This window comes from Phalacrocorax carbo, chromosome 7 (assembly GCF_963921805.1).
Source record: "Phalacrocorax carbo chromosome 7, bPhaCar2.1, whole genome shotgun sequence".
Lineage (NCBI taxonomy): Eukaryota > Metazoa > Chordata > Aves > Suliformes > Phalacrocoracidae > Phalacrocorax > Phalacrocorax carbo.
In genome coordinates this window covers 9,466,702-9,604,559 of record NC_087519.1, presented here as the reverse complement: position 1 = coordinate 9,604,559, position 137,858 = coordinate 9,466,702, and the positions used below count along the sequence as shown (strand labels likewise).

The 137,858-nt window shown below is 49.9% G+C and overlaps 7 protein-coding genes across 20 annotated transcripts; 4 read left to right on the top strand and 3 right to left on the bottom strand.

Annotated features, from left to right (window-relative positions):
- Window positions 1-31,876: 31,876 nt before the first annotated feature.
- Window positions 31,877-45,744, bottom strand: WDR93 (WD repeat domain 93). Of its 7 annotated transcripts, none has more exons than XM_064456236.1 (17): window positions 45,623-45,744; window positions 43,816-44,160; window positions 42,857-43,052; window positions 42,151-42,215; window positions 41,826-41,908; window positions 40,835-40,958; window positions 40,250-40,288; window positions 39,250-39,337; window positions 38,438-38,621; window positions 38,164-38,234; window positions 37,650-37,736; window positions 37,197-37,328; window positions 36,450-36,666; window positions 35,690-35,750; window positions 34,783-34,939; window positions 33,863-34,040; window positions 31,877-32,414 (listed from the first exon to the last, which is right to left on the bottom strand). In XM_064456236.1, the coding sequence occupies exons 1-17, from the start codon at window positions 45,662-45,664 to the stop codon at window positions 32,297-32,299; spliced, it is 2,187 nt and encodes a 728-aa protein (XP_064312306.1). In that variant the 5' UTR covers window positions 45,665-45,744; the 3' UTR covers window positions 31,877-32,296. The 7 variants fall into 7 exon arrangements, 6 of the variants coding, with proteins under 6 accessions (XP_064312306.1, XP_064312309.1, XP_064312310.1 ...); XM_064456239.1 differs by having other exon boundaries at window positions 33,863-34,043; window positions 45,487-45,742; XM_064456240.1 differs by having other exon boundaries at window positions 33,863-34,043; window positions 43,816-44,088; window positions 45,487-45,742.
- On the top strand, window positions 44,825-50,289 carry PEX11A (peroxisomal biogenesis factor 11 alpha). Its single transcript, XM_064456246.1, has 3 exons — window positions 44,825-44,992; window positions 45,363-45,478; window positions 47,045-50,289. The coding sequence occupies exons 1-3, from the start codon at window positions 44,937-44,939 to the stop codon at window positions 47,608-47,610; spliced, it is 738 nt and encodes a 245-aa protein (XP_064312316.1). The 5' UTR covers window positions 44,825-44,936; the 3' UTR covers window positions 47,611-50,289.
- Window positions 50,290-50,395: 106 nt separating this feature from the next.
- PLIN1 (perilipin 1) lies at window positions 50,396-60,505 on the top strand. 4 transcript variants are annotated; one of them, XM_064456245.1, is made up of 10 exons: window positions 50,396-52,658; window positions 53,218-53,703; window positions 54,467-54,525; window positions 55,895-56,093; window positions 56,246-56,328; window positions 56,693-56,945; window positions 57,124-57,323; window positions 57,867-58,013; window positions 58,690-58,926; window positions 59,436-60,505. In XM_064456245.1, the coding sequence occupies exons 3-10, from the start codon at window positions 54,481-54,483 to the stop codon at window positions 59,805-59,807; spliced, it is 1,536 nt and encodes a 511-aa protein (XP_064312315.1). In that variant the 5' UTR covers window positions 50,396-52,658; window positions 53,218-53,703; window positions 54,467-54,480; the 3' UTR covers window positions 59,808-60,505. The 4 variants fall into 4 exon arrangements, with proteins under 4 accessions (XP_064312315.1, XP_064312313.1, XP_064312314.1 ...); XM_064456243.1 differs by having other exon boundaries at window positions 50,396-51,173; window positions 53,218-54,525; XM_064456244.1 differs by having other exon boundaries at window positions 53,218-54,525; window positions 58,693-58,926.
- Window positions 60,506-60,722: 217 nt separating this feature from the next.
- On the bottom strand, window positions 60,723-64,788 carry LOC104049634 (ras-related and estrogen-regulated growth inhibitor-like protein). Its single transcript, XM_009510356.2, has 4 exons — window positions 63,723-64,788; window positions 63,275-63,328; window positions 62,732-62,808; window positions 60,723-62,172 (listed from the first exon to the last, which is right to left on the bottom strand). Exons 1-4 carry the CDS (start codon window positions 63,859-63,861, stop codon window positions 61,747-61,749), a joined length of 696 nt encoding a protein of 231 aa, XP_009508651.2. The 5' UTR covers window positions 63,862-64,788; the 3' UTR covers window positions 60,723-61,746.
- A 187-nt stretch (window positions 64,789-64,975) lies between these two features.
- On the top strand, window positions 64,976-75,892 carry KIF7 (kinesin family member 7). Of its 3 annotated transcripts, none has more exons than XM_064456232.1 (18): window positions 64,976-65,307; window positions 66,482-66,682; window positions 66,917-67,328; window positions 68,321-68,852; window positions 69,162-69,299; window positions 69,445-69,672; window positions 70,072-70,271; window positions 70,558-70,664; window positions 70,983-71,138; window positions 71,478-71,680; window positions 71,797-71,994; window positions 72,251-72,376; window positions 72,874-73,050; window positions 73,353-73,571; window positions 73,792-73,998; window positions 74,381-74,579; window positions 74,672-74,821; window positions 75,026-75,892. In XM_064456232.1, the coding sequence occupies exons 1-18, from the start codon at window positions 65,004-65,006 to the stop codon at window positions 75,409-75,411; spliced, it is 4,143 nt and encodes a 1,380-aa protein (XP_064312302.1). In that variant the 5' UTR covers window positions 64,976-65,003; the 3' UTR covers window positions 75,412-75,892. The 3 variants fall into 3 exon arrangements, with proteins under 3 accessions (XP_064312302.1, XP_064312304.1, XP_064312303.1); XM_064456234.1 differs by having other exon boundaries at window positions 64,977-65,307; window positions 73,356-73,571; XM_064456233.1 differs by having other exon boundaries at window positions 64,977-65,307; window positions 75,029-75,892.
- A 1,543-nt stretch (window positions 75,893-77,435) lies between these two features.
- Window positions 77,436-95,123, bottom strand: TICRR (TOPBP1 interacting checkpoint and replication regulator). Of its 3 annotated transcripts, XM_064456229.1 has the most exons (22): window positions 94,318-95,119; window positions 93,484-93,769; window positions 92,657-92,898; window positions 92,169-92,412; window positions 91,510-91,645; window positions 90,620-90,762; window positions 89,673-89,885; window positions 89,071-89,219; window positions 88,212-88,306; window positions 87,761-87,854; window positions 87,513-87,592; window positions 86,966-87,208; window positions 86,271-86,367; window positions 85,951-86,023; window positions 85,094-85,234; window positions 84,504-84,594; window positions 83,935-83,996; window positions 82,962-83,117; window positions 82,096-82,253; window positions 79,613-81,893; window positions 78,242-78,355; window positions 77,436-77,893 (listed from the first exon to the last, which is right to left on the bottom strand). In XM_064456229.1, exons 1-22 carry the CDS (start codon window positions 94,972-94,974, stop codon window positions 77,775-77,777), a joined length of 5,874 nt encoding a protein of 1,957 aa, XP_064312299.1. In that variant the 5' UTR covers window positions 94,975-95,119; the 3' UTR covers window positions 77,436-77,774. The 3 variants fall into 3 exon arrangements, with proteins under 3 accessions (XP_064312299.1, XP_064312300.1, XP_064312301.1); XM_064456230.1 differs by lacking the exon at window positions 78,242-78,355 and having other exon boundaries at window positions 94,318-95,123; XM_064456231.1 differs by lacking the exons at window positions 77,436-77,893; window positions 78,242-78,355 and adding an exon at window positions 78,362-78,639 and having other exon boundaries at window positions 94,318-95,123.
- A 6,071-nt stretch (window positions 95,124-101,194) lies between these two features.
- Window positions 101,195-110,117, top strand: RHCG (Rh family C glycoprotein). Its single transcript, XM_064455837.1, has 10 exons — window positions 101,195-101,627; window positions 104,979-105,165; window positions 105,638-105,788; window positions 106,547-106,694; window positions 107,085-107,251; window positions 107,944-108,081; window positions 108,438-108,574; window positions 109,109-109,233; window positions 109,612-109,685; window positions 109,806-110,117. Exons 1-10 carry the CDS (start codon window positions 101,417-101,419, stop codon window positions 109,869-109,871), a joined length of 1,404 nt encoding a protein of 467 aa, XP_064311907.1. The 5' UTR covers window positions 101,195-101,416; the 3' UTR covers window positions 109,872-110,117.
- The last annotated feature ends 27,741 nt before the right edge of the window (window positions 110,118-137,858 follow it).

Genomic DNA, 137,858 nt, shown 5'->3' with positions numbered 1-137,858 from the left:
GCAACAGCTGGGAGGTGCCTCTCCATGCAGCAGCTCTGGCTTATTAAAGGAGCTTTGCACAGTGCTGCACCCTGCCTGAAGATGAATCTTCCTCATAACTCCTACAAAGATTGTCCACAAGCTCACAGGCGTGGAGCAGCAAGGTCTCTGCTCTGCAACAACTGAGGAGTCATGTCTTTAGATATACCACTGATTTCCACCTTGGAAAATTTACCTCATTTAAACCAGTGGTGGTTTTTCCTTGCTCTCCTGGTTAAGTTTCTTCACTATTCCAGATTCTTTAAGCAACAACGGGATTAATAAGAGGGAGAGAAAGGAAGGAATATTAAGGTTTAAAAACAATTTATATAGCTGGAAACTTAGGAAAAGCATGGAAATCCAAAGAAAATACTTCATTCCATTCCTCAAGGACAATGGCTTTTGGATATTTTCATTGTGCCTACCAAAACATTATGTCACCAAAAACATTTAAGAGCAGAGGGGACCCTTGTTAAGGGCATCCCCTGCCCTATAAAAACAGGAAACTTGTTTTGCTTTCTCCTCCATGCCATGTCACACTGCCTTGTGCCACCAGCTCCACATTCAAACAGAAAATAGCTTTTTCAGCCCTAAGCTTACAGCATCCAAGAGGCCATTGCCTTGAGCTGCCCAACCCCTACCTGATGCGTTAGCGGGGATAGTGCAAGGAAGTGCAAGAGGGGCAGAAAGAACAGGTTCAGAGAGGCACTGAGCTCCAGAAGCATATTGGGCTTCTCGTATATTCTTCACACTACATAAGTGGAGAAAACCCAAAACAATCTACATAGATCGCAGCACCATGCTTTGCACTAGCATGCATTCCGCTTGTGCTGCCATCTTGCTCATGAGTCCCTATAGAGCAGCTTTTCAATCCCAGCCACCACCACCTAAAGCAAAGAAACATTGCAGGAAGGTGGAGAAAAAGGCACTTTGCTAGACTGTATCTAAGCTGTTGGCAAAGACAAAGTGAGAACCTCAGCCTCCTTCCTGCAGGAGATGCTGAATGAAGAGCAAGCTGTGCCCAGCAGCAAGGCCACCGAGGGCACTGGCTGCTTTGCAGAGCTGGAAAGAGACTTGTATTGCCACCCCACTCTTAGTGGCAGCTCGTGTCCCAGACCCCAGTGGGAGCCTCCCTGAGGGTGGAACATATGCTGCCTCTCAGCAGCACAGAGATGCACGTAGTGCTTCAGAAAAGAACAAGATGCCTCAAACAAGAGAGCTTGAATTCCTGCCCAGCAAATCATCTCCTTGAAAGGGAACTTTCAGATCAGCGTTTATTAATTCTGGAGTGTGATTTTGTTTCCAAGAAACTTTGTCGGCTGCAACAATAAAAAAAATTGCTGGTTTGGCAAAGTTTCTGACTGAGGAGAATTCAAGTGACAGCATGAGTGTTTTGCTGATAACAAAATCATATACGTTTTTGTTTTATAGCCGCTGTTATTTGCTACAGAATATTTATGGCATGTGCAAAAAAAATCTATGCACTCAGCACAACTCAAACTTCTTAGCCTGGATAGGTCTTTTTCCAATCAGAACTTTTATCTGGACAGTGTACAGATGCTACCTCACAGAGGTCCAACATACACCTCTGCTGCCCACACATGGGCCAGCTCACCCCTTCTGCATGCGACCAGGACTGCCAAGAGGTATCAGATGGAGCAGGTAGGGACTGCACAAGACTTAAGCATCCATGTCCATGAAATCCTGTTAGCTGGGTTTGCAACAGCCCCCGTGGGCTGAAGTCGAGGAGGCAGAGGCAAAGGGACCCCAGCTAACAGGGCTGCCACTGCTGTGAATGTCACAGACTCCCTGCAGCTGGCCACAGAGTCTCAGCCCAGCCATGACAGCACCAGCCAGAGCCCTCCAGCCACAGCATTACTTTATCCAGCATACAGCAAAGCCTTCACCTGGGAAACTGACCTGAAATTTAGTTTAGCCAGAGGAACATGCAGTTGTCCTGCTGCTATGCACAAGACACATAAAAGCCCATTTAACAGCTCTGTTTCCCTCCTAAATTTTCATTTAAATCCAATCAGCATTAGCCCAAATAGATGCTTTCACATAAGCTGTTTCTAGGCAGCTCGGCTTATGAGTGTTGTTTTATCTGACTTGAAAGTTGTTGGGTTGCTTGGGGTTTTTTTTTAAACACCTTTTGCAGTTGAGACTGGAAGCATAAGGCAATTTCCAGCTCTGGCTCTTGCCTCACTCTGCCTAATAGATCTTCAGTCAATGCTGCAGATTACTTGGTCGTTGCTAGATCTCACATTGTCACCTCTGAAAAAGTGTGTTGACAGATACCAATGACTGTAGGTCAGAGCAAACAGCTGGCAAATGGCTACTAGTGTTTCTGTGGAGGGAGCAAGACTATCAAGCTTGGAGTATTTATCAGACTGCAGAAAAGCTGACTTGCCTGCTAAACAGGGTGAGTTGGGGTTTTTTTCCTTCCATTCAGATGAGAAGGGAGCAGGAATTTCATAAGGCTGTTTACTGGAAAGGAACAGCTTTCCAGTGTAGCAATAGCAGCCCTGCCTGAATTACCACTATCCTGAGAGCCAGGATATATTGCCTTACTACTTTTAGAACAAAATTCATGGATTTGCAGGTGCAACCCCTGCCATTAATCATTTAAGTCCAGAGATCTGACTTTTATGCATCTCCAACAGAGCCCTTTGATACTCAGAAGATGTCTTAACCCCCAGATGATGGTTCTGACATGGAAGTCCAAGAGCACAAACAAGGACCACATGCTTCCATTTAGACGATGGGCCACATTACAAGTGGGGGGCACCGTGAAGGGCCTGGACATGATCTTTGATACCTGTCTTAAAAACATGCAAATGTTGGAGGCACAGAAGTTTCCAACTCAGTTGATAATTGCAGCCTACCTGCACCAGGACAGGATACCCTGCTGAGCTGTTCAGGTCCATGTTTGCCAGGTAAAAGCATCCCAGGCACTGCTCAAAAGTTTGACATATCTGCCATCATTACCAAACGCAGCTGGTTTCCTCCATTTCTCAGTTAGCCTCTCTATGGATTGATGAGCTTATTACTGTTATCGATGTGCCTCAGACCCCAGGAGTCCTCAGACTTCCAACCTCAAGAGCTTTAAAGTCATGAATTAAGCCCTAAGAGTCATTATTAAAAAAGCTCCAACCATTGCATTATTTTCATCTGCTGTCTAAATGCTTTAGGTTATACTTAGCTCAAGGTTTCTCTCCACAAAAGCTAGAAATGTATTTGCTCTTAATGAAAGAAGTCCGATTGTCCTGGAGTTATGCAGTAATTTGAAATTAATTTTTCATTATTGTGATACTTGCAGTATAGGCAAAATGCTCCAGTGCTTCCAGCCTGCCCTTGAGAACACTTTGCTCAATGGGGGAAGAATGAAAATCTAGGACCTGGCCGGAGCTCATCTCACATCGTGTGTTCTCACACACCTGTGGAAGACAGAAGTGAGACCATGCCACAGTTCACATCAAGGCAGTGATTTTCTTGGTATTAGGTTTCTTACCTTAGGTGTTCTCATCTTTGGTTTTAAATCACTGTATCAAGAAGAATTTGGTTTACCTTAACTTTTCCACTTGTGTTCATTTTCAAGCCACCAAAAGTGAATTGGAAAGTAGACCACAGCTTCGGTTTCCTAATCTGCTCCGATAGATCCACCCCACTCCTCACAGAAAACAGCCTTCATTCACCTGTTTTCACCAAGAGCAACATGAATGGTAACAAATGTGGGGAAGAGAATATTTTCCCTCAGAAATAAAGCTTTTTAAATTTTACATTTTTCTCTTTACTGAACTCCTACTTCCCCCAAGTAACAAAGCTCAACTACAGCTGTTTAGAAGATGCTCCCTTCAGCAGTTACAATAGCTGAAGTCCATAGTCTCCAGCCAGAAATAGCCCATTTATATTTTAATTACTGCTTCTAGTTCATATAGCAGAAAGTTTGTGGTTACAAATTAAGACCCAGTGCTCCTTGAAATCAGTGAAAAAAATGGCCCTGAGAAGATCAGACTTGGCCCTGCAAGGCGGGGGGAATCTCTTTTTTCCTTTAAGAATAGCCTTAATTTCTATATTCAGTAGGAATTCAAGAAAAATCTAGTATGTTTCTCAAGCTGGACAGCACTTTATTTTCTGCTTTATAAAATAATCCTATTGGAAACATCTCTGTGCATACATTCAGTAACTCTATTTCAACAGAAAAGGAAGCCCTACCCAATACTGTAGATAGCTTTTACAAATATTGAAAGGATTGCTCTACAAATACTGCAGCCCTGCACAGTTCTGGAATCAAGAACAGCAGCTGGAAGGTGGATGCATCATCCCCACATATAAAGCACCCCACTGTCCTTCCACAACACCCTCGCTACACAATAGTCCCATCTATACAGGTATAGACTAAGCAGTCAATAGAAGTATAAAGCAGATTTATGGCAAAGACATCCACATCAGAAAATCATGTGAACTCACGCATTCACATTGCTCATAAGTTAATTGCTCTGTTAAGGAATAAGACCACTCACTGAAGGAAGTGGAAAGGGTCTTTATTTGTAAATGAGAGCCCGCAAAAATAGCCATGCCTTGTTCTGTGCTCTGAGCAGCTCCAGCTCACAGGGATTGACTCTTTGGAAGCCGTGAGCAGACGCAGACATCTGTGGGTCTTCACATTGATGAGGACCAGGTACGGCCCCCACTATATTTTTGGGTGGCAAGATGCCAACAGAGAAACCAAAACTAATAAGTTAAGACCCTAAATAAACCCTGAGTTAAAACAATTTGCAGATTCAGAACACGCTTGTCCTGGCTGAATCAATTAGTATTTGCTGCTGATGACACCAAGGTCTCCTTTCTGGAGAGCACTGAATGCTCTTAAAGTAGCTGTATCACTCACAAGGGCACTAACAATTCCTTTAATAAGTAATTTTTAAACCACCTACCACACTCAGCCATTTATATCTTCGATGCTCATCTGCTGCTTTACTGAAGCCCTTTGTTAAGGCACAACATGATTGACTAGAAGCTCTCTAGGGTGAGTGAATTTTCACAGAATATAGCTTTAACAAATTCTACGTAGCCAACTGGAAAATTAAGAACTGTCTCTTTTTCTCTGGGATTTATTAAGGTTGAAGTGGTCTTTATAAGTGTCTTCTCAACATGCTGGTGCTATCTAATCAACTGAAGATAAATTAAGGGTTTGATCAGATTTTCTTTCACAGGAATTGACCTGACACTAGAGATGATGCCCTGTGCATTACTACATCCAGTGCAAGAAAAAAAACCAGCTGTAGCTTGCTACAAGTGGCCAATTTTAGGTGCTTGAGGCAGCCTGGCCCATTAAGCATCACTCGGTCCTGCTGTTGACTAACAGTGACTGTACAACATATTTGCTTTTCATTTGAATTTATGGGAGAACTGTAGCAGCTAGTGTTTAAACAGCTTTAAATTGTGACAGCCTGAAGTGCAGAGGGGCAGACTGGACCATGCAAACCCAAGCAGCTCCACACAGCTCCCTGAGGTCATGACAATGCCTCCTCTAAAGCCTTCCTGACAAGAGACAGAAATGCCTTCTGATTTTCCTTCTCAGTAAGACAACAGCAGAGTCTCCAAGCAGTCAAGGGTAGTTAACAGTGGTAAAACCCAGGTCCACCTTCATGCATTCACACTCTCATGTGAGGTAACCAACCATTTCCTGAACCAGGTAGAGGAAATGCCAGGAAGCCCACACCAACCTTCCCTCCAGACACCTGCCAGGTCTGTAGAATTTCTCTCCCTATGGGGGTATAAAACATCACCATGAAGGCATCTTCCCAGCATCTACAGATTAATCCTTCAAACTCTTACCATGCAGGGCAGCCAGACACTAGCACAGCTGCTTTGACTTGCTGTTGAGGCATCACACTTGCTGGACAATATTTACAAATTGGGCCCAATATCCTTTGCCCTCGCAGATGCAAAAGATACTTCTCAGACACACAGTACTGATGGCTGTAAGTCTTGCACGTGCCTGCAGAGATCCTGAAACCACCACGTATTCACTTTGGGGAAATTATTGAAACAGGGACAGAAAAAAAATTTAACCCACAGGAAAAAATAGTTTCTATTTGAGTGTAACAGATAGCCCCTGGGAAGATGACAACCTTTGTGTATTTGTTGATAGAACAAGCTGATTATATGACTGGGCCACAAGAGAGTTTCTGCAATTATTACAGAAGGTCTGCTCAGGAGAAGCTGGAGATTAGTGTCATTGCTCAGGCAGCAGGAGGGGATCTGAAAAAAAAGGACAAGCCCAGACATCCCAATTCAGGAAAGATCTAATTCAGACTGGAACAGGTACAAAGAACCATAGAAATTTCGTTAATCTCAAAAAAAGAGATTAAAAAATAGCTTATTTTGGTTTGCAAACGGAAGACCAGGGATACAATTACACTCTTTGCATAGATCAGAGAGATTACTAGCGTCAGACCCTGCCTATTTTTATATTGAGAGCTCTAAGAGCTGGAGTGATCCCTACCTCCACGAAGAGTGTGCAAGTTAAAAAGCAGTTTTAGTACAAGAGGAATTTTTGCATTTAATTTCCAGCACAAACTCATTGGTTAGTTAAGTGTCCAAGTGTTAGATGAGGGCTAGTCTGGAAAAGCTTTCCCATAGGAGGAAAGGGACAAATAGGCATCCCTCATTAAAGGGCATCTTATCTTGCAGAGAGGGTGCAGTAGTGCAGCCAGAAGCCTGCTTTTGCTTCAACAGCAATGGCTACATCAGTATCAGTTTACCTTTTCATTGATGACCATCATTCCCCTGGGAGGCTGTCTGAGCACATCCCAGCAGCAGCACCTGCTTGCAAGTCCCCTGAACAGGACTGGGATTCCTCCTTGAGCCGAGATGCTCAGTTAACCTTCAGCTACTTTCCTCTTTCCCTGACCCCACACAACAATTTGTATGGATACCAAGAGCATCTACAAAGCTGTTCATATTTTTTGGCCTCCTCACCACTGTATTTCCATTAAGCAATTGCAAGTTTTTCAGAAAAGGAAGGCGGGGAGCAATTTTAACATATTGAAAAATTAAACATTTAGGGGCAGGATAAATTAATTTAATCTTATGTTAAATTATACAACTGCAGGAATGTCAGTGCAATTTTATCATTCATGCTCAGTATAAAACCCTCAAGCCTTTATCTCCACTCCAGTACCATCCTGCATCACAGAAAGGTTTTGCCACAGAGCAGAGGTCAGGCTTGCTACAGAGCACCACAAGCTGTAAATACAGCTCACAGGTTTCAGCTGCTTCCCCTGTGGGACTGACATCAGGATGCTCTTTTCTAAGGATAAATCAGAGAAGCATAGTACCTTAGGGCTCATTTGCTTTCATGCTCTGTACCACTGCTTCACTGTTGAAAGGGGGCACAAAACCATGCAAAGCCAGGATGGGCAAGTCTCAGCTCAGTTTGGGCATTCAGCACAGTGATGATTTAGGGCCTGTGCAGTAGTTGTTCATCAACAGGACAGGAGGAACAGCTTTCCTTTTTCCAGCATCCCAGTCCATCCATCCACTCATCCCTGCATGGCATCGACCCCAACTACATTGACACCTCCTTCAGCTCCCCATTACCATCTTGATTTCCCTCCTCAGCGTGCTCAAAGCTCTAGGCACACAACCCACACACAGTGCTTCAGCACCACCAACCCAGCCACCTCAAATGAGCCCATCACCGTAATTCACCAGCTCCATCACCATTTGTCCTCGGATGGATCCCAACAGCATTGTTATTTTACAGCATCTCCACTTTCTTTTGATATTTCTCTGAATACAGCAAAGCTCAGCTAATCACACCCCTTCTCCAGACCTATCACCCAGATTTTTTGGAGAGCAGGAGGTGGCATCACAGTACAGATGAGAGCAGGCAGCACAAGAGAGGAAAGAAAATTTTGCCCATAAGATGCTTCAGCTACCATTATCCTCAAAGGCTAAAACAATATAAGGCCCTGGAAACAGATACTTTTAATTTCCCATGCACCAGAGCAGGTGTCAGTAGGTAATGCAGAGGGGAATAGGAGCCCTCAGATCTCACTGAACCTGGCTGGAGTGCAATGACATTGTCATGACATAGCTCTTACTGCCCTGTTTAAATCCAAGTTGTTATGTATCACATGCATTGTCTGGGGCAGTAGCAAGCACAGCATAAAGGCAAGTCAAGCTTTGAGATAGTCAGGACTAATACATTAATGTTGTCTTTTGGTTAGCTGTGTTTAGAGGACCTCTTGTAGACGACAGGTAACTACTCAAGCACTGAAAGGTGTTTAAGCAAGGGAATGTGACATCCTCAGGACATACGCAGCCTCCTCAGCCCAGTCCCAGATTTCCTGTAGAAGAGCAGAGCAGTGTACCAAGCAGTTGCCAGCAGCACATCTGACCCCAGGAGACAGAACAACTAACACTGGAGCTTGCATAACCTGCAAGACCTGCTGTACTTTAGGCCCCAGACCTGTAGGGATATGTGACAAATAGTTTGTCCATCTTCTGGACTATAGATTTATCGCAGTTACCCAAGTTCAGCATGCCAGCTGATCCCTGTTAGCCCTGTGTCCCTGCACTCTTTTGAAGCCCTGTTTTGAGTTGATTGTCCGAAGATGGGAATTCAACATGCTCTGGAAGATCCATGTGGCTCCACCTGCCTGAGATCTGAATGGATGTCACAGATCAAGTTGCTCAGTGAAACCTTTCTACTCCATATCAATTTCCCAGCAGGGAAATTGCACAGGACCTTGCACTTGAAGGAGTACTGGTCACTGCCAGTCACTCACCCCACTCACGCCTCAAGGTCAGCCTGTGCACCATCAGTCACTCCAAATTAGGAAGGGCATAATTTTCACAATGCATTTTAAGAAAATTTCAACTATAAAAAGCCAACAATAAAATGAACAGCTGACTAAACTGTGGCAAAACTGACATGTTGCATGGTTTTCAAGAATTATTTAATTTCCCTTATTGATACAAGCTATGCATTCATAAGCAGCTCAGTGCCTCACCAGCCTCCTGCCAGACTGAATCATTTTAGCTTGAAGATGAGAAACTGCAAAAGTTCAAGGTTCCCACAACAGCAGTCAGCCTTTAGGTCTGGAAATACTATAGACAAGTAAGCAAAAGGTCTTTCAGATTCAGGACATTCAAGATTCAATTTAATCAAAGCTGGCCATGTGTGAGCCGTGAATACGCTCAGCAGCGCCAGGCACATGCCAATGCCCGCTGGAGGCAGCAACTGCCCAGCAGAATGAGGTCTGTGTGAGCTCTGCGGTGGCCCCAGCCCAAAACAGCACAGGAGCACAGGGCTTTAGCACCCGTGGGATGGAGGGACGCACCAGGTACCAAAGGGTACCCTGGAGAGATCAGTAGTGTTTTTGCAGCAAAGATGCCCCTTAGGTAGTCCTTACCTTAAAACTCTTAACCTGTCCCAGGATGAAAAGGACCATCATGGCCTCAAGCTGCACCAGGGGAGGTTTAGATTGGATATTAGGATAAATTTCTTCACTGAAAGCGTGGTCAGGCATTGGAACAGGCTGCCCAGAGAGGTGGTGGAGTCACCATCCCTGGAGGTGTTCAAAAAAACATGTAGACATGGCATTTCAGGGCATGGTTTAGGAGGCCATGGTAGTGTTGGGTTGATGGCTCGACTTGATGATCCTAGAGGTCTTTTCCAACCTTAATATTTCTATGATTCTGTTCTATGATCAGTGCATCTCGCCCAGACTGAGGAAGGCAATGCAACTACTCTACCTTGCTGTCTCTACAGGGACATCTTGGAGAATAACCTGTAGAACTGCACTAAGTAGGTACATATGGTCAGAGACCACCTTCAAATGTAGCCGTTTTAATGATTTTTGTTCCTGTGCCAGACATATGACATTCTACCTTTAGTTTAAATGCTATTAGCTTCTATTTCCATAATGTTCCTGTCCAAAACTTGGTCTCTTCCCCCCCCTTTAATATTTTAAGCTGTAATGGAGCTAGATTTTTTTCCAAAGGAAAAGTTCATAGACAAACAAATATATCCATGTCATAAGATGAATGATTATACAGCTATAGGAGTGATGTTTTCAGGATTAATCTTACCTAAATATTTCATTTCTTCATTTTGAATTATGACTTTTTTTTTTACATGAATACTGATAGAGTTCATAGATCATTCCTGAAAGCAAAGTTTGATTAAAAAAACAACTGAAGAGGACTTCAGTCTTATCTAAAAGGCAGTTTTTGCTATCTACCAAAGGATGCACAGCTAGATGATAGACAGGTCACCCTTTTTTATACAGTGTTTTTATTTTGACTAAAAGGACAATCATAAGTCTTGTGCTACTCTTACCATTGTTGGATTAATATAATGAAATATTTACTTAAGTATAAAACCATAGGCATTGTCAGGGACTACCTGGGACTTGCCATTCTGCAAGGATTTGGCACCACATGCACCTCCTGTATTGTGGAATTCATTGAGAGCTGTCAATACACATTTCCTTCAGAAAATTAGAAAGCAGAAAAAGACCCTGTGGCAGAGAAGATACAAGACTGATGAGCTGCAATCAGTATGAAATTAGCACCTGCAAAGCATAAATACGATACGCAAGGGAAAATATCTACTATGACTATCAGGGGAAAAAAAAAACAGGCGCAACATGAACTTGAGGAAGTCACAAGATTGTTATTTACAGCAAGACCTGTTCAGCGACTGAAGCTTTGCAAAAATAACAAGACTACTAATATCTACTTAGACACCTTGAAGATGGGTGTACACCATCACCAGGTAAACCCCACTCCCTTGTGCACAAAGCTAGCTTTAATCGACGTTTACAGACTCTCTTCCTGGTAGAATCACACATCCACAAAAGGTGGACGTATCCGAGTCCTGAACAGCAGGAAGACCTACACCAACGGCTAAAAGCAGCAGCACAGCTCTAGCACCATGCAGACAGCAGAGGTTGTAAGGATTAAGTGGGGCAGGCAGCTCCAGAGCACAACACTGTCTTCTGTAAAGCAAGTAAACAGGTCCCCCCCACCCAAGCTGCAGCACCCACCACACTGGTCCCCTCTGGGGCCAGCAGCTCTGCCAAAGCCAGGCAAGGCAGCTCCTCTGTTGGTGCAAGCTTTTTGAACTATGATGGGGATAGCAAATCTTTTGCTCCATTCTTCTCACACAGCCTATCTCTCCTGCCACCTGCCAGTCAGGGCCCCATCCTTCTCAGCTGTTATTAACATGTAAGAGCTCCTGGAAAAACCCCAGACAGCACAAGCAATTGGGGAGCAGCCTAGGAGACCCTGAAAGCAAACCCCTTCCTCCAGTATGGGATGCTTCTGATCTAGCTTTTCTTGAGACCCTGCTTTGGGGTTGTCGCTAGTCTTCCTCCCACCCCAGCACTCCATGTTGTCTATATGCTGGCCCCTGGCACCCTACATATTTCCTTCTGTAGTGTGATATGCAGTCTTGCTCCAGCCACACGGCAGGACTGTCCATGCCCCAGTTTCTCAGAGTTAACTCCCACCTGCTCTGAAGACTACCTTGTCAGACCCTACAATGACTTGTGATAACTCTAGAACTTGGTCTCTTGCCTTAATAATCCAGCTAACATGGAAAAGCCTCTCCCACATGCTTCTGGGTTTATCTGGTCCCCAGGTCCTGTCCATGCTGCTTGCACCAAAACCAGATGCTCAATCCCCAGCTAGGCAGCAGCTTGAAGGTTGTTGGAGGGCTAGCTGGACAGCAAAGTGTTAGATCTTCCAGAGGAACAGTTCTGCAGGAGGTTTCTGCATGTTGTGCAGGTCCAACAGAGGTGTATTTTTCTCCTGTGAGTTGCTGTGCAGCCAGGACATGACCCAAACTGGACTGGAAATGCTCTAATAGACCATGCAGATAAGAAAAGGAGATTGGTGTTAAGCACAAGCGCAGCCCAGTGACATCAGACATCCCAGCAAGTGATGTATGCCGTCTAAGTTATAAATTTCATTTAATTGTCCATGTTCTTACTATATCTGCACAGCCCAAGCAGCAATCACATCACAGAATCCCAGGTTGGAAGGGACCTCAGGGATCATCTAGTCCAACCTTTCTAGGAAGAGCACAGCCTAGACAAGAAGGCCCAGCACCCTGTCCAGATGACTCTTGAAGGTGTCCAACATGGCCGAGTCAACCACTTCCCTGGGGAGATTATTCCAATGGTGACTGTCCTCACTGTGAAAAATTTCCCTCTCATGTCCAATTGGAATCTCCCCAAGAGCAACTTGTGTCCATTCCCCCTTGCCCTCTCCATGGGACTCCCTGTAAAAAGGGAGTCTCCACCTTCTCTGGTACACGGTGACAAGATCCCCTCTAAGCCTCCTTTTCTCAAGGCTGAACAAACCAGCTCTCCCAGCCTATCCTCGTATGGCAGCTTCCCAGTCCTTTGACCATCCTGGTCACCCTTCTCTGGACCCCTTCCAGCCTGTCCGCATCCTTTTTGTATAGAGGGGACCAGAACTGCACACAGTACTCCAGGTGTGGCCTGACAAGCACCGAGTTGAGTGGGATGATGACTTCTTTACCTGTGCTGGTGATGCCCTTTTTGATGCAACCCAGCATCCTGTTGGCCTTCTTGGCTGCAGCAGCCACTGTTCGCTCATGTTGAGCTTCCTGTCTACCAGGACCCCCAGGTCCCTTTCGACAGAGCTGCTCTCCAGCCAGGTGGATCCCAGTCTGTGCTGCACTCCTGGGTTATGTTTTCCCAGGTGCAAGACCTTACACTTATCCTTGTTGAACTTCATAAGGTTCTCATTGGCCCACTCCTCCAGCCTATCCAGATCTTCCTGCAGAGCAGCTCTCCCTTCTGGAGTGTCTGCTTCCCCACTCAACTTGGAGTCATCTGCAAACTTCATCAGGCTACACTTGATGCCGTTATCCAGATCATTTATAAAGATGTTGAATAACATCGGGCCCAATATTGATCCCTGGGGGACTCCACTAGTGACAGGTTGCCACTTGGAAAAGGATCTATTTGTCACCACCCTTTGGGTGCAGCCTGTCAGCCAGTTCCCCACCCACTGCACAGACCACTTGTCTAGGCCATAACACATTAATTTCTCCAGCAGGAGACTGTGGGGGACCGTATCAAAGGCCTTGCAGAAGTCCAGGTAGACAATGTCTGCCGCATGCCCTGTGTCAACCAGGCAAGTCACTTTGTCATAGAAGGCCACCAGGTTTGTCAAGCACAATCTGCCTTTAGTGAAGCCATGTTGGCTTTTCCCAATCATGTGCTTCATTTGACTTGTGATGGCCCCCAGGAGGATTCCTTGCATACATCCAACAGCTCCTCCTTAACTAGGCCACAAGTACCATTAATTACCAGGAGGCCTGAGAATATCTTTTTTCCCTACTACCCCACTTTCTCAGGCACTTTGATAATACTGAGTTTCCTCTTGCAGGCGGAGGGATCATATCTGCAAAGTGTTAATAGTCTAAAGCCACTTTCAAAATAGCTTGTACCAGCTAAGTTTATCTTACATCTCAGCACTTCAAAAACAGCAGCTCCAAACATTTTTCCCCAACCAATTTATGAAGATTTATGTCAGATTTGGGTTCTCTACTCCAGCTTAACTTGCCCAATTTTTCAGCCTTCTGTAATCAAACCCCAAGAGGTCCATGACTCTCATTGCATGACATCGTCTGCTTTTGAGATGATCCTGTGTTATGAAATGGAGATAACTGTGTCAGGCAATATGCAGGAAGAGAATATTTCATGAATACAAAAGAAATAATTAAAACTTAGACATTTATTTGGGAACATATATGTTTTTTTGTTGGTAGAAGAATGTCATCCCCAGCTTTTTTAATCTCGGGATGCGCTGATGTATTGTGACACTTTGTGCTTTTCAGTGCCATGCATTTCCATCCATTTCATTCCCTCAAATGGGGCAGGCTTTCCAATGGATTGTCACCATTTAGTAATTACAAATATAAATGTCACCGCTGTCAAATAATATAACACACCTCACGCATCAGGACACAAGCTGTTTAAAACCAAACTATTATACTAAAGCCACTGCTGTGTGAATACGCCTTGATTAAATTCATAGACATTAATCATTTTTAATAAAAACTGAATTTTGTCAAGGCAGCAATGAACTTTCCAGAAGATATAGGAGCGAAATGATGTTTCCAGAAGGCACTGTTCCTCCAGGCATTGCTTTAGCACTGGAGAAGAAGTTTGAGTACATAATTATAAAATGCCTTTTTGTGGCTGTACAAGTTACTTCTATACAGCAGTTCAATACTGTAAAAGCCCTGAAAGCCGCAGCCTTCAGCATATGGCAACCGGTCACTTGAGCACAAATAGAGCCATTGCAATCAGTAGTGTTGTCTGCATAAGCACAGCCCTTGCAAGCTGAGGCCGGGGTCCACGGTAATTGGTTTTACAGTGCTGTCAATCCCACCCCCAGGAAAAGGTTTCCCTGCCAGCCTGCTCCATGCCAAGACAGTTTCTATTTTCCACACTGTCAGTCTCAAATCCTATCAAATTTCAGGCTGTAGAAGATAGATTATCTCAGCAGCATTATGACGGATGCACTGCTGAGGATGTCCAGTTACTCAAAAAGAAAAGGTTAAGTTTTTTCCCCTTATGCCTTTCTATCCGTGTCAGACCCATCTGCCATCCACTGCTGCGTTCATCTTTGTCACGCCTGGGAACTGCAACTCTACTGAAGGGTCTGCAGCATACATTAATTAAGCAGAAACATGGTTTGATGAAAGGATTTAGCTTCTTTATCTTTCCAGAGAAGGGATATCCTGGGAAAACAAGCTACGATTACTTCCCTTATATATTAAAGGAGTTATTCTGCATTGGGATCAAACTGCAGTCACAGAGCGGAGCAGCCACTTGGCACAATGATAGATTGCTATATCAGTCATACCTGTGAACCTTATTTACAGAAGCACCACAAAAATATTTGAGCTGACAGCTGTTCCATGTTGAGAGCAAGTATAGCTAAAAATGTTTTCTGTTCTGCAGAATTTACAACTTTTTTTTAAAAAAGCATGTGCAAAACATCTCTCTCCTCACCGTCCTTCAGCTCCTGCCCACCCTTTTCAATAAAGGGAAGAGTCTTAAAAGCATGAAGTATTTGCTAAAATAGAGACAGCATTGTTGATGTCATCGTTCAGTCTACTAATGAGATTCTAACTCTGATACCAAAAGCAGATGAAAGAGGAGATAAATCTCATTTGGAACTAGATGCTGCTCAGCCTCAGCTTGCTGCACATCCAGCCAAGTCAGAGGCTGCATTCTGGATTTACACCATTGGAGCTGGGTTACACCATCACTGAAGTCAGCCTGAGCTTAAAACACTGGTTTCCCAGGTGAGACTGAGGCCTTGCCCAGTTTAAGGTGAGCAGAGACACTGGTGCCAGCCATGGGGACAGCAGAAAATCCCTGGGGACATGGCAGAGCCGCAGCAGCTACCCAAGGTCAGATTAGCCCCAGAGACCAAATTCCTTACCCTTCCCCCCACTTCAAACCCAAGGAGAGCTCAGAGCCCCCACATGAATTGGGGATAGCTACAGGGACACCCTTGCTGCTCCCTCCCCTGCCCTCAGCTCCGTGCTGCTCCCTTCACCACCCCAGTACAGCTGCACATGCAGCTGCATAGCAGAAGCAGACCGAGTAACAGATCTGGACTAAAAATAGGGGCAACTTTTTGCAAATAGTCTCTTAAATTTAGCTTCAGAAGATGCAGCAAAACTCTGATTTAATGAGGCTGGTCTGCTGGGAGCAAGATGCATCCTGGCAGGGAGCACCCACCATGGCATGCTCAGCTCCTCCCAGGAGATGCAGAGTTTCTCTGTGCTGCCCTTGTGCCCATCAGCATTGCACACCACAGAGCCTGTGGCCCCCAGCACCACCGCAGTCCTCCCCAGGCCACCCCCCACCAGGCACAGCCAGCCTCACCAGCAGACACGATGCACTGCAGGGCAGCTCATCTGACCTGCCCCAGGGGTACCCAGTGGCTTTATCATAGTCTTCGCCAACAGTAAAAGCCCCTAGATTTTGGGGTTTACTATTTTTATAAGCTTTCCTGATCAGCTGAAACATGCATCCATACATTCCACAAAAGTCATCTCTCTGCAGCCAAAGAGAAGCAAACAGGGAAAGCACAAAGGAGGCAGAACTTGTTATAAATGCAACAGCCAGAGTCCACACTTCACCTACCAGTCCCCCCACCTCATGTCAAGCACATTAACCTGCTCTGCAGCACAGCCTCCTCTTCCTGATATAAATGCATAACAAAAGAGAAACTGTGCCAGGACACAAGTCACATTACCACCTACCAACAGGGTCAGCACTGCACTTTATACCTGAAAATCTCTCCTGGCTGCTCGTTACAAACTCAGGTCAACATCTGACTACCCTAGCACCAAGTGGGGCAGCTCCACTGAAAGTTGCTGTAACTGCAAAAGCTTGTACTGGCCCAGCACCCTTTGCCCAAACATGCTACCCAAAAGACCAGAGAACTTCACTATATTTAAGTAGGTGTGCTTTCTCACTCGGTTTGTCCAAGTACAAATCCTGTCCTGCTCCTCAGCACTCCACAACAAGACATTGAGCCCCAAAATGAAGTAGCTATCTCAAGCACAAGCAAAACCAGAGCAGTCACCACCCTGACCTACCACCCAGGCTCCTAAGCAGCTCCTCTTCCCACAGCTATCTCCTCCTCTACAAATACTCCTCATCCTGCACCAACTCTCTAAACTGGCGAAGAGCCTTTTATAAACTCTCAGCCCTTAATGATTTTCAGGTGGTCTGTATTGAATGCACTAAAAAAAAGCCCATCTTCTCCACCTGAAAGCTCTTACCCTGGTCTCCTGGATTGCTTACGGAGGAAATGTGTAACTTCTATGACAAAGCATTTGTGTCTCTTCATGGGAGAAATAGGAGAGGAAAGGGCTGATAGAGCATCCCAATGGAAATACTTTTGGTGTTTTGTTTTTTCTTTTCTTTCTGGATAAAGAAACAAACTTTTGTATATGATAAAAATATAAAGACATTACTGGTAGATTCAGCAGCAAAGCACACATCTTCCACTAAAAAAATTAATATGTGTGTACAGATGAAATAAAAGAATCTGCATCTTGCTCTGCACTTCAGCACCAGTGTGTCACTGAGGCATACCTGCCTATGCCACTGACAGCAAGCCAGCACTGCTGCTGATCTGCAGAGCCAGGTCAGTGATGGAAGAACAACCTGGAGTCTACTCTGCCTCATAAATCATGGGCAAAATTGTCATACACAGACAGCCCCCGCTGCAGTCAGGGTGGATGAGGCAGGAAGAGCAGAGCTCGGCGTTGCCACCCGGCCGTGGTGGCCAGCAGGGATGGTTTGCAGCTGTGACCTGTCAGAATGTCATCTCGAACCACGGTGTGCTGTCTTGCCCTTTGCTTTTCAGGCCCTGTTTTTAATGTGCAGGGTTAAATTCCATTGTGTTAGTTTCAGAAGACATAAGAGGTCCTTAGCAGTCTCTAACCTGTCAGTGCTTGCTGTGTTATAAATGAAAGCCACAGTAACAGCTGTGCTTTACAATCAAAGAGAACCTTCCTGTGGACCATTGCAGAGACAATGCTCTGCAAAACATGCTTTTGCTCTGCACGAGCAAAATGTGAGCTCGCAAAGATGACACAGGCGTTACTTGCAGGACTGGAGCTCTGAAACCCCTGCGTGTGGCCGCTTCGGGCCAGCCGCAGGGGCTGAGAGCAGTGTGCCCGCTACAGCATTGCCGAGGGGCTCTAACTTACACCAGGGTGGATGTGCACCCGGATTCTCCCTCCCATGGCAACCCAGAGAGCATGGCATCCTCCTTACCACCATAACTCCTGCGCCAGAGCAGGAGTGAGCACTGCAGCCTGTTTCTGTGGGTCTGGGAGAAGCACTCACCCTGCTGGGAGGGCTCCAGCAGGTAAAAAAGTAGTTTTGCCAAAGTGATGGCCTTACACAGTGCTTTAGTGATAACACAGCTGTAGAACTGAGCTCCGATCTCCACAAACATAGTCCTTCTGATCTGAATCTGAAAATGTTAAAAAAACCCTTTCATAGACCTCAATTATTTCAACCACTTAGCCATCAGGTTCCAGTATTGATTTGAACACATACCAATTATTTAATCAATTGCCTATTAAAATTCATTTTTGGCGAAAGGTTAAATCTGCAAATTGAAACCAGATGCAGTACATTATGCCTATCAGCATTGTGATCTGCACACAAGTTCATTATTATGTTTCTGCAGAAGTAATTTCCCTTGTCAAATTTTGCTCTGTATGCCAGTGTCACTATTACCAGCTCTATTAATTAAGATGGCTTTTTTATTATTATTAACAGAAAGTCTTAAATACCACCATCTCAAAGATAAGTAAAAAGGCATCGGGGCTTACCTACCTATAGTACGCTGCTCCTGTTGTTCAGAGAGAAAGGAAAAGGCATTAGGTTTGCAGCTGGATGTGCATTTTATTCCTTTACAGAAGATATGAGGAGTTCTAAGACTCCCCACTGAGAATAACAGTGATAAGTGGTACCGTCCTCCAAAGCTGCCAGCAACATCCTGGTTGCACACGCAGGACTGCATTGCTTGCAGTGTGCGGTGACTTCTGGGCAGCCGTTAATCCACATGAAGCCCATCAAGAGGAAAAGGCCACAAGAATGGCCTCTCTGTGTCACCTTGAAACTTCTGTTGACTCCTGACGAAAGGCAGCACAAGTACCGCAAACCTCAAAGTAGCCTCAAAGCAGTTACGCTGCTCTCTCCCTTCACAGCCAGAGCTGGGAAATTCCACCATGATTTGCTTTGGATTGCCCTGGGGTAGTATCTGATTTTAAGGTGCTAGAAAAATAAAGGCCAGTTGCTCATGGGTTGCCCTGCCACTGCGTGTACCTCTCCTCCCCCAAAACACCTGCTGCCCTTTGCATCTTTCTTTTATGTAAAAAGATACAAGTGGCTTAAGTGGTAAAGGGGACATTAACACACAGGGGGAAACACGGTATTTTCTCCCAGAGTCTCAGAAGTGTTTTGCTTCCTTTGAGATTGACCCTGTAACTGTCCCGAGAGAAAAATTAATTTTCTTCTGAACTAAAAATCATTTGAAAAGAAGCCAGCAGTTCCAGTGGGAAAATGCTGGCATTCCCCTTGGGAAAACTGGAAACAAGCCAAAGTGGAAATTTTCATTTTAAAATGCCAACTCGAAATAGGACATTTGCATTTCTGCCCTCCAATAGCAGGCATAGTTCTCCTATTACTATGTTTTCAAAAAGGTTGTTTTGGTGGAAGGAGGGGGTGTTTCATACTTCTGATACGAAAATCTGATCTCTGACCACCTCTGAACATCTGAAAGTGTTTTGAGCTCTTTGCAACCCTGCCTACATTCGCATTTCAGGGTGCTACAAGTTGCACAGATCAAGTCAACAAATTTTAAGCATCTTATGGGTAGTTCAGTTCATTAAGTGTCTCCCAGCCCAGGGAATCACTTCACCTGCACGTTGACCAACACAGACCAAGGCTGTACTTTAATTACGGCCACTTCCATAGTTCTTCCAAGATTTCCTAATAGCTTCTTAAGACAATTGCTGGGGAAAAGGGGAAGAGAAAAGCCAAGAGAAGAGGAGCTGCTGTCAGTGCCAAGCATAGTTGGTAGTTCAGCAAGCACCCGCAGACAAATTATTTTCTTCCTAAAAGTTAAACCTTTCTTTCCGAAGTTCTCATTACTTCCTTGTAAAACTATTTCTTTGCAGTGGAGCTCTAGAAAATCCTTTCAACTTGCTTATATTGTATTTGCTGAAGGATCCTGCCAGTGCCCAGCGGGTCATGCCAGAAGCAAGTGGGAGCACATGGGTGTTGCAGGGAGAGTAGGTGGGTGTCACAGGGAGGGTGCATGGGTGAGTGTGACCCTTACAACTCCATCCCCAAGTGAGTCCTTCATCCTTTTATCTGTCACTATCAATTGCATTTTTGTCTGCTGTTGAGCACAGTTCAGTTTTCTTGTGGCATTTGCAACAACAGTGGAATGGCTAAATTTACTGGCTCTCAGCAAATGTAAAAAGGGGAGAGGTGGTTGGTACCTCCAAAGTGACCCCCAGAAACATCTGCTGCTGGATTTTGTATTTGCATCCCAAACCCCATGTTCCCAGTCCAGCATAGAGGCTGGACTTCGCTGCCTGGCTGACATCAGACAAGGGGCCTTATGTGACCACTTTGAGCAGCTCTGCTTCCAGGTCCCCTGTGTTTGCACTGATTGGGAAAGGATCCCAAGGGGGTAGAAGGGGAATGGCAGGACCAGGAGGATGATTTTAATAGCTGGGTGAAGCTATGCTCTGATTGCAGAACAGGTCTGGGGATGGGGAGTGACATCGCTGAAGCTCACATCCACAGCTTGCTGTTAGGTGGCAGAAATATACCTCACTGAGGAAGGCGAATGAGAAACTTCATCCAGCTCTATGACTGGCTCTAGGTGCATAAACAGGAAAGAAAACTCACACTAAAACACGTTTGTTCCCTTGCACCCACCCCTCTGGTTAAACTGAGATAAATGTCACTGAATTAGAGGAAAAGTTTTCATTTTCAACTAATGTTCAGAGTAAGCAGAGTAGCCAACCTCCAGCTGACTTATCTTCCCAGCTACTCAGGTCCAGGAAAGTCTGGGATGGTGGGACTTGCATAAGATGAAGGATATGCTATTTCTTATTCCACCAACATCTCTATTGAAATTAAGCCCGGGGAAGAATATACTTTATTTTACAGAGAGTTGGTATCCTGAGTGGGAAGTCTTGGAAAGACAGAGGTGAAGGAGCTGCACCCAGAGCAGATGTCTCTCTGCTGCACACCCCAAGTGAAATGAGAATGCGTCTCCTGAAACCAGGAACATTGTGCAAACAGCCACCGAAAAGGGGGTTGAGGATGGTGAAAGCCATCAATAGAAGAGAGTCCTGTTTGAGGGGATAGAACGTTGGTCCTGCTTCTGGTTGTACTCAGCTTACCTTGTCTCTCTTAAAAGTTATTTGAAAATAACTCTGTGGACACAGCCTCTAGAAAGGATCACTGGAGGGAATCAAGTTGCTCTCTCAGTGCCCATCGTATTTCCAGTTCAGACACAGAGGCGGCTGGTCTAAAGGCAGGTCAGGGCCTCTCTTGCATTGGGTTTTGTGATAGAGGAATGTACCTTCCAGGAAAAGAGTGGCCAGGCCAGGCCAGGCCAGGCCAGCAACACTAGCAGATGGTGAGGATCTTCCATCTCAGCACAAGCTGCAAGCCCCTCTCAGGAGGAAGGGAGACTTGCCACCTGCTCTTTGAGTCTCACATGGCTCTGTGCAAGCAAAGGGATGATCCAGGAATGGGATACACACTGCCTGGGGCACCACCTCCACAGCTATAGTCTCTGGAGGCCATGGCAAAAGGTCTGCAGGACAACAGCTTTTGGAGGTCCCCACTGGGGACTGAAACTGCTCCATTTACCCAAAAGAAGCCATGGGAATGGCTGGTGCCTTGGAGCTATGTAACCTGGGGGTTATATCCTAAATTTCAATATGCTCTCTCTACCTCTCTTCCTTCCTTTCTTAAAACAAGGATGAGATAAGTAAGAACCCAGCCCTGGGCAGGACTTCACAGTCCATGGCAGGCAAGTCTTGCCTCTCTGAATGTGATTCGCAAAGGGGAGGCATCTCTGAGCGACTTCAAAATGACCAACATCGAGGAGTTACAACAATTTGGCTGAGCTCATCCCAGTGACAGTGTGAGCTGGTCCCTGGGTAGGGTATGCAGCTGATGCGAAACCAATGCTACACTTGATCTTAGCTGAAAGGCCATTAAAAAGAAATCAGAAGAGACCGGCTAAAAGCAATTTAGGGGGTTACAAAATGATGTATTACATGTACCATGACTCCAGGTTTGCAGTAATTTAGGCTGGTATTGATCGAGGAGAGAGACTGGGGCATATTCCACCACCTTTTTAATTTCAGTCTGATTTGGCCGCTGCTTGCAGGTCAGCAGGCAATTTGATGAGACAAAAACAAACCAAGCATTAGAGCAGCCTAAATCACCCACTTTTAGAAGTACCTTGTAAATAACTTTTAAGGCTGAACAAGGAGAACAAAATGAAAGAACTGGCTATTAAGGAAATCGAGACTGAAGTTTCAGGCTGAGAAAAAATGGTTTCATGACACAGTTAAGAAGGAACATCACTCACACATACCGTCATTGCCTGCCTTTATTTTCCCAAACAAATATGCTGTCTTTTTCCTCATATTACGGTGCTAATTCTGGTTCAATATGAACTGATTAGATACCAAAATAAAGCCAAAGTACACATGGTTGCTTACAGAGGCCTCTAATCGTATCATTGCAGCCATGGGATGGATGACTTGGTGGGATTCCAGATTATTCAAACCATGTAATTGTGTAGGATTGTCTCTATGCCCTGAGAAAAGGGACAGGCTGTAAATCTGAGTGTAAATCTCCTATGAGGGTAAATCTCGATGATTTTTCTCCTGGAGATAGCGATTACAGTACTAAGTGTACTGGCACATGGGAGGTGCCAGTGAATAGTGGAAACCCATCAGTTCTGCAGGTGGGGAAATTGCCCATCAACTGACATCAAGGAAGAAAACTTGCCATGTACCAGGTGGTATTGAGGAGACAAAGCACAAGCAGAGGAAGTAGGAGGAAAAAGTAATTTAATTCTTCATTATGCCCCTTTGACTCTGGGTTTGAACTGGTCCCCTCCTCACAAAGCTGCATTAACATGCATAAAATCTCAGTCCCTTTCCCCTCTCCCTGGTAGAAATCTGCCCCATGTGTTACCCTGTGGCTTTTCAAACACATCCACTGTCCCACAGGGTGAGAGAGTGGAGAAGGGACATGGTAAAAGGGGAATCATTTCAGACCAATGAGTGTTTCCAACTGCAAACTGCCTTCAGTGTCAGCTATGGCCCCGAGCTCACCTCTGCTGCCTTCATGTATTGATCACATGTAGGTCATAGGCAGAGGTCTAAGTAAAGAAGATTGATTATGTAGCTTATACCATGCCACCAGGTGTTGGACATAAATGGATATTCCAAGTTTACTGTGACTATCAAAAGCTTGAACTCTGATGTGCACAGGGAAAGAGAGACACAGGAATCTCTGATTGAACTAATTAGCACTTTCCTGCAAGAAGGCTTCTCTGATCTCTAACTGCATGTTCTTTTCAGTCTTTTAATATCACACTTGTGAGGCTCTTTTCTACTTTCTGGCGGTAAAGGGAGGCATGTCGTCATATTCTGTCACATGTGTTAGTAGAGAAGCAGATGTGATGTCCAGGTTTGCTGAAGCTTGGGAGGGAGCAGTGAGGACCTGGTTCTTTATTTCTGATTACCAGGGCATTTGATCAAATAGCATCCCAGGCAAGATGAATTCCCACAGTTTTGGCTCATAATAAATTCAAGTGGAGTGGAGTGACAAGATAACATCTGCTTCCACGGATGGGCCTGTGGAAGTGATAACCTGCTCTCAAATACACGCACGTGCTGGGAAGGGCAGCCTAGCCAGGCTTTGAGGGACTCTCACAGCTAACATGAAAAATGCAGGGCTCAGCTACCAGTGAACCTGATTCCACCCTTCTAATAATTAGTTGTACAATCAAATGAAACCACCTGAGCATCTTGTTCCTTTGCTTCAACTCCAGAAGTCAAAGACCTCAAAAGTTATTGGCAGTTTTAATTAAAACTAGCTTTGAGATACAGAGCAACCTATAATGGTTACGGCTCATTCTAGATAATACTGTAATAACCTTCTTCATATTAAATATAGGAGCTATATTGTTCACCAGAGAGGAGGACATTAGCACAAATAATCAGCCTCACTGTCATGGGGAGGGCACTAACGCCAAGAAGGGGCCTAAAATGATTGAATAAAAGGCATTTGCTTCTGAAAAAAAAGAGAATATCCTGCAACTCCCTGCCCTTTTCATCATCCTTCCCAGAAGGCCCCTGAGCCTCCAGCAGATTTAGTTCAAAATCCCCTTCCTTTCTTAGCAATGTGCTGCCAGTGGGAGGCAATTTCCAGGTTCCTGCCCCTGCCTGGGTACTGCCTGCATCGTCTCTGCTGGACAGTCTCGTTCACATGAGCCATTTCTCGCCAGCACAGAGCTTTAGCAGGGAGGGCTGCAGGCACAACAGTTGCAGATGTGTCCACAGTTTCAGCCCTGTTCAGCTTTTCTGATTCCAGGCCCTTGGCTCTGCCTAAGGGGTTGCAGCAAACGCAGGGCTCAGTCCACGGTTTACCCAGAACTTAAAGTTTGGGTAGGCTGATAAATATAATTGTTGCTTTGCTGCATTTCAGAGCTGGGGTGGCCATGCTGCTCCAGCAGGACTTCGGTTGGAAGCCCACAGGCTCTGCCTTGGCCTGGAGATGCCGAGAGCCACTGTGGATTAGCAGACCTTTACTCTGAAGCAGTGAAGCCCAATTGCTAAGGACATGGTCTGCAAATATATCCTTGATGCAATGCCTGGGAGAAAGATAGAGGGTCCTCCAGTAAAGCTCACCTCGGCTCGCTTATAAATCTGCTGTGTGGCTGCAGGTAACTAAAGTACCCTCCTGTTGATTTAAATAGGAAATCATTTAAATAGGAAATCATTTTTCCCTGGTGTAAATCCACTGAAGTCAACACATTCAAGGAATCCGCACAAGGAGTGAATTTGACCCAGGGAAGATCATTTCACCGTCTCAGGTGGACATTGAAACTGTCCAAGTCAAATGGCCCTTGCAGAATTAGCCCAGTGCAACTTTACGGAGCAATGGAAATTTTAGTTCTTTCCTCACATGAATGACAGCCAAATCCTCAGTGTATTTTCTAGGCAAATATCTTATGTTCATCTGAAAAATCTTAAAAGACTGATTTGATTGAAGGAGGCCTTTTGGGGACAATGAAAACAGTCCATTTGAAGGGACTCTAGCTGAGTATCACAAGGTAAAGGAATCCAAGATCACACTTTTTTTTTTAAAACCACACCTCTGTTCTTTCCCAAAATAGTGAGCATATGCATGGAGCTCGCTGAAACAAGTTTTTGCACAAAAGACCATTTCAGTCTGTGTTTTTTTTAAACCAATGAAACAAAATATGGCAATATTTTTCCTTTGAGAAAAATAAAAAAATAAAACCTACTTCCTTAGGTTTCTTATTCTTTCTTCATCCTGTGCCTCTAATTAGATAATAAAGACAAACAAAAAAACACTGGGTTTGTACTCAAAAGTTGAAAATGTCTTCACATAATTTTTTTCAAACCTCTTGGGGAAATGCTTAACTCTCCAACAGATGATACATAACTTCCTTACAGAACTATAAGCTCCTGCTAACTTGAAATCCCTCACATGTGAAATGCACTTCAGTGGCCATTCTGTTCAGGAACAGTTCATCCTCGGGAAAATATTATTGCCGGAATGCTACATGAGTCCACAGCTTAGAGCTGGAAGATGCATTTAAATTCTCTAAAGAGGCTTTAGGAATTCATAACAGTGCTCGATCTACCTTTGGGGGAGGAAATATGTCTTTTTTGTGCTGCAACAGCTGAAAACATTAATTGGATGATCTTTTCACGAACAATTCGTTATATTTCATTACGTGCCTTTTATGTGTCTGTTTTGTTTCCCCAGTGCCTTGCTAAATCTTTCCTAGCTGCAGGATGGCATCTTTGAAAGAGGCAGAGGGGCTCTAGCAGTTGCTCTCTTCTCAAAGAATAAAAGCAAAGTTGAAATTAAATGGAAAAATGACTGCCCCCACAATGATAATCAAACTGTGTTTTTCCTTGGGAAGCTCTGGAATGAGGGAACAAGATGCATGTCTTTCAACAAAATAATCATGTTATAATGAGACTGCCCTAATGTGTTCAGTAAGAGAAACTGTTGTTAAGACTGTCTTAAATGGAAGTGCACAAGCAGAACAGGTGGCCTAAATGACAGTTAAGGCTCTATATTTTCTTCCCCAATCTGGAAGATGAGGATCAGTGTGGTCATAGCGAGATGCAAGTGTAAAATCCAGATCTGGATTTCAGGTTTTCCCTCAAGAGGTGAAGAATATACAGAGGAAGGCTTTTGATTCAGATTCAGTTTGTAAAGGAAATGTGTAAGTCTCTATCTTTATCTGTTTACTCTGGTTCCAACAAGTAAATAACCTCAGCCTCTCTGATCCCTGAGGAATGATGATTTACAACACTGGTAATGTTCAATGAAGAAAAATACAACTTGTTCCTGAAAACCGCTCATTAAAGTGATCATAGAAAAGCCATATAATTTAGGGCTTCCTCCTTTTGTTACTCATACTCGCTTTACCCCTTATTACTCCACTCAGCAGCACTGGCTCCAATTTAATCTGCAGGAAGGGTGCTTGTCTGCAGTGCTGATCAACAAAATTGAGCCTTTGCAAACATTTACCAGTGCCAGGGGCCCATCTGGAAATGCTTTTAGCAGAAATATTTTTAAGAAAATGAATCGGTAAAATATGAACTTCCACAGAGGCAGCACCAGGAAGAAAAAAAAGAAATTACAAAACCATAGTATCCACTGCCTACTCGCTGCGAAGTAGTACTGGGAAGGGTAAGAACTATTGAAGCAGGAGGAAGGTACAACCTGGCAGATTTAGTCCTGTCTAATCCACCATCACTGCTACAGCCTCTGCCAGGAGCCTGTCATGTGGGAGATGAACAAAGGACAAAAGCTACTGATAATGGAATTGAGCATTCAATTCCCATTTAAGCAACTGCAAATCTTTTTCCTGGTCTGTCTCCCCTATCCTGGTGCCTCTCTGCACTGCCCAAGGAATTGGGTGACACACTTTTCTCCTCCATCCTAAGACAATGTTACAGCCTTCATGGCGAGTGAGGACATGAGCACAGAAAGTATGGGGAAGGCTTCAGGATTTCAGACCATTTCACTTCTAGAAATCGAGAATTACAGGAAATTTGGGCTAGAAAGAACTCAAGAGTTCTCCCTATATTAGTCAATCTCCTTGGCCAAGGCAAAGTTTATATGACGTCATTCCTGGCAGATGCTTGAGAAGGCTTCCACTGACGGATGCTGCATGGCTCCTTAGGAAAACTACACCAATGACGCCCCCACAGCCACTACAAATTTCCTCTCATACCTAACGTGAACCCACTGCTTTGCCTCACCATGGACACAGAACTGTTTAGTCTCCCTACATCTGCTTTGCACGCATACATGGCTTCTAAGTCCCTCCACACAAACCACACTTCTGCTGGTGCGCTCTTCCTTCTCCCAGAGATCCAGCAAGGTCCAGTGACTGGAAGCTGGAACATGACCTATTCTTTTTAGAAGCAGGGTGCAAATTCAAACAGCACAGGTAGTTTAACAACTCAGACAATTTACCACAGGCTGTGCTGGCATCTATGATGGGCAGTTTAAAATTAGGATACCGGATGTTTTTAAATGATCACTGCATTTCAAAAAGGAATTAATTCAGAAACATCCTCTATTTAGTGTTTACCCTGCATTACTATGCTCTATTATCCTATAACTGGTCATTAGGTCAGGATTGTAACCTGGCAGGTTCCTCTTCCTTGCCTAATTAGTGTTTCTTCCTCATAGCTCGGTGCAGGACTTGTTTTTTTCCCCTGCAGATCTCCACCTCCTGTGCACAAACCCTCATAACACACACCTATTCCCAATCCCCCCAACAGCAATCCAGACCTTCGCATGCAGGAGAGCTGCCATTTGCTCAAGCAGGCTGACATGACGTTTCTAACAAAACGAGCTGTTCAGCCTGATGCGCTCAAGGCAGTCGGCGTGTTTCACACTTGGCAGCCCAGGCCAATTTGCCATTCAGATACTGTACAGTTTCCTCCTGCATCATCAGCAGCCCTGCAGTGACATGAGTTATTTGCCTTCCCCTCCTCTTAAAGCATGGACTTTCCTGGGGCCGAGCCAACACATGGCACTGCACAGAGGCGTGCCCCATGAAGACCTGGCTCTTGCAATGACAAATCCTCCCCTACAGCACGACCAGTCTGCTCCACTACATCCCAGCCCCAGTACTTGGCTTACATAGGGTGTGAGTTCTTCATAGCGTGAGCTCTGTCTGCCTTCAGCTGCATAAAGTGCCCGTAAATCCACAGGGCGATAGCCAAAACACAGCATCACCCTAGTCATGCAAATCTCTTATCTCTCTAGCACCCTCAGCTAGGCTCAGCCAACTCCCTCCTGTATTTTGGCCTTGAAAACCAGCTCATTTCTCATCCCAGCCAATGGTCCTGCTCTTGCAAAATCAGGAATGAAGGCCAGCTGAACCAGGGTCCCCTTGTCCTGTGAGTGACCACACATGAATATTGTACCAGGTCCTAGGCAGAGCAGTACTAGAAACACTGGACAATGACAAACTGGAACAGAAACAGGAACAAACTGGAAGGGGTTTGCAGAAACCCAAAATTAAACCAGACTGAGATGTGTGGCACAATGCATTAGGGAAGATTGAAAGAGTTAATCTGCATAGCTTGGCTGAACAGCACAACTTGACAGATATAGCCTGGACTCGAAGACAAGTAACTGCACCCTGGTACAGGGAACTGGCATTAAAGGTAATGAGGCAACACTAGTTTGGACAACAAGAGTTATTTGAGCAATTAGGAATGGGATCTGTACCTGGTTCATCTATATCTAGACACAAATTTGTAGAGCAGGGGAGGAAGCTTGGCCTTGTGATGTCCCCACACCTGAGTATGCCTCTACTTGCAGAGCAAACAGAACAAGCACTTGCTGGGACTGCCCTGCCCTAGGCACCACTGCATGTCCCACAGTGCCTTGCAGGGACATTACTTGCCCAGATAGCACACAGAGGTCTTTGCACATTTCTCCTTAGGATGGCTCCTGGTTGTACATGGTGAGGCACTGCAGGGTGTGTGGGTTGTTGCATTAAGGCTGACAATGCAAACGCAAGAAGTGCAGCTCCCGGAGCACACAACACTTTGGCTTTTCTGATGACCACGCTCCTTCCAACAGCACAGAGGTGGCTTACCCAAACAGCCCAAACCTTTGCTGGCCCTGGGGAGTGGGGGAATCTTATCAGATCAGCCTCTGATTTCCTCTGCTTCCACAGCACAAGCGAGTACGCAAAGAAGTAGGATGACATTTGGCTTCCTGCAGAAGAACAGCAGATAATTTAGTGAGATTAAAGAACAGCCTCCTCTCCCACAGAAACCGTCTCTGCATGGCTGGGCAGTAACGTGGCTCTGCTGGAACTGTGGTGCTGCTCGAGCGCCTCTCTGTGGATCTGAGCTCCTCTTCCTCCCTTTTACAATCCTCAATCCACCAACAGATTTTTAAAAAATATTTTTATATTTTTAATAAAGGGCCAGATTTCTCCTAGTATACCCTGGTAGGACCTCTGAGTTCACTGAACTTGGCACTGAGCTAGGAGTTGGCCCAGCCAGAACTCTTACAGTTTTATCTTTTGATGGTGATCTTCATGATACCTCTCAAGGCCTTTCCATACTTTCCAGAAGCAGAATAGCTCAAATTGGCTCAGACCTACAGCTGCCTAGAGCTCACAAAGTGACCTGGAATGGAAGACTAGATGGCAAGGGCATCATCTTTGGAATAAGCAATCGGTGCCTCTAGTCCTCTCAAGAATGTGGTGCGGAGCTCAGCATGCAGCACCATCGCCAACACACATGTCAACACACTGATCACACCGATTTTTCTGTATCCCTTCGAAGAAGCAGGAGACAAATGGTCCCCTGCTGAACTCATGAGTAAAAACAAAGGCTCTTCATCAGCCTCCTGCAGCTGCTTGTTGTTTTCCTTTCTCAGTGGAGCCTGCCAGCTCTTGGTTATCTTGGCCAAGCACACGACTAGGGTTTTAGAGCAAATTCAAACTGCAAACAAACAAGCACATCTTGAAATGAATACACACAAACTGGTGGATGCACAGTACATCTAACTGTTTAGCAGATCCTGTTCTGCCTCTTCTTCTGATGCTAGGCAAGCCCTGCTTCTCTTCTGGATGGAAAGCAGATGGGGTAGGATTAAGGGCACAAACCCCCAAAGCCCTTTACATTTGCACAAATAGCAGGAATTAGACCCAGTGCTGTTTGAGGGGCCATGTATTAGTTGTGCTGGCTCTCTGCAGTGTGGGAAGCAATGCAGGAATGGAAATTCCTGCCCCTAGTAATCCCCTGTGTCGAGTTATGGCAGAAGGTCCATTGTTTCTTGAAGTACCACAGAAGCAAAATAACTGTTACTGACACCACAGCAAGAACAGAAGAAAGGATCAAGGATTGTTCCTTGTTCACTTCAGTGCTGAACCAGGTGGCTCAGTTTAAACAGGCATTGAAGGTAGTTTGAGCAAACCTGCTTGACTTTGCATTGAAGCAGATGGCAAGTGCTCACATGGCCCAGTATCAATATCTGTAACAATCAGATGAGCTGTGAAGCTGTAATCTGTGGCAGATGGAAAATGACAGCACAAAGGGCTTTACTATGGCCCTCAAAGCCCCTCACAAAGGTAGCAAATGGGAAGGTTTAATTCAAATAGTTTGTCCTTTTCCAGAGCAAAACCAGGCATCTGATACCGTGAAGCAAATGGAATGCTTCTCCCCTTTCCTACCTCCACAACAGGCTGGCTGACTTTATTTCCAGAGGTTGAGATGAGACACCTCATCAAAACTCAGTCCAAAACAAGACAACTTGTTATGGAAAACTGAAATGGGACCTTGGCATGGGATTGTCTACACAGCTCAGTCTGCACTGAATCCCTGGCACCCTGCATTGATGCTTTGCTGAACCTTTGGGGGAGTCATGAGAGGGAGATCTGGAAAAATTACCACTCACCCATGCACACAGATTGGAGTGGTTGCTGGCAGATTTGTCAGATTCTTTGTGAAACAGGCAGTCATCTTGGAAGCATGATCAGTTGTAAAAAGTCTGAGGCTTTCTCATGGATTTTATACTTGAGAAAGCATATGTTTGCTATGCTCAGAAATTGATGTTTTGGGTCACCTCCTCTAAAGCCCTTCAAGTTCCAGAGGACCCCGACTGCCTGAAGAGCAACAAAGATGCCCAGTGCAAAATGCTGTTATGCAGTCAGCCCCCAGCTGAGCAATCAAACTGCAGCTAACATCTAGATGCTGCCAGTCTCCCACGGGACTACAGACCTGAAAGTACTGACCAGTGAAAGACTGACCAGAGAGCCTGCATAGTTTTTTTTCCTATCTGTCAAGTATGCTGGGTAAGCTACTAACTTAATACACTTCTGGAGTAAGAAACAAATAGGTGGATGCTTGGACTGCCCCTGCTAGTTCTTTGTCCTATGTTGCCTGTAGGAGGGACGCTTCAGCTTTTTATGGCCTTTGACCAACATGCTGGCCATGCTCCTGGCCTGTCTGGCTCAGCACAGCCCTGACTTCTCCGAACCCCCCAGCTTCTGTCCTGCTCCCCAGTTACCTCAATTCTTGGCTCTAACACCAGTTCTAGTCTGACCTTAACCCAGTGAGGTAGTCTGAACATTTGCAGGCTTCAATTGCTAAGTAGTCTTATCCCAAAGCTGCCTGCTTTGAAGTCAAAAGAAACAACTTGGGCTGCAGAACAGCCTAGGTCAGACCTGACACACTCTGCAGTGTCACTGGTATGCTCTGGAGGATACCACCTTCATGGCTAATTTGCTGTCTGGTTTGAAAAGACCAGTTCTCTTGCTAAGCACAAGATGCTGCTGTCTGCCCATCTGGGTCAGAGCAGAAGATGAGACACATTGGTGAGCCCCCACAACAGAAGGACAGAACATCAGAATCTAACAAAATGCCAGTCCTGCGAAGAGTAAGAGACATATATTGGAGAAAAGGCTTTATTACGGAGGGACATTGTAACACACCATATTGCTCTGATGCTCCAGGTCTCTGGGAGGACTCAGAGATCCAGCACAAATCCTTAGCTGAACCACACAGGTGTTGGGCCTGCCACCTCAATGAGAGACCTTTCCTACCTTAAGACTTCCATCAGCAGTGTTTGTCTCCGATGAGAAGGGGTTGAACCCCGCTGGAACAGGCTAAGATTTAGGTAAGGAGAGAGGCAGGGCACAGATCCTTGTTGCTGAGCAGTGGCAGACAAGCAGCTATTTCAGATGACAAATTGTCCCAGCCTGGAAAGCAGCAGGATAGACTTGAATAGAGTCGCTGTCAAAATATCAGTACTGGATCATAGGTCTGCAGGACTGTGATATGCAGAACCTGGCCCTCAGGACAAAAGGCTGACTACGGCTTCTTATGTCCCTTCATGTTCTGTCTCTCCTTGTCCATGGCAGCTGCTTGTGCCTGCAGCTGACTCCAGTACTCAGGCAACTGCTCCCTGAGTCCCAGCAGGCTCTGCTGCCTAAGGAGGAGAGAAAAGGGTGGTTAAAACAGCTCCTGCCATTCCCCTGGTGCTCAAACAACTCTAACCTTGTTCCCCCAAGGGTCCCTCGGGCTCACTACAAATTACGCAGTTCAGACTTCTTGTGTTTGAAAAACCTCAGTGATTCCCTCATACCACTCAACACTCAAGTTTACTGCTCTTGACAGCAATGACCTCCATATTTCTCTTTGCCTGTTAGCCTCTGTAGACACAGGTCTCACTGCAGTTGTATCTGCTCTGCTCTGGCTTGAGCTTTCAGCACCCAGGGAGCAAGATATCCCTGGAGGTGATGTCTTCCCAGTTTTTCTGGTATAAGGCAGACAAGAGTCTCCTCTCCAGCTTTATGAGAAAAAGGGACAGAACTGGCAGCTGGTAGCACAGGATGAAACTTTTCTGCACTTAACAAGCCAGACAACACCACAGGATTCACTCTGGAGACAAGGAATAAGGGAAGGCTACCAGCTAATGTGCTGTAAGGTCATACCTGCACCCACTTGTTCCACTTCAAATTGGAGAATTAAGGCATAGTGAAAAGAACAAACAATATCATTGACATGGCTCTGGCTCCAGGTTTCCAAAGGAATTCAAGGACAAGGTCACCCAATAAGAGATGTCACATTGCCATCTAGTGACGGCATGAACTCAACGCATCAGTTAAGCTCTGCAACCTCGGCCTGAGCGTGCTGGGGAGCTTCTCAAATCCAGAAACCTCCAACACAAATCTATTTAAACATCAAATAAACCTAGGAACGGAGGGGAGGAACAAGGTACAAAGAGATCCCAGCTCTGCTTGGCTATAGGGTCAAAAGGAAGACACAGACATTTAAGCGAGGATCGTATTCCCTGACAATAGGACCCGAGCGAATGGCAGGAAGATGTGCCAGGCGAGGTTTAGGTTGGATATGAGGAAAAGGTTCTTCACCCAGAGGATGGTGGAGCACTGGAACAGGCTCCCCAGGGAGGTAGTCATGGCACCCAGCCTGACGACGACATTCAAGAAGCACTTGGACAACACCATTGGTCACATGGTGTGAATTTGGGATTGTCCTGTGCAGGGAAATGAGTTGGACTTGATGATCCTTGTGGGTCCCTTCCAGCTCAGGACATTCTGTGATTCTATGACAAGTTTGCACAAAAGCACATAAGAACTAGCAAGCCCTCTCTACCTGGATTGACAAGCCTGCCCCAGGCATCCTGACTTGCAACAGTTAAATTGTTCTAGGAAGGACAGAAGGGAGGAGAGGAAGGGTTCTGGGTGGCTGTCAGGAATCCAGGTACCTGAACATCAATCTTACCCAGACATAAATCTATCACAGCACACAGAAGAACCCAGAAGCTCCACAGTGAGACTTAGCATGGACCTGAGCAACACCACAGCTTACAATAAAGCAGGTACGCTTACCTAACAGGCAGAAGGAGAACCTTACCTGTCATGTAAGAAAATGTTACATCTCTCAAACCATGGCAGGTTCTCCAAGGTTTTGAAAGGCAAATCTGGTTCCTTTGGGAAAGCCTCCTTCAGTGGGTAGGAGTTGAAGTCAAAAAGGAAGATGGTGCTGTGACTGGCTCTGCTCTGTGTCAATGCATCTGCCTGCTGCTGCTTATCTCCTAGGCAGAAACAAGAACAGTGGGCTATTGCATCAGGAGTCATCCAATAAGAACTATCAAGGATCAGTATCACGGTTTTGGCTGGGATAGAGTTAATTTTCTTCACTGTAGTTGGTATAGTGCTGTGTTTTGGATTTAGTATGGGAATAATGTTGATAACACACGGATGTTTCAGTTGTGCTAAGTAGTTACCAAGTAGGTGCTAAATGTTGCTAAGTAGTGCTTATACTAGTTATGGACTTTTCATTTCCCATGCTCTGCCAGGAGCACAAGAAGCCCAGCGGGGAGGGGGCACAGCCAAGACAGCTGATCCTACATGGCCAAAGGAATATTCCATATCACATGACATTATGCACAGTATATTAACTGGGGGGAGTTGGCCGGGGGAAGCAGTGATCATGGCTTGGGGACTGGTGGCATCAGTCAGTGAGTGGTAAGCAGCTGCATCACTTGTGTTTTTTTTTATTCCCCACCCTGGGTTTCACCTCTCTCATTATTTTCCATTTCATTATATTATTACGATTACTGTTTTATTTTAATAATTAACTGTTCTTACTTCAACCCATGAGCTTTCTTACTTTTGCTCTTCCAGTTCTCTCCCCCATCCCACTGGGCAGCGGGAGTGAGCAAGGAGCTGTGTGGTGCTTAGTTGCTAACTGGGACTAACCTATGACAATCAGTGCACAGCTGAATGCACCCAGTGACCATGTATCTAAGACCACTCCAAGGTGCTACCCACCTCGAAGCAGCAAGCACCAATTCACACTATCCACTGTGAACACTGGCTGCCAGGGGGATGCTACAGCATGAGAAGTTGGAGTACTGAAGCAGTAAATAATCTGTGACGTAGCAGTGTTCATCAGGGACACTGTGCCATCCCAGGAGAAGACCAGGGCCTGAAACAGCAGATTGACACTTAGAAATAGATGTAAAAGAAATGAAAAGCATTTCCTGGAAAGGACATGGAATGACGCTCAGGACTTCACATCCCCAATTATGATGCTGTTTTCTTTGCCTGCCCAGTAGTCATAGGACCACAGCAGGTCAAGAACAGGCTGTGAAGGGAACTTAGACTGGAATTGCTGCAGTCTGGGATTGGAAAAGGGCAACAGGGCAGGTTAGAAATTAACTAGATCCAGCCTTCTGTATGGCTGGTCCTGGCAAGCAGCTTTTAGTCCTTTTCTCCCCATGCCTGAAAACCTCCTGAAGCCACTTGAAACATCTGGCTGGACTTGTGCTTGTAACTTCTTCTCACCATGATGCCCCCTCATATTTGACCCTGATGCCCGAAGCTTCATGGCTGAATCCTCTCATATTTGCAGTTGGACCTGTCCATGTGCAGAGGGCCTCCAGGGCCTCCAGTGCCTCCCACCTCAGTGGTCAATTAGAAGACATCGGTGCAAGGGGATACTGAGTAAGATTATGAAAGATAAATCATTTAAGAGTGACCAGCTACATATAGACCTGTAACTGGTAACGGAAGTCCCCATGCTAAAAATGGCTGGGGCTGGGAAAGGATGTGAGGGCAGTACCATATCTGATCACCCTCTTTATCTTCTAGGCACCCAGTTACAGCCTTTACTGGAAACAGGATCCTAGGCCATACAGACTTGTGTTCTCACACAGTTCTTAAGAGTAATACTCACTGCACTGGGGAATGCCAGGACAGGTACCACCACGCTGACAGCAAGATTTGGATCTTCAGGCCTGTAAAACAGACTCAGGCTTATGCCACTGTTTCATGTACCTGGCATGTACTGAGAGGCTGTGATAATGACATTGGCAGTTTGTGGCACACGTGCTGGCATAAAAGTTCCAGCCAAGCCCCTTCCCTGTGGAGACAAAGCCTGCCTCCTCCTCGGCAGGAACCCCCAAGGCCCATCCATGTGCAAACCTGCCTAGGAACTACATTGGAAATACAAATCCCCTGCCTGCCATGGAGGCATGAAACCATAGACCAGAGCAGCTGCTTCCCGCAAGTCGACCCTTCTTCTCAAAGCAAGAGGATAAGTGAACATAAAATTGATAGAAAGATGCCAAGAAATGCTTATTCTGACTTCTAGGGAGAAGTTATTCTGGCAAGGGCAGAAAAGGAAAAATTCACCTGAGTACCTGCCAGAGACCCAGCTAGTTGAATATCAGCCCTGGAGCAGTGCTACAAGCACTTGTCTTATGCGCAGAAGAACTCAGAAACACCCATAATTCTGGCATAACCATTGGATTTTAGCACTGGAACTGACGCCTAGCAAAACCACACTTGTTGCTGACAGCAGCATAGCATACCTATCTGGGTAAAAGCAGTAGAAATATCTCTACTCCACAGAAATCTAGGCCTCCCTTCTGGACCTGACCATTGTATCATATGGTTTCTTTGGCTGGAGTGAGGTCTACCAGAGCCTACCTCACCTGTCTGCCAGGAGAGTGATGCTGGGCTTCCCGGCCCTGGGTGCTTTCACCAAATACAAAGAGCTGTCTGTACACAGCACTAGAAGCTGCACAATGGGACAGGCAGGATCTGTACCAGGACAAGGAGTCTCATCACTGGCAGCTGCAGAACTCCGCAGGAAGTGGATACTACGGACGAGACGTTCCTCTAGAATAGCAGTCACAGAGAGTGGATATCCTGGGGAAGCAGGGGGGCAGGGGGGAAAAAGACAGCAGTTTAGGAGGAAAAAGGAACTGGAAGTTTAGCTTGGACTGTGGCCTGCTCAGGGGCAGAAGCCACCAGAACAATCCTGATGGCAGAAGAAGATTCTTCTGCCAAGACAACCCCTTCATCATGGCAGGATGACACTAGCACTAATGGCAGCCTGTACTGTGATGCTGCAACAGAAGATGACCTAAGGGTGCAGTGGCAAAGAACTGTCACTCTCTCACAGCCTTGAGGCAAGACAGTCATCAGTCCTTGCTGCAGTAGTTCACAGCCCCTGCACTGCTGTGGCTGGGAATGGTTCTGCAAGACCTAGGGCAGTCACGCTACATTGGCAACTTCTGGCCAAGCATCCAATGAATAAGTGAGCAAACTATCTTCAGATTTGCTTGTAAACTCACTGCCAGTCCCTTGTTCACACCAAGCCAGAGCCTCAGACTCCTACAGAAGGGAGTGATTTATCCACAGTGATCCCAATACAGAGTCCCAAAGGGCAAGCTCACCTAGGTGTTTATCCCAAATAGTTATTGTTGCATCTTCACATGCCAGTGCCAGGTACCTGGAGCAGGAACTGACAGCTGAGCATACAATCGGAGCTGCACATGGCCACACAACATCAGGTTTTGGATCAGAGTCTAAACAGAAGGACAGGAAGACAGACAACTGTAAGAATGTGAAAAGCATTCTCTGTCATGGTACTAGCATCCAATTTCCCAGTAAAACATGCACCTTTCTGCAGTATCCTGCCAGAGTGGTTTCACTAAAATTACTGCCAACCTGTGCAACATGGAGCCCCACAATCCAAATGACAGCCTAACCCACAAGATATGAGGCAGCTCTCCTCCCCATTCCTCATTTCCCTGAATCATGAAGATCTGGCTGAATGACAGCCACTGGCCACTCAATACTCCTAATCCTCACAGAATGCTCTGGTAGAGAAAGCAAGACTTTCTTACCCACTTTCTCCTTGAGTGGATGCTTAAGTAAGTAGAAGCAGAGATTGTGGCTTCCATCCCAGTGCACACTGATGCCAGCTGGAACATCTGGTACAGAGAAGGGCATGACAAAAGAGAGAAGGAGACTGGGGACAAAGAAAGGAATGATCCAGGACACCAAAACACCATTAGAAAGCTCTCATTAGAGCTCTCATGATTTCCCTGACAGGACTTATAGAAACTCTGCTCACACAGAAACTAAATGAGAACAAAATCTCCCCTTGTTTGTGTCCCATCATCTTTTTTGGTGTTCAGGGTTTGGTGGGTTTTTTTTAACTGTGGGTCTAAGTTTGTTTGATTCCATGCTGGTAACTGACTTATAAGTCTCAGGGCTGACAATTTTGCCCAGGCTTACGTCCTTGGAGATGGAATTTATATAGTGAACCCAAGCCAGAGCCGTTGAGCTCTAACTGGACCTCAACATCATGCAAAGACATGCTTCATAGGTTAACACCATCTTGCCTATTTGGATTACCTGGCTGTACTTTCATTTCAGGCCCCACCTGTAGGATCCAACTAGGCAGGAGAAAATGAAGAGTAGCATGTCTGAAAAAAGGGAAGAAATATATGTAAAGAAAGGCTTTGATAAGTAAGCAGCACTGCACCAAGACCTGGAATGGCTGTAGCCTGCTGCCCTGAAGCCTTGGGATAAAGGAGACAAAGCTAAGACAGAGGCTTCCACCTACACTTGAAAAGTGCCCTGTGTTGATGTCTCATGGGCTGAAATTCTGGTTGGTGCTCCCACTTACCTGGAGATCTCCTCCTTGCTCTCTCTCTCACCCTTGGCCTCCAGATACTCCCGATAAGTCCTGCGGAAGATTGCTTCCTGCTGCTGCCACTGGGAGTCCTTGATTAGGTGATTATATCCCAAGCCAAGCATGCTGCCATCATCCACTTTCTTCAAGGCATCCAAAGGGCTTTTAAAACTACTACCTGGATTAGGAACACAAAGGGAAAAGGCACAGCCCTGGAGAAGCAGACACCATGGAGTGCTCAGTGGCACTTTGGCCACCCCTCCTTCAGAGTGGCATTGTCTGGAAGAGGGACACCTGCATCTTCTGTGAGACTTTCCTTATCACTATCCCATTTTCCAGTAGTTGAAGTCAGATGACTAGGGCAAGTCATCTAAGAACCCAGTTCACCTTACCTTTCTGTAGCATTCTCCCTGACAGTGTCCTAGCATAAGGGCTGCTCCCTCCTCATCCTCAGCATTTTCCTATGAATCCAGGACTCAGAGTGACAAACTAGGTGCGCTGCCAGATTGCCAGCATCTAGGAAACAACCTCCTCCCTCTCTGGTGACAATGAAGCTGAGGGTGTATGACACCCACTTCAAGACACACTGAGGTATTTTGTGCTAACAAAGGTGACACAGAAGATGGTTGGGTAAGAAGCAACTCCCACTACAGGATTACATGTAACTACAAAGACAGACTAGGAAGGGACCAGGGAGCATGTTACCAAAACTTTCTGACTTGTTCTGTAGTCATAAGGGCCATGACTCCTTTGCTATCTGAAGGAGGCTGCAGGATCAGAATCAGAAGTACAGAATCAGTCCTGACCTGTAATGGGTTTGGGTGGCTTCACTTTCAGCAGCAGCACTGGGAGACTCAGCTTTGCATCAGCTTTGTTTGCAGACACAGGAGACTCCTGCAACAGAAATATGTCAGCCTGAGAACTGTGTTGTGCCCTATGCTGCTAAGTTTTCAGCTGTTCATGGAAATCAAATGCTTCCTAAAGGAAGTGTTTGCAAAGGTTGGCTGACACTGCCTAGGAGATACTGGTTTTAGGCTCATTCTTCAGGCCAAAACACAGAAGCTTGAGAGAGGTCACTACTTTCTCAGCATCATTACAAAGGATGTCCTGCCCAGACACCTCCTTTGTGCCCTAAATAACCTCCACTTCTGATCTTACTAATATCTCTGAATTAGTTTTATTGCAGCACAGGCCTGGGTGGGGCACAGCAAGGCTCAGGGGGAAAAAAATAAAAAAAAGAAGAAAAAAGAAGGAGGACTAAAGGTTGCAGAGTGCTCCTGAATACAAGAACTAGATTTTACTTCAGAGAGACCAGGACCAGAGGAGGTCACATATGTGCTTAGCTGGGAACAGAAAATCCTAACGGGACCAGCACCGATATGTCCCCACCATCACCACCCCATCCCACACACGTCGACACTTGGCTAAACAGAAAAGGTCTGGCTAAATAATCAACCGTGCCTGAGAAGGAAAAGGCAGGAAATTGGGAATTTTACATGGAATTAGCAAAGACAGAATGCCTGGGTGTTTGCTTTTGGCTTAGCTAAATTAAGGGGGATCTTTGCCCTGAAGACAGGGCTGAGAAACAGCTCCATCTTAAATAACCAGGAAAGTTTTTGCTGAAGAAAGAGGGAAGAGTGATGAGGCAGGTATCACAGAGGGTTAGCTGGAGGTCCTGGGCAGAAGGTGGCCGTGTGTTGAGATATGAAGTCTAGCAGGGCAAAAGCGATGCAGGAGAGGGTTAAGCACCGAGTCAGTATTTAAAATTCCCCATAACAGCTCAGGACATTCATTGAGGACAGTTACCATCTCTGCAGAACCGTCTCCATGCAGCTCCAGACTTTTCTGCCAAAGAACCAGAAGTGACAGTGGTTAGGGCAAACAGGCAGAGACCCTGCCCTGCTCGGGCAGGTTCAGCTGTGACCCCACCTAGCTCCTTTTGTAGGTAGTCTAAAACATGAGCCCTGGTTCAGGACCAGACTGCCAAGTGAGGTATCAAGCCCAATTCCCACTCCTCTTCACCTTCCCCCAGTAACATAAGGCAGAAGCCCTGTGGGAATACCCTTACATAGGGCCTCCTCAGATGGAGCAATACTGCTGGGACAAGAGCTGCCAGTTTCAGGGAGGGGCAGCAGGAACGCTAGCCCTGGGACCAAGGGAACCTCGTTAGAAAGCCTGTCTTGAGAGAGTAAGCATGTCCCAATAACACAAAGGCCTTATGAAATGTGGGATGGGCAGCTGTAGCAAGCACATACTCCATCCCTGAGCTGACAGACTTGTTCAGCCTGTATCTTGCTGTCACTGTCTGCAGGACCAAGGCTTGGGGAAAGACCTGTAGGCAAAAGAGTGTAAGAAAAAAATTGCACAGTGGTCGATGGAACTGTTTTGTACCGCAGATGTCCAGCTTGACCTCCTCTCCCTGCAAGCCAGCCCTGCTGCAGCTCCTGGGCTCTTTTCCGTCTCCTTCAGCCAGGAATCCTTAGGCAATCGGTAGATCTCCAGCCAAGATTTTGTGCTGTCTGCATTGGGAAACCATGTTGAGTAATTGGAAATTAGGAGAAAAGGTCTTTCAAGCAAGCAGCCTGTTATCTTATACCCTTAAAGGAAGATTTGTATATTTTTTGAAATATAAAATCCCTATAAACTCCGTGCAGCCCACCTCTCCTCCCACTTAAGGCTTGACGTACTTGACTGAGACTGACATCTCAGCCTCCAGCTCAAGTCCTAGAGGTCTCACACCCACCAAAGAAATTCCATGAAGCAACTCAGTCAAAGAATTTGACCTGTAGCCCCTGAGGTAAAGTAAAAAAGTGAGACATGGTCTTGCACTGGTTCTCTGTGGATGCCACATATCTCATTCTAAGCACATGTCCAGGCAGATTCCACCAAACGTGGGTCCAGAAAACCTGCTAGTAGAAAAGCGGTTGACAACAGCAGCTGCCATGAAACAGAAGAATGTTCTAGCAAGGAGTCTGTCATAGTGTTTTTAGAGACTGTCTCTATGCTGTCTGGTTTATGTCTGCAGAGACAATTCTTCAGGTCTACATATTTCCAGTGTAAAAGTGAGCCATAGCAAACCAGAGGAACAACTGGGTTTGGTACTTCTGGAGAGAAAAAAAACCTGCTTTCACTGAGCCTTCTGGGATCTAGGAACTGCATTGACCAGTTCCAGAGAGCTCACTTTTGGGATCAGTCCTGATCCACACCAGGCCTTTGGAGAGGACAGGGAGCAGCAAGAGCAGCTCTCTAAGCTAGAGGAGGGACTGGAGGGTTAGGAACAGGATCCCTGGGAACTCAGAACACTTGGAGTGTTTTAAAAGCATTGCTGCTGGCTCTCTGCTAGAACACAACAGCCATCACCCAACACACGATGTTCCTGCACTTGCCTTGCAGCAGGACTCCTGCGTAATCACCTCCCGGGGAGAGCACCACCTCCACGCAAGTATTTCGCTGGCTGATATCCTCCTGCCAAAGAAAAGCGAGCTGGCATCAAAGCAAGATGACTGATTCAGGGATATCCATGGCCTTACACAGTCCTCAGCAGAGTGAAGGCCAGACAGATTGTTGGAACAGGAATAAATATTGGGCAGCACTCTTGAAGGGCTGCTGCTGCCCATGACAGAAATTCCTGAGGGCAATTAGTACTCCTCATGATTGATTACTTACCAGCCTGTGCCCAGTGTCTATGGAATTAACTCAGCACTTACCACTTCATTTAGGATTTTAATGAGCAGGAAGCTTTCATTGTGAAAGCAGAAGAGCCAGACAAGCCCTGGAATAGAAATACAGAAGTAGCAGTAGGAGGAGGAGAAAAGTGAACAGATGGTAGTCATGCTCTTGGGAGATGGCTGTTACACCGTGTGCAGGAGAGAGAACAGGACTACCTTTTTTCCTGGGCTTAAGGAAGAATATCCCACTGCTTCCAGCACTAAATTTTTGCTGGCTTCATTATGCCAGCACCACCAAACATTCAATTGTACATAGAGATGGATAAGCCAGTTTGAAAAGTATCTCCAGCAGAATCTATAAGTTTCAGATGAATCAACAAACTAACCTATTTACTACAGGGCTGTGCATTTACAGGTGTGGAAACAAAGCACAGGCAGGAGGTCCTACCAAGCAATGGTTCTTTCTGTCCAGTCCAAGGTGTTCCTAAAATTTACTGTGCTTCACATGCAGCTCTGCACCTGCCTCTGCTGCTCCAGAGAGGACACCAAACCCACACCCTCTACTAATCACCTCTCTGTCACCCTACAACCTTTTATCTAAAGCCCTCTTTGCAGGGCTAAGAAACCTGTCAGCCATCCTAACGTTCCTCTTGATTTAGCACTCTTCCATAACCCAGCTGCCATCTTTTCAGCTCCAGAGCACAGCTATCCCCAGCTACATCAAGGAAATCCACGTCACACTAACCCATTTCATCCACAGCAAGCAGGATGTGGCACTCATTCCCCAAATCCAAGGCACGGTTGGCACAAATCTCCATCTTGACTGCATCCCAAGCACAAACCTCCTTACAGTCAGACACCTTGAAAGCAGCCAGACCCACAGACAGACCAACAAAGATGTATTTTCCGGACACTGCAAGGCAATTGGCTCTTCCAATTACCTACAAAGAAAGGGAAAAGTTGAATGTACCCAACTGTTTCCACAGTGGAGGATACATCAGCCACACTGGCAGTATCCTCCTAGCCTTTCACTAACAGAAAATGCTGATTTTTTCTACAAGGAAAAAATTTTTTGCATCAGCTTTCATCAGAAGAGCAGAGGAGGGGCTCTCATCTCTGTCACAGATTGTTCTGTGTTGGGAATGAGAAAGTTTGCTCCCACCTTTCCCCTTCCAGTAAACAGAAGGGGCTTTAAAGACCAAGAACTCAGGAGCACTCAGACCTCCCACCACTAATGCAGAGCTGCAGCAGGATGCTGAACTCCTCCAGGCAATCACAGAACACCAGCGGATGCCAGCCTGTCCTCCTAGAGACCTCCACCTAACGATGGGGGCTGCAGCACTGCTCTTCTGCTCACAGTGCTCCCATTAGGTTATTCACCATAATGGAGAGCTGAGTTTGCCCATTTATATGCTGCTGACTAATTACCTTCTCCCCAGCAAACAAGGGTGGAGCCAGCCTGAGAAGCAGAAGGTGAATTTAGTGCTGTTGAATATCTGCTTCTCTCTTTTCAGAGAGGTGTGATGGGAAACAGAACCTGTCAGACAAGCTTTGAAAGTTCAACCTTCTGAAGTGGATCAGGGAGATGGTGGTGGATTCTGAAGAAGGTGATGAACAGAAGAATGTAAAATCAACTGAATGGATATTCTCTAGAAGAACCTGCTATGGTGATTAATACTATTTCTGCTGTGAGGGACTCTGTACCTGGAATTCAGCTGTAGGAAAGCATTTTGTGGGCTGGACCTTTAGTTTTTGTGCTTCTCGGAGCATCTCCCTTCTTTCAATTATTTCCATAGCATTCTCAAAAACCAGCATCACCAGTTTGTTGATCATCCTGAAGGGCTGAGGCAACGCATCACGCTTTTGATCGGGATCCTGCAGGAAGAAGTCTTCCTCATCATCCTTTAGCCAGTCCTTTTCTGATGGTGGAGGAATCTCCAGGGGATGCTTCCGGATATACACAGCCATGGTTCTGCCCTTCCAGATGCAAAACACACAACAGATGCAGGGATCACAGCAGGTGCAGAAGAACGAAGAATTGTGCAATATCTACTTTCATGAGGTAACAGGGAAAAAGAAAAAAATGATTAGTGATCTCTAAGAGGCAAGGGGGTTCCTTTCAGTATAGATAGCCAGAGCAACCCAGTTCTGTGTAGCTCATTTCCACTCACTGAGCCACCTCTGTTACTCAGAGGTTTTCTCCTGCTCTGGGAATATCAGCCACACAGGCATCTGTAGGGTGCCTACAGAAAAAAGGAGCATAAAAGCTTTGGCACGAGTCTGCATAAGAATTATGGCAAAGCTTTCAAAAAATAATAGCTTGTTCTCCATTAAAAGATTTATTCGGCCTGGATAAAACCCCAATAATTAATTAGGAGAGCAGTTGGCTTTACTGGAAGTTATAAACTTCATTTCCAAGCAACCGGGTGCTTTCTGAGCCTCGGGGCCGGGGCCGCTGACGTCGAAGCCGGACTCACGGCGCGCCCACCCCAGACAGCGGCCTGACCTCGGAGCGGCAGCGAGGGGTCGGGAGGGACTGGACTGGACTGGACTGGGGGGCCGGGCCGGGCCGGGCCGGCCTCCCTCTCCGCCGCAACCGCTGACGGCGGAGACTGGGGAGCCGCGGCCGGGGGGAGCCTTTAGCGGGGACACGTGCCCCGCTGCTGATGGTCGCCGTGGCAACGGCGCAGCGCAGCGCGGCCCGGGCCGGAACGCGCACCGGAGCGGAGGGTTCCGGGGGCGGAGCGGGTCCCGGGCCGCGCGGGGCGGAGCGGCCGCGGTCCCCACACATCTCCGGCGGCTGCTGCCCCGCCGCTGCCGCCGCCATGGAGGGTTTCGTGGACTTCACCAGCCGTACCCAGGGCCGCGACCAGCTCTTCCGGTGAGTGCGGGGTACCAGGCGGCCTCCCCGTGCCGGGCTCGGGGCCCCTCGGTGTCGGCTCCCCGGGGACCCCCGCGGTCCCCGCGGCGCGGAGCACCCCCACCGCCCCTCTGGGTGACAGAGCCTCAGCGGGCCCCTCACGCAGCCCCCGGCCGCCTCAGGGTCCCCCGCCCCGGGCGGGAGAGCTGCCTGGCCCCTGCTGATCCCTGCCCGGCTGCTCTGCCTGTCCTCGGCCGCCCCCTGCCCTCCCGCCCCGGCGCCGTGAGGGTGACCTTAAGCAGGGAAATAAAGGCTTCCCCGCCGCTGCCATCCCGGTGAATTGTCCGTGTTTCACCTGTGTACCGTTTTCCTCGTTTTTCTTCCATTCCAGAGCCACTCAGTACACATGCATGTTGCTTAGCTATGTAATAGAGCGTAAGGCTGATAAAGAGAAGCTGGTAATGAAACTCAAGCAGTTGGAGTCTAGCATGAGCTCTGGCCGGAAAAGTAAGTACCTGGTGTCTAGAGGGATAAGTCCTTCATGTGCTCCTTCCAGCGAAACAGCTCCTGGCCTTGCGTTTTCTGTAGTTAACTTACCTGGAGCCACAAACCCTCTTTTATTATATTCACAATATGGCAAGTAGACCTTACCCCTGCCTTGGCTTGCCAGGCTAGATGGGGCCAAACAGACATTTATCACTTCCTCAGCTTCTTCTCTGATGAGGCAAACTGAACTATCGCTGGGAGAACTAGAGAATTAAGTTAACAGACAGCTGTTGCTGCAGAGATCAGGTGGTCATCTCCGTTCAAAGACAGGCCATTGAGTTACAATTCAAGGCTGGCTTACTGCGCTCCTGTTAGTCCTTCCAGCTAATGGGTTGAGACAGCCTAACACTAAAGATCATCATCCCAACAAAACACCTCTGAAGGACCATCCTTCAATAAGGCTTTTTATATCCTACTTTGCATATTGATTTTATTCAGCATTTGTATTCTACTAAATCTTATACCCTTCCATACTTTTCTCATAGTCTAACCATATGCATCACTTCACTCTGTGTCACAGAATGGTTACGCCATTGCTCTGGTTGTCTTGCATGTTTTCAGGTTGACCTTACACCTACTTATCAATTGCTCAATCCTGGAAAAACTCCAATATATGAGGCAAATATTCTAATTTAATGTGTTACTGTGGGTTTGTTTTATTATTCCAGTTAGCTCCAGAGTATGGTAATTTCTAGCAGAGAGGCCAGCTAGTTTATCAGCATAGCTGTAATTCTCTTGCTTCTGCTAAACAAATCTCTAATAGAGATCAGGCCTAAATTCAGGACTCTTGCAGTTCCACTAAGCTTGGGTGCTGCCAACATCTGTCACTGTGACAGTGCAGCAGGTTAGGAAAAGTATTTTGCATAATCTTGTATTAATATTCACAGGATGAAACTTAAACTGTGCAGCAGATTAAATCAGGTGTGCCATATATTATAGCTTGAAATGGAACACAGTGCTCCTGTTTGCAGGGAGCTATGTGTACGTCTGAAAAATTCATATCTGAGGAGGAACTTGGGTCTTAGTGTGCTTGGCATGTGAATCAGCAGCTTTCACAGAAGCTTAGGAAAGATGCAGCTTATGGTTGCAACAGGGTTAGTGCAATAACATCTACTGTCCACAGAGTTTGGTGAAATCTGGTACAGCGTACAGCTGAAATTGGAGGCTCTGGTTGTGTCACTTTTTTGCTGAGAGTGACTCATTCAGAGCCATGGGTGACATTGGTCCAGAGGGCACCCAGGTGCTGAGAACAGAGCGGCAGGAGAAGGCTGCAAGTCCTGGCTATTGACAAAATTTGTGTGTAGGTCCTGGGCTGGTGCAGGACAGAACTGAGGTGTTTACACCCCTTTCCTCACTAATACTAACGTCTCGTGCTGTGAGAAGAAAACGCTTAAGCGTACAAATGCCCAAAGCCCACTAAGGTTTTTAAAAGTACATGTGGACAGTGACATGCCAAGTTGTCCTCCATAGGGCTGTATCTCTGCAGCAAAGGCCAGGCCATGCTAATCTTTCTGGGGTTTCTTGCAGTGTTCAGACTGGGCAACATGGTACATGCCTTGGTAGCAGCCAGGAGAACTACACAGCTGCCAGATGTGGTTCCTCGCTTCTGCCTTACAGTCTCCAACCTGACCCGTGCCCTCTACTTCATCTGCGATGCGGTCCTGTGGTTGAAGAGCGTTGGGCTCCAACCTGACATCGATAAGCCAAAGTGGCGGAATTGGGCTGCCAAGTGTTACTACTTTTCACTCCTGATGAATCTAGCCAGGGACTGGTATGAGATCTCCTGGAGGCTGGAACAAGCTGTACAGGAAGGAAAGACAAAGGAGAATTCCTTCTGCGACAAACACAGTCAGGAACTAAACTGTGTGAAATGTGATGATTTTCATGGTTTTTTCTGCCTGCTGTTTCAAGTACTGAAAAGACATCCCCCTTTGCTGCTGGACTTGGTGAAGAATCTCTGTGATCTCTCAGGTCCTTTGGACACACTAGGGATCTACAAGACCAACCCAGGAGTGATTGGTCTCTGTGGCATCATCTCCTCCCTGGTGGGGATCCTCACATTAGCAAGCCCACATCTGAAGCTGAAACAGTGACATAAAAGGAGCAGCACAGTATGCAATGAGCCAACAGCTTTGATCCTCTGATAGGTTTTTATCCTCCCTATGGCACTTTCAAAGTGAATATGTCTCTCAGTAACCTCAAGATTAATTTTGACCTCTGAATAAGTGAATTCTACCCTCTTTCCTTCCCTGTGTCTTCGCAGATGAGTTTGGTGCTATGACACACTCCCTGGTGGAGTGGAGATGGGAGAAGGCAGAGTAATAGTTCACAAGCAGAAACAGGACTTGGGACATGGCTGCCAGATAAGGAAATACTGGTGTTGCTATATTTTAATATAGGGTTGTGACATAGCTGCATAGACAGCTGTAATAGGTGTACGACTCATAACTGATTGTGTTTACACTGGAAAGCTGGAATTCACTAGTCAAAAGTTCCTACTCTATAGTGGGCTCAGGCAAGGCAGGAGCTGCAGTTAAAATAGCCTGAAGTCAAGTACAAGTGTTCTGATGGGTTTGGGTTGATGGATCCTGTTATCTGTAGGCAGTGGTGTGAATGCAGTGTGATGGTAACTGATGATGATCTGACCCTTCCATCAGATCTCTGTGTAGCGTGCACTGGTGACACTGGATCTGTAGTATAGTGAGTGCCAACTTGTGTCCCAGGAAATCAGCACTTTCTTCTTTTCCTTCAATGTGAGCCAAGAACCATTGGCCACTGAGTCTGAATTCTCCAGCGGGCCATGGCTGAGGGTTTTGGTGAAGGACAGCGTGTGGGAGAAGCTTGTCTGAGCGCTGATGATGCTGTGATTTGTAGGGAACTGTTTTTACTAAGCTGTGAATCTGGAACCACTCACAAGCACTAAATTTCCCATTACACACACACGTTAATTCCCAAACCCCTGTGATTCCAAGTGCAACAATTTTCCATTAATCATGTTGTGATAAGGAGCTTGTTTTGCTATTTTGATTTTGTGGGGGAAATTCCAGTATAATAAGGAGCTTTGGAACCTGCAGTTAAGGAGAGAAGCCTGGCTCAGAGCTCGAGTCAGAAAAACTACAAGGGTGTGTTTCTAGGTGTGTCACCTGCCAGAGGGAAGGGAATGGAGTTGGTCGAGGTAATATCAGAACCCCCTGTGGAAAAAAAAAGCTTATTACTGGATTTGGGCATTCATGGTTGAGATTTTCCTATCTGGTCCTCCCTATCCTTCCCTCTCATGACTGCAAGATTTCTCGTGTGTTCCCTCATTGATTGAATGGGTTCTACCACTTGAAAATGCCTTACGTTTGCCCTGCAAGTGCATGATTCCTCATCACTTCCCTTGCTGGGAATGATTGCCTGGCAGTGCAATCTAGCCTAAAGGAGAACTGCTGTGTCTGGCTGTCTAAAAGCTATATGGCATGCAGTCTTTGCTCCTGACTTTGCAGAGTAACAGCTCTGACACCATCTGAGAAAAATTTGCACATTATATCAGGGATAAAATTATCATTTTTCCTCATCAGAGTTAGGCCTGTGTGTTCTGCTTTCTGGTACAAGGGCTCCTTGTTTAATCTGTCGGGACATGTGAGCAGAGACTACTCTAACCTGGACCAAGGTCCTCTCTTGCTATTTCTGATGCTGTCTGAAAACAAAAATTAAAAGGTGCTTGTCTGCTTTATTAAAAGGAGAAGGTTGTGGAATTGAGTAGGCAGGGTAAGGCAGTGCCCCAGTTTACCTTAGGTCATTGTGGTCAGGCTTGGAATTACTTCTGGTTTGAATCTGAAGTGTTAGCCTGCCAATGAGGTGTTTGAAAAAAGGGGTTGCTGAGCAGGATAATTAGGTGTGCTTGGAGACCAAATGTGGCCTGCAGCAGCTCTTCTTTTTAATATGGAAATGAATATCATTGAAAGTAGAGTGTAGTGGCAGTTCAGACCACAAGTGTTGTCTTCAAGGGCTTCCTCTCCTTTTTAACAATGGATTTTTTTTTTTTTTGTTTCTTTACTCCATTTGCCTTTGAGCTCCTGGCAAGGTGGGGCTCATCCCTCCCTTGGTCAGATTTTATCATTATCCCTGTGTGTAGGAACAACTGTAAGGAAGGAAGAAGAGTCTTGATGATCTGGCAGCGGAGGTTTGGCCACCCTTTGTCTACAGAATTTCATCTTGAAAAAAAATGCATTTTTAAGTCCTCTCAGGGGAGCTCTTGGATACTAAATACTTCTTTCACTGTTTTGCAAACTGTTTTCTTTTTTTCCCCTGTAGTTTGTAGGTAAAGGGAAAAGCACAAACACGCTGATGTGTCCCTACACCTCCCTGAGCCCTGCCAAGGGAGAAGGGTGTTTTTTTCCGTTGTGCCAGGCAAACACTGTGAATAGCTGTGAGCCAGGCTTTGGTGTTTCTCCTGTAGGCACTGGTGTAGATTAGTGAGTACGGATGTAATGTGGGAGATGGGGCAGTGGATTTTCAGCCTGTCTCAGCCTTACCTGTCCCATACTACATGGCATGGACTGGAGCATACAGGAGTAACTCTTTACTGGGTGTTAAGCACTAATACTTGCCTTCTGCTTCCCAGCTGGAGGCTAGAAATTTAATGTACCTTAATGTAACATAACAAGCCATAGAATCATGATCAAATGGCAAAAAGCCTTTTAGTGCCTTTTTTTGGTATCTGTTTCTAATACAGCAGTTGGAATAAGGACAGCTGTTTGAACACAAGCAATAAACTGAGATGAGTGTGACATCATGTCTGCGTGTGACTTAGAGGGTGGGGAAAAGAGGTGCTGATGGAGGAATCCTCCCTCCCATCTCCAAATTTTCTGAAGGATGATACTGTCAAAGAGACATTGGCTATATTTGCTCTTGGGTTATAGAGCTGTCCTTTTGCAGTAGCAAGGTGGCAGCCAGACTCATCAAACTCATGTTGCAAAAACTTGAAGACGTAAATCTGTGAGTACCTGGTAAAACTGCGTGTGACACGCCCTGGAGCAAAATGACATTTTGACAATTGCCATCAGTTGCCCTTGAGTACTGGTGGAGAGAGCTGGAGCCTTCTGCCCAGCGTGGGCACAGCTGCGGTGGGAGGAACAGGTGTGCCTGCATTTTAGTATCTTATAAACAACCTTTCATTTGGATGGGTCTTAGTGTTGTAGGGCAAATCGTTGCAGCTGTTTAACAACAAATGCCTGATCAGGGCAGGGAGGGAAGGGTAATATCTCCAGCTAAAATGGGAGGGATGGATCTAGGATAACCATTAAAACCAAGCTTACTGTTAGCTCCTATCCCCTGCAGGAAGAGCTTTGCAAACTTGGAAGCTCAAAAATGTCACTTACTGAACAATGTATAAAGCATTGCATTCAGCAATGTTTTAGCAAGAGTTTCCTCCTGAATTACTGGTCTCACACACATTTCGTAATGGAAACAGTGAACACGGGAGGGGTCTGCATGAAATGTGCAATGTAATCTTCTACTCTGCTTGCAGACAAGGCCTTCCTAATGCTTGGCATGATATTTCAAGAAATGTGTGAGCCATTTGGGATTCCCGGATGAGTGGCAAGAATGATCAAAGGTCTGAAAACCAACATCTCCAGGGAGGGACCAAATGCACTGGTTCTGCAGATTAAAGGTGATGGGGGAGGGTGTGAGAAGGTTTCAAGTATCTGAAAGTTTGACTGCCAATAGGAAGGCAATAAATTGCTCTCTAAATCCATCCAGGAGGTCATACCTTTATATTGCAGCAAAGGAGAACTATGTCACAGGTGACTTTTTTGAACTGTAAGTAAAATAAAAAGACTAAATGGATTACCCAGGAAGGCAGTCCTTAAAAAGAAACCGGACAGACAACTTCCAGCAGTAGTTTAGGGGGTGCTGATCCTGCTGTAGGGCACGGAAATATATGAGTTACCTCTCCAGCCCCCTCCCAGACCTAAGTGTAAAGATGCCTTTTCAGGTCTTTGGGGATCTGGTTCATCCCCTCACCATGGTACATTAATGGCTATGGAGCAGACTGCGGAGGCAAGGGTGTAAAATTCTGCTTGCCTGCACCCAGCTGATCCGGTGAGCTCTAAATGTTGTCTGTAGAAACACAGAAAGTATTTCTGGTGTGGGGTGGGTATTTCTGGTGTGGGGTGGAGGCAGTGGTAGCTTTGCACTGCAGAGCCCCCGGCTGGCACAGCTTTTGCCCCGGAGGAAGGGGAGGGGATGAGCGAGGGTGTTAGTAGGGCAAAGGCTGTGTTGTCTGTTGATCCCAACTCCAGCCAAGGCAGAGAGAAGGTTGGCACGCCCCCTGCACTTTTAGCAAGGCCAGGAGGGATGGAAAATGTCTCAGTGCCAAGAGAGCAAACTTTTGAGCAGGCTGCTGCCCTTTGTCCCGCTGGCTGGAGAGCAGTGACTCACCCCGCTGCCGAGCTGGAGACAGCCCAGGACATTGATATGCCTCTGTACCCAGCTAGCAAGGCAGGCCTGCGAGCTTTGCAGAAACTCTTTGGGAGGAAAGGGGATATTTTCCTCCCATGTGCGGCTTTCCCACATCCCTGGGAAGTACCCCACCACCACGTACGAGCAGCCCAGCCAGGAGCAGGGAGATACGCAGGCGCATGGGGCGCACGCCTTCGTGTCCTACATGAGGATGCTGGGCAGCTGCACACCAAGGTTCTCCCTGCCTTCTGCCAGGTGGCCCAGCAGACGCAGCAGCCCAGTCAGCAGGCTGCCTGGGTCTCCCATCTGCACTCATCCCCTCGGGGTATTGCTTTGTCCTCTGGCATTTGTCCTATTTCCACCATGCTGTCTCTGCAGTGTGGCTCATCCTTGACCTCCGTAGTCAATAACCAAAACCTATCACAGCTTCGTACAGGTGGTGTCTTCTTTCTTTTCAATCAATACCGGAAACAGATTTGTTAATTATGTTGTGAGCTCGCAGGGTGCCTCCCACACAGCAAGGCAGGCTGGCTGCAAAAGAACAGCAGTAGCGAGAGCATCACTAGTGGGTCAAGGAGAGCAGTTTTTCCTCTCCATGCAATACTTGTGAGGCTACATTTGGGGAACCGTGTCCTGTTTTGGCCCCACCAGCACAGGAAAGATTTTGATCTGGAGAGAGGCTAGCGTTAGGAAGGTAAGACATTTAGGGGCACGGAGCACATGCTGTACCAGTGGACTGGAGCATAAACTCTGCACAAAGGTACACAGACCAAGGATAAGAGGTGACAGGCAGAAATTGCAACAGAGGGAATTCCAGTTGGAAAAAATGGCTTATCATGAGTGAGGTTCGCACTGGAGCTGGGCCCCAGAGAGACGGGAATCTTATCCTTGGGGATTTTTGAGACTTGACTGGCTGAGACCTTCAGCAGCCTGATCTAGCTTTGAGGGTAGCCCTGCTTTAAGCAAGAGTTAGATGCAGTGGCTTCCAGAGATCACTTCCAACCTGACTTTTTCTCCATTTCTGTCTACTCTAAATGCCTAGAGCTTTCCTAATCCTCAGTTAAAAGCCTTCCTAATCCTCAGTTAAAAGCCTTGCCAAAATCCTCAGTGGATTCTTTTAGAAATTGCAGACCTGACCAAACTAGATTGTTTTGTGCAGGATGTGTACCCTGTGCCTGCCTTCTGCTCCTTGTGGTTAGTAAACTCTCCTGGGAAGGAAGTATGTTCTTCGTCTGTGTTGCATTTCTCAACAGGATAGGATCCTGGTCCACCACGGGGGATAACAGGGGATACAGAAACACAAGATTTTAATCTCTTCCACACTCATCATCCCCCCATTGTCTATTACAAACCCTGCCTGACTCTCCACCTTCTCCATGGCTGCTCATGATCTGTTGCTTTTGAGGTGGTGAGGTCCAAGGGTGACTTATTTTAATCTTCTCTTGGTGGAGTGGCATTAAACACCAGTGCATCCCAGCTGTATCACAGCTTCTGGGCTCTGCAGGGAAGATGATGAAGGAGATTTTCTGCCATCATCTGTTCGAAATTACAGTGCTTCAGGGAGCTCTTTGGCCAGTTTCCACCACAACCCGTCAACTCCCAAACCCACGCAACTGGGAGGTGGGGCCTTGTGGTGGTAGTGGCTGGGGCACCGTGCATCACTCTCAGAGGACCCGGGCAAAGGGACAGCACAGCCACCACCCTCTGCTCCTGCTCTGCCAGGGACGGGCTGCCCCTCGGTGAGTAGCCTTTCCCCACCAGGTGCTCCGGGGACAGCTTCAGCAGGACTGGGTAGAGGATGAGAGCAGGGATCACCCACACTCCCTAAATCTCCTGAATTTCACCTGCTGCTGAGAAAAGGGGGTCTGTGCCGGGGGTGGGAGCTGGAGGTATGCTTTCAGGTGTCACCCTGCCAGGAGCAGTGGAGACAAGTGCTTTGCAGTGCTTTTGCCCCCTACATCGAGCCGGGGCTCTGCAGGGATGGGCACTGGCATCATAAGCGGCAGAGCTGTGGGGCAGATGAGTGGGAGGGGGATGCTGACCATGGCTGGGCAGCTCACCACATCCCTATCCACAGCTCCTTTCTCTGTTCCTGTCCTGCCTTCTTACCCCTTCTCAGCTTGCATCTCTCACCTTGGCCCCCATGCACATCTATTAGTATCCTGGTTGCTCTGAGTTTGCTTTACAGCTCTGCCAATGCCCTTTATTCTTCCTTGTACTGTAGCCCTTCCAAACTAGATGCCTCTCACCTAATTTTTTGCCTCTTTGGGTGTTAAGACACACTAGCAGGGGAGGGCTGTGTGGAGTCATTGGTTTTACAGCTTAACTGGTAAAAAGTCAAGTATTTGGCAATGCTGCATCCATTGCACCCATGGGGAGGTGCATGTCTCAGCCCAGATCCCGGCTCCATCGTGCTCTGGGGGTGCAGGAGTGAAAAAGGTGATTCCCAAGTCCAGCCCTGCCTTCGCAGCAGGGTCTGTGGCTCCCAAATTTGCTTTGCAGGTGGATCCATCAGGATGACGGCAAAGAAGAATCAGACTCTGCAGAATGGAAGCACCAAGGTGAGTGCAGGAAGAGGGAGAGGGGGGAGGGCAGAGGTGTGCCAAAGGTACCAGGCAGCTCATACCAGCTCTGCCAGGTGAATATGAGTCACATCTGATGCCGTCCCACATGTTGCCCTGTTATCTTTATAGGGATCTTTACCTGTAATAATACAGAGCATCATCAAAGGGAAAGTATAAAACCTTTTGCGTGCTTGACATTAAATAGTTCAGATTCAAGAAAGCTAACTCTGGGTGATGTAAGCCCCTGGTGATACCTGCTGCAGTGCCTGTCTTTCGTCTGTGTCCCCACTGTGGTCCCTGGACCTCCAGCAGTCACGCTGCTATGGAGGCAGCACTGCTCTGAACATCTAGAGCCCCCGGGACTGCTGAACTGTGGGATTTGAAGGGTTGGCTCCATGTCAAGCCAAAATTAGCACAATACAGCACAAAACAATAGTTTTTATCAAACATGCAGATTCACGGCCCGGTCATGGTCACAGGTGGTATGTGAAGCCAAACTCAGCCTCTCACCCACTGTAATCAGGGGAAAGCTCACCTTTTTCTTCTGCTCTGTCCTGTGCCACCAGAACAGTGTTCGTCCCATGGCTGCTATGATGAGCCAACGTTTGCTCTGTTCCTCCCTTGGGGCTGCAGTGTCTCGCTCGGTTGTCTCACCTTGCCACATGGGCTGCAGGTGAAAGCAGGAGTGGAAGGTTGGAGCTGCACATTTATCCTGCTCACCCAGCGTTGAGGGATTTACCCTGAGCCGTGCTCTGGCACTGGCAGCACACACAGGAGTTGGCTGTGCTGGTTTATACTGGTATCCCATGACACCCATGCAGCAGGGTGGGGGGACGCAGTGCCTTGCTGCCTCAGAGAGCTCTGGTGCCCTCTGCTTCAAAGGCGCCTACCAAAGCCATTAGGGACAGACCTGCTCCTCTCCCCTTCTCCCTTTTGAGGTCCATATCCCTTACTTGTCACAGTGGTGACAGGACAGACAGGGCAAAGGTGCCACATAGGCAAAATGGACTTTGCTGGTCCAAGGACAGGAGCAAGGGCTGGGTCAGATGGAAGAAGCAGCAGAGCAGGGTGGAAAGCCAGAGGGAGCACCTGGACAGTTGGGCTTGGGAGATGCAGACCATCACCCCTCTGATGCTGCCTTGGTGTCCTGCTCCTTCAGCAGCAGCAGCCACCCTGCTTGTCCATGGCTGTGCCGTACACAACATAGCTAGGAGACCCTCAATGGGGTTCAAGAAATTGCCCTCCTCCAGCGTGAGCTGAGGTCCTCTGTGGTCACTGCGACACACCATATGCCGCCGGCGTGCAGGCAATGGGGTGTTCCTTGGGAATGGCTGTTGGCTAACCAGTGCCTGTCTGCCATGTGCAGGAGAACGTGGTGCAGAGAGTCCTGCAGCTGCCGGTGGTGAGCTCAACCTGCGAAAGCCTCCAGCGAACCTACACCAGCACCAAGGAGGCCCACCCGCTCGTGGCCTCGGTGTGCGAGGTCTATGAGCGGGGCGTGCAGGGTGCCAGTGCCTTAGCCATGCGGAGCGTGGAGCCCGTGGTGCGCAGGCTGGAGCCTCAGTGTGAGTCCATCCACCTGGGGTGGGGGGACACAGTGCAGGGAGGCATGAGAGCCTCCCTCGGTAGGACAGCACTGGCACTAGCACATGAGACCCCCTAGCGCAGCCCAGGAGATTTTCTTACTAACCCACCCCCATACTTTTGCCCAAGGCAGTTGCTGTGGCTAACGACCTGGCTTGCCGGGGCTTGGACCACCTGGAGGAGAAGATCCCTGCCCTCCAGTACCCCGTTGACAAGGTAAGTCACAGGCAGGACAGTCTGGGACCCCCTGGCCTCTCTGCAGAGCCCACAGCACGTCTCCTCTGATCTTGTTTCTGGATGGTGATGGGCCACTCAGGGGAACAGGGCAGCACCTCCAAGCAAGGACTCCTCTAGGGGCTGCTGGAGCTCAGGGGATGGTTGGGGCACTCCAAATATAGGTCAATAGTGTCCTATGTCCCATCCTTGACAGCTAACTCCAGCCCAGGCTGGAGAGAGCTGTTATTTCCCTCTCGGGGCTATCTGCTGGCATGGCCATAGCTAGGGTCCCCGTGGTCCCTCCGGCTGTCCCATGCCACCCCAAGCACACTAGCAGGGCTTTTCTCCATCTCTCCACCTGCAGCTCGCATCTGAACTGAAGGACACCATCTCCACCCCACTCCAAAGTGCCAAAAGCACCATTGGCACCTCCATGGATAAGATCATGGAGCTGGCAGCGGAGGGCTATGAGGCCACCAAGAACACAGTGGAAACAACGGCAAGGTACACAAGGAGGAACTCGGTGAGCCAGATGGCAGCTGCGGGGGTCGACACAGCCCTGGGAGGGCTGGAGAAGCTGATGGAGTACCTGCTGCCAGAGGAGGATGAAGAAGCAGGTAGTCCTGCGGCCCAAATCCCCTCTGAGCATGTCTGGGGAGGGCTGGCTGCATGTGGGGTGGCGTCTTGCTTCTGGGGTGCATGTGGCAGGAGGAAGCCCCTGGATTTTGGTGCAGGGATGCCTAGGAGGATTGTTCTACCAGGACGTAACCCTCCCCACTGCTCTTCTGCCTTTAGATCAGAAATCCAAGGAGACGCATGGGTCAGCAGTAAAGGTGTCCCAGCAGCAGCCCAGTGCTCCCAGTGCTCCCAGCACCCTGGACCGGATTGGTGCCTTGGTTAGCACTGCCTCCCACCGTGCTTACCAGCAAACCACCCAAAGCCTCCAGCGTGCCAAAGCCAAAGGGCAGGAGCTGGCCACCTGGATCCCCGTCCTGGTGAGTGCCAAAACCCACCTGTCAGGTTCCTGTCCCGCATACCCTCTTTTGAGCTAATTCTGCTTTTGGATGAAACATTTCAGGCTCTTTGGAGCACATCTGAGAGCAGAGTGGTGGGCACTGCTGGTGGGTGCTGCTCAGTGGGACAAGCGAGAGCTGGCAGTTCCCGTAGCACGTTCACACACAAACTTGTACCATGTTAGCAGGATGAGTTATTTTTAGCTGGTTTCCAATGCATATTGTTGATTTATTGCCTTGCCATAACATCCTCCCTAAAGCAAAAAGCCCCCTAGAGGCCCGGAGAGGAGGGGGAGAAGGAGGAGCATCTCTCCCACCCAGTTCTGCAGTGAGAACCCCTTCCCTGGCCTGTGCCAAAACCGTGAAGCTCCCAGCTGCCCTCGGGATGTCTTCCCATGTGCATAAATGAACGCATCTGCTCCCTGCAAGCCCCAGGGCCCCTGTGAAATCCTCAGGTTAAGCAGGATGGGGTGGATGGGACCTGCCAGCCCCACACCGAGCAGTGTCTTTCTGCTCCCCTCCCAGGGCAGCTTGGCCAAGCCAAGTGAGCCCGAGGAGCTGCAGGTCCATGGTGATGGGCAGAGCACTGGCTGGCTGAGCCGGCGGCAGAGCAAGGTGCCGGAGCAGAAGCAGGAGAAGGCAGGGAAGAAGGACGACAACCACACCAAGGAGGTATGGAGAAAAGGGGGGCAGTGAGCCAGGAGCACCCCAAAGCATCCTCCTGTCTATGGGCCATGCCAGCATGGAGGATGATCCCCCCACACCCTTGGGGACCAGGCCCCCATCCCTGCTGAACACTGGACTGCAGCTTGGAAGAGGCAAGGAGGGGTTTGGCAGTGGGGCAGCCCCCTTCCCTGACTCCCTGAAGCTGGGTGCTGTGGGCAGCCTCTGTGCCAGGCAGGGTCACCCTGGGTTGTATATTCAAGACTCCTTTGTTGCTGTGGTGTGTCAGCACCAAGTGCCCCACTGAGCGCCTGAACAACCCCGAAAAATTCCCCCGCCACGGTCCCAGCAGCGAAGGGCTGTGTGAGCTGGCGGGGCTGGGAACAGTCCCCAGCAGCAGCTCCGCTGGGACACGGGGACAGGAAGCGACAGGTCGGGGTTGCTGCCTCTGCCTGCAGCGGAAGCACAGCCTGGGACAGGGGGTCCCACGGGGCCTGGGAGTTGGGGGAGGTGAAGGGGGACAGGGAGTGACCCTGTACAAACGGCTGAGGTGGCTTTTGCAAAGCAACGAGTCAAAAACACCGAGGCTTTGTGCTGAGGAGGGGATGGGGAGCCCAGGGCTGCTCCTGTCCTGCCCAGAGGGGCTGGCGGGGCCTGGGACAGCAGCTGAGCTGGTTTCTCTCAGCAGGCAGGGGACAGCCCCGGGCTGGTGGGCAGCGTGGCTCACAACCTGCAAACTGCCTGTGCCTCCGGCATTTCCAGCGTGAAGAAGGTCCCGGCCGTGGCCTGGGATGCGGCAGAGGGCTTGATCCTCTTCACCCCCCGCAGGCTGTCCAAAGCCATGGAGACGGTGGATGCTCTTGGGGGGACCCTCGTCAGTGCCCCCAAGCATCTGCTGGGCACCCTGTATAGCTATGTGCCGGTGAGTTTGCCCCATCCACCTCCAGCAAACCCCATTTTGCCCAACCTCCTCCCATGAGCACCCCATGGCACCAGGCAGTGCCAGTAGGTCTCAGAGCGGGAAGATGGGGTGCTGTTGGGACACCTCAGTCCCACCCTCCTCCTGAGAGTCCCCCAAGCCATGACAGCAAGTTGCCTCTCACAGAGCAGGTAAGTCAGCCAGTGGTGGCATCTTCACACAGTTCATGGTCAAGCCAGGGTGTGACCATAAATTCCTGGGATGGTGAAAGTTCAGGTTCAGACTGTGTCCCCTCTCCTTTTTCCCCATCCCACTGCTCCCTCAGGACCCTTTCTTCACCACAACTGCTTGGGGGGGCTGCAGCCACCCACTCCCCCTCTGCTGGGGACCCCTCTGGGGACAAATTGGCCTGTTCTGAGGATCCCCCTGGTTTTGGTGGGGGCTGTGTAGCAGAGGGAAAGCAGAGCTGACAGGTGGGTGCAGCCCAGCCGGGCGCTTACCCCATCTCTCAGCTCCGCAGGCAGTCAGTAAAGGAAGAGGAGGCAGCCGGGGGCAGCAAGCCCAGCCCAGAGACAGAGGAGAAGGAGGAGGACTCCAAGCCTGACACCCCCTCTGCAGAGGAGAAATCCCAGCTGAAGGGTGACTGGCGGCTGTACCGTGGCCATCACCCCCTCTCCTTCCTGGGGCTGGAGGACCCCCTCTTCCTGCGGCACAACCTCTACCGCAGCCCTGCCTTCGAGCCCGAGTGCCCCCTCCCGCGGAAATCTGCCTTCACCCCCTACAACAGGCGGGTGAGCGAGGGCTCCTACCGCTTCAGCCCCGAGGCCATGTACAGCCGGGCTTACTACACCAACCTCTACAGCCCTGCCTTCAAGAAAGACTGAGCTGGCAGGGAGGACGAGCACATCCCAACCCCCCTCTATTCCTGCCCCCCAGCATGCTTTGCCTGGACCCCTGCCAGCTTCCCGCACACACACCTGTACCAGCACAGGAGCTCAAAGTGGTAGACATGCCATGGGATGTCATCTCCTGGAGTGCATTGGGGCCAGGATGGGGGAATAAAGGCAGCCAAAAGCTCTGTTGGTAGAAGAAGAAGGTAGAGGGAGGTGGGACCAGAGGGGACCAGAGAGGTGAATGAGATGCCGAAAGAGTGGTGAGGCTAAAAAAGAGAAAAAGGGACTAGCCAGGCCTGGCACTGGGCCACCCTGGTCCCCGTTGAGCAGATAGCGTCGACTTAGGCTACATGTTGAGAACAACACTGAGACAGCAGGGAGGACATCATAGCCATCAGACATCACCATAGCAAGCCTGGTTCCCCATCCTTCCTCGCTCCATCCCACCTCACAGGGCCTGTCATGGCCACAGATTGTTCCTCCATGGAGGAGCTGAAGGTCCCCACCGAGCAGCAGGATTCATGAGTCAGAAAGCCCTGGGCACCCACCCACAGCTGATGGTGGGATGGATGGTGGGGTCAGGAAGAAGACCAGTGAGAACAGGTGGAGCTCCTGGAGCCCCTCTCTCCCGTAGGACCACCTGGCTTCCCGCAACACCTTGTATCTGCTGCAATAATAAACCTTCCCAGTCTGCCCCTTGCTCCATCTGCTTGGCTGCTTTACAGGAATGAGCCACCAAAATGAGGGAGCAGAGAGGGGTGAGACACCCAACCCGGGGCTGAGAGAGCAGGTATGGGAAACTCATCCTCGGGTTGCTGCCGCAGGGATGGTGAGGGCTCATGCCCAACACAGTACGTGTCTCTTTCCATGCCCCAAGTACAAATTCACAGCCGCAAGAGGCTGGGGGCTTCTTGCCAAAGACAATTTATTGCATTTCCAGAACACAGCAGAGAAATAAGTGTCTGTACTGCACACACAAACCCAACACACTGCTTTCCCAGGCACACCAGGGAAGAGTCTGGGGAGAGGCAGGAAAAAAATCCCAACAGTAGAAGGGTTCAGCAATGAGCCCAGTGACTCCTTTCCCCACCTCCCTTCCTCCCCAGGGACAGGCAGCTTTACAGAAGGAGCAGCTTGGGAAGGCGCACGGTACGATTCCCCATCCTGGGAACAAGCCATGTGCCTGGTTTTTCCCAGGCACAGCCTGTACAGTGCTTGCACAAGGGAAACTGCCATAGTTGCTGAAAGGCTGTGGGAGAAAGGAACACAAGCAGGATGCTGCAACAGCAAGGTGGGTGGGACTGGGGACCTCATCAAGGTCCTCAGGGGTCAGCCAGTACCACAGGCTCTGGGACTCTCGGACACAGTGATGTGCACATGGGAACTGCTGGTGTCTCCCCAGTAAAGAAGCCCCCACGTTGCCAGCTCCCCAGTGCTCCAGGGTTACCAGAAAGGACCCTGATGAGTGTTAAACAGGAACAAGGATCCCAGGGTAGGAGGGGGTGACACTGAGCTGGGTGGCCATGCAGAAGCAGCGTGTCCTCCCTGTTACTGACAGCCCAGGCAGCTCCCGCTGAAGAAGCTGGGGATGATGCTGCCTGAAGCAGGGGCAAGATCACCCGGTGGTTTCCAGCATTGGAGGATAGGAGAAATCAGGAGGCACCTAAAAATCTGATACAGCAAAGAGTAGAGACTTTGCCCCACCACCTGTCCCACCACGGAGCCAAGAGCTCTACAGGAGGGAGCAGAGGAAGGTACTACAGTCCTCTGCTGCACCGGCTATGTATGGCAGGAGACCCAGACCCTGAGGGTAGGAAGGCAGCAAGGAACCCAACATACCTATGGAAGTTCACGCCATCTCCATGGGCACCCAGGGAGGAGGCTCAGTCTACCTGGGCAACACAGAGAGAAGCAACACCCAGGCTGTATCTCAGAGGGAATCTGTTCGCTTACGGGCAAACACAGCAGACATGGTCTTGACGATGCCACGGATCCCTGTACCCTTTTTCAGTGCCAGTTTCGTGTCAGGGATGCGCTCGGCCAGTCCATGGAAGACTGTGAGGGCCCCATGATAAGCCTCAGCTGCAGAGACCTCATAGAAGCCACAGTCTAAAGAGAGGGCCAGGAGCCGACCCTCCTCGCTGGACACCACCCGTTGGTGGTGTAGGTCACGTTTGTTGCCCACAATGACAATGGGAACCTTCTCCTGGCTCTGACCCTCCTTGAATGCCTTGATGATCTGGATTTTGAGGGGCAGGATGTTGAAGCTGGCACGGTCGCAGATGCTGTAGACCAGGACAAAGCTGTCTGCCCACTGGATTCGCTTCTCCTCTGAGGAGCCCTCCTCTGCCTGCTCCTGGGGAGAGAGAAGGGAAGGCTTCTTTATCCAGCTCCCTCCCTCCACACCTATCTGCTAGCACAGGGCACGGTGATCCTGAGCCAGCTGGGACCAGAGCAGCTAGTGAGCAGCAACAGAAGGGCAGAGAGAAAGAGGAGTACCAAGGAAGGCAGAGCAGGACCTGGCAGACCTCAACAAGGGGACATTGGGCTTCAGCATCACTGTCCTCACCCCATCACCCAGCTGGCAAGCACTGCAGGCTGTAGGTGATAACAGCACGTGGACCTCAGAGCGGCACTTCCACTTTGTCAGCACAGTCCTGGACTCAGTCTGGGCTGATAACATTAGTGCTTCAGCCCCAGCGTCCTCAGCCAGAGGACTACGGGCTACAGTGACTATTGCACCCTGCCAGCAATGCTTCTGCTCTGTGCTCTGCAGGCAAGGAGGGTTTAGTTGCCTACAAATCACGTGACACAAGAGTTTTGCCTGTGCCTGTGGTTTCCCCCTGTATAACTTTTAGTAGAGGGTTTTTTTCTCCCCAGGGTGAAAACAGGCTATGGGAGAGGAGCCCTCTCACCTGGGAATTGGGGACATCCCAGATGTGGAAGAGAATCTCTCGGCCGTCCACGGTCATGCTGTGACTGTAGATGAATTCTGCCAAAAAAAAGAGAATTAAAATTATCATCTTCCTGGACCCAAGGGATATCTCCCTCAACCCAGGACTTCTCCTCCCAGGGATAAGCCTGTCACATCCACCCACGGAGACTATGCTCTACAAGGCAAGGTCTGGGGGCTCTTTTTATACAGCAACAGCCACATGGAGCATGGTGGCCCTCACAGCTGTGACTGCCCCAGCCTGCCTCCACCCCAGCGTTCAGTCCAGGCACACTGGTGCCATCAGCTGCAACCCAGGACCTTTTGCACCCCAGAGAGGCAGTTCTGGATTAAAGAGATGGGTCACTGAACAAATACAGCCACCAGGCTCCCCTGGGGAACAGGCGAAGGCTCTGGAGAAAGACAGGAGAGGATGGGAAGCAATGAAATCCCACAGGCAAAAGCAGGCTTGCCTCCTGACCCCAGTCCCTAACAGGAACCAGCCTGGCCCCGGCCTGGCACTCACCCATGTCTCCGTACTCCCCGATAAAGCGCCGGGTGAGGAAACGCACAGTCAGAGCTGCAGAGGGGAGAATAAGAATCATCAGAATAACCCTAAACCTGAAGGATTTTCCCTTTTAAATCCAGAGCAGAGTCAGGCACCATCCCCCTGTAAATTCCCACTGGCACTGAACGACCTCTGGCTTTCCAGCCCTTGGCAGGTCTGTGAGCAGAGCAGAGGCACAGCACGAACCAGAGCATCAGCAAACCACAGCTCACCCAAAGCCTGTAAGGTTGTGCTCAGCTTCCCCACCTCAAATCACCACCACCACACCTGAAAGCTCAGCCCCGTCTCGCCAGCTTGCTCCATGGGGTTCCAGCAGCTTGGTCTCAAAATGCTGCTGCAGTTTGCAGCCTTATCTGGGGGCAAGAAACGGGTGTCCCTGCCTGGGAACCCCCTGCAGGGTTCTTACCTGATTTCCCCACATTGTCCGCTCCCATAATGAGGACATTTGCTTCTGTCTTCAGGGCGGTGGGGCCAGGCACCTCCATGAGGGCAGGGTGGTCAGGGGTGAAGCTGGCACTCCGGCGCAGCGGGAGCCGGAGCCCCATGCCGAGCGCGGCCGTGCCTTGCCGGCAGTCCCAGCCACATCTGCGACTCCTCTCCAGGCAGCCGAGGAGCCAGTGCTTCCCACGGCACCCAGGGGACCTGCGAGGGCCATACCCCTCCCCGCAGCCGCAGGGGCGGTGCAGTGGGAGCTGCAGGCGGCCAGATGAAAAACTTTGTTATTGCTCAGATCATCCGAATGCGCATTGGTGCCCGGAGCCGGCCCTGCCATCCCCCGGCGCAGCAGGCAGCCGGGAAGTACCGGCTGTCAGCACCAGCTGCTCCGCAAAGTGCATCCCAGGAGGCCGCCCACGCCTGCACCTCAAGCAAGTTCTCCCTCGGCAGGGCCACGTAGCCCCTTGTCCCTTCCCCACGGTGATTGTGGGAATGCCTGCAAGGAGCAGCGGAGCATCTCACAAGTGGCAGAACATGTCATGGGTGATGGAGCATTGTCTCACAAGTGATGGAGCTACGTTTCACGAGCGGTAGAGAGTCTCACAAGTGGTGGAGTGTCATTTCATGAGCGTTGGAGCATCTCACAAGTGGCGGAGCATTTTTTCATGAGTGGTGGAGCACCTCACAAGTGATGGAGCGTCTCACGAGCGGTGTGGCGTTGTTTCATGAGCAGTGGAGCACCTCACGAGTGATGGAGCATCTCACGAGCAGTGGAGCATTGTTTCATGAGAGGTGGAGCACCTCACGAGTGATGGAGCATCTCACGAGTGATGGAGTGCCGTTTCACACGTGATAGAGTGTCTCACAAGTGGTGGAGCATCTCAGAAGTGGTGGAGTGTGTCACGAGTGATGAAGTGTCATCCCACGAGCGGTGCAGCATCTCACAAGAGATGGCATGCCATGGGAATGACGGAGCATCTCACGAGCGACGGACCGTCCCGGGAGCCCCCCACCCCTCGCCCCCGACCTGCCGCACCGCCTCCGCAGCCCCCCCGTGTCCCCGCTCCCTCCCCACGCCCCACGGCCTGCTCCCTCCGGGGCTTTGCCTTTCCCCTCCGAGGGGTGGCGAGGACCGGCCGGCCGCCGCCCCCCGCCGCCGGCAGCGGCTCAGGGCCCCGCGCTGGCCGCCACCCCGGGCGGGGCCGCCTGACGCCATCGCCGCGCGCCGGGCCGCGCCCCTCGCGCTCCCGCCATGGCGGCGGAGGGGGCGGCGGTGCGGGTGGCGGTGCGGGTGCGGCCGCTGCTGCCCCGGGAGGCGCTGCGGGGGCACCGGCCCTGCCTGCGGGCCGATCCCGCCACCGGCGAGGTGGTGCTGGGCCGCCGCCGCCGCTTCCGCTTCGCCGCCGTGCTGCCCGGGGCGGCGGGGCAGGCGGCCGTCTACCGGGCCTGCGTCCAGCCGCTGCTGCGCGCCTTCTTCCGCGGCTTCAACGCCACCGTCTTCGCCTACGGGCAGACCGGCTCCGGCAAGACCTACACCATCGGGGAGGCCAGCGTCGGTGAGTCGCGGCGTGATTCCCCGCCGGCACCGCCACCGCCACCGCTCGCGTCGCCATCCCGCGTCGCCGCCCGCCGCCAGCCCAACCCACGCCACCGTCCCGGCCATCCCTCCCAGCCCGCCAACCTGCTGCCACCCCCGCACATCTCGTCAACTTTGCTCTCGACACTCAAACCCGCCAGCATCACCATCCCAACCCATCCCTCCACCCTGCCAGCCCCCCAACCCCAACCCCGCCACCACCCTGCCCACCCCGACAGCCTGTCCTTCCCACACCTGTGCTACTGGGAGCACCCACCATGGACAACACCGTCTTTGAGGTCACAGCACATAGGTTTCCTCCTCTACCGCTGCAGGACAAGCGAGAGGACCATGTCTGATCTGGAGGTGATCTTCCTAGGGCACCGCTACCTTGGGCTGGCTTAAATCTCTCCGCTTTATCCTGAAATCGGAGAGAGGGGTTTGCAGGGGGATAGTCCTGTTGGTTTGTTTATGCAAAGCAGAGGAGGAAAGAGGAAAACCTTTCTGTCTTATAACTGCTGTTTTAATGGTGTTATTGATACCTTACAGAGGAGGTACTGTAATTGCTTTGCTCAGCCTTAGTTAATTGCATAATTTGTAAACACTAAATTGTTTCCATACTTTCAAGCTACCTCTATTTTCAGTTTCCCAGTTCAGGCTATCATTGCACCCGATTTGGGCACTGCCCTTTTACATGGCTATTGGAGACAAAAGCAAAACCATTTAAAATCCAGGCAGCAGAGTGCTGTGGCCGGATACAGGGAGGCTGCAAGTACCTAAAAAACTTAATTGGAGCTGAGAAAGTTTGCAGACTTGCGCTGGCTTCAAAGGTCAGCACACTGTAGCTGTGGGCACAGTGTTTGCTACCTGCTGAAATGCAGGAAGGACTGGAAACATGCAGCATTGATAGAAGCCACCACACCACGTAAGGGAGCAGTGGGATAGGGTTTGCCCCAAGGTCCTGTGGCTTAAAAACTCTCAGAGGGATGTTTAATCTGGGCTGTGAGGGCTGAGCTGCTGGAGGGTTGTGAGGTTGCTCCTTTTCAGCTGACCCATGTGCTGCAGGCAGGCTCCCACCCATGGCTCTGTCTCCGGCCAGCACGGGCTCCCCGGGCACTCACTGCTCCCCATGACTGTGTGCATCTCTCCGTCAGCTTCCATCAATGAAGATGAGCAGGGCATCATTCCGCGAGCCATGGCTGAGACCTTCAGGCTCATCGATGAGAATGACCTGATCGACTACACAGTCCGAGTGTCCTATCTGGAGGTGTACAAGGAGGAGTTTCGGGACTTGCTGCAGGTGGACACAGCCAGCAAAGACATCCAGATCCGGGAGGATGACAAGGGGAACATTGGTATGTGTGGCTGCTCACGGGCCCCCTTTTCTCCCCATACCCAAGGCCAGTGTTGAGTTATCTGTCCCTGAGGGTAGAGCCAGGTCTTCTCCCTCCATCCCTCTCCTGTGTTTAGTCCTGCTCGGTGTTGAAAAGCCAGTCTATACTGGTAGGGCGATGGCACTAGGCTGTGCGGAGGTTCTTCATCTTCAGGCAGCCAATCCCTCCCAGCCACAGCTCCGTTTGTCATTGCAGTGCTCTGCGGTGTGAAGGAGTCAGAAGTGGAAGGGCTGGATGAGGTGCTGAGCCTGCTGGAGATGGGGAACACAGCCAAGCACACGGGAGCTACCCATGTCAACAGGCAGTCAAGCCGCTCACATACCATCTTCACAGTGACCATGGAACAGCGGCGCGGGACTGGCCGCCTCCCCCTGCACCATCAACACCCCTCTGTCCCCGCATCGGGCCAGGTCCTGGTTTCCAAGTTTCACTTTGTGGACCTGGCAGGCTCAGAGCGAATTGTCAAGACGGGAAACACAGGGGAGAGGCTGAAGGAGAGTATCCAGATCAACAGTGGCCTCCTGGCTTTGGGCAATGTCATCAGTGCCCTGGGAGACCCTCGGAGGAAGAGCAGCCACATCCCCTACAGGGACTCCAAAATCACCAGGTACAGTCAGGACTAGGACCCCCATGCCCCACACATCTCACAGGCTCTTGTCACAGCAGGAGGGAGGTGATGCTTCTCCCTGCCTTTCCCATGCCCAGCCTGCCAGGTTGGGTGGCTGAGACCCCAGGCTAGCCAAGAGGAGCTTGCAGGGCCAGTTGTCCCTTCTGCTCTCACGCTGGGGCCCTCAAACTGCTTGATGGGACAGGGCCAGTTGACCCACTGTGCCTTATGGCGGTTTAACAGGTCTCCCTCTGTGGGGGTTTCACATAGGAAAGCTTGAGGAACAGTGAGGCCAGGATAGAATCGTGGAATCATTAAGGTTGGAAAATACCTCTAGGATCATCAAGTCCAACCGTCAACCCAACAATACCATGTCTCCTAAACCATGCCCTGAAATGCCATGTCTACATGTTTTTTTTAATACCTCCAGGGATGGTGACTCCACCACCTCTCTGGGCAGCCTGTTCCAATGCCTGACCACGCTTTCAGTGAAGAAATTTTTCCTAATACGTAATCTAAACCTCCCCTAACGCAGCTTAAGGCCAAATGACAGACTACCTCTTCATAGTGTTGCCCAAGACAAGCCTTGCTTAAGTCATGCTGCTAAAGCCGAGATGAGGTGTCAGCATGGATTATCCTGCTCCTTCCTGCCTGTCAGTGAATAAAAAACAGTTCCAGTAGGCTTGTTTGATGGTCTGCAGTTAGTTTTTAGCTCAAGCATGTGGCCTTTGCAGACTCCAGCAGTTCCCATGCAGCGTGCACCTAAGCAGTGATTGCAGAATTGGGGAGCTCCCAGCATTGGGAATTATTCAGATGGAAATTTGCCATGGTGTGAACTGTTATTCCTCTGCTAATGATTCCGCTTGCTTCACTAGTGCCAAACTGGCCACAGAGCATTTTCTTTGGGCTTAACCTCTGAAAAAAGTTGGAAATCTCCTAGATCCTGTATTATTTTGAATTTCAGCTATTTTAATTGCTGTGCTCTTCCCTAGGATCCTGAAAGACTCTCTTGGGGGGAATGCCCAGACCGTGATGATAGCCTGTGTCAGCCCATCCTCCTCTGACTTTGATGAGAGCCTCAATACTCTGAACTACGCCAGCCGGGCTCAAAACATCCAGAACAAGGCCGTGGTTAACTGCCACAAGGAGACAGAGCATGTTGAAGATCTTCACATGCAGATAAAGAACCTGCAGAAGGCACTGGAGCAGCGGCACCGCTCCGAGACCCGTATCATCAACCGCTCAGCCACCGCTAAACGATGCGCACCAGACCCCACGGCTCGGCTGCTGGCGGAGTGCGCTCATTACCGGACCTGCACTGATGCCGCATACCGGCTGCTGATGGAGCTGCAGGAAGACAGCAACCTGACGGTGGAACAGATCTTGCGGGTTAAGGAGTGGCTGTGTGCGGTGGAGAGTGAGAGGAGTGAGCTGACCTCAGCCGGACTGGACAGCGGCATCGAGAGCACCTCCGCAGAAGACCAGAGCCCCGAGGCACAAGGCTTAAAGCTGGCAAAAGCTCAGGTAACAGTTGGGGTGATTTAGCTCCGAGGTGGGGTTCATCTCATGGCCAAAGAGTGCAGCAGCCTCAGCACAGCCTGGTGGAAGGGTCAGGAAAGGGAGAGAAGCAACCCATCTAAGAGGCTGTAGGGTGGCAGAACTATGTGGTCCTTGGAGCAGGCAGGGAGAGGCTGGATTCAGCTGCAGCCAAGAGATTTATTTAGCAGGGAAAATCTGGGTCTGCAGAGCTGCTGTGCCCTTGTGGAGTCCAGCATGGGATGGGAAGGACAAAGGTGGATGCTGATGCTGCCTCTCTCATATTTCGGCGGGCAGGTGAACACCGAGAAGGGGTGCGAGTCCATCAAAGATGAGCAGGTGGCCAAACTGCAGAGGCAAGTGGAGCGTCTGGAGGAGGAGAACCGTGATTTCCTGGCTGCCCTAGAGGATGCCATGGAACAGTATAAGCTGCAGGTATTTCTGGGCTCTGGTCTCTTTGTAGGGACCTGCCTCACTCCTTCCCTTTCTCCCCAGGAGAGTGCAGCCCAGCTTTCAGGTTCCTCTGCAGCAGGTCCAGGATCCACATGTACAAACCCACATTTTTTTCATTGCCTCCTAGAGCGACAAGCTGCAGGAGCAGCAGGATAAGATCTCAGAGCTGCATGTGCGCTTGGAGATGGCAATGCCAAACCTGTGTGTGCCAGAACTGCTGGAAAACCTTCCCCTGGTGACCACCAGCCAAAGACCTCATACGGCCCCACTGGATGCTGTCCCATCCCATGGCCTTAGCGGGGTTCCCTCAAGGCTTCTTCCCACCGAGCAGAGCGGAAGAGCCCTTTGCAGGAAGGTGAGGATGCAAGTCTGTGCTGTTGAGGAGCTGCTGCCTTTTCAGTCGGATGCTCTCCACCTAGTGAACTGCTTTTTTCCCCACCGTTGAACATGAACCTTGTCAGAGTTGTAGTCCAGAGTACTGCACTCAGTGTCTGCAAAACCAGCCCAGCTTCAAAACTGAGGCGTTTACTTTGATGTGACAGGCAGGTCCCAGATTTGCTCAGCTTCTGAACAGCAGAAGGCAGGAGGGCAGGCAGCTGGGTCTAGCAACATGCCAGTTCTCCTGCAAACGCACTCAACTCCATTTTCTTGCTTTTCTTTCTGGCTAGCAGCAACGCCCAGCTGAGAGCTGCTTTTTCCAACACTGGCTCTGACATAGCACATTTCCTCTCTTTCTGATTCTCTGCCCTAACAGCTCAGCAGCAACCCAGCCTCCCAGGAAGAGGACCTGGCAGGCTGGCACCTGAACCACATGGAGTGCCTGACCAGCAATCCAGAGATCAAAGCCACAGTGTTCAGGAGGGAGCTCAGCCAGGACTCAGAGAAGCCAGCAGAGCTGTCCTCAGGAGAAGAGGAGGAGGAGTGGGAACAGAAACGGTCCCTGTCCCAGCGCCGGTGAGTTGAGGCTGTCCCAGCACTGTGCAGTGACCTGGCAGTTGTGTCACCTGGCCATCCCACCTCTGCATCTCAGCTCTCATGTAGGATGTAGAAGCAAACACTGTCTCTGGGGTCAGTGATTCTGCTGAGACAGCTGCCTCCCCGCTGGGGAGCTAATTACCATCTTTTCTGACCACAGCTACTGTTTCTGTCTCCTTCTGAAGCCTGTGGATCATGAGGGTCCTTACTGGGAACAGCTCTGGCAGTGCCCAGACCCAACTGATTAGTTTGCTGCTCCTTCTAGAAACGGGATCCAAAGTTGGAGCAAGAAAGAGATTTGCAAGTTGAGTGAGGAGCCAAGTGGAGGCAGTGCCCCCTCGATTCAGGAGGAGCAGCGGGAGCTGTCAAAAGGCAAGTGGCAACAGTAGGTTGTTGGACAGTCTTCCTAGGGCTGGTGGTGTGTCACATGGCTTGTTGATAGGAGGGCAATGTGTCCCACCTGGATGAGCCCAGAGGACAAAAATGGAGCAGATGACAGTCTAGCTGCTTTTGCTAAGAAGAAACTTGAACTGGGGTCTGGCAAGAGCTGTGTGTTTTGGTGGAAGCTGTGGGTGGCTCTGTGTAGTGCTGTGCACTGGTTCTTGGCTACAGATCTTAGGCTAGATTGTCCTTCTGTCACCTGGCTGCTAAGACCCAGGCGACTTCCTTACCCAGGAATCTGTGTTGCAGAGGTCTGCAGGAGGTGGGGACCGCTGCTCAGTCCCTGGGAAGGCCTGCCGGGGAAGGACTCTGAGTGGAGGCTGGTGCAAGCACAGCAGAAGATCCGAGAGCTGGCGATCAACATCCGCATGAAAGAGGAGCTGATCACAGAGCTCATTAAGACAGGTGCAGAGCTGCTGGTGGGACCATGCATCCGTTCCCTATGAAATCTCCTAGTTGGGATGCGTGGTCTCTACCCCCATCCTCGCCTTCCCTCCCTGTGTTGTCTATGCCCAGTCCCTTCCCCGCTGGCAGCAGAACACTTTCTCCATCCCTCCAGCTGAGTGACCCTTCCCACTGGCTTCTCCCCGAATCCCTTCCCCAGAGTAGCTGAGGGCAAGGGAGGACTCAGTCCCTGTAGTCAGAAATACTTGAGGAAGAGAGAGGAAAGGTCCATCCCTTGGTAGGATCCTGGCTGTGAGGGAAGGGGGTCTGGAGGTCACAGCGGAGGGGGGTGTGTTGCAGGCAAAGATGCCCAGGCTCTGAACAAGCAGTACTGCCAGAAGATCAGCGAGCTAGAGCAGGAGGCAGAGCAGGTGCGGGCAGAACTGAGCGACAGCCAGAAGCAGCTCCAGGAGCTGGAGGGCAAAGAGCCGTGGGACCCCGGGGAGAAGCGCAAGCTGCAGGAGTACCGCACACGTGTGGCGGCCGCGCAGAGCAAGGCACGGGTGAGTGGGAAGGGCTCTGCCCACCCAGGGAAGTGGGCAGGGGCAGAATTGGAGACACCTCTGCAAAGGGCACGGGGGAGATGCCAAGCCCAAAGGCAGCTCTCTCCCTCTGGCAGGTCCTGTGCAAGAAGAAGCAGGTGACTGAGAGGCTGGTGTCGCTCTCGGCCCAAAGTGAGAAGCGAGTGCAGGATCTGGAGAGGAACATTCAGCTAATGCGGCGGCAGCAGGGCCAGCTGCAGCGCCGGCTGCGGGAGGAGAGCGAGCAGAAACGGAGGCTGGAGACAGAAGTGAATAAGCGGCAGCACCAAGTTAAGGTAGGAACAGGCAGGAGCAGCTGTGTTACTGCCACATTTGTGAGGATGATGATGGATAGGCTCTGCAAGCTGCTTGAGCAGGCAAGGCTAGCTCTGATGGGGTCTGTGATTGTCTTGGAGAGCATGGGGATGGAGAGAGGATTTTTTTTAGGAATATCCAAAGAGCTCACAAGAACATAACCTGTTCCTCAGCCCCTGGCTCGCAGACAAGCAACAAACAGCCTCTTGAGGCTCAGAACTGCTCCTTCCCATACAGGAACTGGAACTGAAACACGAGCAGCACCAGAAAATCCTGCGCATCAAGACAGAGGAAATAGCAGCTTTCCAGAGGAAGCGGCGGAGCGGCAGCAACGGCTCCGTGATCAGCCTAGAGCAGCAGCAGGTACAGGCAGAGCGAGCCTGCCACTTCCTTCCTGTTCAAAGGGGACCACTGTAGCAGACTGCTGGTTGAAGGAGGAGGCCTGGAAGCAGGGGCTTCAGCTTGAGAAGAGCCATAGCCCATCTTGCCCTTGAGGGGGACAGTCCATAGTGTCACTTGTATCTAGTAGCAGAGGACTTAGATCTTGTGTTACCCCAGGACCAGGATTCTCATCTAAATCCTAGTGTTGGTAAAGCAGCTGTGAAATCTTGTCTGTTAGCAGAAGGGTGGTGGGAGATGTGGCCCCCAAGGACTCCTTGGCAGCTGTGGATTTAGTTCAGCTCTGCTTCTCAGAGCAGCTGGAAGGATAAAACCAGTGAAGTCTGGGCTATGGGGTTGGCAGAGATGGACTCGGGACGCTCTCTCTGATCTCAGCCACATTGTTCTTTAGTCTAGCAGTCCTGGGCATTGCTGCAGCTGTCTGCATGCAAGCACGTGCCCTTTGCCTCTCCTTCCATCAGAAAATTGAGGAACAGAAGAAGTGGCTGGATATGGAGATGGATAAAGTTCTCGAGCAGCGCCGGGCCCTGGATGAGCTGGAAGATGAGCTGCGGAAGCGGGAAGCTATCGTGGCCAAAAAGGAAGCCCTGCTGCAGGAGAAGAACGACCTGGAGAACAAACGACTGCGCTCCAGCCAGGTAGGACAAGACTGTGACCCATCAGCCTCTTGCTTGATTTTGGGCAGAGGTGGGAAGCTAGAAGACGTGGGTGCCATCCTGGGTCTGGGAGAGGGTTGCAAATCAGGATGAGGTGGTGTTGGGAAAAGGGTGGCAAATCTGCCTCTACAGGAGACCCTGCTTGTGCTGTGGCTCTGAGCTAGTTGGTTTGATAGCCCTTGGCTTAGGTGTGCGTGTGGGGTCACTTGACCTATGGAGGGAGTAGAAAGGGGCTGGGGGTCTGACTTGCCTTTAGAGCAGATCTCCTTGAGCATCTTCTGCAGCAGGCCCTGACAGATGACATAGTCCGTGTGTCCAGCCGCCTGGAGCACCTGGAAAAGGAGCTGACTGAGAAGAATGGGCAGCTACGTCACAGCAGTGCCCACGACCAGCAGCAGATCCGCCAGGAGATCAACAACCTGCGCCAGGAGAAGGACCAGCTGCTCAAACAGAGGTTGGAACTCGACAACAAGCTGCGTCAGGGCACCCTGCTGTCCCCAGAGGTATCTCATCTTGAGCTGGGCTGCTTTGCTTGCAAGAGCATGAGGTAGTAAAAGAGGAGTAAAGACCTGAGTGTGGGGTCATTTAGCAGATGCTCCCCCATGTCCCCAAACCACATATCCCAACTTTTTGCCAGCACTATTGAGATGACAAGGGAAGTTAGGGCAGGGTGAAGCAGTGTGAACCCTTTGCTCCCTAGTAACTGCAGCTCTGCCCTGGCAGGAAGAACGGATCTTGTTCCAGCTGGATGAGGCAATCGAGGCTCTAGATGCAGCCATTGAATACAAGAACGAGTCCATCACGTGCAGGCAACGAGTCCTGCGGGCCTCAGCCAGCCTGCTGTCCCAGTGCGAGATGAACCTCATGGCCAAGCTCAGCTACCTCTCCTCCTCTGAGACCCGAGCTCTGCTCTGCAAGTACTTTGACAAGGTGGGAGACAACCTTGTGCTGGAGGGAACTGCAGTATCTGACCAAACTCTTGTCTTCCTCAGCCTCAAGACTTATGCCTGCCTCCTTGTACACTTTTGCCCTGTAAAATCAGGCCACAAAGCCACAGCATCATAATCCCCACCTATCCCAACACCTGGGAGAGAGGCTTTACTAGTCACAGGATGCATGGCTCCCTGTGGTGGCTCCGCCACATCAGTGTAGCCACACATTGCTCTTCTCTCTGCAAGGCAGCTGTGACATCCCAGACCTACTAACCTTTGTACGCTGTACCAAAAACCTAACTTGATCAGGCTCAGTGGTGCAGGAAAGCTTCCAGGCTCTGAAGGAGCTGAGGTGTTTCTTGTTCTTGGGCCCTGGCCAGGTGGTGACGCTGCGAGAGGATCAGCACAGGCAGCACATTGCCTTCTCAGAGCTGGAGATGCAGCTGGAGGAGCAGCAGCAGCTGGTGTACCGGCTGGAGGCGGCCGTGGAGCGCCAGCGCCTGGAGATGGACCGCCAGCTCACCCTGCAGCAGAAGGAGCACGAGCAGAACATGCAGTTACTGCTCCAGCAGAGCCGAGGTAACAACCCAGCTCCTGAAACAGGCAGCAGTGGCACTGCTTTTGTTATTCACAGGACTTGCAGCTTGAAATGGCTTTGTTTTCCCTCATAGAGCACATGGATGAGGGGCTGGCCAGCAGCAAGCTGCAGTATGAGGCAAGGATTCAGGTGCTGGAAAAGGAGCTGAGCAGATATAGGTGGGCAAACCAGGAGCTGAACCAGAGGCTGAGTAACATGAACCTCTATCCTGGACAGACCAAAGGTGAGAAGAAACCCAGGCTGGGGCTTTGCTGTTTCTACCAAGTTAAAAGGAAGGGAGTTTAGATTCCTTTCCCTGGCAGCCAGAGCTTAGACCAGAGCAGTGCAGGTCATTGCTGGCCTTGAGAAAGTGCTCTCCAGGCACTGACTTTGTTGAGAAAAGTAGCGATCCTGATACTCCTCTCACTGTACCCCCAATCTTTCCCAGCAGGGCTGGAGAGAAGCGTTCATGGGGCTGGGGACAGAGCTCCCCCTGCATTTGGCACCTGTGAGGAATCCAGCCTTGGGGAACAGCCCACGCCTCTGGCTGTCACTGAAGAAAACCATCGGATCAGGGACGAGAGCAGGGACCTGGTGCATGCCCCCCTGCCATCGACATGGAGGCGTTCCTCCCTGCCCAACGACAGCCCCGGGGACCTTCGGCAGAGGGACACAGAGCCCTTACTGAGAACGGGGCAGCCCCACGAGCTGCACCCGCCACGGAGCCTCGCTCCTGCCCTCAAGCCCCGCCGGGAGCTGCGCAGAGCCAGCCTTAACGTGACCCCCATGCCTTACCACCCGGCAATGATAGACGTGAGGAAAAACCCACTCTAGACACAGGCTTAACACTTACCTGGCACAGGGCAGGGAGGAGCAGATATTGCTGACATGAGCTTAAGAGCCCTCCTGCCCCTCAAGCCAGCCTGGCTACAAACCTGTTACATTTCAGAGGCCTGAGGAGGAAAAAGACGTGACTTTTCATTATAAGGGAAGTAAGCACTTAAGGTGTGGGACTGCCAGCCTACGTTCTCCACGTTGCTGCCAGTCTAGACAGCGCTGACCGGACACCTTTCTCCTGCACCCTCAGCATCTTGAACACAGGGAAGTGGGAGATACCTCCCACCCTGGCCTCTAACACTAAAAACTTGTTTACAGTTTGGAACCCTCTGCTGCAGAGGTTGCTCAGCCATAGCAGCTGTGGAGGGAGATGCTCTGCAGTCCTGCAGAACTTGTACATAGGTTTTCGTAGTAACTTCAGGTTTTTTACATTTTTACTGTAACTTTTCTAATAAAGCAGAGTGAGTTTTATGAAGCAGTCACTTGTCAGAGGCTCCAGTTGTCACTTACTCCAGGTATGTAGGAAAGGCGTACTGTTTAAACTTCACTGCATGGGAACTCAGCCGCTGTCAGTGTTGCCTTAACATTTAAGTGTCTGCTTTGTAAGAGCTCAGTCAGAGCTGGTAGGCTTCCTACATGGAGTTGCTGCAGGAAAATTATCTCCAGAGAGCAGCAGAATTAATTGTCTGAAGCATCCAGGATAAAAGCAACCCTGGTTCTGTGCCATTTTCTGATTCAGCCTATAAGCTGCTTTAAGCAGCATTTTCTTACTCTTGGGAAAAGTTCCAGTATGGATGTAAGGGAGATTAAATCCTGCAACTTCACACTGACACCATCCACCTCAGAAAAGGGGAGATAAGTTTAACTCTGGCAGAGCAAGAAATGAAAACCCAGGTACCTGCTTTAAGAAGGGCAAGGGGGGAAAATGGCAGCTTGACTACCTGACCCCAAAAAGGAAGCCGCTGCTCCAGCCTGAAATCACAAGGAGCACAGCTGCCACACCTACCATTTGAGGAGTGACATACACCAAGTTGAAAGCCAGCATCTTCCTCCCACATACCCGATCTTGCCTGTAGGGGTATGGCTCTGCATATGCACAGTGGCTGAGCTGCACAAGATTTCAGTTTGCAGCCTCTATTTTAACTGTTGCTATTTTCCTCCTCTCTTGGCAGAGGGAAACAGCTTTCCTGCAACAAATAGTGTTTCAAGGACACAAATTCCATTTGGTATTAAGGGGCTAGATGGCTCAAAGCCACGTAACAAACTTCTGCATTGCCATGCCTGGTTTCATGATGACCTCACGTTGCCTTCATAGCACTCTGCTTCCTGTGCTTTCACCAGACACAATGGGGAGACACCCTGCCTTGCACAAAGAGGTTGTTATCCTAAAGGAAAGACTCAGCCCTTCCAAGATAATGCACAATTTTAGGCCCTTGTAGGCTATGTCTCAGGCACTGAATCACATCTCCTGCCGTCTTCATGGGGATAGAATGCAAGCACATGTTTCACAGGCAACTATGTCACTATTTAATCAGTGACTCAGCCTGGCAGTCTTCACACTGTCACCTGTTATTCCATCAAGCTTTACCTCTCAAGGAAGTTGGCCCAGCCACTCCTCTCTGGCTCACTGCAAGTTCACGAAAAAAGACAATGAAATTACTCCATCAGCACCTGCTTACCCAGCAGATACAGCAAACCGTTCGCGATCTACAAAGAGGAAGAATCAAACTCTCCTTCCCTGTTCCCAGCTATCTTTCGCCCCCTCTGCACTCTTTTGGCATTTGTCAGGTGTTTGAGTAATTTACTCATTAATCCATCACAGTTAATCTGTGTGTTATTTTCCCACTAAGCTGTGGCAAACTGGATGCAACTAACAGGAATCCAGTTAGTATCAGGACAATACACACAGCAGGAGCACGCAGCTTGTTTTATACCCACTCACTGCAGCGTCCTTCTTCCCACAACCCCAGCACCTCACCCATGACTCCAGCTAAAGACAGATTTCTGATTAAGGGACACAATAAAAATTCACATCACTTTATTTTACAAGAAAGCCGTAGAAAAGTGACAATTGGCCCTCTTTACCTAGTAGAATTGAACCTTCACTGCAACATGCAAAAGTGCCAGAAAGACCGAGCTAGGCTTTGAACAGATGGAAAGATGCTGCAACTGAGGTTAAAAAACCCAAAACCAACAATACCCTTTTAGAGCAGTCCTTACTTCTGCGGTCATATGCTTGCGGCCAGTCTCGTACCACACAAGACAGCTCCAGTCCAGCACCAAATACAAGATCCTTGTTAAAAAGCATGTTGTACAGCTGAGATAACGCAAAGTTTCCCATACTGTTCTGGCTCCAAACTTCAGCTGAGCAGCTTTTTCCGTGAGTAAGTCCTGCTAAGGGGACGCTTCCTGGAAGCCATGATGGGGAATGAAGACAGCTCCTGGTTGGCAGTAATTTGAAAGGTGTCAGATTCCTCTTCTATAAAATAGAAAGAATAAATTAAAGCCACAGTTTGCCAGAGTTTACTGGTGACTCCAAGAAGCCAAATACCAACTAGAAACAACAAGAACAGTAAGCTGCACTTCCTACTAAGCTACTCTTTCTTCATTGCTACCTCCCCTCCCTTCCAAACTTACTCGTTCATGCCAAGTTTTTTTGAAGCATGAGATAGAGACACCAAGTGCAGAAGTGGCAGATACAGCCACAGGCTTTCTGCACAAAGGCCAATCCCTAGCACCACATGCTTTTGTCCTCATTTAGTTGCAGGCAAGCAGAGAGCACTTAGTCTGCTCAAGCCCTGCCCTTCCTTACAGCACAGGCGGTTACCTTGAACATGCTTTTTCCGAGATGGCGGTGTCTGTCCCTGGCACAGCAGTGGAGACTGGGTCAGTGCCAGAAGGCTGCTAGCAGACAGCGTGCTCTTCACTGGTGGAGTGGAGCCTGGAGAAGCACAGCAAGACGCTGCAGCAAACTGACAATTCAAGACTGCTTTCAGGTAAAACTTGTACACAGCCTTTATGCCACCTCGAAACTTCCATCAGTACAAGTGATACTTTGAGTTTATCTGAAACAAAATCTAGGCTGGCACAGTGGGTTTCTGCCATCCAGAAAGGTAAACAGCAGTCTGGAATTAGCTCTTAGCACATTTCATTTTCTTAGGTGGTTTAGTAGAAAAGTGCCTCACTCATATTAAACACAGTTACTCTTCAGTTAACTCATGCACCCTAGAAGAAAATCGTTATAACCATGAAGGTCTGTAAATATAAAAACAAGGTCTGTAGGTATAGAGTGTCTCTTACAGGCCCAGCTTAAGGCTAAACACTGCTATTATTTCATGTCCTGAATATGGACTAATGTTGCTTTAAAGGTCACCCATTTTTCTGTGATACCTGTTGAATAAGACACTGCCTCTGTGTACAAACCTTTCCTTGCAAGAGGAAACAGTCACTGAAGCTTAATGCTTCAGGGCATGCAACGACTATAGAACAATATCTGCCATAGTCCTCTGTAACATGTAATTTCTAGAACAATACAGGATTAAGTATTTGAAATTCACAAGGCCTTGCTTACAGAGCTGAGGCAGCCTCTTTCACCAAGGTCAGCTGAATCATCTGTACCCAGAGTGAAAGCAAAGAGGTTGTTTAAACTTAAAACACCTACCAATACATGACTGCTAGCAAGGCAGTCACTTCCAATACCCACTTCCAGTGGGCCTGTCACCTCAGGCAGATAGAAGAATTGGTGCACCGACAAATACCAACATCCACAGGACCAACCCCTGCCAAGGCTCCAGTCCATATTGAAGTCGCCAAGCTTTAGGCTTAAGACAGTTGGCTTCAGTGCTGGATGCTGGGCAGAAACAGCTAGCAGCATCAACACAAACCCAAATAAATTGCCAGTTGAATGCAATCGGGATCCTCCCCAAGTTTTCAAACTTTTCTTTTAGTTCCTCCAGCCTCCTGGTCTTCCATGTTTCTCTGATCTCTCTCCCATCATTAATACTCCACTGATGAACTCCCCACATCCAGCCTGCCTCTCCACATCATTAGCTTCCATGCCATTTACAACCCACCCTCCCCCTCCACCTCATTCTCCCTCAGATAGTCAGACAGAAAACAGTTGTTCTTGGTTTTGTCTACTCCACATTTTTAACCATCTCTCATTTTCAGTGGAGCACCACTTGTGCCACTTAATTACCTGACAAAAGGAAGACATTATCATCCCCTACACAGCTGTGCTCAAGAGTTACGAGTGCACAGGCTCCTGGTTTCTCAGAAAGTAGAGAGTCCGTCCTTGGTTTGCTTCTGTTGCCCTCATCTGCGGGAAAGCCAGTGAGATCCAAGTTGCACCTATCAGTGCAAGATCTCTTGGCATCACAATTCTCCTCCTTTTCTGGTGACAGATACGTAAAGACCCGCTTCCGAGATTTCAAGCCAAAAGTTCCCATGACAGAGTCCTCATCAGCCCTGGGTTCAGAATCACTAGGAGAGGCCTGATCCTGGAGCCTGTAAATCCCTTCCAGTCCAAATTCCCCAAGAGTATTTGTTACTTTGCTGCCATGGTGCTCTAAGATCTTAATCTCTCCTTCTCTGCCTGTTGACATTCTCTTCTGTTCATCAGGATTCTTCTCACTTTGACCACAGCTAGCATTAGCAGCACTGCCTGCTGCTCTCTTTCTCCGAGGCCAGTCGTTGATAGCGTCAGGGGTAGTCTTACCCTTCTGCTTTGGAGAAGGTGTCTGGGGAACTGCTTTTAAGGGGGACGGGGAGTTGGCGTTAGAGGCACAGCTTGTTGGGGTGTATGACTGGCATATGTAGGTCTGTCCTCCACCTTTCCCAGGTGTACTGTGGAAAGAGCGAAAGCAGGACGGTGAAACACAGGCAGCTGCTGGTTTTCCCGGATGCTTGCTACACCATGTCATAGCAAGGTCATCAAAGGGGCTTTCTCCTCCCTTGGGTTTGCTGGCACTTGCTTCAGGTTGAACTTCCAAAGATGAGCCAGAGCCAATTTTCTTAATGCGAAGCTTGGGCAGGCCCGAAGCTTGCATTTCAAGTTCAACTTCATATGTTGGTGGGATAGCAGAAGGCAGTTTGCAACGACTTTTAGGAGTAGAGAGCTTGGCTAGAAGTTGAGGATTTCCCATCCGTGCTGCAGCCTCCCGCTGTCTCCTGTCTGCAGTGCAGCGTAAAGAATAGGCAGGAGCAGACTTTGGCATAAGAGGTGAAGTATTCAGGGCAAATCTGGAGTGTCTCTTAAGACTTGGAACCTTCAGCCCTGTGTATTCTTCTCTCAGCAGTGTTCTTGGTTCCAAGTCATCACTAACTGTTTGAGAACCACACAGGAAGGACGCACAGGCGTTTGCACTGGAGCTCCCATCCTTAACCAATTGTTCACACTCCATCTCAGCATTCTGTGCATGTGCCTGCCCTCCAGAAGGCAGCTTTGGAGACAAATGCTTTTCTAAGTCTTCCAAGTCGTCTCTCGAAGACTTTTGTGAGCCAACATCCACCTGTTTGTTTTTCTCCAATACAGGGGTATTTTCAGTAACCTGGGACTGACAAAGCTGGAGGCTTTCTACAGAAGAGTTACCACCACCATCATGATTGTCCTTATTTTTAGAAGGTGTTGCACATGCAAGTGTGAGGTTCTCTCCTCCAGAATTTGGTTCACATTTGGCCTGCTTGGATGTGTGAAGCAGGGACCTCAGTGAAGTGCCAGTAATACCTGGAGATTTTTGAAAAAATGGTTTAGATGCACTAAGTTCCCAGTCAGGCTCCCTAGCCTGCGTGTGGGAAGAAGAGGAGATTGCCACAGTGTTCGTGGAACTTTCATGGAAAGGAGAACTGAAGGGAGGCTCTAGCCTCACAGCAAGCTGCGATATTTCTGCACTCAGTGGGCTGGTACACGATCCTGAACCTGGATCTTCAGGTTTCCTGGGAGCACTTTCAGTTGCTTGAGATAACAGATCTGACCGCACCTGAATTTCCTTTGAGAAGATTTGCCTCCGTGTACCAACTGGAGATTTTGAGAGGTATTTCAGGGAACGTCTTGGAGTTTGCGGTTCTGTAAAATATCTTTCCTGGATGGCAGAGGGGGAAGAAGCAGCTACATTTGAATCTGTCAGAGGCAATAATGAGGCATTGAGCACTGCTAGCCCTTCATGTTCACGTATTTGTAAGCCAGCCTCTCTGCAAGGAGGGGAAAGTCCTTCTGCTGGAGAACAATCCTTAGGAGTTACTTGCAGTAAGTCAACTCTCTTACTTTCAGTTGATGCAGATGGTGACTCAACCCTTTGTACAGCATGAGAAAAGTACTTCCCCAAACACTTAGCTGCGGTCTGCTTAGCAGCTGGACTTTTGCCAAGAGTCTTCTCCAGCTTCTGTGGTGTCCTGTGGAGAATGCGAGGTGATCTCCTTGGTAGCTTACTGGCAGAATTCAGTGGCTTCTGGGCAAGTTTATGAGGTGCTTTTCTAGGAGTCTGCAGGGGAAAAAAATAAAGAATCACGCTTGTCCTATTTCAGCAGTATTATCTACCCCTCTTGATATTTACTTCTCAAGATTTAAAACAAAACCCATTTGATTAGTCTTAAAAGAAACACTAAATTTAAGATGTGTAGGTCTCACTACAGAAGAATAGAAAAAGGGGATGGGAAGAAAGAGAGAGGGATAAGTGTTTGTACCTGACAGGCAGTCAGCTCCTCTAAGTGTAAGGAATCTTTTCTTCTTCTCCTCCTTCCAGGTGAATGTTTCACTGCAGAGCTACACGTGTCAATGACTGCACCAAAGAAAAACCTCTTGGGAGTCTGGACAGTGGGGCTCTCTGAATGCTGCTTAATGCCTATGAAGTGGAACAGTACAATTCAACTAGCACCTAGTAACCAGCCACGAACAATTGTCTCAATCACTTTAGATGTATGAACAAGTAGTGTACAAAGCCTATAGCCCTGCCGTGTTCTTTTGTAGGTGAATGCTAAAGCTTCACCAGAATTACTGTTATTTCCCAATATGAAACCAATATTCAACTGTAGAAAGAGAAGTACAAAATAGCTCAGTCTCTTATTCTATTTATAGCTTATAGCTTAAGAAAGTTCTGGTTCATGACTAAGGATTCTAGTAAGTATAAAAAACTAAATGTCACCATTTATAGCTGATAATCCCACTGAGAAAGCCAGCGAAGAAGACCCCATCAGTCATTGCTTTACACTGCCAGAGTAGACAAAGTAGTTTTAGGATTTCTGTCCCATATTCTACAGGGATTTCACTGCATTTAAGGAATGCAGGCTGACAATCAGTGGTATTCTGTTAGATGGACCTGACTGGTTTCTTAAGTTGGCAGCGCATTCATCATAGAAATAGCTGCTTTACTATCCTCCAAATTCAGATTCCCAGTTCCAAAATAATTGCTGGAGTTGAATTTCTGTCTACAGAAGATATTACATGATAGCTCTTAGCTTCTTAGTCTCTTGTAGAGCCAAATCAAACTTAGAGCCATCCATGCCAGCTTTTCAGATCAGCAGTATCAGCCTGCTCAAATCCCATTCAGTACCTTCCACATCCTGCAGTGTACAGCTCTCCTCTTCTTGTCCCTGATGGACTCGCTGTGAATTTTGTGAGCTGGGCTGCATAGTGGAATAGAACACACCAGAGCAGGTCCTATTCAAAAACAGCTGTTTGGTGTGCGGGCTTCTTCTCAAACCTGCTTCTGAAAAGGTAAGAATATAGAAGATTGAGCCTTCTTTCTCCCTGTGAAGATGGGAACATCTTCATAGCTGACAAGAACATACTCTAAGAAGAAACTTCCATACAGCTAACTATCTCATGAACAGAGGCAAGTGTGCAAAGAAAAAAGCATCAACTTCCTTGGGGATTTGGAACATTAATGCATACAAATCTCCTCCCAAGCCATGATGCCCCCTCCTCTAAGTCATGATTACTCAGTCATCCCTCTCTAGCAACTGTATGGAAAGGAATGCTAGAAAAGCCATGTTCAATTCAAGTTACATCCAGTTTACATGATCGGTTAATTCTCCTGTCTCTTTTTACTAGTGATTGCAACTTCCTGCTTGCCCAGCAATGCTGTTTTCTTCTTCCTTCCCAGGGATAAGAAACAGCAGTAGCCAACATAACACAGGGCCACTCCACAGAGCCAGGTGGCTATCTCTTACAGTAGAAATCGCAGCAATATTAGGGTCACAGCACAACACAATGAAGTTACATAAAAGAGCCAACCCTGTGTGCTGGTTTGACAGTAATTACAGCAGCTTAGAGTCTTGTTCACCCCCAAAGTCCTCCGTGTATTTTCATTTAAGAGAGTTTTAACTACCTTTCTTAACTTCTGCTATACAGGGTTGTCAAAGCAGTGAGCAGCAAGTAGTTCTATCAGGGGAGGGTGTGCTCCACCAACAGAATAGTACAATTCTTTTATACTGACTACTCATGAATTACCTAAACTGAGACATGCTTGTCTTACAAGCTACAACACAGCAAAAACACCTTTAATCAAGAAAATCAGTGCTTACCATTCATGGCCTTCTCTGGAGACTCTTCTACAACACCAGTGTCACAACCTGGATCAGAAGACCTTGAGAAACAGCAAACATTTTGGACTCAGCATAAATGTTCACATTTACAAAAATAGAACTTACCATAAAGACTGAGAAGCAATACTCTATTCTACAACAATACACTGCTTTGTGGGCTGCTCTAAGTGAGCAGTTAGTAAGCGCTTTGCCTCCTATGAACATTTGATTGAGTATGGGTAACCGCCTAGCTGCAGTATAGGTAACAGTTCTGCATGGAAATAAATGCTAAATTTCAGCCCAGACTCCACAAATTACAGCACACAGGCCTTTTCAGAAGTCCTTGAAGCAGCAACTGAACCTTAAAAGCATTTTGGCTGCAGGAAGTACCCTAACTTACACAATGAAGCAAACAGCATTTCTTCCCATTCAGACAATAGAATTTAGCCACCACTTGTGGCCCTAGGTGAAGGTGACACTTCGACCACAAAGATACCTGGTTTTTGTGCTCACAGCCTTTAATTAAATATCCAGTACTTACTGAAGAAATTCAGGAATAGCTTACTCACCGGCCTTTGATCTGTTTATGTAGTAGTCTCCTGGACACCTGTTTATGTAGTGGTGTTTCTGCAACTCTTTTGGTCAATAGCTTGCGGTGATCTAAAAATCAAGCAAGAGCTATAACACTGTACAGTTATAAAGCAGTTAGGACAAATAAATAAATAGTTTTGTATATCCTTCAGTTTAAGAATGACAGCCCATATGGAATCATTGTGCCGTCATAAGGTATTATCATATATTTCAGAGTCCAGTGTCTACACTCCCTTCCCACTCTCTCAATATTATTTATTAATAGTACTGATTGTCTTGAAGAAAAGTTATCTCAGTAGGTTAATTGTCTATCTTTCATTCACAAATCCTTTTTTAACCAAGCATTTTTAACATTTGTTTTATGAGGTGGAGAGAATTCAGTAAAAAAACAGGTTTCTGTTTCAATACCATCCTATTCACTATCCAAACACTATAGCACTGATCTAAAATATTTTCTCCTTTGTTAAAAGCAGTGTTATTAGTTGTTTCAAAGAACTGAGGATGCAAGAAGAGGAATTTTAGCAAAAGCTCTTCTGCAACAATCCTACATGTGCAAGTCATGTCCTACCTTCCGTGCCTTTGTCAGTGCATTTGTATCTTAGGCCTTCCACAGCAGATACTGACTGGCTTCTAGGCATCTTCTTCATAGACCTTTTTGATTGTGAAAGTATCTCTTCATTGAAGAGGTTCCGCCTTACCTTTGTAACCTCTGTGAGGCAATACAAAGCAATAAATGATCAGATTAGAAGGAAAAAAGGGGAAAAAAAACTACAGAAAGATTATTTTATTAGGCCACTAGAGAAAGGAACATCACATACCAGTGTACGAAAACAACTTTTTAGAGTCCACAAAGCATTGGAAAATTGTTTTTCTGCTACTGGAACATATCCTCCTCTAAAGCCATCCTGGACTTCTCTTACAAATTTGCATTTTTTGCATTATTCCAGCCATAAGCTACAAGCAGGTGCCATAGCAGAAAAAGCAGCCAGTGTCCCAGATGGAGTAACCTGAAGTGAGCTACAAAATCTCAACTGAAGTGCATGTAGGCTCAGAGAATGCAGATGGGATTTAATTTTGAGTATTTTGCAGAGAGGCATCCTGTTTCCAGATACAAGAGGTCACTCCTGTCCTCACTTCCACCACCCCTCCCCCCACCCCTGGATAGAAACTACAGAAATAATTGCAAGACTCAAGGAAGAAATGAAAGATTTTCTTCGCAGGATAAGTGATTTAAGTTTTTTTGCACGTGAGCACATACAGAATATACAGATTATTTTTTTCCTCAGAGTTTTTGCAGAATTCCACAAAACTTCCTTCAGATTTCCAGTATGCTTCAGCATAATTTCATCACAGCTCACTGAAATTTACAGGGAGATCATGTGCTGAAGACACACCTTTCCATGGAAAAGATAGAAGTCAATATACCTTGCACTGCTTCTTTCTGCAACAAAGGCATTTGCTGGGACTTCTCAGAGGCAAGGTAAGAACGCGAGTTCTCCTGAAACAAAAAAAGAAGTTAGCCTCACTGGCAGTTTAATGTTATTTTTAACTATTATGGATATTAACTGTAAACTCTTAACCACGCGTTATTTCAATTTCTCCTACAAAATTGCTTTGACCTCTGTACAGCTGATTACAGGGCATACTTATTAAGTGAACACAGAGCAAAAAGTTTTAAGTGTCACTTCACAACATTGCTGCACCCTTGCAGAAGCAACCCCACACAATTCTTTTGGAAGACTTACCTTTCTGATGGGATTCTTGGCTATCTTGGGAATCTCAATTTGACGCAAGTTCTGTGGTGCTTCTGTCATGCTCCTGTGTCTGGCTAATACATTATTCCTTTAGAAAGTACACAGGGATTAACTTAAAATAAGATCAGAAATGTAGATATCAACCTAATGACAATTAAACTTGCGACTGACTCTAGAGACAGGAAGTCTTTACCTAGATTCAGATTGCAAATTCTTTGTGTTGGTACCTCACTTAGGTTACAACATTGAAAGATGATTTGCAATACACATAGCTATACCTAATTTTAAGGTTGGCATTAAAACCCATTTCACAAATTGCTAAAATGTCACAGAATCCCCAACACCAAGGTCTACAGTAAATCACAGTTTTAACTTTAACAATATAGGGTCACCTACTGCAGAGTACAACGTCCTCTTCCTCTCATGGAAGATGCTCATGAACTCTACTTGTGCACAAGATACTCACACAGAATGAAGATTATATTTTCATATAGTCCACAATGGTAAATTAAAATTTAAAAATGGGAGCCCTTAATATTTTTCAGGCTTGCAGAGCTGTCAGCAGGTGTCAGCTTGCCCCAAGTAGCTATCCAGCAACAGAAACAGAGATGACTGAGCTGTAGCTTACTTAAGTCCTCAGCCACAGCGCAGGCTGCAACAAGCTGCCTCCTATTTGGAATTATTACCTTCTCTTTTTGGCAGATCTGGTGCGCAGCTCCTCCAGTTGATCACTCTCAGTGCGAAGGCAAACAGCGCTGGGAGTTAAGGCAGATGATAAGGACAGTGGAAAGCCTGGTGATTTGCTATCCAGAGTCATGGAGTCATCACTGAAGAAGTCTGAAGGCAGAACAGACACCAGCTTCGGGGGTATTTGTGTACCAAGACCATAGTAAATATCTCCAAGGGTCTTTGGTATAGAATACATATACCTAGAACATCAGAGAACCCCCATTAAATACAATCCCCCAGAAAACTGTCAACGTTTTCAATACCAAGGTTTGAAATAAATTCTTGCATTTGTGTCAATTAAAAGAAAAAACCTGATTTTTAATTAGTTTTCTTGTTTATCAGCTACTTTTTCTTTAACCAAGATACAAGTGTAACAAGCAGAACATATCTAAACTGAAAGTTACAAAGACGCAGTAAATGAAAGCTGCAGATTGCTGTTTACTCAAAAGATATCCAGCAGAACCACAGTCCCCAGTGACACTTAAATCAACCTAAAGAACTTACAATTCTAGTATTTCCTCTAGAAATTTTGTAAGATACCCTGCATCTTCAGTCAGACATAAAATGCGCAGCATATCTGTCATCTGGAAGAGAAAGGTGGGAAGGTGGGTTAAGCTGGTGACAGTTGCAATACCAGATTTTTTTAGCAAGGAGTATAAAATGGTTACAGTAAAATCAGGGGAAAACTACAGGTTCCAGGTCTCCATTTCTAGTGCCATCCAGAAACACAACTTGGTCTATAATTTACTTGCCTCTTCTAACAGCTGCTCAGTTTCATCAGTGTTGCTTTGCAGTGAAGGGCACTGAAGACATAACTCAAGGCGCAAAAATACCTGAAGTCGGCACCTAAGAAAACAAGTAGTCATTCACTACCTTTTTTTCTGGTGGAAACAGCATATTTACCGCAAAACATACACTCAAAATAAGCAATGGGAGGGGAAGTGGCTCCTTTTGACAGCATAATTTGATTAGCATTTCATTTTGGTGGCAGGGGAGATGCCTCATTTCAGATACAGGCTGCAATGCTTATCACACAGCATGTATATTTGCATTTAATGAAGTGTTTTTACTGTGACCAGATATTCTCCTTGGAATATTTACGCCACGTAAATACTTTTCCACTTGTACAAAAAAGCCACCATTAAAAACTGCTACCCAACTCCACAGTATCTCGGAAGTTGAAGTAAATAGTGTGTCTCATACTCTCTGACTTTGGTTTCCTTCTGTGAGCCATGCTGTTGTCTGAGCATTTTGCTGGGTTTCAGGAGATGGTTTCTGACTCTTTCCACACAAGCCACCTGCAGAGACACAGAATTACAGCAAAAAACTTCAAGTCTGTTCCCTGTCTGCAGGACAGGTTTTTTTCCCCTGCTCCTATCTTGACCCATTCTTTTGGGAATAGCTCAATTTTTTTCTTTGAGGAAAGGAATTCTTTTCTTCTTTCAGTAGCAAAGTCACAATGACATGAGACATAGAAGAACTTACAGCTTGAAATCACACAGAAGGTCGCTTGCTTACAGCTTCAGGCCTTCTTCAGTAACTACAGATTTGTCTTTCACAGTGTTTTTTTTCAATTATTCACAAGTTTACTGATTTTGGTTTCAGTGAGTCACAATATTTAACGCTATTATAGACTTAAAGCAGGAAATACCTTGAACTATTTCTCTTTCTTGGAGAAGCAGTAGGTGGAGATTTGCCAGGTACAGCAAAACCAGAAGGCACACATCTTTTAAAATATGGCTTGCAAAGAATGTATTTTTAAAAATAGTGCCTTTGAATAAGTGAAATTACATTGACCTCATTCTGAATTCTAAACAAAAAAATATCTTTTGCAATCTTTACCAAAGGTGTAAACCGATAACTGAACTGGATTTTCCTACATTCTTTACAGCTACATACGGTTTTTCACTCTTGGGTCAGCGCAGGTAGTAGTGAGCGGTTGTGGTTTCAACTATATGCAACTGCATAAAACCTTCAGGTAAGATGAAGGAAAGGTAGCATGAAATAGCAAAAACTTTAATTTCCAGATCAGTAACAACCCTGCCCACATGCTCTTACCTACCTCTTTCTCTTTGGCATCTTGTACTTTCAAGAACCTTTTAATGGCCATGATCATATTCTGGGCACACACAGATGAAAGAACTCCCTCAGCAACAGCCTTCTGGTAGCTTGCAATTAAATGGGACTGCAGTTCCTCCTCAGTTTTGAAGTCTGCAAGGGAGATGGTCTAAGTTAACTAAATGCCTGTTCATCACACCTTATGATAAAACACTCATTCCAGCTGAAGAGGGGAACAGAGCAGGTCAAAAAGATTTTCCCCAGCAAAGATGCATCCAGACCACAGAACACTAACAGAAGCAGTCCTAGGTCCCAATGCATGACAAATTATAAGCTTAGTTGCAAGTAGGTCAGCAAGCTTTCAAGTTACTGTAGCAGTCAGTAGATTCCCGTTACTTCTGCGTAATTAGTAAAAACGACTGCATTTCTAGTTACACCTTGATGGATGCTTCCCTCTACTTGTGTTTAAAAAAAAAAGAAAAAAGATAGTTCCTTATTGCTTTTTTTCAGACGGAAACAAGGCTAATATTCATTGTTATCCTTCCCTCTCCCTTCCATAAAAATCCCATATGACCTCCTACAAATATCAGGACTCATAACACACACCTATTGATATTTTAAGTGCCTTTTCCTTTTCTTCCACCTTTTCATCTAATCTTTTGGCTGAAAGCTTTTGTGGAACCTTTTCATTCGCTGTTGGTGGCGCACCATCAGGTTGAAACTTCTGAGCTTTTACATTCAATCTTGCTACATTGAGCATCTGCAGGGATCTGGACATGGTCTTCATCTTCTGCCTGACTGGAGTTCGGGGAACTCCGCCTGCAATGCCACAAAAAATTAGTTCTACCATCAGACACACTGAGGCAGGAACTCCACCCAAGGTAGAGCATAACACTGAATTCTGTGTTGCTATCAAGTGAGAGTAGTAACCTCCTAGTTGAAAACATGGCCCAAAAGGTTTGTATTTCTCCATGAAATAAATGTACAGGCTGCATAGCAGGCAGCTATTTCTTTCAATAAAAAGGTGAAAACTGCTGCTCTGCGTAAGAACTTATATAGGTATAATCAGAAGTTTCGTATATAGGAAGCAATTTTATGTCACAGAAATAGAAATAGCTGACAGAGCAAGGCTTAGGGATACATCAGGTCAGGGTACAATCCACTCTGGTTAGTGTACAGAAAAGCAATGATTAAACTCTTCTAGAAGAAAGTGTTGTATTTCTCTAAATTAGTGCAAAGTTGAGGGGTCACAGCATTTACTAGTAGTTGGAGCAGTCCCTATTTCCACAACTAGTGAAACTGCAGACCTCTGCATGCTGCTTTTTAGCAGTTGTGCCAGTCACTGCGCAGCCTTGAATCACAGTTATTAGGACTGTACTTTAGTACAACCCAAATATTAATATGTAAATTATGCTGTCTCTAAATAAAAAGAAATCTAAAGCATGCCACTGCTCAGGAGAGTACAGATCTCTAGGGTTCATGCATTAAAAAGGCCTGCTCATAAGTCCATCTTTAACTGACAACACGCACATATAATCCCAAAGTATACATACGTCTTTTTTTGTTACTTCCTGGTCCAGCTGCAGCAGACGTTTCACTGAATTTTCTCTGGTACAGCTCGGATAGACTTTCTGAGAGTTCCACTTCAGATTGGTCTGCATCATCCCTCCCATTAGCACAAGGAACCTGCAGAAGCCTATACAAAACAGTTGTTCAATACAGTTATCAAAAAAGATGGGAGTAAGAGGCATGTCCCTTGTTCCCAGTGGGCAGGAACCAGGTTTTTCCTAGGTGCCAATCCACAGCAATATAGTGAAAGCAACACATGCTACTACTCTTCCAATGCCTGCTCCCCAAAACTCTTACTTAAGAGACACAAAAAACCTAAACCACCCTTTCAAAAGAATCACACCAAGTTGGAAACAAGCATAACAAGAGTTGCCTAGTGTACAATGGATATGGAACCGACCCATGCACAAAGCTGCTCATGTAGTTTTGTGGCAATTTAAGCTATTCTGCATTAGGTGCTTTTTTTTTTAATGTTTCACTCAGCAAGCTCTTTGAAGAAAGCAGGCTTATTCATTCCTGTTAAATACTAACTGATACAGAACCCCTATCTTCAGTATCTCACAGTGGATCTTATCAAACCATAAGATGTGGTGAAGTCTGACATTTCCCCAAGTAGCTTTGGTCATTTAAATTCACCTGTGAAACTGTCAAGATCTTAATCCACACAAACTGCTACCCAAACAGCCTGTTCCCAGTCCCTTCTGTCACATACACCACAACATAATGAAGCAAAAGCACACAGTAAACTGAGTACAGAAATAAAAGCACTAAGGGCAGCATTTAGTTCTAAAACTCTGAGCAACACTACAGCCATACTCCCTTAACAGGAGGCAGAAATCCCTGGTTGATACTCAGAGATGTTACAGGAAAATACCTGAATGACTCCATCAGATCTGAGCTCGCTCCGCAAGCATTCGATGCAGGATACCATGCTTCAAGCACTGAAGGATGCCAGCTCCCTGTATGTGACAGTTCCCGTTGGACCCACTCTGGAATAGGAGTTTCTTCTCCTGTGAGCAGACACGCAAAAAAAATTAGAAGGAAACTAGATGAAGTGGCAGAAGGTCCCAGCCTTCAGAGAGGCTCTAAAGCAGAGGCTTCCAAGCCTTTACTCCTAGAGGGGCAATTTAATAGCCAATACCTCAGGCAGGGAGACTTGTAAGAAGATTCACTAACAGAAAATAGGTGAGTTAAAAGCAGCCTCCCTGCAGCCACACCCTAAGGCTTTACTGGCCATTGATGCCCTCTGTGTCACATTTTAGGAAAACTCATTCTAAAAACTTGTCCCCAAGCACAGGTAGCTGTGTTTTACCTATAAACTAATGGAAACTAATGTTCCATCAACAAAACAGAAAGGTACACCAGTGCAGATTTCTGTATCACACGGCCTGAGTCACAGAAGGCAAGACAAAATTAACAAGTCATAAAAATGAGAGACTTCCTGAGGAAATCATCAGCTTTAGATTTTTTTCACTCAGAAACAAATCTAGAGACAACCAAAATATGGTAAGTTTTGCATTTCCTGACACGTACCTATACCGGCCAGAGAATCTTCCACTGACGTGTTAATTTTACTCAACACACTATTCACTACATCTGGGAGGTGAAGAGCACGGTCTTGAGAAGAGTTCTCCACTACAGCAACTTCAAGGTTCCATTGCTGAGCTTCAGCAGTCTTCTTGGTACCAAGTATTGTCAGAACTGCGGTGCTCTCAGAAAGTGGTGATAAAACAGCAGTGCAAGGGCACCAAGTTTCAGGTAGAGACACCTCAGCAACCTACATTAAAAGAAAAAGCAAAAGTTTACATTATCTAGAAATATGGAGACTTAAGGAGTACAGATACTTTACAAACAGATTATAGACTTACAAGATCTTCTAAAGAATGTTCTGAATTTAGCAGCAAATGAGCAATTTACAGTGCAACAAACACCACTATTATTTCCTTCACAACATGATACACTGTCCCCCCTTTTGTCACAGATCATTTCAGAATAGACAGTAGTTTAAGGCAAAGATTTACCATGTGCAGTTCTTCAGTCACTAAACTCCTTAACAGCTGATGAAACAGTGACCCATTACATTCTGCCTGCTCAGCCTGTGAGCTCTGCAATATCCAGCTCTCTGTAAGAAAGCAGCCAGCCTGCATCAAGCTCCAACTTGTCAAGCTACTTTTCAGGAAGATGTTGACTGGACAATGCAGTTGTCTTTGGCCCATGGCTAGCGGTTCCAGGATCACAGCACAGCTTTCCTGCCTCTTTCCTCCTGTGCAAGGGATAAGATAAAGCAAAAGTTCCAAAGCATGTAAAATGGGCTTTTCGTCTAGGTGAAGAGACAACTTCAACACAAGAAAAATAAATTCAGAGTTTAAAATGGGAATAGCTCTACAGTAATTGTATTGCAGAGCTGATCTCCCCAATCTCTCATGAAGGACCTAAGCGCGCAAAGGGACCACTAAAGAAAGAGCCAGTGTGCACTGCATGTTGCTTTAAAGATAATCTGCTTTCTTTTGAAGAGGCTTTATACTTGTGTTCTTAGTTTAGCCAAAATGAAGCTGAGGCTGAAGAAAAGGGTGTACACCTACATAAGGTGGAGCCAGCAAAAGTCTTTTCACACATCCAAATCTCTGGAAGCACAGTAAACTGAAGACCCTGAATCGGGAATATGGGCTAACAGGTCTGGTATCTGTGACTAGAGCACATGCAGGGCTTTTTTTTTCTTTTTTAAACTTAGGCTCTTAAGCATCTGAAGTTATTTCTACACATACTGGTCACAAAGGAAACTCATCAAGGACTCTCCATGAGAAATTGCAGTCATTACTATCCACACCTAACTTTTTTCTTTAATTACCAGGTGTGTTGAGAAACAATGTCCCTTCCTGCCGGGGGAATACTGCTTGAAACACAGAGGGCTTTGAGAATAAGCAGTTCAAAGTCGCGTCCCACGGCAGAAGCATGGTCCAAGGCACAGCCAGTGGCACTGGGGAACTTGGGTCTCCAAGAAAGCCATGAGCAAGATCTGCCTCGTGGTGACTCAGACATTGCACTAAGGTTTCAGCTGGCAAAATGGTGCCTCCCATCTGACGGATCAGCTCAAACATTGTCCAGTATCCAACATGATCCGGGGATGCGATCAGCTGAAATAAAGTAACACAGAGGTCACGGGTTAATGTTGGCTGTGAGATAACCTCCACCCGAACAGAGATCACACACTTTTAGAAAAACTGGCATGAGAAATGCATACAGAGCATCTTAACACAGTGCTTTCCAAGTTTTTATGGAGTTTATTAACCTTATCAGGGACCCAATAAAGAAAATACTAGTCCCACTGAATTAAGAGGTAGCCAATATTTTCAAGCATGTATCTAGACACCTGAATTGTCAGCCTGCTTATTTGCGATTCCAAATAGCTGTCAGTCCTACTTAACTCAAGGCACAAGACGACCCATCAATAAACACCATACAATTACTCAGTTGCTGATCCATCCCCGTTCTCCACGGGGAGAACTACTGTTCCAGTTTTCAGCGTCTCACTGAGCAAGAGTATGTGGTAGTAACTGAAGAACCTTCCCAACCACCCAGAGACTACAGCATAGAACTGCTCTCCCTTCTAATGAGGGAGGGTAGCGTGGAAGATGGCCCTCCGGCAGTCACAGTCGAAAGCCGTGCAGTATGACCTCATTACCTGGGACCACTCGGCAGTGTCCACCCAGAACAGCGTGATTTTCTGGTCCGCAATCAGCTCCTGGACGCTCTTGGGCAGGAGTTTCTCGGCCAGCTCCTGGGCCGTGGGCGGCTCGCGGGGGGAGGAGGGGGCGCCGCTCCCCGACAAGAACTGCCACAGCTCCCTCCGCGAGTGGGGGCAGGGGGAGAAGAGGAAGACAGCGTTCACGAAGCCCTCGGGGGGTGCCTGGCTCTCCAGCGGCTCGCCGGCGACCAGCCCCGTCCTCCGGCTCCTGCGGAGCGGCTTGGTGGGGGACGCGATCTCCGGGCGGTCCCACTGGAAGTCAAGGAGCGTCTCCTTGAGGCCGTTGTGGGTGAGGGCGGCGCGGGGCGCCGGCCCGGGCAGGACGGCGGCGGGTCCCCGCGCCCCGAACCGCTCGGACAGCTCCTCCTCGAAGCCGGCCCAGGCGCGGGGTCCCGGCGGGCGGAAGCCGCCGCCCCGGGAGGCCCCGCCGCGCCCCCCGAGGGAATCGAAGAACCTGAAGGCCCAGCGGAGGCGGGACGGACCGAAGCGGCAGCCCAGGTGGTTGAGGAGCCGCAGGGCGCCGCGCTGGAGTCGCGCCCGCCGCCCCGGGCTGGCTGTGTCCAGCAGGAACACCACGCTGTGGGAACACGACATGGCGCCCGTCTGTCCCTCCCGCCGCCTCACGACTGCCCAACAACCACCCTCAGGGCGCGCCGGCCGCCATCGCCCGGTACAACTGCTGGCGCGCTCGTCTCGCGCGTCCTCATTGGCTGCCGCCCAGCGCCCGCCCCTTCTAGTCCTCGTTCCCCATTGGGGCCGCGGCGCTGGCGGCGGTGGCGCGCCGGCGCAATGAGGCACCCGCGCTGCCGGCGGGCCGGGGAGGGAGGGGAGGAGCGGCGCCGGCCGTTCGAGAGACGCTGTCCGCTGATTGGCCCGCCGCGGCGTGCGTGCGTAGAGCGCGGCACTCCATTGGCAAGGCACTGTGACGACAGCAGAGGGTGAGGCCAGCACCCGGAGGAAGCCGATTGGCCGCCGCCGCCAATTTAAAATTTAAAGCTGGCGGGACGCGCGTGGTGGTGACGTCATTGCTTTCCTCCCTTCTTACTGGGCGCAAAGATGGTGACGCTACGATGATGTCACCGTCATGATCTCACCGAGGCGGGCCGGGTCTCTGAGGCGGGCGGGGCAGCGGTAGAGTATGCCGCGGGGTGGGCCGGGCCGGGCCGGGCCGGGCCGGGCCGGGCCAGGCAGGCAGCTCGCCCAGGGGCAGAGCCGCAGGAGTTCCCGGGCCCGCCCTGCGCCCGGGAACGCTGCCGCCCGTCGCTAGAGGTCAATGCCTGCCCGCAAACCAGCTCCTCTGCAGCCCTCCCCCGCCCCCCCCCTCGAACACCGGTCGCTGGCCTGCAGGCAGGCCGAGCCCAGGGCCAGAGGGACAGGCAGGAGCCCTTGTCACCTCCCCAGAAAGTCCTGCAGACCTGGGAGGAGATGTCACCTCAGGGCTTACCCTCCTCCCTGAGCCTCCCCGGAGGAGAGCAAGGACAACCCAGGGCCTACACGGGTGAAGAGGTGTCTGGTCGGGGTGCCTGGGCAGCAGCTGACAGCCAGGGAGGTGGAGCATAAAGTCCATGGGTTGTCATCAAGCACCTCGCCCCTAAGCATCATCTCCCCGCAGGTCTTGGAGCCTGTCTTACCCTGCGGGTGTGGGCAGCTGGGGCGTGATCCAAGTGTGGATGGATCACACCAGGTAACAGGGAGGAGGAAGCCCTGCAGACCAGAGCTGCCCAGATGTCCACACCACCCTTCTCTCGAGAGCTTGAATGCCCCAGCTTAAACCAGTGTCACCAGCAGCCAGTCATATTTATAAAGCAACAAAGACAAGCAGGCAATAAACCACCCATTCGGCTTTGATGGTGACTATGAACGCAAGCGGGTTTAATGAGCTGGAACGAGGGGCTGATCCACTTGGGTGCGCAGGAGAAACCTGCCACCAAGAGCAAGGGAAGGACACCAGGTCTCCCTGGCTGAAAGGGTGGCAGGTGGCCCGCAGTCTTGGGGGCGTGGGCTCCCCAGGGAGCCGTGGGTCCCTCCTTCTGGCTGGGGGTTGCTCTTGGCGCCGTAAGACATCTCATGCTGCTTGTCAATAAATCACTCACCTGTGCAAGCCCTGAAGAAGAGCCAACACAGTTGTGCTCCCACTGCCATCACCCAGCCACTGGCGTCCGTCCCAGCAGTCCACTGAGGACACTTAGCAGAGTGTGACCAAAACCTGCCTTATCACGGTCCACCCGGGACCAGAAACAGGCTCGGGGCATGAGGGAGTTTCCCAGCAAAGCCTGGCAGTTCCTGACATGGGAATTGCTGCTGGCTGCTCAAGCCCCTGCTCCTTTCCCTCCCACTTCAGTGTGTTTGCTCCTGAAGCCCATCCAGCTCTTGGGAAAGCTGTCAGAGATATTGGCTGAGCCCTGGTGACCTGCATGTTTCCCAGCGTAACAGCCGCAGTCACTCATGCTTCTGCTTCTCACAGTGTCCCATATTTGCACCACTCGCAGAGACGTTCACCCTCTCTGCCTGCTCCCCAAGGACATTGACTTCTCTCTCAGAGCCCTTGGGTTCTCTCAGGACAATCATTTACTTGCCAATAAATGTGGTTTCCTGGAAGGAAGGAGAGAGCACAAGAAAAATAATTTGTAAATTCGGCTCATGTTTGGTTGGCACTTTGATCCAGATAGGGAATTTTTTTAATTAAAAAATATCTTGCTTTATTTTGACCTTTTCCCAACCATTTCTCTCTGAGTGATATTTAATGGTGAGGGCTGAAAAAATGGCTGAGAAAACCCAGACCTAAATGAACTGTTTGATCCCCTCACCATACCACGACTCCGTCCCACCCCGGTGGAAAGTTTGTTTGCCATTCTGCTGAGCCAGCCAATAAAGCTTTTGTTTTGGATTGACTCAGATGCTTTGCTTTCAGGACACTCCTCAAGGACCTGCACAAGCAACAAGTTACCTTTGATGCTGGGCAATGCCTGGAGACTCACTTGTGCTACATGAAGGCTTCCGAGCCTCCACTTATCGTCACCCTCCAGTGCCCCCTTCACCCCACGTGCCCAAAGGCTACCGGTAGTGGCTGCTGCTGCTTTGCCTACTGATTCTGGAAGAGCGAGTCAAGCTGGGCAAAGGGCTCCATGGTGGATCTCCAGACAGTCATCTGAGAAGGGAGGGAGCTCCAGGAAGGGAAGGGGGTAGCTGGGAGTGTTGGCTGTGCTTCTTGGGCATTAAAGTCCTTGGAGGTGGCTTTGGCCTGTGTGTAGAGTGACACCAGAGGTCACTGGTGCCTCCTGGGGAGGCAAATTCCTTGGTTCTCTGTCTTAATGGGAGACAATTTGATCTGTCTCCCTTCTGCTCACCAACATGCTAGGCAAGCCAGCATGAGCTCCAGGGTAAATCCAGCCAGGAGCAAGGATTGGGCTAGCCCAGCCTCACGTCCCTCCCTGGGAGAAGTCCTGGTATTGCCTGGTTTTACCCAGTTCTCCTCATTCCAGTGTATCCTTGGAGCTGCGAGGAGATAAAGGAGGGAAAGGCGAGGACAAGCAGGCAGGGACTGTCAGGCCAGTGCCTACAAAACTGCAGAGAGTGGAGATGGTGCTTCCAGCTCTGCCCTCCCCTGGACACCTCCAGGCTCCCGGGGTGCTTGGCTTTGCGGTCACCTCTCGGAGCCAGCACAGCACCTTGGCCCGGTGTTGGCTGCAATAAGATCTGCGGAGACAGTTCACAGCAACCCAAGGAGCCCCCGTTCCCTCCTCTCCAGGGTGAAGCCACCCCGAGCTCTCCAGGCAAGAGGGAGGGATTTCTGTGTGCTTTAGATTTTGTTTTTACATCTCTCAAGTATTTTTTTGTGCTCGTAAAAATGAGAAACTGGGGGAGACCGAGCTGGGACCAGTACAGTACAACCCTCACCCAGACCCTTCCCAAGGCAACTGAGATCTGACAACTGCCAGCCCTAGTCCCATGACTCCAGAACAGAACAGCAAACGTAACTTCCCCTCTTCCCCCAGTGTCATTCCACTGATTTTTTTTGGCAAACCTTGCCATTCTTAAGGGCACTGGACACGATGGGCCAAATTCAGTGGTGGAGCAGGCAAGTGTTGCCACCAGCGGGCACTGTGCTGGCTCACACCACATGGAGTTTCCAACAGGGCTTTTAAGCAACTTGATATCTGTGATTGGAGCACAGTGATATCTGCCCCATGTGTCCTGCCACACAGTTAGTATCTTGTAGGATGGATGGAAAGGATCTGGTCTAACCCACCATAGGAAGTGCTCTGCCTGCACCGCTGCAGGCACCTGTGCTGGCACAGCCCTGCCAGCCTGCCCAGCATTACCCTGGCCCTTCAAAGGAGCCTGTAGAGAAGCTGGTCCTTTAATGGGCTCTCACGGGGTGGGCAGCCAGTGGAGCATGCCGGCTCCAATGGGACTGCAGTGGCAAAGTGCTGATCTGCAGGTCGATAAGGAGGGGCAGTGCAAGGCAGTGCAGCAAGGTGAGACTATCAGGCCAGCAAAAAAGCTATTAGCTTTTGTCCTCGGCCTCCAGACACAGGGGAGAGGGGCAAGGGACAGCGGGTGGGACAGACCTGCTGCCTCCTAGGCTGTACAAGGGCTTTGCAAGCCGCTTTTCTGGGGACGCTGCCATTTCAGTGAGACCATAGATTAGAAAAGCTCTGCAGTTTGGTTTCCTCTGCTAAAGGGTAACCACAGAGCATAATTGCTGGGGCCTATGCTACCAGGCTTTAGCAAGTTCCCTTGTGTTATAAAATGCTCCTCTGTGCCTCTGAGTTGCTTTTCTTAAGGTGTCTAAGAGCTGCTCAAGGGTAGGGCTGAAGACTGGTCCTACCACGTAGCTGGCAGGAGAACATGCAACTATCAACACTGCTTCTAGCAATTAGGGCTCAGGCATTGTTTAGGGATTTCAGCTTTTTTTTTTTAGCTGGAGATCTCTTCTTTCCTGGTGTGTACCGCCCTGCAGAAACCATGTGTAATGCGAGACCCAAAAACAGTGGGTGGGCCATGAGCAGCATTGCTTTGAGGGAGCACCATCCTCTGGATAACAACATCCACTTGCTTTAGGTGTCCCCACCAAGTGACCCCAGTCCAGCCAAAGCCAGCTGAGCTCTGCTCATGCAGGGTAAAGGGCTAGGCAGGTGGAGTTCCCTTTTCCTCAGCCTCAGCATGGATGGGAAGAGAGAGGTGCTGGTCTGTACACTTGTCAAGCACGGCACTGGTTTGCAGCCCCAACCTCCCAGTGCTCCCCCAGGACTGCAGGAAGGAGCCTGCACCCCGATGCTCTCCCATGGGCCAGCATTCACTTGCTGTCTGGGTTCACTTGCTGTCTCACTCCCAGCTGACCCTCCCTGGCATGTCTGCATCGCTAGCTGGTTCCTCTGCTATACCGAAGTGCTCTGGAGCTGCATGTCCCCAGCTCTTTCCAAAGCTGTCTATGCCCTGCTGCCTGCACAGGGCCCAAACGAGCCTCAAGAATGGTTTTGTGTGGCTGTCAGTCTCTTCAAGACCATCCGCAGCATTTTTCTGCCATCTGTCATTTTGAGAAGAAAGCAAACAAGAAAAACTAATATACTCAAATTATTGCCTAATCAACACAGAAATCAGAGCTGCTTGCTCAGCCTGCAGGCCACAATTAGATGCCATCAGCAAATTTGGGCAGCTTGCCTGGGCTGCAGTCTTTCATCTTTTGAAGACTTAAAGGCATCTTGGGGATCTGCAGGCAGAGGAATGAGCTGGGATCCGCTTGGAGGTCTCGCCCAGCTCTTTGGGGAAAGATCACATGGTTCAAAGCCATAGGAAGAAAGGAGCATTTTGTTTCTGTTTGTTAATTAAAGGAAGCTCCATAGCAGAGGAGGGGGTGTTTTAGGTTGCAGCTCTGAGGTGTCCAGTCCCACCTCCAGCACCTTCTCAGAGTACTGCCCTGGTTCATGCAGCCCCAGTCCAACTTGTCTTCATGGGAGGATGCACTGGGTAAATCACTCCGGGAAATGATGGGACATGTGTCACATATATCCTTATAGATATATGGCAGCCTTGACAGGGCCGTTGCATGTCTGTGCATGCATGCAGGATCTTGGCGTTTCGTTTAAAGCATATATCTTCCTCCTGGGACTGCCCCACAGTGGGGCCAGCACCCAGTGACTCAGGCTGCCTTGGCAGGGGCATGGAGAGGCCCCACAGCTCATTTTTCTCCTGGTCAACAGAAGGGAGCATGGCCCCTGGGCTCAGCCCCATTCACTCTTGGTCAAAGAGAGCCAGCTGCTCTGAGTTGGGGGTGGGCAGCCCCAGGCAGACCCCCTTGCAGCAAGGCTGTGTCCCCCCACCTCCACTCCCCACACAGAGGCTCCCAGGAGGAAATGGGCCCTGGTGACAGTTTGGTGTTGCCCAAGAGGCTCTGGGAGTTGCCCTGCATGGGGTGGCAAGCCTGTCTTGCTCACGTCCACCCTGACTCGCACGGTGTGGTCGACTGTCTGGATGCATGCTGCAAAGCACGGAGCAGGACGGTCTCACCTTGAGGCAAAGAGTCTCCTGGGGCTACTGCTGTGCCCCACAAGATGGTGGGGGGACAGCTGAGAGCTGCAGCAAGGGGCACCCTGCCTCCACCCTCAGGAGAGGGTGGGGCTCGTGAGGGGAGCACTCAGTGCAGGGAGGGAGGGTGCTGGGGACTGTGGTGGTCAGGGTGCTCCTGCAAGGGGAATGGAAGGGGTGTGGGGCTGGGCAAAGCAGGGGGCAGGACGCCCGGGCTCCACTCCCCACTCACACTGGCCTTCACATCTACTCGTCCCCAGGAAGGCAGGGCTCAGAGGTGCTTGAGCTGCTCAGGGAAAAGGTGCAGAGATCTGTCCCTCCTCCCAGGGAGGAAGGAGGGCAAGAAGAGCAAGCCTGCTGAAGCTCTCACACTCTGAAATGTGATCCTGCCGCAGGCACCTCCCTGGGCCCCACCTCACCCTCTCCGACCTATATATGTCACCCGCCTTGGCCGAGCACGGGGGACGTGGGCTCACACGGTCTGCCAGGCCCCCAGGGATCCCTGTGGATGGAGCGGCCAAGGCACCAGGGGATGGCAAAGAACACGTATATGCGCTGGCGGCTCCCACTCGTATGCCTCCTCTGGGAGGTGGCCATGATCGTCCTCTTCGGGGTCTTCGTGCGCTTCGGCCCCGAAGCTGACGCACATTGGGAGGAAGAGAAGCGAAAGATGAACGTGACCAGTGACATAGAGAATGATTTCTACTTCCGATACCCATGTGAGTATTTGGGAAGCCTAGTCCTGGTGCTGGCTGGTCCCCATCCCATCCCAACCCATCACATCCCATGCCGTGGCAGAGCCTGTCAGAGGCAACGTCTCCACTGATTGCTGGAAAGTCGGGCTCTTGCCTTGAGGCTGGTTTGGGGCGCACCAAAGAGCAAGAGAAAAGCCTCATGGCCCTCCAGTGCTCTTGGGGCTTTGTCAGCAGGGTAGCATGACACCAGTATATGACGTCTTTCTTCCAGGAATAGGGCTGACGTTTTCCCAGCACCCTGCAAGTTTCGGCTTGCTGCCCCCTCCCTCAGCTATGGATCAGAGCAAGCTTTTCTGTGCATACGGAGGAACGGCTGTCGAGATCCTGTGACATCTTCCTCCCCTTCCTACGTCCTCCCCCTCACTACTAAATTGCCCTTTAGCTACTGGCATTTCGATGCCGGAATCCTCCTAACCCGCCAGGTTCCTAGGGCTCTTCGGTCACTACATCATATTGCCACGGCGATTATTCAGGTGGTTGAAGCCCTTCTGGCCAGGCGGTGCCTTTGGCCAGCTTTGATCTCCAGGGCTGGTCATCTTTGTGAACCATTCAGAACAGGCTGCTTCTGTAGGCAATTGTTTCCAAGGAAGCAACAGGCCTGAGTCATGCATCTATTTAGAACATTTCCATTAAAAACACCTGCTAAATCAAAGGAGCTATAGAAACCTGTAGCTGCTGAGGATTAGCTAGTTCAGAAAAGGATTTGCTTACAGAAACCTGCTGCTCAGCCGGCCTCTGCATTAGTGTATGGCCATGACTGCGCTGGGCTCTCCCTTGAGATCTGCCCTTGGGACTAACCCCACACAGGTTGGTGTGAAGCAGCAGCAGTGGCTGAGGGCTGCTCTTGGAGGACGTCAGGGGTCCAAGAAAGAGCTTGTAGGAGCTGAAGATGTGACATCTCTTCTGTCCTCATATCCCACCCCTCCTCTGCAGCGCCAGATATTCCCCCTCAAATGGCTGCATGGATTCACACAACTAAATCAACCTAAGAGCAACTGCTTAGCTCAGTTTAGCACTGAATTACATTTCTGTTTCAGACTTCAGGAAGGGCTCACGTGCCCAAAAGCACAGATGGCTTTTCTCCATTATCTAATCAGAAATATTCTCTCTCTGCAAAGATGGGCAAACATGGCAAGGCGACTGAGCCCTGGCATTTTGATTCTTGTGTCTATCCAGCGCTGCTCAGAAGACAGTGAGATTGCTGAACACCAGAGGATCATTTGTATTAATGTGTCTGCAACTGCTGCTGTCCATAGGACCTGTCTGCAATGGCAGTGGGATAGGAGTGACAAACTGACAGGTCCTCCAAGCTCAGAGATGATGGGGAAGGCAGGTAGAGGGAAGCCTATGCACAGTTGTGTAGGTGATGCCCATTGCCAGGTCCAGTCAGTGTGACATTTCCTTCTCATTTTGAATCGCACATTGATATTCCCTAACGGGTGACTTCTCTGCTCTCTAGGGAAAAGAAATTAGATTCTTCAGCACAGGCAGCATTCCCAAAGCCCAAACACTTCCTTTCAATAGTGACGGCAATTATCCTCCCGCAAAAGCAGGGTCACAAAACCTTTAGGGCATGGCAGCACCTGGGCTGCCTCAGTGATGCCAACATTATTCTTCCCAAGGGAAAACCAATGCAAGGGTTAGAAAAAGCCTTTAGACTGGGTGCAGTTTGAAGAAAGACTTGCTATTCCTCCTGGGTTTGTACAGGGTCTAAAACACAGCAGGGATCCGCTGTGTTTTCAGAGGGAGCACAGTCCACAGCTTTAACTCTGACCTGTGTACTTCTGCTTTTAGGATGAAAGTGAGAATATATAATGCAAATGGCAACAGATAATTCTAGCTGTGTATTGTGTTGCTTACACTGGAGAAGAGAGGTGGGGAAAATAAATACAGCTGCAGAGGGAAAGTCTGTGGGATTGTATGGTAAAAACAGAGTTAGGAAGACTGGTTCTTAAGGCACATGGAGAACTGCATTTGAAGTGACCTCTGCTGAACAGTGCCAGCTGCTGATCTTGTCTCCTTCCTTTTTTTATGAGCGATTTCATAGGCATGGGGGACATTGTTAAAAACAAGCAGATTAATCTGCTCTGCAAGATGGCAATACATTGCTGGAGCCTGTCCAAATGCTTGTCCTTCTGCAAATTGCAAGATCTTGTAAAGCACCAAAGGACAAAAGCCATGGCTTTCAGCAGAGCTACACCTCACCCAAATCTCACCCAGCCCTTACAGGAAGCAACAGATACAATCCCACTGTCCCTGAGGGAGCGGATCTGGGGCTGCTGGATTTCAGCACAGGTTCGGGGTGGCACAGACTCTCAGTCCCTGCATTTCCTTTGCTCTGAGCTTGTGCCTTCTCTGAGGTGCACAGATGTTGCTGGTTATAGTGGCTATAATGGTTTGTGTGCTGCATAATGCAGAACTTGCTGGCGTAGCTCCGTTGATGCTGTGTTTACTTGTTCTATAGTGTGGGTTTGCTGGTGGGAGTCTCCCAGTGGGGGAACCCAGCCTTGGGTCTCCTGCTCTTTTCATGGGCATAGTGGCCTCCAGTGTGAGAGTTCGTATGGTTCAATTTGTAAGCATGCAGTGTTTCAGCTCACTTAATTGCAAAGCGATTCTTATCTGATAGAAATGTGCAGCATTAAAAAGTACAGCAGGTTTACTGCACCGAGAAGTTCATTCAAGAGGCTCATGCAGGTTTGGATTCCCCCAGGGAAGGGCATCTGAGGGGCTTGAGTTAGCAGGTCTGAGCATTTGTAGGAAGAACTGGGTCTCTCTGGTTTAAGCACTCCAAATCTCACAAGGTAGGATACTGGTCTCAAGGGTATTTTGCCACTGATTTCAGTGGTATTTAAAAATGTATTTGTAAACTTCCCTTGTTCTTGTACTCTTCTTGCTCTGAGCCATCACCACTGCATTGGATGGACCTACCCAAAATGACCATTCATGTGTTTTTAACAAAACTTCACTGTTCATTTTACATGACATTTTCTGAGTTTTTTACAAAAGGGGAAAAAACAATCTGAATATAAAAATGTTTTCCTTTTTATACTCCATTAGTCTCCAGTCTTCTCTTGCATGCAGCTTTTAATAAACATTTTTTACTTTCAAGACTGAGCCTTTTAACTAAAAGCCAGTTTCCAAAAGTTGAACCATTTTCAGAATTAGAAATGCAGAGACACGGGACAAACATATATTTTCCCTTGAATTTTCCCCCTACTGCCAAGGATGTGGTTAGTTTCCTTTCACCGCCAACTACAAACAGCACTCACAGCCCTGCCTTCCCCAGAGAGCTGATGGTCCCTTCTCTATGCACAGCTTTCCAGGATGTCCACGTGATGATCTTTGTGGGCTTTGGCTTCCTCATGGTGTTCCTCAAGCGTTATGGATTTGGAGCCGTGGGTTTCAATTTCCTCCTTGCTGCCTTTGGGATCCAGTGGGCTCTCCTGATGCAAGGCTGGTTCCACTCTTTCAAGAGCGGGAAGATCCTCATTGGAGTGGAGAAGTAAGGAGGAGATGGGCTCTGGGATGCCACCTCTTGACTGGCGAGTGGAAGTGCTGGGATGGGAGCCAAGCAGCTAGCAGCACCTGCCCCAATGTGCAAATGAGTCTCTAAAATGTTGTCTTCCCTCCGCATGCCTCCACTTGCTTTCCATCTTTCAGACCAAAGGTACCAGCCATTATGGTGGTACTGCCTAAAGGGAAATGTGAAATGAGTGTCACCCCTTAGTCCCAAGCCAAGCACCATGGACGCTAGTGCTGAGAACATATATAATACACAAAATTTAAATAATCTGGGGGAAAGCACCTTTCCTGGACAGTATGTCAGGATCGGAGGAACGCCAGTAGGAAATCCAGGGCTGGCTCCTAATCACCTGTTTGTCTTTGGGTGGGATCTCTAGAGCTGGGGGTGAGTGAGGGTCAGTTATGGAAGAGCATGTCCTCATTAAACTACAATTATCCTTCCTCTTTTCCAGCCTGATCAATGCTGATTTCTGTGTGGGCTCTGTGTGCATTGCCTTTGGGGCCATCCTGGGCAAAACCAGCCCCATTCAGCTCCTCGTCATGACTTTGTTTCAAGTCACGCTCTTCTCAGTGAATGAGTACATTCTCCTCAACCTGCTTCATGTAAGGCTTTAGGCAGCACCCATTTGGTTCTGCTCCTTCCTCTCCATATATCTGCAAATTGTCTCCCTTTGCTATGGCTCCACCAAGCCACTGCCTTCATAAGCATTTGAAATGCAAGAATTCAGGCAGAAAAAGTAGATAGATTAGAAAAGAGGTGGTCAGTGGGGGTTACTTCCATGAGCAGGGAGACCTCCCGGAGTTTTACACACAAGCCTAGCAACTAAAGAGCACTGGGTCCCTTCACTGTGGCTCCAGAGGTGGACAGGGAGTCTTAGCACAAAGGGCCAGTTATTCTCTTTGTGCCTGAGATTTCCCTCTCATCTTTTTCCCTGCTGGAATATGGGCATTGTAGAAGGAGATCAAGTGACAAGGATGACAAGATGTCTGCTGATGGAGGCAGGGTTCCTGCCCTCCAAGACAGGGCTTGGAGGGCTGGGAAGCAAATGAACTCCCAGAGGATCAGAGTGCACATGGGAGCCAACCTGGCTATTGCTGCAACCCACTTGCCATTGGGACAGGTCAGAAACTCCCCTCTGCTTTGATGCCTTCCAAGGGGAAGCTAAGAGGAATGTAATGACTGTGCACAGGACCAAGCAAGCAGGATAGATAGGGGGACCAGAGCATTTTTGTCCACTTCTTCCCATGACTGGGTGAAGGCTGGAAGGATAAGTGGTCAGCTGGGCATGATGCAAACCAGACCTCAGCTCCAGAATGAATGGTGATTGCAGAAGCAAACCTCTATTTTCCTATGGCTGCAGGTTAAGGACGCAGGTGGCTCCATGACCATTCACACCTTTGGAGCCTACTTTGGCCTCACAGTGACACGCATCCTGTACAGACCAAACCTGGAGCAGAGTAAGGACAAGCAGGGCTCCGTGTACCACTCTGACCTCTTCGCTATGATCGGTGAGTCTTCTCCTGCCTCATGGGCACTGGTACATGCAGACCACTTGGCTGGAGAGGGCTGGTCCCTCCTGTGTCTCTGGGAGAACCAAACCAGGGTCTGGGGCTGAGAAGCTCTGCATCCCAGTCTTCCACCTCTCAGAGGTACTCAGCTTCCTTCATCAGCGGCTCAGCTGAGATGGTGCCTGGGAAGACAAGGACATGTTTTGGTTTCCCTTCTCTGCCAGCCCCTCCTGATGATGGTCCTGTCATGGGGGGTGCAGGTCCAGGGCAGCAGGGCTACAGAATTTAACTATCCCCTGTGTAGAAAAATCTTCTTTAGAGGTTTTTTTCAATCCCTGTATTCTTTCTTTTCCCTTTCTTTTCTTTGTCCCCTCCTCCCCATCCCACTAGGTACCCTGTATCTATGGCTATACTGGCCCAGTTTTAACTCGGCAATTTCTGAGCATGGGGATGCCCAGCACCGGGCTGCCATTAACACATACTGCTCGCTGGCTGCTTGTGTCCTCACCACAGTTGCCTTCTCCAGCATGCTGCAGAAGAAAGGCAAGCTTGACATGGTAAGCTGGGAGCAGAGAGCCCTGCGCTGCCCAGGGGACTTATAATGAGGTTGATTGAGGGTCCAGGAAACAATTGGCACTTCTCCTTTGCTGAACTGATACTGGGTTTCAGGGTGTGGTGGTGCAGCCAGCATCCAGGCAGAAACCCAGAGGCTTTATTCAATAAGTAGGTGGAAGTGAGTCCTGCAGTGCTTGAGGTGCAGGACGATGCCCTACATGTGGTGGACCTGATTCACAGCAGGGACTGGACTTGATCTGCCCAGAGAGGCACTCATGGACATGTTGCAGAACTATGTTTGGCAGCACTTTCCAGCAAGCCGAGCAGGGCCTGCGCAGCAGCTTGTGAGCAATCGGGGGGCTGACTTGTATGTGTTATGTGTGTGGGTGACATGTCTCTGTGACAGCAGAGCTTGCATGACACATGGGTGAGACAATTTCCATCTCATCACAACTCCCCACCCAGATTTGTGGATGCAAAGAATGTGTGTGGTACGGAGAGTGGGAGTCTATGTGCGCCTGTGCTGCAGAGGCTGCCTGTTCTTCTCTTGTTTTTCACCAACAAGCAGGAAAATGGGCCCTGATATTTCCTCTGGAAGCATTTTCAGAGCTGATTCTCCCGCTTTACCATTTGCACCATCCCTGAGCAATTGCAATCTCCCCAAGATGCCAAGACAGAGCGGTTACTTCTGCAGGTCCACATCCAGAATGCAACACTGGCAGGTGGCGTCGCTGTGGGCACCAGCGCAGAGATGATGCTGACTCCATATGGCTCCCTCATTGTCGGATTCATCAGTGGCATTGTGACCACGGTGGGGTATGTCTACCTCACGGTGAGTGCTGCTCTAGGCGTCTGCAGCCCTGGTCCTACTAAGGAGACCAGGAATGGATTCACTTCCCTTTGAGGGTTCCTGCTTCCCACTATCAGTTACATAGATGCCCTTCTGACTCCATTTACCACCCCAAAATGCTCAGGAAGATTCAATCTCCCAACAGGGGAGTGTTTGAAGGATATGTTGTTATTTTATCTTGAGCTTGGCTCACATCTTTGTCTACAAGCCCTTAGCTCTTAAGTGGGACACAGTACCACTCTTCCTTCTCTGCTTATCCCATTCCTCCACAGAAGGAACTAATCCTTCCCAGGGCTGTGCTCATGTTCCTGATCTCTCTCTACCTCCCTTCCCCTCAGCCTTTCTTGGAGTCCAGGTTGCACATCCAGGACACATGTGGCATCCACAACCTCCACGGCATGCCGGGCCTTATTGGAGGCATAGTTGGGGCCATCACTGCAGCTGCAGCCACAGAGGATATATATGGAAAGGAAGGGTAAGACAGCTTGAAAATCTTCCTTGAGAACAGATTTTACCTGGGGCTCCTTGCACTGGGAGCAAGAAGCAATTAACAGCCCTTGCTAATTGTCCAGAGTTGCCCCTTTCCCCCTTGAAAACATGGGTTCACTGACTGTGTCGGGCTTACCAAAGTGTAAAAGACTCATCTCTTGCATCTGACTTCTGGTTGCCTCCAGAAGTGAGCCATAACCCTGCTCCTTGGCATTATCTGAGGCACAGTGGGTGGGGAAGTGCTCCTCCCTCCGCCCCTGCATTTTTTGTGGGGGGTCATGTAGGGCTGAAGGTCTGAAATACAATGTTTATATTTTGGGCTCCTCCTAGGTAAAGTTTTGCCAGGGGCCCAAGGAGAAGGAAGCCAGTGGTGTTTTGTGTCATTGTGACACTCTCCTGGTCCATTGCAGAAGAGGGATGGGGCTAGGGAGGTGTCCCCAAGAGGGAGCAGGGCAACGTGGCTCCTCCAGAACCAGAGTCTCCTGTCAGGAACAATCCTCACCATTTCTGCCCTTGGCAGGATTATCAAGGCATTTGACTTCACTGGCCCGTACCAGACACGGACGCCCAGTGTCCAAGGAGGGTTCCAGGCAGCCGGCATTGTGGTGTCTCTGCTGATGGCTTTCGCCGGGGGTGCCATTGTAGGTAAGCACGAGGGGAGCACGGAGAGGGGAGGGCTGAGTCCAGCCTGTGGCTGAAATGGCGGTGTCCATGTACTCCTGCCTGTGGCTGGTTGCGTCCTTCCCACTTGCACTGCAAGGGTTGCAGCCCCCGGCTTGCTCACATTTGGATACCCTGTAGCAGGACCACACCAAAGCCCACACAAGCAGGGGAAACCAGGCAGCGAGCAGGGAGCAAGCTCAAATGGGCTTGGAGAAAAGGGGTGATGGGCTCCAAGCACTACACCAGGGCTGCGTTTGCCCCTTTTGCTGTCGGGACGGGTGGACTCCAGCCATCCACACCCTGCCTGCATCCCACACGCATTATGGCCCCCTGCCCACCGTCCTGCCCGCCTGCTTCCAGGGGCCATCCTGAAGCTGCCTGTCTGGGGCGACCCCGCCGCCGAGAACTGCTTTGAGGACGACGTTTACTGGGAGGTGAGGCGTGCCCGGCCGCGGGAGCGGGGCGGGAGGGGGCGGGAGGCACAAGATGGCGCTGTCGCCCCGCGGCGTGAGGGGCCGTTGTGGCGGGGCGCTGAGGGCTCTGCCGCGCCGCAGGTGCCGGAGGACGAGGAGAGCGACGTGTACCACATGCACAACCCCGACAAACCCGCCTCGCCCTGAGCCGGCCGCAGCCCTCCGCCGCCCCCCGCCAAGGGCGCTGCTTCCTCAGGGGGCGGCGGGGCTGCCCGCCATCTTCCCGCCCGCGGGGCCGCCCCTGCCGCCTAATCCTCCACCGCAGGACTCTGCGCCCCGCTCCTGGTGGGGCAAAGGCTCATGTTCTACCCATGGCGATGAGGCCTGGACCTTCTCTTCCGCTTTTGTAATGAGGTGTTGCAAATAAAATCAAAACGTGTTCTTCTTTCCGGGCCTGTGCTCCCTTGTGCAAGTGGTGGAGCAGGGTGGGATGTCACCAAGACCCCATCTCTCCCGCTGGCAGCACAGGGCAGCTGCTGGGAGAGCTCTTGGCTGCTGGGAGTAAAGCAGAGGCGCTGGGACACTCCTGGTGCCCGTGGCCAAAGTGGATGCACAAGCGATGGCAATGCAGGGATAATGCAGGGTGTGGGGACACTTAGGACCTGTCACCTTAAAATACAGCAGGTCTAGGCAACAGCCAGACTTTCCACAGCAGGGGCTGAGCCTGTGTGGGAAGCACAGCCCAGGCTGGTGGTTTTCTTGTGGGGGGTTGTGCTGGGGTGCAGCATCTGTCCCCATGCTCACGCTGCCATCCAAGTCCCGGGTAAGAGCCAGCTTTGAGTCTGGCCACACTTACATGCCTCCACCATCACCTTCTCAAGTGCTCTGCTGAGGCCTCCATCAGCTCCTTGGGAGCCTTGTTTGCAGGTATGGTGCAGGCTGGCAGACGCTTTCCTTGTCTTTGGCTTCAGCCATTTCTTCCAGTGTCATCAGACCACTCCTTCCACTTACCGGTGCTATCCTGAAGGGAACAGCCCAAAGCCAGAGCACAGCCGACAGGCTCTTAACCGGACCATCAGGCTTCAGCCAGAGTTGGGGGAGACAGTAATGAAAATCAGGCCTAAAACCTGCGTGTTTTCCAGGATGATGTGATATGAGGAGCAGGAGAAAAGAAAAGGGGGGGGGGGGGAGGGGGGAGAAGGAGGTAGGAGGGCTGATAGGTGTCTTCACCGCGTCTAGCTGTAATTCTCACACCTGAGGGGGGGAGTCAAAAGTAGCTATTCACATCCCCTCGGGATATGACACCCTCATTTTCCATGCTGGGTAAAGACAAAAACCCTTTACAACATGTTTCTGGAATTTGTCAGCGGCTGCCAGCAGCAGCATGTTAATTAAATGTCGGCAAAGATGGAAGCAAGAGGCTCTGCTCTAATTGGACACTTTGCTTGGTGGAGCTGAAAAACATTGTGACAGAGGAGGAGGCGCCGAAACACTGTGTTCCCCTGCCATGGCGTGGGGACGGGGACAGCCAGGCGCAGGAGTTGCTCTCTTCTGAACCAGCATTGCCTGTGCTTGGCCTGAGACAACCCCACTGTTGAAAAAAGAAGAGTAACACAATAAGAAAAGGCCTAAAACCCTCCATAGGCAAGGTCTCAAGCACGGCAGTGGTGTGGGATGCAGGGAAAGGGTTTGTTGGCTAAGGGGAAATTCAGAAATATTGTAGCTGGGCTGTCAGGAGCTCTAGCCCTCTTGCCAGCTGGTGGTATATTGTATATTATTTTATGATGGCAAAGGAGATGCCTGACAGGGGTTAGAAATGGTCTCCAGAGAATGATCCCTGCAGAGGCTGAGTATATGCTGAGCTGCACACTTTCCCCCAAGGCAGGGATGGGAAAATGGGGGCAATTCCTGATTTCCCTGTGCTGGGATCTGCTGAAGGAAGGAGATCTCCTCACAGCCTCTTTGCACTGGGGAAAGGATGTAACAGCCATTTTCTGTTCACATCTTCATCCACAGAGCCTGTCAGAAACCATCACGGGGACATTTACTGGCAGGCACTGTAGACAATCTCATTTCAAAAGTGGAGCCTTAAAACTTTTTGTCCCAAGTCTTCAATACCACCTGAAAGCAAAGCAGACCTCTTGGGCACTGCATTTCCTACTGCCTCTCCAGGCCAGTGCCCTTCTGTCTCACCCCGTTTGAGCCTCTGGTCACGTCCCAGATAAGCTAGCCTCCAGCCATGCCAGCTCCCAGGGAGGCAGTGTCCCACTGTGGGGATACTGTGTCCAGCCCCCGCGGCCTCTGGTCTTTCCTCCCAGGAGCTTGCAAGGGGGCGTGGGGATCAGTAACTGCAAAGACTGAGCAACCCTTGTTGCTTTGGCAAGGTGGCCAGCCCACATCTCTGGTGGGGCAGGTCTCTGAGTGCCAGGAGATAGTCCTGCCCTGTGTGCATGTGCCAGCAGACAGAGCCCTGACCCCGCTCCCCATCCTTCCAGGCTCTGCCTCTTCCTCGTGGGAAGACACCTAAATTGCCCAGGCTGCTGGGCAGCGAAGCGTTTTATTGCTCGTGGTCTTGCGGGGCTCAGTCTGGTCTCAGTACCTAAATCACTTGCTGGGGCTGGCCTGCAGTTTTAATTCCCTGGCAAACAATGGCAGGGTCGGGCAGACATGTTTGAAGTGCGGTCGCGGCCCCAGCGGTGGACAGAGGGCTTCTCAACGGGGGAGCACAGAGAGCAGAGGATTGGGGCTGCTCCGACAGGGGCAGGCGGGAGGACGTGTGAGAAAGGGGCTGTCGATACCCGCGGGGATTAGGTGGTACAAATTGGCTGGGAAGCACCGGAGGCATTGACCAAAGTTGTCCTGGGGCACGTTCCCATGGGGGGGCTGGCTGAAACAACCCTCCTTCAAGGAGTCTGGAAGGCCCAGCCTGGCTGCTAATCCCCTGGGATCTATGGGGCACGGAGCAGAAAAGAAGTTAAAAAAAAAAAAAGGAAAATCTCATGTAAAGGTGGTGGTTTCCCCAAGGGGATGATGTTAGAAAGAGCGGGAAGGGGGCGGGGGGGTGGGGGGAGAACAGCATCATTTAATCCCGCTTTTAATAGGCAGGTGGTAGGCTTTGCTCGCACTCCCGCTCCTGCAAGCTGCTGCAGAGATTTTGGGGGAAGGCCTTTGCTCACCTCTACTGTCCCCCACTCCCGGTGGGGAACCCCATGCCTCTGCAGATGGTCCCCATCTGCAGGCCTGCCCGGGAGAAGCGGGATCATGTGCTTATATCTGTGCCCACATGTGTGTTGGTGTGCATGGGTGCAGGTACATGGTGCAAGCCCGAGACTGGGGCTGAAACAGGCTTGTTGCATGCCCGAGGTGCTGGCCATGACAGATCTGCTGGCGGTGTGCCCATGCGTACAAAGCCCTGTGTCCCCACCCACATGCCTTCAGCTTTCTTGACCACGTGCAACTGGCACACTGAAAACCACATTGTCCACATTGCCAGCGAAGTCAGCATGCAGTCACACACGCATGCCAGCCTGCCGGTCGCTGTATCACTATGTACATCCATCTAACTTTGCTGCGCACATCCATCTACCTTTACACTGGTGCAAGCACGTGCATGTCGGACCCGGCGTGTCCACGCCTGCATGAGCGCCACTCCAGCCCCTTCTGAAGGAGCGCTGTAAATTGTAATCAGATTAGGGCAGCCAGTCGCTTAGGGCCCTTGAAAAGGGCATACGTCCCCTCATCAGTACCTAGCATTGAGTTGTACAAAGGGTCTAAGTAACTCGGCAGGGGTCGGGCCCTCTGGAGCGCAGGGGAGGGGGCTTGCCTTTCTTTTCTCTCTGTCCCTTGTAATTATGTCAATTTGCTAGCCAAATTGTTTGCTTGAGTGGACAGTGGGGGCTTGCCCCCCTTCCCGCCTCCCCCCCACCCCTAACCCCATTCATGTGCTAATGTGGGAAGGAGCATGGCCTCCTGACTTCGGGGGGTGGCCGTGGAGGAGCAAAGCACAGGGGCGCATGGGCCAGGAGCCCCACATTTACATGCCCATGGATGCCTTAGCCTTGCAGCCCAGATGAATGGGGCACTCCTCTTTGCTTTGGCCCATGGCGGGGTTGTGCAATGTCCAGCCAGGCCTGGCCAGCCCTGATTTTCTCTGGCCATCCCTCACCTGCACCGTATCCCTGCTTGGGCCAATGCATCCCCAGTGCCTCAAGACATGCCCTGCTGCGCAGAGGCTTTTTCGGCACACCTCCCCACCCGCACACCTCCTGGCATTTGCATATATTCTGCCCACAAATCCTTGTCAAGGGGAGCTCTTTATTGCCTGTATAGATCACAGGGTGTTAGTTAAGGGGCTTCTTTGTATTGCCTCAGACAGCTGGGGTCATCAAAAGTCCTGCGGTGGGAAGGAGAGACAGGAGGAGGGGGGAAGCTCTGACAATACGGACTGAAGGATTAAAGGACCATATAAAGTTCCTATTGAGTGAGACAAGAGGCTGTTCACTCCCAAGATTGACAGCGACCAGGAGGCGATTCCCAACACAATGTCCAATTAATTCTCTACCCTCTTCGCTGCCGTCTCCTCCCTCCCTCCTCTCCTAGGCTGGAGCATGAGCAGGGAAGGGCTGAAGCTAAGATCCTTGAGAAGGTAATTAATTATTCCTGACTAAGAGGAGCCTGCCTGGGTGTGGGCCAGTCCCCAGGCTCGCTGGGCATCCGTCCCTCTCCCACAGGCTTCCATCAGCTCAGGCCATTTTGGGGTAGTTTCCCTTCTGTCCCAGTCAGAGCTGTCCCACCAAGGGTCCATTTCCACAGCAGGTCCTGCACAATAACCATAGTTAGTGCTGAGCCCAGAAGAGGTAGGTTTAGGATTAAAGCCAGGCTGGCAGTGGTATGCACCAGGGCAAGGCAGTGACAACAAAAGAGCTAGGGATCAGGGTGATGTGGATGGGCAAGATGCATGGGCATGCACAGCATTTGGGGAGAGGCAGAGCAGCATGTGCCAGGCCTGGAGATCAGGTCTTACCTGCATGTGCAGTGGCAATGGTTAAAGCAGGTCTATCTAATCTGGTTTTGTAGGGAGAGGTGGGGTCCTGGCTGTAAGGGTGCATTGCCACTGTCCCCTGGGCTGTCTACTCACACTGGCCCCAGTGCTGGGCAGAGCAGGGCTTGTAGGAGGTATTTGTGAGCGTGCTCCTACCTCTCCTCCTAACCACATCTCTTTGATGTACCCCCATGTACAGGAGCAGAATCTGGGCCACCACGTGAAATTCCTGCAAATCATGAGTACGAATTGTTCAAATTGTCTGGTCTATTTTTTCCCTTGCACACATCTCAGCCCAGTGGGAGGGAGTAACCAGAAAAGCACCTTTCTCTGAGCTGGCCACCTTTTCATTGGTACTCTCTGCAATGCCAAGGCACCCGGACACACGCGGTAGATGTCCTTCCACAGTGACAAACATTTCCAAGCCACCTGGTTTGGGAGAAAAAGACACGCAACCAGGAGGGCCCAGCTTTCACCACAGGGGACACTTTGGCCAGCCACTCCATTCCCACCACTTGGCACCAACCCCTTCCCCTCTGCCGCCCCTGCCCATGGCACAGAGGATGCCACCAGCCCATGCTGGCATGGGGTGGGGGACCACTACTGCCTGCCCACACATCCCACAGGCAGGAGGTGTCCTGGGGATGCCGGCACGGGGCTGCCAGTTGCTTGCTGTCTTCCTGCCTGCTACCTCCTGCCGCACACGCTCCCAGTGAAGTTGTTTGAAAGTCTTCCGGCAGTTTTCGCGGCCAGGAATAACAGATTAGCCATGATCTGATCAGCCCAGTATCTAAGCTGTATTCTCCCTGCTGACAAGTATTTGAAAGAGGGGAGGGGCCACTTTCAGCCCAACGATCAATCTTTCACCGACAAGAAAAGACCCTTTTTTCTCCCGCCAGCCACAGGCTGCTCCGTGCCCTGTTGCTAAGTGAGACCCAGGGCCGCCACTTACATGCGGCCGGCTCCAGTGGAGCCCTTGGGTTAGCAGGATCAGGAGATTCACACCAGACATCTTGTTTTTAGGGGGGGGTTTCTTTTCTCACCCACCTTTGACTGGCAGATAACAGCTCGCTGGTGAGGCCTGGGGATGCCCCTGCAGAGGTGGCTAGCCCTGGGAGGAAAAGGAAGATGCAGAAGCCTTTAGAGGGTGGGTTGGGGCATTGGGGTCAGGGCTCAGCCCTAAATGTCTGGGGTTTGCTGCCACACATGGGGGTGTCCCTAGCTGTGCTGCAGAAGAGCAGCCCCCGCCATACCCATAGCCCAAACGTCCCGGTGGGTTAGAGCGCAGCAGGACCTTGGGGAGATGGCCCTGGAGGGTGCTTGGTGCTGGTAGCTAAAGAAAAGCCTCACTTTGCATCATGCAGGGGTGGTTCTGGGCTTGGACTTGCAGGGGGACATGTGGCAAAGGAAACAGTAAGATGATGTGCAGGCTTGGGCCAGCTTTTTGGTCCCTGCAGCCTCACTGCTCTGGAGCATCCTCTCCCACCCGGCCCCAGCAGGAGCCAACTGCCCTGCAAGAAAGAAGGGAAATTATTAAAACAAAGGCTTTCCAGGCTATTTCTGGAGCTGCCAGCATGAGGTGCCCTCGCCTAAGACATGGTGCTCACATCTCCCTCCTCTCCTGCAAGGCAGCAGTGCAGGCAGCGCTGCAGGCTGCCAGGCCCTGAGCTGGCACCTTCCCAGAGCCCTGCCTGCCCTCTGTCGAAGGCAGGGTGCTGCGCTGGGAGGAAGGAGGCTCTCCTTCATGCTTGTAACCCCTCCAGTGACCCACTAGTGCCTCTGCCGAACCTCCCTTGCTGGCCTTGAGTGAAGGCACCCCTGGGTATTACCGATGCACAGCAGCTCACGCTCTTTGTGCTCAGCCCTACATGGGAAATTCTCCCTCTCCACTGCTGTAGGAAGCCTGGAGAAAACCCCTTGTCCCTACCTCGGCCTGGGAAGACTTTCTTGACCTCAGACTCCTGTGAGCCCTTGATCTCAAGACAGGCAGAGGCGACGAGGACTCATTGCACTGACATGCAGGTGGACTGTGGAAGCGACCTGCAGGGAGGCTCTTTCTTTTTCCACAGGAATGGGGAATCACTGCGGCACAGCACCACAATCTGCTCCCTCCCCACAGCCATGCTTTGTGCCCAGCTGGTGTGAAAAGCCCCAGGGAAGGATGCCAGAGGGGCTGCAAAAGTTGCTGCTGCTTTGAGCAGCACAAAAAGGAAAGAAATCCTGATCCTTCGGGTTAGAAACACAAAAGGCTGGATCGGTGGCTGTGATACAGCCCCTTTCTGTAGCTTTAGCAGCACAAAGCAGATGAAAAACTGGCTTCTCTGGCGAGCTGAGCTCTCCTCCAGTTTGGGGAGTGGTCCCTTGGTGTCTGAAGGAGCAGTGCCGGTGCCAATGCCATGGCCACCTCCAGCACCGTGGGCAGTGGGACAGGATTCCCAGCACCCTGAGGTTGTCCTAAGTTGCATCAGAGGCATGATGACTTTCTCCACTCTTCCCAGGAAAAGGAGTACCTATGTTTGACATCTGGGGGGGACAGTGGTGTTATGGTGAGCTCTGTTGGTTTGTGCTTGCCATGGATAGCAGCAGCTGCATGGGCTGCTTGCCATGCTTGGCAATGGGCACCCACCCTAGATAAAATCCCTTCCAGCCAGCAGCTTCTCAAGGCCATGTTCAAGTCTCTCTAGGCTTGAGCTAGCGAAGCACAGGTGAGGTCTGCTGACCTCCACGACATCTCTTGCAGTCCCACCTGTCCAATTAACTCTCTGTCACCCTTTTTTTCTGGCTGTTAGCTGCACCGGCAGGGACAAGCTCTCAGCTTTGGAACCTTAGCACTTGTATGGTATATCAGGACTGGTTTCTCTGTCTTCTGGCTGGCTCTGCTAGCCATGAGACACATCCTCCACTGCACAGACAGGTGTCCTGCATTGCTCTGCAGCCAGGAATTGACTGTGTGGAGGAGCAGTAGAAGAACTGGGGAGCTGGAGCACACCGTTCATCCTCTCCTGGGGAGGCCAAAGGACTTTTGACATACATCTTAAAGCTTCCTGTCGCACTGTTTTGTTAAGCCTGCAGACGGTATGTGTTCCTCTTGGATAAAGTACCCTACTCGTTCACTCTGTCATCCGCAATACAACGACCCAGTGCTCATGCTGAACTGTCCCCAACCTTCACATCATCATGGCACTGACCAGGTTTCTAGGATCTCCATATGCTACAAACAGCAAGTCCCCAGTATCGAAACTGATTGCTCTTGACTTTATGCCTTTTGCCTCAGTTGTTTCTCCTGGCTTTGTCTCCAGGCCTTGGCTTTGCTTTGGCTTGTGCTTGGCAGGTGCTGGAAGGTGCTTTGTGGGTGAGAGCAGCAGCTCCCCATTCGACTTCACTTTTCTCTGGGGAATCCTGAAACACTAAAACCAATTTACTCTTTAAGTCTGGGTAGTCTCGATGTTGAAAATGCTCTGTAAAACCCTTGTCTGGGAAGGATGTGGTCTGCAGAGAGAGACCTGACTGTCTTCCTGATGGTCTGATCATCTGCAGGAGAGCACAGGGGCTCTTCTCTGGCCAGGGGCTGGGTGGCACCGCATCTTCTTGAGTCAGAAAGGAAAATTTGCCTTCAAGGACTAGTCGGTAAAACCTGACCAGAGAATTCATGTCCCAGTGCTGAAATAAACCATTGTGCAGCAAAGAATAGTACACAATGTAAGCACTCAGGAAAGAAGAAAATAATTTTATCCCGATTTCTAGTGTCTTCCTGACTTGTGAGCACCCTCCCATACTCACACATGTCAGCAGAACACGGTAGAAGTATATTTACATGAAAATCCGGCTGTCTCCACAGCTATCTGTAGCGTTTCTTTCTGTGCCCTTAGCTCCAACCTATGGCTATGGGTTTGGTTTACTTCGGTTTTGTTCCAGCACCTGGAACATCCCTGTGCAAAGGGACAGTATCAGCACCCTGTGTCCAACTGGGACCAAAATAAAGAGCCATCATGCAATCAAACCAGCAGCTCGGATGGGCTGGGGGCACATGGGGAGCCTTGAGCATTGCAGCATCCTTTCCTGGGGCGCCGCCAGTGTGGAAGGGGGTCCCCCCATGGGCCTCCCTGCAGACGAGGGCCCCCGCTCAGAAAGAAGTCATGGCACATCAGTATGCAGAAGTGGTCGCTGCTCGCCAATAAATTAGCATAAACCACTCTAGGAGGTAAATAGACATACAAGGCGCCAGTGTGTGCAGCGTGGGCTGCGGCTTTGTCTCAGCCCCACTATTGTCACGGCCCCTGCTGCACACTGACCGAGTGGGGCCGGTGTGGTGGGCTCTTACACTTTTGACTGCTGGATAAAAGGGGGGAACATAAAGAGAGGGGAGAACTTTTTTTTGGGTTTTTTTATAAGTCCAGACGAAGTTACAGACGTCTGTTAAACGTCAATTACAGCTGAATAAAGACGTCTGCTTGAGGCTTAGTTATGGCTCCTTTCAGCCACTGAGATCTTTCCAGGGCTGGCCCGGGATGCCTTCAGCAACCTAATTTGGAGATTGTAACTCTATAAACAGGCTCTGGCATTAATCAAGGCTGGTGAAAATGCAAATGATGGCATGGAGGGGGCTCGGGGATGGGCTGGGGTCCTGTGTATTGCAACTTGGGGCAGGGAGTAGAAAAAGGAGGAAGAAAGGGGCCATGCAGAGGAGCGGCGATCCATAAATTGAGAGCTTGGTGGGGTTTGCTGACTTTCCTCCTGGTGCTCTGGGAATCTGGTCCCATCAGGACTCTGTACCCGCCTCCGCTTCCCATGGGTTAACCCTTGCAGTCCTCCTGGCCATACGAACAAGGAGCACAGCCTTTCCACACCTGGTTGCTTTGGTTTTCCCAGCAAGACCAAGGCCAAAACACCAACAAAATGGACGTTTAAGGCCTTAAAATCCTGGAGGATTACTGGGTGTTTTGGAGAATCCACACTACATAAGAGAGGGTGTCAGAGCAGCATGGGGACTGCAAGAAGTAGCCCATCTGGGAAGGCAGCTCATGCTCTGCTTGGTTCCCCATAGCTTGTTATGTGTCTTGTTGATATCACCTGTGTTTTATCATGGGAAAAAGGCCTCTGAAGCCCAGGTCAGTGTTGTCCACACCATTACAAGCCAACCTGGTGACCATGAAGACCAAGGCTCTCTTCAGCAGGGACAAGGTACATAGGGACCTTCTTCCCTGTCAGATATATCCATGTGGAGAGGATGAGGGTGGAGGGCTGGAACTCCCCTCGACCTCATCAGCAATAATGCCTTCGTGTCCTGGGATGTTCTGGCAGGCTGAGGTCAGTACCTGGTGAGGAGAACCATGTCCTATCCTACAGCCATGTCATAGCTAGGCATTGCAACCTAGAATAAAGAATAAGCCTAAAATCAGAGTGGAAACAATGCTGCTGCTGAGGGCTAATGGTGTCTTACTTGTCATATGGAGGAGGCTCACTCCTTGCTGCCCCGACCCATGGAGCATCCTTCCTGTGCTCTCCCCCAGTGCTCAGTGCTGCACCGGCCCAATGCACTGTGGTTGGTGACCGTGGGATGATGGATGGTCCAGAGGAGCTCCAGTCTCTCTCCCTTACTCAAATCTTCTGGGAATCTTTGTTTTTTGGAAACATTTGAGAAGACAGGTGCAGTCCAGGAGCATTTCAGAGACAAAAGTAACACAGGAGCCTGCTTCCCATTCCCACCTCCTTGAGAAAGTATTTTCTCCTCTCATTTCCACTCTATGGGGAGCACCCTTTCCCCATCCCAGCCTCTCTTTTTTTTTCTTTTTGTCATTCCCTTTCCCCCATCTCACATGGTTACACATTTTCCTGTCTCGTCTCCTTTTCCATATTAGAAAAATCAGACTGGCAGAGAGATACAAGACACTCGGTCACAGAAACTCCAGTGACGCCCTTCTCTGGTTTCTTGGAGAAACTCTGTGTCTATTGTACTGACTTCAATAAACCTGGGGTACCAGGTTTCTCCTTGGCCTGTGTAGATGGGGGTTGGAGTCCCAGCCACCTCGCAGACCTGCCATGGGACTGTCTTGAGGGGGTGACAAAAGGGGGATTTATTGCAGAGAATTGAAACAGAAATGTACATCCCAGGTCCTTCCCAATCAGGTGGTGATCAGGAGGGAGCCTGGCCTTCCCAAGCCATGAGCCTGACACTGCTGGGGAGTGAAACCAGGCATATTTTCCCCTGGCTGACTTCCATCCAGTCATAGCTTCATCACAATGGGCTGAAGAACGAACTGGATGCTTCTAGAAAACACCTGAAGGATCCCTTCCAACCTAGAGAGGGTCTACAGGAGGGATTTAGGCGAGAGGAGCTTCTTTTGGTCATGGTTTCTACACAGCTGAGCAGTTTTCTTGCTGAAGCATCCTGGGAAAGCCATAGTTGGTCCCACAGAAGTGTGAATGAGGGAGGCGAAGTGCTGAGGCTGTGGGGAACCCCTTGCAGGGAGGTGGCACATGTTCACGGGTGTCTTTTGCAGGATTTGATTTTTCACAATGGAATGTGGTTCAGGGGAAAGTTTCCAAGAGAAGGACAGGAGGGTGAGACCCTGGAGGGCTGCAAGCACTGGCATAGGCAGAAGCACAAAACGCAGTGCCCAAACAGGCAGCTGGTTGTTATGGGCTGGGCAGGGATCGCCGGTTCTCTACAGCCCCTGGCTGACGTTACCATAACCCAGCATTCATATCCTTTCCCCTTTCACTTGGGAATAGGGGGACATGCAGCTTTTTGGGGAGCTGACAGCACTTCCAAGGAAAGGAAGGTCAGACCTTGCTGTGAGGAAGTATCACCGAGCCCAGAAACCAAGAGACAACAGAAAAAGAAGGGTTGGAGGTGGGGAGAAGGATGGAGATCAAAAAGGGGGATGTGGCTCAGGGCATGGAGCCAGCCCTGCGGACAACTCCCAGGGCTTCCCAAAAAAAACGGAGGATGGGGTGGACCAGCGACAGCTGGAAGATTTAATTGCTCCTCTCCACAGACCTGCTCGGCTCCCTCCCTCTCAGATCTGCATTTCAATATGAGAGCAGCAGTAAGTGGGATGCCGCTGGAAGGGGTTAGAATGATTAATCATTTAAAAAGCAAGATCTTAATTACAGGGTGCAATTTTTGCTATTTAAGGAGCCCATTAGTTTCCAGAAAGGAAAAAAATATATATATACATATTGCAGGTTATTCTCCTTTTGAAGAAAATGGGAGGGGGGGACTTGGGGGCCACGGCACCCAGGCTGGTGTGGCCGCCCCTGCTGGGGCGAGGGCGTTGGTGTGCGAGGATGGCGAGGGGGAGGTGGTGTCATTTGTTCCCCAAGTGATATTTTTGAAGGGTGCTGGCTGCGAGCATTCGCCGCGCTCAACCACGCGTTGGCACAATCTGTGCTGGAGCAGGCAGACGGCTTCTGCTCAGCAGCCCCCCCCACCCCACCCCCCCGGCCCCAGCACGGCTCCTCCTCCCTGGGGGCAAGGGGAGGATTCGGCCGCTGTCAGCACCGCCGACCTCTCGGCCAAAATAGCTCCCAAAGGGCGTATGGGGGGTAATTGCCATGATAACAGCTAGTCTGCTGGGAGCTTGGCTGAGACCTCTCACAGCTTGTCTCTTCTGTGGCTGGGGCAGTTCCAGCCATGCTGGGGGGCTGCAGAGTGCTGTGGGCCGCAATGCCACCCCTGACTGGGGACACGGAGCATCAGGGCGCACAGGGACGCTGGCTCAAATGATGCCCGCGATGCCCCAGCCCCGAGCTGCGGGCTCAGCCCTGTCTCGCCCCGCGCCACAGCCTGGAGGGAGGTGACAGGGGTTAATCACCCACCGCCTCCCCTCTGACCCCTCTGTGGGTTTTTCTCTTGTATGGTCATTTAGCCGTCCCCTGACACAAAAGGGAGCGATTAAACACAGCTCAGGCCCTTCATGCTTTAGTGGATTAATTTGCTGATCCCCCACGGATTAAAGGTCTCGACAGGATCAGCGGGAGCAGCGGGGCAGACCCCGGCGGGAGGAGGCCAGCGATAGTCCCGGACAAGCCCCAGCCCGCAGCAATCCCCCTCTCCAGGGATCTGGCAGTGTCACCGAGCCATGTCAGGGTTCAAGGCATCGGAAGCTTGCCTAAATACCACATCCCCAAACCCACCCGCTCGCTTCCCCGAACAGCCAAGGGACACAGGGTGCCTATTGCCCAGCTCACTCCAGCAACAGCAGCAGAGTCTGTCCCTGATGCACCCAGCAAAGGCAGACAGGGCGAGCGTGACCAGCTGCTGCGGAAGAAGGGAGCCATGGTGGTGACTTTGGGGGGCTGCACCCCGGGGGGGGGGGGGGGGGGGCACGGTTGCCCTCCCCAGGACTGAGGGAAGCAGAGATTGCATCTGCCTTTAATTACTCCCTCTCTGCATATCAGATGCTCGTGCACCTTCTGCACATGAATGCTGATTAATTGCAGGGTTAGGCTCCGAGGCAGGCCGGACCACATTATTTCTGATGTTTGCTCTTTTCACGAGGAGAATAAATGCCATGAATCCACAGTAATCAGTGGCTTTTAGCTTGTCACTCTTATGACACTCTTTACTTAGACCAGGAAATGGCAAATGTGGTGGAAATAAGAACTTTATTATCTCTTTTTTTTTTTTTTTTTTGCTCCCAAAAGGGAGGTGTGTGACGAGGAGGAGGAAGAAGGTGGTGGGGGCATCTCATGGCACAGGAGAGAGAGAAAGCGGCTCCATTTTCCCAGCACCCAAGGAGCCGTGCTTCGCACTGTTTGGTGCGGGAGAGAAGAAAAGCAGCAGCATCTTCTTTATGGAAGGAGGCAGGGGCGGCCTGTCAGGCTGGGGCTGTCCTGGAGGAGCCGTGGCACCCTGGGGATGGCAGAGCTGGAGGGCAGCAGGGTGGCCTTGCCTGAAATACCGAGCATGGGCATGCACCATACAGCCACCTCCAGGGATGGATGTCCCCATGTGCTGCATCTAGCCTGGACAACACCCCATACCCTAATCAAAGGAGAAAAACAAGGCTGGAGGGGGACACCCAGAAGGGTGCTGAGCATCCTGGAAGGGATGGGCACTGGGGGATGAACAGCAGCACCCACAGCATCTCCCATCCCTCATCCTTTGCCTTCCATCACTGGCAAACCCCGCTCTCCTCCCGGCCGAGCCCCATCGGCTCAGGTGGGAAACCCTTTCACCGCCTCCCTCAATGCCCTGCTACCGATCTCATTGCCGCCGCTTAGCTCAGTGCAAGGGCAGCCCTCTGCTTTTCAGCAGCGAACATCTGGCGTGCCGCGGGCGGCTGGCCACCGGCTGCCTTCGGCTCCCTCCCCATGCCACTGGGGATGCCCGCAATTAGGCAGCCCTCAAGCCCCCGGCCGCGGCCCTGCTCAGGTGAACACCCAGTTCCTGGGGATGGAGGTGTAATTAAGGTTAATCAGAGGGCTGGGGGGTCAGGGCAGTGGTGGGGAGACCCTACAAGCCTAATGGCGGCCGTAATTAGGCAGCTGTGGAGAAGCGGTTAATGAAGACGGCAACCGTTAATAAAGCTCTTCCTGAGCAGCCTTCTGGCCTGGGTAATTGAGGGATTTGCAAGTGCCATCTCCCCCTTAACCCTGTAATGAGCAGACCCGTGGCGGCCCGTGTTAACCCTTCCAGGGATGGAGGCAGTGGCAGCAGGGCCGTTAGCCACCCCTCGCTCTGTGGGGACATTTCAGCAGGGCTGGGGTCGTGGGAGGTGGGTTTGAGCCTGTCCCCTTGCCACTGGGTCCCCGGGGCTCCCTCTGCCCCGTGGCTTCCCCAGGAGCCCTTTGAGCCATGCTCAAAGCGGCTGGCAGAGACTTTTCTCGCAGATGCTGTGGTTTCCCACGCCTGCCTCAGCATTATGCAATCCCCCCCCAGCCCTCACTGCCCCCCCGGCCCCACCACCCACCAGCGCCGGGATGTCATCATCAACCCAGGCCCTGGGAACCCACATTGTTAGCTTAGTAAATAGAGAAATCCCCACTCAAGCATTGCAAATGAGGGCAGAGGGGGAGCCAGGGAACTGCGCCGGCCACGGCAGGCCGCGGGGTCTCTCCCCTCTCTCTCTCTCTTTGAGTTGTCAGATGAATTCAGTGGTTAACAAAGAGCAAGGGTGGGAGCTGAGCTGCCGTCGCAGCTGGGCAGGGCAGCAAGAGGAGGCAGAACTGCAATGCCACTGCTCTGGTGAGCAGCTTCAGCCCTGTGATACCTGCCGCAGGTGGGCAGGAGCCCGACGTACTCCCATGGCTGAGCCTGCCGTGTACACAAACATTGGCAGCTCCACACTCTGAGGCTTGTATTGAACAGGGAGTGATGTTTAGGAGGGTGAGGCAGGCAGAGGAAGGGCTGAGAAGGGCTGGGGATGCATGCCATCCTTGCTTTGTTTCACTGCTACTAGTTTTACCTGCATGGCTGCACTTCCCCAGGAGTCCTGGGGACCCTGCTGACCTATGGGGACCCACTGTACTCAAATGCTTGTGAGCATCCTGAAAGTGTCAGTAAGGAAGCAAGACAGATCAAAAGATACAGAAATGCTTTTATTTTCATCTAAAATAGAAAACAAGCACAAAAAGGCTGCTTTTACAGAGTGGTTGTTCTGCTTCTCTGAATGGGGCATGAAAATCACCCAGTGAGTGGAACATCCGATGCCCAGTGCCAGCTCTGACAGCGGTGATGCTACTTAGGCTGTATCACAGCAAAGTCTCTGTTGGCCCTACCAGGAGGTTTTCCTTCACTTCTCACTGGAGATCCTCCCATTTCCCTCAGCTCTGGGTTTCTGCACACACAGGAAGGAGTTGAGAATGACACACACTCCCCTTTGCAAGGTGCACAAAGCCTGAGAGGTGCTGTATGGGTATATCCCACTTGGCACTAGTACCTGGAGCCAGGCTCCATACTGAACCGCTGTGTATCTGCCTCTGCAACAGCCTGCATCAAGCAGGGCAACTGGGGGGTCTTTAAAGTCTTTATTAAGATGCGGAGGTGTGGATGCCCTTCTCTGCTGGTTGCCTTAGCCTCGAGCCTGAGGTCATGGTAACGTGTCGGGAGCTTTGCAGACTTTCTTCCTTGCCTGGCACTATGAGCAGCAATGCCGTTCCTGATGCCAAACAGTGCTTGAGGTCCTGCTGCCATGGTGCCCACAGGGCTGCTGTCCACAGGAATCCCATGGGTGGGCACAGCCGGGGGGTCAGAAGGAGCCACGAGCCCTGGCTGGGGCCAGTCACACGGGGTGAGGTGAGAGCACAGATTCAGGGCAGTCCTCTCTCCTAATAAAAAGCTTTTGCCATTGTCACTGGACAGTCAGGGAAATCTGCCCAGAGATGTCAGCTGGGAAAACCAAGGGCACTCTTTCCCAGGCCATGGTGATTTGTAAGGGGTTGAAAGACCTCAGTCTTTGGTTTCTAATGCTAACCTGGCTTCATTGAACTGTTTTGTTAAACTCTTCATATTGTGTGTTTCTATTATAATAAATATGCTGGGTTTAAAATAAAAAAGGTCTTTTGGGAGGTGATAGAAAAACCATTTTGCTCCAGGTTTCTGCCCCTGGTTTCTGCCGCTGCAACAGGAGTAGCAGTGGACAGAGGAGGCTCAGGGAGCCCCCGAAGTCCTGCCAGGGGGTTCAGCAAAGCACTGGCAGCTCAGCCACCCTGGCAACCCGTGCCATCAGGTGCTTGTGGGGGACCAAATCCTTACCCCAGCGTAAGCAGGGGCAATTGCTGTTGCAGTCAGGCAGGCAGAGGCAGAGCTGCTTGGATCCTGTGCTGGAAATGAATCCCACATTCTACCCCATTTTGGGAGGTACAACCAGCAACTGGCACCACTGTGCCATGGATGCTGACCCCTGTGCCTGTCCGCAGGCAGGGAAAGCCCAGTGGGGAGCGCCAGCCCTTATCCCCATGACTTTCCAGGGCAGCATGTGGTGATGCAGCCAGAGGCTCGCTCATGCTCGGACCTCTCGCCAAATGTCTTGGACCATCCTCAGGTCAACACTCTCACACCAGATTTACTTCTAGTTGCACTGGGAGGATTGGAGGGAGCCAAAACCCACTCCTGCAAGACAGACCCAAAGGGGATAGGTGTTCGTCCCGCCCTGTACGTCAGTGTGTGTAGAGGGGTGGGAAAGAAGACCCTGGGAGGACAGAGCAGTTTGAAGCAGTGCTTGTATTTGGGAAGGACAATGAAGAAGAAACCTTTCCTCACAACCCTGTAATCTGGGGCCCAGATGCTCCAGGTGCTTATCACCCACGCCGGGCAGGCAACCGTGCTGTGGGGGCCAGCGAGCTCCCAAGACCTCCCAGCCACACATCCACACGCCTCGGAAAATCAGTGGTGGCTCAGCTCACATCCCTCCATCCCTCCATCCCTCCCCAGTCCCACAGACTGACCCTGCAGGGACACCCCCAGCCCAGCTCTGCGATACATCAGCTCCTATGGCACCCACTCCCAGCCTGGCACACTGCGGCACACCACAGGGTCACCGAGCTGGGACCCACAAGTGAACAGTCACTTCTAGGTATTTTAGGGTGATTTTTTTTGGGGGGGGGAGAGAAAATTCCTATTAAATGGTAGATAAATAAAAGGGAGAAAAAGGCTCAGAGGGGACCAAGCAGTCTCCGATAGCTAGTGGCTGCTGGTGTTAAGCATCACCAAAACAACCTGGTAACAAATATATCCTCTCACCAATTATTTACCAGCAAACCTGCTTTGGCAGATCCTACATAGAATAAAATAGGTAGATTTTTCATGAGAAGGTTGGTTCTCTTTTTTTGGCTCCTTGCTCCATAAAACACATTTACCCAGTCACATACAAAATACATTTATCCAATTTCTTTAAAACAAACAAAATAACCTCTCCTCTCCATCTGGCCCCTCTCTCTGCTCCTTTCTAGCCTGGTCTGCTTCTCTATTCCTCGCAATATGGAACATGACAGGGTATTTTCAATGCTATTTTTGTCCTTTGTGTCATAGCTTATATTTAAAATAGCATTTAAATCTGCCAAGTAGTGCGGTGTTTTAAACTGCTGTCAGACTGAGTTTCTCCTCCTACATACCGCAGATTTCAGCTACGACTTAAAGACAGCTGAGGGAAGCTTTTGAGGAGGGGGGGAGGTGGAGGTGGTTGGGGACCAGATTGTCTGCAGGTATGAGGAGAGTTGAAGGATATTAATAGGGTAAAGGGATGCTAAAGATGCTGGAGGGAGTGACACAATCCCAAAGAAAACCAGGGAAGGCACATATAGGAGTGAAATCACATTCTTGAAGGAAGCTTTCGCTCGGGACAAAAGGCTGCAATGGTGGGACCAGAGGCTTGCACCTAGCTGCTGTGGAAACTGCGACGTCCCTGGTCTGAAGGCAAAATGAAAGACCCCATCAAGTGGCATTTGGTGTGCATTTGGAGTTTGCCTCACGGGTCTCCAATGTAGGATCAATTGAGCCTTTAGTGCAAGCAGCCGTAAGGCAGAGGCGGGGCTTGTGCTGCCTGGCTTGCATTGTGGTTTATTATCCCTTTCTTCATCATTTATTTTTTGGGACATGGCTGATGTCTGGGAAGCCCCAGGATGAAGTAGTACAGTCATGGTCCATGGTCAATGCCTGGCAAAGGGCCCATTCCCCCTCCTTACGCTTGCAGAGATCTAGAAATCTACTGGTCCCTTCCTTCACCACCATTAACAAACATCACAACCATCCCCAGCAGAGCTGGCTTGGTTGTGATCAAGTTAGAAACATCAGCCTAACCTCTCCCAGGCAAACCCTCAGCTAGCTCAAACCTCTATGGTCCCTCTGACGTCATCTCCCACTGGAGGAGGTGCTCCAGAAATGGGTTTTCTCTCCCATCTGAGCCCTTTGCTTCATATGTTAAATGTTCAGGCCTTTACTCTAGGTGCTGGAACAATTGTGTTCCCTGGATGCCCTGTTGTCCCCTTCATATGTCCTCCTCTACCCATGGGCACATCCCAGCAGTGTGATGATCCTAAGCGGCATTTCCCAACCTCTCCCCCTTTGTTCTGCCCCTGTGGGCATCCTCCCTTGCCTGTCCGTGTCATAAGATGCATCATGCCATCATGCTCCCAGTTGCCAGCACATGAATGGCACGGGGATGCCCAGGCTAAGGTCCATGCTGCCGCGGACACTGCCTCCCTCCCTCCCTTCCTGGCTGCTGCCAGCTCCACTCTGCTCGGCTGCCTTATGGGAATTATTGGTAGCACAGGGAGGGCCAAAGAAGGTGGGATCATCCCCACGCCAAGCCCGGCAGGCACGAGTCCCCACCCCACTGTGGAGGAGTTCAGTATCTCTTCCCCATCTTGTTTTTGGCTGCAGCAAAGGTCTGGCGCAGCCCCACCAGAGCCACTGCCAATCAGGGGACATGTCCTCCCACACCCCTCTCTGCTGTGAGAGCTCCACACACAACAGATGCGGGGTATCTCCCAGTCCCTCGCACAGCCCTGCACCTTCCCCAGCACCGATGGAGCCCACACCAGGCCCTGATGGCCGCTGGATCCTCCCCAGTGCCCAGAGGGATGGGTGTTTCTCGGGGTGCCCCCAGCCTGCAGGCACCCCTCGCTTTCCAAAGAGAGTTTTGAGTTTCTTTCCTGCAGCCGTCCCAGGCTCATTTCTTGCTCCATCTCTGCCGGTGTCTCACCCTCTCCTGGGACACGTGTGCCTGCTGTTGATATCTCCTACCCATCCTCTTCTGTCAACACCGCCTGAGGAAGGGACAGATTTAATTTTTAGCAACATGTCCTCTGTGTCAATAACTCCCCCTCGTCCTCTCCTGGGCGGCAAGGCTATCTGCTCACCCATCTCCTCCTTCCTGCTCAGCAGGCAGCTTTCCCCTGCCTCTCCACTCTCTCCTTCACCATTTTCCCTTCTGCCTAGCGCTTTCCATTGCTCGCTCTTGTTCCCAGAGGGAGGGTGACCCTTCCTGCAACTCCTTGCTGTGTCACCCAGTGCCACATCCCTCAGCACACATCCCGTGCCATCCCCAAATCCAGCTCTGCCACATCTGGGCTGGGGTGGCAAAGGTGTCTGCATTACACCCCATGGCTTGCTGGGCTGAGACAGCACCAGCATTGGGATCTCTCCCTTTGGGATCACCTTGTGCCTCCGGCTTGGTCCCATTCCCCAGCTCAGTTTGGGATGGGGCGATGCACCGTGGGTGGGGGTGCCTGGTTGGGTTTGGATATTTACTCCTCCAAAAGGCAAGGCTGGGAAAGGGGTATGGCCGGCGCAGCGATTGTATCGTGGCACGTTAATCAGCCACATTAAAATTCCAAGACAGCTCCTGCCAAAGTGGCTGCGCGCCGTGCAAGGTGGCTGGGAAACGCCGGGAGCCGTGACAGGCAGGCGCGCAGGCAGACAAAGAGCTCACTCTGTCACTCCAGGTCTGCTCCGGGAGGAGAAAACCAACACACGCACACCCCTCCACGCTGCCACACAGCCCCACGCCACCCAGACGCACGGATGCCACCAGCAAGCACTAAGCAAGCAAGCATGCAGAGGCCAGCGAACTTGCCAGCATCCCAGCACCGGCCCAGAGGGATGTCTAGGCTGGTTGGACATCCCGGCTGACCCCACGGGCAACCACGGGGATAGGTGGTACCGTCCACGGGGGACCAGGATGTCACAGTGTTGGGGACCGATCCCCTGCTCAGCCCTTGGCATCCCATCCCTGGCTGCGTGGCAGGTGCGTGTCCCTGTGGGGCTGCCAGCCCCCAGTACAAGGGTCCCCCAAGGTCTTGTGTCCCCCTCCAAAGCCCCTGCCAGCTGTAGTAATGCATTTTGCCACAGGGTGCCACTATGGCAAAGCTGTAAGGCCGGCCAGGCCCTGCAGCCCTGTTGTGTAAGGATACCTGGTGTTACCCAGTACGTCGTGTTTTCCTTTTTACCCTCCACTCTCAACTCCCCCCATGCCTCCCCGCAAGGCAACTGCAGTAAGAGCACCCCAGATATTCATCGAAAGAGGATGGCCAGGTGACCCCTGCACTGCATGGCAGAGGAGAGGGTGCTGTGGTCCCCTGTGGGGTGTCCTGAGGGTGACACAGGGGATGGTGGGGACCAACATGCCACTTGTATGATGGCATCACTCTGTCTCTGCCAGACCTGGTAGGGAGGAGAGATCCTGGAGGCTCTGCAGGACCACGTGCCATGCCGGCAAGCGAGGGGGATGCTGCATAACCCAGGCGTCCATGAACAATGTGCCAACCCCGCTCCTCTCCTGCATTTAGGGTGCCAGGCTTTGAGCACACAGCTCCCCAATAAAGGGGGTCTGCTTCCACTGCTGGGGGCAAGCAAGGGTGCGGTGATGCTGTGATCAGGGCCTTGCAGGTGGCACCCGTAGCTGTTAGCTTGATCCAGCCTTTCCCCAAGGGTGGATCTGGCCAGCCCTGTCCTCCCACCTCTGGGCCCACAGTCTGCCTGCAGGAAAGGGGATGCTGCAGCTGGGGCACCGCATCCCATCCTGTCCCATCCCGGGGAGACGGCACCGTAGGAGCAAGTAGGCTGTGTCCCACACCCCGAGTTTCTCATCGCCCTATACCCTCCAGCCCCTTCCCAGCCTCTTTCCAAAGGGGTGGAGGTGCCCTGGGGTGGCTCAGCCCTGTGCCCGCAACAGCACCCATGTAAGGGTGACAGCACAGCTCAGCCTAGGAAGCCAAATGAACAAGAGCTACACAGGATCAGGCCTCATAAACATGAGATATTTTAGGGTGAAAAAAGTGCTCTGCAAATGGCAGGTGGTGGGATCCTGTGTGCTGCATCCGCTGCAGGCGGAGAGAGAAGGAAGATTCGCTTCTTCCCTCGCTAATAAAGTCTGGCTGAAATGACACAGTATAATCAGTGTTTACCTGGGAGTTTACATACGGTTTGTTGTAATTATAGTTTCAATTCCTGCTTTTGCATTTTTTTTTTATTTTTTTTTTCCCAACATCTATTTTTCAATCAGTAAAAGTAAATACTATTTTCAGCCCAATGTAATTCTTCCACTCCCGTGGCCACAAACACAGTGAGGAGAGCGATTCCATTTGTGCACTGTGCAATTGAGCAGAGAGAAGAGCCCGGCGGCTGCAGGGCATCAGCAAAGCCACGGCCAGGTGGGGACCTGGGGACACAAGGACAAGCCTCCCCTTCCCACCACAAATTCCCTGGGACTTCCACCCCACCTGGCAGAGCTACCTTTGCCGGTAAAAATCAGCATCAGGCCCAGACACTGCTTCCCATTGCATCAGCATCGTTAAAACCCTAAAGCTGCCTGGTCGGAGGCAGTGGGGAAGGGATAAGAACCATTCGGTGCAGCATCATTTATCTCAGGGCTGGCAAAGCTTTGTTCTAGCTTGGGGATTGAGTTGGCACTAAAAGCACTGTGATCCCCTGGATTTAATTTTTTTCCCCCCCCTGTTTTTACCGGTGTGATTTATAACAAATCAAGGATGCCAATGTCAGGTCCCCTTCTTCACCCAACTATTGTCACACACACACAAACACACATGCTGATTAAAACCACCCGGCCCCCGCCGGTTCCTCCTCGTCCATCCATCAGCTGCTCCGGGGACAAACTTGGACATCCCGCTTCCAGCCCACACTTCCATACATTTGTGTTCTGGTGCTGTGGGTTTTAAGCCAATATTGGGTATTAATTTGATATGCAAATACACACAATAAATATAAATATATATATGCATATTTGTTTATGTCATGCCCCTAAATCCTTGTAAAAATAATAATTGGGAGCTCTGTCTCAAGGAGGAATCGGTCATTATTGGGATGCAGAATAAAAACGTTGCCCTAGAGACATGCAGAGGGTTTCCACCTCGGCTACTCTGGCTGAACATTTGCCGGTTACAGCCCCAAATCAGGCACCATTTGAACCCAGTGCCAAGGCAGAGCCGCTGCCTGAGGCCAGCGGGCAGGCACAGGATGGGAGGCTGGGTGATGCTGTTGAGAAGGGGACCCTTCTGCCCAGAGGTTCTCAGCCCCTCAGGGAATCAAGCACCTGCCAGCCTGCCAGCGGCGCCCCACCACACCCCAGCATCCTCACCATCCTTATTTTGGGGTTAAAAAATAGGTGATAAGCATGTTTCTCCCAGAGCCGTGTCCTCGGCCTCCACTCACTGACATGCCCAGCTCCCCACAAGGAACAATTTTTTTTTACCATCACCACACCCCAAAAGGGATGCTTTCTCCCTGAATGCACACACCACCCCTCTGAGTATCTTGGGGACCAAAGGGGAAAATTTCAGTGAGGGATTTTGGAGGGCCCCCTCGCCCCCAAGGCCCCGGCGCGGCAGGCGGGGGAGCTGGGGCTGTGGCCGGTGCCGGGAGTGGAGCAGCCCCGCAGCAGTCGGGGCTCCCCGGGCATTTGAAGTTTGGCTGCACTGATAAATGCCTGTCCCGAAGCACAGGCGGCTTCGGCTGATGCATCCCAGGGGGGTGAGTTTGGGTTTTCCTAAGGTGGGATGAAGGAGGGTGAATATTGGCCAGGTGGGGAGAAGCATCCTTCTCCCACTGCTGCCTGGCACTGAAGAGAAAATTAAAAACCAAGCAGTTTTAAAAAAAAAAAAATAAAATAAAATAAAATTGTTTTCTCTCTCGCTTTCACATGAAAAAACTCTTCTCACCAATCCCAAGCATGACTATATTTTCCTACGATATTTCTTCAAAGCCTCCCCCACTCAGCCTTTTTCCCCCCAAATGAAGAATTAGCTGGTTTAAACTCTCACCCAAAATATTTATCGCGAGGAACAAAGATATTGGAATCGTCTCCGGGGTTGGATTTCAATTCTCCCTTTCAGGCTTTTATCTTTTCAATCCAAATTTCAGTGACAATAATCCAATTTTGATTGACATTAAAATTATTTATTGTCACATTGTAGCTGTTTAATAAATTGTGCCTGCTTTATTTTTTGGCTTATAAATGCTGTATCTTTACTACCTTGGTGCTTAATTCAAGGGAAGGAGCCACTTCTGAAGGCAGGCAGCAATAGTCTTAGCCCAGACAAGATGTAAAAATGCTTTTTTACACATATGACCCTGAGGAAAGAGCCAGTTCCACCTTTTAATAATTTTTATATTTTAAATCACTCTGTTTTATAAAATTTTGCTTTATTTTCTAATGACAAAATATGCTCCTGCAAGCTGCATGTAAGACAAAGAGGATTTTAATCTCCATCCTGATATAGAACAATTAATTTGTCAGGAGTATTTAAAAAATCAGGAAAACAATTCAGGACATTTTCATGATCCAGATTTGAGAGATTTTTCACCATTTGGGGAGTGAGACCATAAAAAAAAAAACACCCCAAAACAACAAAAAAAAAAACCAAACCAAAGCCCAGAGACATCCATTTCAGAGTGCCATTAAAATCTGGGTTGCGTTGCAAATTATTTTCTTTAGTTTTTTTTTAATTTCTACAATTTATTGAAAGTTAAAAGAACCATCAGCCCATTTTACTATTTTAAAAAAGGAGAAAAATTAAACAATAACATAGAAAAATGTAGCCCATTTTAGAATAAACCAAAAGCAGTCCCTCCATGCCTCGGCAGAAATATTTTCCTGGGCGGAAGATTTCAAGTCTGGGTCCCACAGATGCCTTTTGCCGGGGGGCCCTGCCTTTTCGCCCTGGGTACTGGAGGGGTGCTGGGGGATGCCAGTGTTCCAGGAATGGTGTGGGGCTGCAGCGTCTCACCCTCCTGCCTGCAATGGGCAGAGGACAGTGTTTGTAGGATGCCCTTAAAATTCTTTTTTGGGGGAGCCTGGGGTGGGAGATACTTTTTCCGTTGGCAGACAAAGGAGATCTCTGCTGCGGAAAAGCAGGTTTGATCCCCGTGCCCGCAGTTGCACAAGCCAGGGTGGACGTGCTAGGGCCCCGGGTGGGCTCGTGGGACATGGGGGATGCAGGGCAAGGTGGAGAGCAAGGATGCTCTGGCAGGGCTCAACCCCAGGCACCCCTTGCACCCACTCCCCCATGCACAGCCCTGCTGCCACCTCTACTCTGCCGCACATGCCCCGCAAAACTACGCCAAAACCCAGACTGCATCTTACATCTACACGGGTTCGTCCCTGGTTCCTTTGTTGGTGCCACTATTTGGGGGGTGGCGTTATGGTCCCATGGGAGAGCCCCCAGGTATTTGGGGCAAGGCCTCTCCCGCAGGGACATGGGGTTGCTGTGGGGACGCGGATCCTCGGCCAGTGCCAGGAGGGATAATGGGGCTGCCCTGGGTCTCCCTGTTAATCTCCTGCGCTGCCTCTCCCAGCACTGGGCAGCCACAACGGCTCTGGCAGCCACGTTTATTTACGGACTGAATTTGTATTAAAACGGTTCATTATTTTCCTGACTGGCAGGTTTCCAGTGTCCGTGCTAGTTAATAATTGCAGCCAATTAAACCTTCACAAAATATGCATTGCAGGGACAGGGCGCGGGGAATACAACACACAAGGATTTCTCACAAGCCCACGGGTGGCTCGTGCCGCCGCGGAGGAGCCCCACGGTGGGCTTGAGGACGTGGCGTGGCATCACTGCCAGCTGTGGGGACTTCATGGGGATAGGGCGGCTCAGCCCCTGGGGATGGGGAAGCTTGCGGGGCTGTCACTGCAAAGGGGTTTTGGCCCTCTACGGGGGCAAAATTTGAAGCTGGTTGGTGAAACATCAGCAGGATCCATCCCAGCCCTGTGGATTTGCTGCCCCCTTGACCTTGCGGGTGCCAATACTGCCCACCCCAAGCCCCATCTGCCTGCAGATCCACAGGGTGGTCAGGCAGGACTTGGGCTTAGCCAGGGCATCGCCCTGACACCGGGCATCCCACCACAGCTGCGAGGAGGTTTCTTTTCAAAGCGCAGCTCCCTCTTTTCCTGCCTTTCTGCTCATTCCCTTCCTCCGCTGGAACACCCTCTGCCTCCACAGGCCAGCAGAGCATTGCCTCCGAATCCCACTCTGATCCCCCTCCAACCCAGGCACGGCTTGGGAATAAAACATTTCTCAGGGCCAAAAACCAAGCACACCTCCATGGTCCAAAACCCAGCCAGGGCTGAGACTGCCCAGCTCCTTCCACCTGTGACCTCGAGTGCCTTTTTCAAGCTGTAATGCTGCAAGCACATTTCTCGACCACCACTTGAAAAGCAGCCAAAGGACAGGAATAAAGAGACATTATTTAGCGAACGCTCGCCCCGCTCTTTGAAGCTGGGAAGCTCAGCAGAAAGGCTGGGTGTTCAGGCAGGCTGTGGGTACGGGAAGGCTGGGGGGGATGTTTCTCAGATGCTAAAATCGCTCAGAGAGATGCGGGAGCAGGAGCATGTTCGTGGGGAGGACGGCTGATGGGGAACTGCCGTCTTTCAGAAAGGCAAATAATCGCAGCCTAGGTTAGCTTTCTGTCGAGAGAATAATTGTGCTTCTAAAGGCCCTGATATGATGAGCAGCACTGCTTTGAAATCGAAATAAATACATAAATAAATCAGGGATCTTGGACTGATTAAGGCAATTGCTTCCCTTGCTTTTGCAACCCCTTTGGGTCCTGGTTCCCAGAGCCAATTACATATTTAAAAAGTTTCTCTCTGAAAAAAAAAAGGACTTGCAACTCTAAAATAAAGTTTCTTTGTGGTTGCCTAATGAACAGGGAGGGCTGGGGCAGTTTACAGCTTATTAATTGGTTTTAAATGGCTCCAGCTCTGTCTTAGAGCATCTTTATGAGCTGGCCACAATGTGGCTGTGCCCTCCCGGCTGCCCCACGCAGGGTCAGGGCACGACAGGCACTGCTGGCCCGGGCCCCTTTGTGCAGGCAAGCGGCCAGCTCACCTTCCCCGTGGCCTCTCCTCCTCCTCCACCCCATGGTCAGCCCTTCAAAAGCCCCCTGGGACACGCCAAGCTTCCGCCGCCTCGGCTGGGGTATGGATGCAGCCAGTGGGGAGAGGAGCTGGGGAGATGCTGAGGATGCTCAGCATTACTTTTCCAAATATATTAACAATTTCTCCAGCTTTCTGCTCCCTCCTGTATGACTATAGGAGAGATTTGCTTTGCCGCCCACTCCCCACTTTGCCCCCACCTTGGCACACTGCAAAAACCTCCTTGCCACCCAAACCTTGGCTTATTTTTAGGCTCCACATGGTCACGACACACGGGAGCTCGGCAGCCAGCACCAGCGCAGGGGCTGCCTGAGCATCACTGGGCACATCACACCCAACACCACCGTGCACCTCAAGGCACCCAGCAGGCAGAGAAAAGCCTCCACTCCTCACCCAAAAAACACCAGGAGGGGTTAATTCAGCAGTTTCCTTGCCATGAGGGTGGAGGCAAACATATCTCTCTCCCAACCCAGGGCAGTGCAGAAACCTCACCCCTATGGGAAGGCAGGGCTTGAGGCATGGGCCTCCTCATATGTCTTCTCCCCATAAATGTGCATTATTGACAGCAGAAATTATGTCAAATTGGGTTTGGGATGTAAGGAAATGCTGGTGATTATCGATATTTTCCAGAGTTGCTTCCAAACCTATTCTTGGGCTTGAACGTGTTTGTGTCATCTCCAATGAACGGTTTTAAGCTTTAATTCAAAAAATAGCATTCTGTTTAGAATACTATATAAGGTTTTCTACTGACTGTATGCACGGGATTATATATGTATCTGCATGTGGGTGTGTGTGCAGGGATGCAATGAGACAAACAACTCAGTCTGGAGCTGGTGGGGAGGAATAGCCGCACATGCAGCCCTGAGAAGCGGCTGGTTCCCTTTGGTACCAGTTCAGTTTCTTTTTCACCAGCCAGTGGAGTTGTCTGAATAAACATGTTATAGTTTGGACCGATCTATAGATAAACAGGCGGTGATGTTGTAGGTGCAGGTATACGTCTGGGGGTGCATAGAGGGGTGTATTCACCAGCTGTTGAATGCTGGAGAAGGGCTGGTGCGTGACAAGATGCCAGACTCTTTTCAGCACATCAAATCTGTATCTCAGTACTTCTCATGGCATGGAAAGGAAACCGTAATTAAGCAACAGGAGTTACACTGCTTCTGCGCCGGAGTCACGCTGCATCCCTTTCAGCCCTGTGCACGTGTGTGCCTGCACACCCCACCACGCCAAGGGGAGCCTCACCCCTTTTTAAACAGAATCCTAATTTTTTTTTTAATGCTAAAATGGATAAATTATTCAGCAGAAAGAGTGTTT

Excerpts from the sequence above, each read along its gene's own strand:
- PEX11A (XM_064456246.1), top strand. The coding sequence starts at position 44,937 with ATGGAGGGTTTCGTGGACTTCACCAGCCGTACCCAGGGCCGCGACCAG. Across the intron at positions 44,993-45,362 it reads GGCCGCGACCAGCTCTTCCG|AGCCACTCAGTACACATGCA; the intron begins GTGAGTGCGGGG and ends CTTCCATTCCAG. Across the intron at positions 45,479-47,044 it reads CATGAGCTCTGGCCGGAAAA|TGTTCAGACTGGGCAACATG; the intron begins GTAAGTACCTGG and ends GGTTTCTTGCAG.
- WDR93 (XM_064456235.1), bottom strand. The coding sequence starts at position 45,664 with ATGTCTGTTTGGCCCCATCTAGCCTGGCAAGCCAAGGCAGGG. Across the intron at positions 40,959-41,825 it reads GGAGTCCTGCTGCAAGGCAA|CACAAAATCTTGGCTGGAGA; the intron begins GTGCAGGAACAT and ends CAATGCAGACAG. Across the intron at positions 36,667-37,196 it reads TATTTGGGATAAACACCTAG|GATATCCACTCTCTGTGACT; the intron begins GTGAGCTTGCCC and ends CTGCTTCCCCAG.
- PLIN1 (XM_064456243.1), top strand. The coding sequence starts at position 54,316 with ATGCTGCATCCATTGCACCCATGGGGAGGTGCATGTCTCAGCCCAGAT. Across the intron at positions 56,094-56,245 it reads GCGCAGGCTGGAGCCTCAGT|TTGCTGTGGCTAACGACCTG; the intron begins GTGAGTCCATCC and ends TGCCCAAGGCAG. Across the intron at positions 58,927-59,435 it reads CCCTGTATAGCTATGTGCCG|CTCCGCAGGCAGTCAGTAAA; the intron begins GTGAGTTTGCCC and ends CCCATCTCTCAG.
- LOC104049634 (XM_009510356.2), bottom strand. The coding sequence starts at position 63,861 with ATGGGGCTCCGGCTCCCGCTGCGCCGGAGTGCCAGCTTCACCCCTGAC. Across the intron at positions 63,329-63,722 it reads GGACAATGTGGGGAAATCAG|CTCTGACTGTGCGTTTCCTC; the intron begins GTAAGAACCCTG and ends TCCCCTCTGCAG. Across the intron at positions 62,173-62,731 it reads GGGATGTCCCCAATTCCCAG|GAGCAGGCAGAGGAGGGCTC; the intron begins GTGAGAGGGCTC and ends CTCTCTCCCCAG.
- KIF7 (XM_064456232.1), top strand. The coding sequence starts at position 65,004 with ATGGCGGCGGAGGGGGCGGCGGTGCGGGTGGCGGTGCGGGTGCGGCCG. Across the intron at positions 68,853-69,161 it reads TAAAGCTGGCAAAAGCTCAG|GTGAACACCGAGAAGGGGTG; the intron begins GTAACAGTTGGG and ends TTCGGCGGGCAG. Across the intron at positions 69,300-69,444 it reads TGGAACAGTATAAGCTGCAG|AGCGACAAGCTGCAGGAGCA; the intron begins GTATTTCTGGGC and ends ATTGCCTCCTAG.
- TICRR (XM_064456229.1), bottom strand. The coding sequence starts at position 94,974 with ATGTCGTGTTCCCACAGCGTGGTGTTCCTGCTGGACACAGCCAGCCCG. Across the intron at positions 91,646-92,168 it reads AGATTCTCTGGCCGGTATAG|GAGAAGAAACTCCTATTCCA; the intron begins GTACGTGTCAGG and ends GTCTGCTCACAG. Across the intron at positions 85,235-85,950 it reads GCAGAAAGAAGCAGTGCAAG|AGGTTACAAAGGTAAGGCGG; the intron begins GTATATTGACTT and ends ATTGCCTCACAG.
- RHCG (XM_064455837.1), top strand. The coding sequence starts at position 101,417 with ATGGAGCGGCCAAGGCACCAGGGGATGGCAAAGAACACGTATATGCGC. Across the intron at positions 105,166-105,637 it reads ATCCTCATTGGAGTGGAGAA|CCTGATCAATGCTGATTTCT; the intron begins GTAAGGAGGAGA and ends CCTCTTTTCCAG. Across the intron at positions 107,252-107,943 it reads AGAAAGGCAAGCTTGACATG|GTCCACATCCAGAATGCAAC; the intron begins GTAAGCTGGGAG and ends TTACTTCTGCAG.